The 114529-nt window shown below is 38.7% G+C and overlaps 2 protein-coding genes and 1 pseudogene across 2 annotated transcripts; 1 reads left to right on the top strand and 2 right to left on the bottom strand.

Moving 5' to 3' along the window:
- Window positions 1-5944: 5944 nt before the first annotated feature.
- Window positions 5945-88834, top strand: IFT80 (intraflagellar transport 80). The gene is made up of 18 exons (XM_054713686.1): window positions 5945-5976; window positions 22217-22304; window positions 24217-24285; window positions 36950-37059; window positions 40515-40604; window positions 41362-41499; window positions 52829-53008; window positions 62450-62568; window positions 64456-64530; window positions 68577-68740; window positions 71273-71337; window positions 72921-73056; window positions 73539-73686; window positions 75132-75303; window positions 76225-76314; window positions 76438-76610; window positions 84206-84329; window positions 88417-88834. Exons 1-18 carry the CDS (start codon window positions 5974-5976, stop codon window positions 88525-88527), a joined length of 2055 nt encoding a protein of 684 aa, XP_054569661.1. The 5' UTR covers window positions 5945-5973; the 3' UTR covers window positions 88528-88834.
- Window positions 68579-105132, bottom strand: C3H3orf80 (chromosome 3 C3orf80 homolog). The gene is made up of 2 exons (XM_054713692.1): window positions 104081-105132; window positions 68579-68653 (listed from the first exon to the last, which is right to left on the bottom strand). Exon 1 carries the CDS (start codon window positions 105130-105132, stop codon window positions 104386-104388), a length of 747 nt encoding a protein of 248 aa, XP_054569667.1. The 3' UTR covers window positions 68579-68653; window positions 104081-104385.
- Window positions 95018-95962, bottom strand: LOC103286691 (40S ribosomal protein SA-like; annotated as a pseudogene).
- Window positions 105133-114529: the final 9397 nt, after the last annotated feature.

Below are 114529 nucleotides of genomic sequence, written 5' to 3'. Positions count from 1 at the left end.
CAAATGATCTCAGCTAAATAGGATGTTTGGGGCCCTGGCTGGGTGGCTGGGTTAGTTGGAGCCTCATCCTGTGCACAAAAAGTTTGAGGGTTCAATTCCAGGTCAGGGCACTTACCTGGCTTTTGGGATCCATCTCATCAGGGCACATATGAGAAGCAACCAATCTGTTTCTTTCTTTCTCTCTCTCTCTCTCTTTTCCCCCTCCACTCCTCCTTCCTTCCTCTCTCTAAAAAAACAAAAAACAAAAACCAATAAAAACATATTCTTGGGTGAAGATTAAAAATAAATAAATAAAAATAAATAGGATGTATGGGGAAGATCTTTCTGAGCAAGGGAGAATCTTCCTAAAGTTAGAATGACACCTTCCTCTTTCTGTATTTCCTTGGCACCTTGTTTCTGAATTGTTGGAGATTCCTTTCTTATAAAAAAAATTACTGCTTTTACTATTTAGATGAGATTATGATTGCTTTTGGTGAGACATTATTCCTAATTATTCTGGATTTCATATTTGAGGTACTTTGATCTAGGCTGCATCATGTCTTTGTCAAAGACCTTTCAAATTTCTGGTTGTAATTGTATATTCAGATTTTATATATATATTTTTCTTGTCATTTGTGTTATCATTTTCAGAAGCAACAATTATCTGCTTTTATTCTTTTAAAGTCCTTATAAGCTAGGTGAATTTGACTTATTGTGAAAAAGCAGAATTTCATAAGTATGTTTATTCTTCCCCCCTCTCTAATTGGAAGGGGTCTGATGGGAGCGGGGGAAGGAGTTTTGAGAACAATGTTGAAACTCTAAGGACCAAAAGTGAGCCTATGAAATATGTGGGTAAGAGATTGTGTTCTTTTTCTGGCTGCTGTACATAGTTTCATACTTTTGGTATTGAACAGAAATCTTGCTGAGTGAACTGGAAGAGACAGAGAGATTTCTTACCCTAGTTGCATATTGGCTGACCATAAAACTTCAGATTTTTTTCTGTGGTTTTAACAACTTTTTCCTCCCAGTCTAACAAATTTATGAGTAGAATAAGTGAAAAAAATGCTTTGAAATACAATTATGTTTAGCACCTTGCTGATCTAAAAACCTTCCTGGATTAGGGGGAATGATAAGTTATTTAAGGGAGGCCTACTGAATTCTTATATATACTCAGCACATCCTTAGATGTAGTTAGCAGTAATTTTCTACTTGGTGAAGAGGATTTTGTTCTTTTAATTACACTTTGATTTAATTAATTTATTTTCTCTTTAGGTTAGTGATAATACTCAGAAAGAATCCCGTAACTATAAAATGAACTCAGACAATTTAGCATTTTCTTGATTTGTATCTTTTAATGACCCGGTTATTTGGGGAAGTGTTACTTTTTTTTTCTAGATTTTTATTTGTCAATTACACTGTGATTTTCGTGTAACTTTTATAAGGGTTTTATTTACCTCTGCCTATATAACTCCTTATTTTTCACATTGCTACTATGGCAACCATAAATGTTGGGGTAGTACATCTACCTCCAATAGAATGTAAACCTCAGATTGGACCACTAGGTTGATGATGTCATAATATTTCCACGTTATTAAAGCTCATAATTAAAGCCCTTAATATCTTAGCCCTCAATCACATTTTGGGAATTTATTCTAATGTATTCAACACGACCAATATTGATTTGCCATTGAGGGGCTCGCAGTTTACAGAATCTATTTTTAAAAAAATATATTTTTATTGAAGAAAGGAGAGGGAGAGAGAGAGAGAGAGAAACATCAATGATGAGAGCATCATCGTGGAGCATATGCCCTTGATTGGAATCGAACCTGGGACCCTTCAGTCCATAGGCCAATGTTCTATCCACAGAGCCAAACCGGCTAGGGCCCAGTTTACAGAATCTTTTGATTTGACCTCCGGATAGCTTTTGGAGATTATTTACCTGACCAGATTTAGGTAAATAAATTTACCTAACCAGATTTAGGTAAATAGATCTCTGCACTTGTAGGACTGTTTCAGGCAGGGTGTAGGCGGCCTCTGGAGTCCAACCCAAGGCCTCTAATCACCCCTTGGCAGGATTAGCACATTGACTAGTTTTCTTCCTCTCCCTGTCTTTCTACCAGCAGGATTGAAGGTGTGTTTCATTGTCCTTGGGGTCCTAAGATGTTTTGCTTGCTTTTATTTTGTGTGTGTGTGTGTGTGTGTGTGTGTGTGTGTGTACATGTGTTTGTTTTTAATGCAGATTTTATATTTTCCCCCTAATTTTTATTTTTACAGTGAATGCAATCAAGTAGCATTTAAAAATTTTGCTGGAAAGTGGAAGCATGAGACTGAAGATATCACTTTTAAAAGAACCAAAGCATATCCTTTTAACACTTGCAGACCTTATTGTGATCATCTTACTAGAGTATTGTTAAGTTTTCTTCTATTTTGTATTCTACTTGGATAATGGGTGTGTGTGTTTTTCATTCCTTTAATGGCAGTTTAACTAAATTGTTTTTTAAATAGTTGAGATCATGTGTTGCAGGTAATTCTCCAAAGCAAACTATTTGCTCTAAATCTTACTTTCAAATTCTTATTGACATTTTTCTTACTTTACTTAAGTACTGTACTTAAGTACATAAAAAATAATTTTTGTTTAGTCTAGTAGGATCTTAAAGAGAAGCTTTTTTTAAACAAATAATTTCTTTGCTAGTGTGATGTAGTATGTTTTTAAATGAATTTTGCTTTATTTCTTCACACTCTCTTCATGATAAAGTGGAGAACAAGCTGGAGAAATCTGAGCTGTCAGAGCTTTATTATTTCACTAGAGGCCCGGTGCACGAATTTGTGCATGGGTGGGGTTCCTCAGCCCGGCCGGCGATAGGGGCCGATTGGGGCCATCTCACCCAGTCCCAGTTGGGGCCAATTGGGGCCAGCTGGCTGGGGAGAGGGACTGCCGGAGGTTGGCCAGCCCCGGGAGGTTGGCTGTGGGAGCGCACTGACCACCAGGGGGTCAGTGTGCATCATAGTGACCAGTCGTAATGGTCGCTTAGCCTTTTATATATATAGACTAGTGGCCCGGTGCACGGACTCATGCACATTCAAAGGAAAATAATTAGAAGAAATATTTTAATATTGCTATTTGCCCTTTCTCCCTCAGTGCCTGGGAGCCGACGGCGGTCCCGCCCCCCGCCGCTGCTGCTGATCTCAAATATTTTGTTGGGGCGATCAGGCCCGCTCGCACCCACCTTGCCTTGGCACTGCCTGCTCACCTGCTCCATCATCCCTCTGCGGTCCTGCTCTCATCAGGGCCCATTAGGGCCAGCAGCGCCTCCACTGCTGCCAGCGCCATGTCAGCAATGCCCGCCATGTTCTGCGCCACCCCCTGGTGGTCAGCTCACATCATAGCAGGCAGTCAAACTCCTGGTCTCCAGGTCAAACTCCCGGTTGAACGACTGCCAGAGGGGACAATTTGCATATTAGGCTTTTATTATATAAGATGTAGGAAGATGGAAATTATAACTATTTTCTCAAACGCATGACCTTATATTTTGTCAGCAAGAATTTCTGATTATGTATCAGGAAGATATGATAGGCCACTCCACCTTCATTTTTATATATACCAGTGCTTCTAAAAGTATTATCTGCAGACTTTATTACAGGTCTGTAAAGGGATAAGTACAGAAATTGGTGAAAGTAAGAGGTAAACAATTTTTGTAGCAATTTGACTTTGGGAAACCATCCAAATATAAGATCATTTTTCTAGTAATTTATTTTTATTTTATCTAACAAAGTGTTGATCTGAAACAAATTTGAAATCAAGAAAAATATGTTCCTTCATCGGAGATAGAAAAGCACCGAATTAGACATTTGATTAAATCTTTTGAATTTATAATATCTTGTCTGCTTGTTTTACCTTTTGAGTGAAGGTATAATTCCTCTTATTTGTACTTAAATCAATTTTACTCTTTTTTTCAAAGTGTGCCCTCAGGTGTTCATGCCATATATAATCATACCATATGCAAGATTCATGCCATTTATAAGATTTCTACTCTGTCCATTATCTGTTTTTGCCTTTCTTTTCAAGCTGAATAATAGTCTGATAGCAGTCTTTTTAGACTTTCTTAATCTGACATTCTTCTCATTTCTCTCATAATTTTAGTTGACCTATTAGTTTGAAGCTATGTCACGCACATCTGATGTTTATTTACAGCAATTTACACAGGTTAAGCTTTGTGTGTGTGTGTGTGTGTGTGTGTGTGTGTGTGTGTGTGTGTGCGCGCGCGCTTTCTCCCTTTCTTGGGTTTACCTAACATTCTCCCTTTCTAAAGGTCTTTACCTAACATCATTTAGGCCAGTGGTTGGCAAACCGTGGCTCGCGAGCCACATGCGGCTCTTTGGCCCCTTGAGTGTGATTCTTCCACAAAATACCACGTGCGGGCGCGCATGTACAGTGCGATTGAAACTTCGTGGCCCATGCGCAGAAGTAGGTTTTCGGCCTGGACAAGTCTATTTTGAAGAAGTGGCGTCAGAACACTCAAGCGGCCAAAGAGCCGCATGTAGCTCGCGAGCTGCGGTTTGCCGACCACTGATTTAGGCTAGAGAAATTACATTGGAATAATTTTTTCAGTAATGGTCTAGTGATGATATCCTTTTGTTTAGATTATATTTTGAGTATTCCAGTGCCACTTCAAATTACCTATTTATCTTAAGACTTTTATAATCTTTCTATAATTTATTTTTGCCTTTTTGGTTATTTGCTTAATCTGTCATATTTTAAAATAGTATGAAAAAATCTTAGAACATCCTATAATAATTATGGCACATTGTCTCTTTTTCCTTGAAGTTTATTGAATGTTCAGATAAGCCAATAAAAAGCTCCGATGATAAGAGAAGGAAGGAAAAGGATTATACAATAACAACAAGAGAACAAACAACTCACCTAGGAATGATCTGGTAATATAGAAATCCAGATGTAAACAAGAGAAAGCATCCCTTGTAAACAACAAACTGAAATGCCTTCTCTAAATATATGATTCTCCTAGGGTAAGCAGCCCATTCTGATGGAGGAAGTGAGGGCTACTGAGCACCTCAAATTATAGAAATCCTCCTGATAAATCAGAGATTAAAAAATGGGTTAAAGTAAGAATTTTAGGCTTCATGTCTCATCCAGCACTCTTCTCTTTATAGGCACCTTAAGTTGTAATTGAACTATTCCCTGAATTTAATGTCAATAAGTTTGGTAAGATTTTTGTTTCAGCTGTTAAGCTGTATGTTTTTTCCTAAGTAGATTGTTATTATAATGTGTAATTTAAGCAGATATTTTACTGTTAGGTTTCATTCTTCTTTTAACACTTGATTTTTAAAAACTCATCAAAATAATACATGCTTATTCTAACTTAAATGATACAGACATATGTAAATAAAAAAGACATACTTCCCCCCTTATCCTCCAGTAGTTGAGTGTATATCCTTTCATACCTTCTGAGCTGTTAGATGCTTTGTATATCTTTTAGTCTTATTTATGGAATATTTTATAACACAATTTAAAATTTTTCATTTCGTCAATTCTTTTCCTCTCTCTCGGCATCTGGATTTTTTTATCTTGCTTTTCATTTTTACAACTGTTTTGGTTAGATGTTTATTTTTCTTTAAATAGAAAATATATGAAAGTCATAAAATGAGAACACATTTAGAAGCTTGAAATGTTTGATCCTTTTTTATACTTATAATCTGCATCTGAAGATTATTTAAAATGTAAGTCTTTTGTGTGTTGTCTCCTTAACATGGTGACACATCAAGAATTAGTAAGCTGTGTGGGCTGGACTAATGCAGAAGAACTGTATTCATGCAGTGATGATCACCAAATAGTGAGGTGGAACTTGTTAACCAGTGAAACAAGTCAAATAGTAAAGCTTCCTGATGATATTTACCCAATAGATCTTCACTGGTTTCCAAAAAGTTTAGGCACCAGGAAACAAACTCAAGCAGAAAGCTTTGTCCTCACAAGTTCTGATGGTAAGTTTTTAATGTTATATGCTCATCTTGGTATTTAGAAGACATAATATGGTAATATGACTTATGCTTTGTGTTGTTTTACAAAACTGATGTTTTTGGAACTGCATACCTTCATCCACACATTTTGTCCATTTTCTATGTAGTCATTTTGTTTACGTTTAAACTATAAAACTATTGTGATGGAAGAAAGTGAATTCAATTGGTGTGTAGTGGGATTGAATCTGAATGTTTAGCTTTACTTTTTCTGTGCTGTCTTACTAGTTGTTAAGCTATTACCAATTTTGGTTTCTAATTTCTTCAAATTTAACTTTATGACATAACCATACTAAAAATATGGACACATTTAGTAAGCTATCTTTATTTTCTAGTACATGTTAATTTCTACTTATAGAGTTGGAGATGTATTAAATTTGACCATAGCTTCATTATTGGTGAGTAAAAAGCATGATTTTCTACTTTTTTAAGAGAATGTTTTAATTAGAAATAATATGAATTGTTTTTGTCTGTATGACACTTTACCTACTCTATCAATTAAGAGTACACTCATCAAAAGTAACAGAAACTTACGTAGCTAACACTTATGCACAGTTGGAGTTTTTTGGTTCACTTAGCTCTAGGGGTAGATCTGTAAGCACAACTGCATCAGGCCCTATTCTCACCAGCTCTTGGATAGGCTTCCCCTATAAGGTGAGCATGATGGCAGTCCACAGCCCAAGTCTCATCCTCCTAGGAAAGACATATTAGCAGAGAGAGTGCTTCTTCCTCAATATCTCATGCAGGCAAGTAGCAGAGAGGGTTCTGGGAGATCATGGATCACTCGCCCATCACTGTGTGAGTCACTTTAGTTAAGGGAACGTGACACTGAGTGAGCACAGCAGGCCTCAGGCCACTGTGGAAAGGCAAACAAAGAAAAGAGGGCTTTTGTAACCAGAACAAGGAAGGGGTTTTATGGCAGACAAGCACATCAGATGCCACAACTTTTACCGACAGAACTTCTGGTGACTTTTTTTTATTAAATGAGATATTGTGTAAAAGTACGTATAGTGCCTGGTGCTTAGAAAATTGATTCTGAGCCACAGCTAGAATTTAGCTAATCTCAGATGATAAAATGAAGCATTGACTTTAAAAAGAAACACCTTTTAATTTTGATTTAATTTCACATTCACAGAAAAGGTGCAAGAATTGTACAAGTAACTCTTACATATTCTTTATCTAAATTTTTGTTCCATATTCTTTCTCATTGGTTTTCTCCTCTCTCTCTCCCTGTCCCCCACCACATACATTTTTTTTCTAAAACATTTAAGAGTAATTTACAGAATGCCCTGTAACCATAAATACTTCAATGTATTTCCTAAGAATAAGGATTTTCTGTTACCTAACCACAATACATAGATTAAAATCAGGACATTTAACATTAATGCAATTCTGTTATCTAACCTGCAGTTCATATTAAATTTTTAACAATCGTCCTAATAATGTCTTTTATAGAAAATTTTTTTTTAGGTTTTATAATTATATATACCGTATTTTCCGGCATATAAGATGACTTTTTAACCCAGGAAAATCTTCTCAAAAGTCAGGGGTAGTCTTATACGCCGGGTGTCATCTTATAGGGCGGGTATATCCCAAACTCTATATTTTAACTGGAAAAGTTGGGGGTCGTCTTATACGCCCAGTCATCTTATACACCGGAAAATACGGTATATATATATATTTTTTTAATAAATCTTTATTGTTCAGATTATTACAATTGTTCCTCTTTTTTCCTCCCATAGCTCCCCTCCACCAAGTTCCCACTCCACCCTCTGCCCTTACCCCCCACTGTCTTCATCCATAGGTGTACAATTTTTGTCCAGTCTCTTCCCACACCCCCACACCCCTTTCCCCCCGAGAATAGTCAGTCCACTACCTTTCTATGCCCCTGATTCTATTATATTCACCAGTTTATTCTGTTCATCAGATTTTTTATTCACTTGATTTTTAGATTCACTTGTTGATAGATATGTATTTGTTGTTCATAATTTTTATCTTTACCTTTTTTTCTTCTTCCTCTTCTTAAAGATTACCTTTCAGCATTTCATATAATACTGGTTTGGCGGTGATGAACTCCTTTAGCTTTTTCTTATCTGTGAAGCTCTTTATCTGACCTTCAATTCTAAATGATAGCTTTGCTGGGTAGAGTAATCTTGGTTGTAGGTTTTTGCTATTCATCACTTTGGATATTTCTTGCCACTCCCTTCTGGCCCGCATAGTTTCTGTTGAGAAATCAGCTGACAATCGTATGGGTGCTCCCTTGTGGGTAATTAACTGTTTTTCTCTTGCTGCTTTTAATATTCTCTCTTTGTCTTTTGCTCTTGGCATTTTAATTATGATATGTCTTGGTGTGGTCCTCTTTGGATTCCTTTTGTTTGGGGGTTCTCTGCGCTTCCTGGACTTGTAAGTTGATTTCTTTCACCAGGTGGGGGAAGTTTTCTGTCATTATTTCTTCAAATAGGTTTTCAGTATCTTGCTCTTTCTCTTCTTCTGGCACCCCCATAATTCTTTTTTTTTTTTTAAATATATTTTATTGATTTTTTACAGAGAGGAAGGGAGAGGGAGAGAGCGTTAGAAACATTGATGAGAGAGAAACATCAATCAGCTGCCTCCTGCACACCCCCTACTGGGGATGTGCCCCCAACCAAGGTACATGCCCTTGACCAGAATCGAACCTGGGACCCTTGAGTCCGCAGGCCGATGCTCTATCCACTGAGCCAAACCGGTTAGGGCGGCACCCCCATAATTCTGATGTTGGTACGCTTGAAGTTGTCCCAGAGTCTCCTTACACTATCTTCAACTTTTTGTATTCTTTTGCTTTTTGCTTTTTCGGTTGGGTGTTTTTTGCTTCTTTGTATTTCAAATCTTTGACTTGATTCTTGGGCTCCTCTAGTCTGCTGTTGGATCTCTGTATATTGTTTGTTATTTCAGTCAGTGTATGCTTTATTTCTAGTTGTACCTTTTTCATATCCTCGAGGGTCTCGCTAAATTTATCGGCCTTTTCTAGGAAATTCTTGAAAAACCTTATAACCATGGTTTTGAACTCTATATCCAGTTGTTTGCTTTCCTTCATTTCTTTCGTTTGTGGTCTGTTTCTTTGTCTCCGCATTTTGGCTGCTTCCCTGAGTTGATAGAGTGGCTTTGTGTGCTAGGTGTCCTATAGGGCCCAGTGGCTTAGCTTCCCCAGTTACCTGAGTTGGACACTCTTGGTACACCCCTTTGTGGGCTGTGTGCACAGTCTTGTTGTAGTTAAGCCTTGATTGTTGTTGGTATCACTGGGGGGAATTGACCTCCAGGCCAATTGGCTGTGAGGATCAGCTGTGTCTACGCTGGGAGAACTTCTGTGCTGGAGACACCCTTATGAGACAAGACTTGCTTCACTGGGGCTTTGGTGCTCACTGAGTCTGCCCCCTGAGTGTGTCCCTTATGGATCTGAGGATTTGTAATCTGGATGGTCCTACTCTGACCCCTGGGTACACTGGCTCTTGGATCTCCAAGGAGGTGCTAATTTAGCCTCTGCTTGATTCCTCTTCTTTGTTTGGGTTTTGGAGGTGCCCAGATGAGGCCCAGCTGTGAAGCAATGCAAGCTGCTGCGGGGCCTTGGGCCTTCTTTTGGATTTTCTGGGTCTCACTGACTCAGCTGCAGTTTGTTAGGTAAGTTTAGAATTTAAAGGACCAGGCCATTCATATGCAAAAGCTTCTGCGCTCAGCTTGGATGGGGCGGAGTCTCAGGGCGGAGCAAACAGCAATGGCTTCGTGGGGCGGGATCTCAGGGCGGAGCAAACAGCAATGGCTTCCTGTCAGCCCTGCCCTAAGAAGCCCCTGGGTCTCAGTGTCCTGCGGTAATCGGTGTAAGCACCTCTGAGAGAAAGCCGCCCTCGAGTTTCGCCCGCTGCCAGACAGTCCAGTTTCTCCCTGTATGAGTCTGGGTCCCCAGAGTCTTGCCTGGAACTGGAGTTAAGTGCAGTCGGGAGCTTTTGTCTCCCTCCCGATTGAGAAAGCCAGCCGCATACTCAGTTGCCAGCCCTCTCTGCATGTGCCTCCGTACCTCTGCCTTCCTCAGCTCCTGGGAATCTCAGTGTGCTCTTCTCTTTCCTTCTAGTTGTAGAATTTCCACTCAGCCAGCCTTCCTATGGTTTGGATGATGTCCGTTTTATCTTTTAGTTGTAGTTTGAAATTGTTGTGCGAGACAGCAGTTCAGGTGTTTACCTATGCCGCCATCTTGGTTTCTCCTCGAAAATTTTTTTCTGGTATTAAATAACACATCACTTTTATTACATCTCTCTGATCTCCTTTAATCTGGAGCAACTCCTCAGTCTTTCTTTTCTAATCTTGACAGTTTTTTTTAACGTATATTTTATTGATTTTTACAGAGAGGAAGGGAGAGGGATAGAGAGTTAGAAACATCGACGAGAGAGAAACATCAATCAGCTGCCTCCTGCACACCCCCTACTGGGGATGTGCCTACAACCAAGGTACATGCCCTTAACCAGAATTGAACCTGGGGCCCTTTAGTCCGCAGACCGATACTCTATCCACTGAGCCAAACCGGTTAGGGCTAATCTTGACAGTTTTGAAGAATACAAGCCTGTTATTTTTATAGAAAGTCCCTCAATTTATGTTTATTGGCTGTTTCCTCATGGTTATATTTAGTTAACAGGTTTTTAGCATCAATACTTAGGGCATCAGATTGGCAGATTCATGATGCTGGTTTAACCCATTATTAGTGTTGTTAACTTTCATTTGTTCAAAAGGTGTGTTCACTAAATTAATCTACTATAAAGTTACTACTTTTCTCTTTTAATAAATAATTTGTGAAAGAATATATTCAGACTATGTAAAAATGTTCTCTTCCTTCTCAAACTTCCTCCCTCTATCACAGTTAGCATCTATTGATGATTCTTGGCTGAATCATTTATTACTAAGACTAGAGGTCTGATGCATGAAAATTCATGCACTCAGGGGCTGGGGACGTCCCTCAGCCTGGCCTGTGCCTTCTCGCAGTCCGGGACCCTTTGGGAGATGTCTGACTGATGGCTTAGGCCCACTCCCTGGGGTATCAGGCCTAAGCTGGCAGTTGGACATCCCTCTGGCAGCCCAGGAGCCCTCGGGGGATGTCCACCTGCTGGCTTAGGCCCACTCCCCAGGGGATCAGTCCTAAGCTGGCAGTTGGACATCCCTCTGGCAGCCTGGGAGCCCTCAAGGGATTTCCGACTAATGACTTAGGCCCACTCTGCCATTAGTTGCACATTCTTAGCACTTCCACAGAGGCGGGAGAGGCTCCTGCCACCACCGCTGCGCTGCCCAGCCATGAGCTGGCTTCTGCCTGAGCGGTGCTCCCCCTGTGGAAGCACACTGACCACCAGGAGGCAGCTCCTGCATTGAGTGTCTACCCCCTGGTGGTCAGTGTGTGTCATAGTGACCAGTAGTTCCTGGTCGTTCCGCTGTTAGGGTCAATTTGCATATTACCCTTTTATTATATAGGACTAGTAGCCCGGTGCACGAAACTCGTGCACGTTGAAAGGGAATTAATTAGATGAAATATTTTAATATTGCTATTTGCCCTTTCTCTATAATAAAAGTGTGAGAGATAAAAGGAAATGAGTACAATGTATAGGAAAATAATACATAATTTTATTAATAACTAAACAATAACAAAATGATATAACAACAATAACAAACTCGTAATATAAAAACAACATTGATGCAAATAATGACTGATAAAGTGATTAAACTTATTCTAATATCTCCCTGTATACCACATTAAGAGTAAAAACACTTTCAGAGTGCTTGACTAATTTCCCTTGAGATAAAGTATTTACAACTTTAACTTTAACGTAACATGCTCTTTGAACTCAAGAGAAAGCAACAGCCGTAACTGGTTTGGCTCAGTGGATAGAGCATCGCCCTGTGGACTGAAAGGTCCCAGGTTCGATTCCAGTCAAGGGCATGTACCTTGGTTGCGGGCACATCCCCCGTAGGAGGTGTGCAGGAGGCAGCTGATCAATGTTTCTCTCTCATCGATGTTTCTAACTCTCTGTCCCTCTCCCTTCTTCTCTGTAAAAAAATCAATAAAATATTTTCAAAAAATACTTAAAAAAAAAAAGAGAGAGAGAGAAAGAGAGAGAGAAAGCAACATTAACTGACCATGTCCAAAAACGGGTTCAGGTAGGAATATTCCTACTCTGTCTAGAGTTGGTCCTTGTGATTTATTAATAGTCATCACAAATGCTGGCATAACGGGAAACTATCTTCGAATTAATTTAAATGGGTGGCCAGTGTCAGATGGGGACAAATCAATTTTTGGAATCAGAACAATCTCTCCCTCTGCAGATCCTGTTAATATTTCAGCTTTGATAATGTTAGGTCGCAATCTTTTGATAATAAATCTGGTACCATTACAAAGACCCCCTTTACTATTAAGATTTCTCAATAGCATGATGATTACACCCACTTTCAATTTTAATTTATGACACGGCATTCCAGAAGGAGTAATACTATTAAGAAATTCAATAGGAAAATTTTCCTTTTCAGCATCATCTGTTGAGTCAATGGAATCATCACTCAAATAGGTGTGAAAATCTCCATCAAGTATATCCAAAATTTCTTCATTTAATTTTTGAACGTGCTCATTTTTTGAACAAAGAATTGCATGTTTAGATATATTTTTAATATTATCTATAGATATACTATTTCCAAAGGTGGCTTTAATAATAGATCCATTAAAAATCATTATATGGGGAATTTCAATAATATCCATTCCTAAATGAAAACTGCTATCAAGTTTGCCATCTCCAAGTTTTACTAACCATTCACTATAAGCAGAATCCTCTGATCTCATATTTGTTTTAAGAGACAACTATCTGAAACATCCCCAAACACTACAGTACTTTAAACTTATTTGTACTATGGCCAATCGTATAGCATGGTGGCACAAAAATCCCCTCTGAAAAGAACTTTCCCACCAAATGCAACATTCAAAGTAGCGCCAGCGAGAGCTTTATATGTATGGCACGTGTGCGAGTCAAAGTTTATTTTTAAATTTCCAGTGTGTCATATGTACTGGTTGGTCAGACGGATGGACAAATGTCGGTCACTTAGCCTTTTATCTATACAGATTATGAGTCATGATTTTACCTTTTTAAAAAATTATCCTTTAATACCTCCAAAGCACAATGAGTAAGAATCTGAAGGTTTATGTGGCTTCTATTTGGTTTCTAGGACAAAGTTCTTTCCTTTACCCATCACTCACTTCTCTCCTTTTATTCTTGAATGTTAATTCCAACATAATTTTTGTAACACCTCTTGAAAAGGATCCCACCAAGTTTTTGATAGTCCACATGATAAAACCTACAGAAAAACTACAGCATGAGACTTTCATTCTATCACTAACTTCTTCGTATAACTGTAATTCCTCAGTCTCTATAGAATGAAAAAGGAAAATAAAAGTGCCTTCTCTCATTCCAAGGCCTTTCTCAGTCAGGCAACTACCAAAAGAATGAGCCTACAATTCATGCCATGTAATCTCTATCAGGCATAATTCAAATCAAATCCCATCAGGCAAAGTCTGGGATAATTAAAATGTATAAGAGAACAGTGGTGACCTGGGGGAGAACTTATGATACCTTGTCTCCTGCTTTTGCTGAATATTATTTTTGTTATGCTAGACTCCAAGTCCCTATCGGGGACCTGGGCAGGCGGCTGCGGGCGCTAACCCACACTGCCTGCCCTGGTCCGTGATCCGTGATCACGCCGCCTGCCCTGGTCCGTGATCCAGGATGGCGGACCTGGGCAGGCGGCTGCCGGTGCTAACCCACACCGCCTGCCCTGGTCCGTGATCCGTGATCGTGGACCTGGGCAGGCGGCTACGGGCGCTAACCCATGCCTCCTGCCCTGGTCTGTGATCCGTGATGGCGGACCTGGGCAGGCGGCTACGGGCGCTAACCCACGCCGCCTGCCCTGGTCCGTGATCCATGATGGTGGACCTGGGCAGGTGGCTGCGGGTGCTAACCCACGCCACCTGCCCTGGTCTGTGATCCGTGATCACGCCGCCTGCCCAGGTCCGTGATCCATGATGGCGGACCTGGGCAGGCGGCTGCGGGCGCTAACCCACGCCGCCTGCCCAGGTCCGTGATCCATGATGGTGGACCTGGGCAGGTGGCTGCGGGCGCTAACCCACGCCGCCTGCCCTGGTCCGTGATCCATGATCACGCCGCCTGCCCAGGTCCGTGATCCGTGATGGCGGACCTGGGCAGGCGGCTGCCGGCGCTAACCCACACTGCCTGCCCTGGTCCGTGATCCGTGATGGCGGACCTGGGCAGGTGGCTGCGGGTGCTAACCCACGCCGCCTGCCCTGGTCCGTGATCCGTGATCACTCCGCCTGCCCAGGTCCGTGATCCATGATGGCGGACCTGGGCAGGCGGCTGCCAGCACTAACCGCCTGCCCCAGTCTACCATCATGGCTTGGATTCCACCGGCAGTGGGCGCTGCCCCCTCCCACTGCCATCTTTGCTGGTTTAATGTGTATATTTGCTCCTGATTGGCTGGTGGGCGTGGCTTATGGGTATAGCAAAGGTACGGTCAATTTGCATATTACTGTTTTATTAGGTAGGATGGTTGCCAAATGGTAATTTTTTAAAACTTTGTAATTCCTTCCATATTGATCAGTTGGTATTCTACTGCAAGGAAGAGCCTCTCATATCTTGCCAATTATTTATTTGTTTGCTATATCAGTTAGATTCATAGATTCTTATTTTATTTCTTGAGTATCCTGTTACCATTATTTTTACTGATTGACTGGTTGGTTGATTTTAGAGGTGGTGGGAGGGAGAAAAAGGGAGACAGAAACATCGATGTAAGAGAGATACATCAGTTAGTTGCCTCCCATATGCGCCCAAATCAGGGATTGAACCAGCAACCTTCCCATGCACAGATGATGCTCCTACCCACTGAGCCACACCAGCCAGGGCCTGTTACCATTATTTTTACATTTTGATGTTAAAATTGTTTCACATTTGGCCAGCTGGAGCACCATTAAACTAGCTCAAATAATCTTTGTTTTTTCTTTTTTTTGGGGGGGGAGGGGAAATGTGTCTTCATCATTTTTCCAGCACTACTTTGCTGGCATAAGATATTCTAGGCTCATATTGTAGTTTCCCAGTCTCAGCCCCCAAATCATCTGTTTCTCCTGTTCTTTATTTGGTGCTTAATGGTATTTAAAAACTAAGATAAGAGTGCTAGATGTGCTCGTTTCAAAGTGGTGTGTGTACTTCAAGGCCCTTTCAGAGGACTGAGCTAAGAATTATAAATATAAATTATATTAAAAATCACACATATATACAGCTATTTCTTTCTCTCTTTCTCTCTTTTTTCCTCCTTCCCTCCCTCCCTTCCTTTCATTTTTTTCTTTCCATACTAAAAACCATGAGTTAATTCTGATACCACCAGCTCTAATTCAACACTATGGGGTTAATTCTAGTGTCTTTTTCTCCACACTTGAAAACAGTGAGAAAGCCTGACTTTCATTATTATTAATATATTTACTCATTTACTCAATTCTATAATACACAGTAGGTTGTTTCAGAGTTACTAACCCATACTACTGCAAAAAAATTTAATTAGAATTCAAGTGTTTACTGTTGTTATCTTTACACTGAGGCTATAGAGTCAAAGTCCTGTGTTTAAAATTACTTGCATTTCCCCACTGCTTAAATGTTGTTATGTTACTCATTTAAGATATAGATAAGTATATTTATTTCTATTTGTTTTCCATGTAAGGTCCCCCCCCATTCTTGTTGATTTGATTATCTCTGAATATGTTAAACATTAACATGGATGGTTCCATGAAGTGAAAACTGTATTAAAAAAATATACTTACTCAGAGCATTGTTACTACCCTGACCTACCCAATTCCATACACCTTGTTCCTATTTACTCCTTCTAGGGAACCAATCTCTTTAGTTCTGGTTTATCCTTCCTGTGTTTCTCTTGGCAAAAATAAACACATACATGTATATTTTCTCATTTCACCTTTTTATTTATTTATTACACAGCAGGTGGCATATCACATATTTTCTTTGCATTCTCCTTTTTAAACTCAACAGTCTATGAGGATTGACTTATCTGGTGACTATGAATACTAAATCTAATTAGTCTTGATGGTTTCTGTTGTCTGAGTGTTTTTCTGAATTATTAAGCTTACTTAATTATACTTAACTAAAAAAATAAGTGCTTGGGTCTTTATTTTACATTGGCTTTAGATAAAACACTTTCTGATAGGAAAAAGAAGTTTAAAGTAAAACAAGTGTAATTTAAAAGATAAATTTACACGATTAAGTAAGGAAAACTACATTATGACTAAAGAAAATAGAATGTATCATTTTATTTTGGGGTTTACTGTATAAAAAAAACCCCAAATAAGATAACATGCCACACACTAGATGTTAGAAGAGAAAACCAAAGCAGAGTAGTTGAGTGTTTTCTCCAAGGTAAGGATGAGGACTACCTGGGATCTTGAGAAAGAGGGAAAGAGACGATAGATGAAAGAAAATAAGTGGAAGGGTAGACAGAAAGCAGCATCCAGAAATGAAAAAGAAATGTTCAAAAAAAGAAGAAAGTGGATGCCATCAGGAGGTGGTCAAGGAGTTTCCTGCCAGATAAAGATCTGAGGTCATTTTATATATCAGTGCTGTATTCTTTGTTAACCCAGTGCTTTAAAAAACCCAGCCTATTATTCTGCTTAAAAGAAAACACCATATAACGAGATCTGCCCTCTTAACAAATTGTTAATCGTACTGTGCAGTATAGTTAATTGTAAGCACAATATTGTACAGCAGATCTCTAGGGCTTTTCATTTTGTGTGATGTTAGCTCATACTTAAATTTTTTTTTTCAAGATTTAATTCATTGTTCAAGAGATTTTCTTTTCTAGTTACCACCAACTTTCTCCTCTTCATTTTTCTCCCTCAACCCTGGCAGAAAAGATTACAGTTTTTGAGTTTGTTCATCACTCTTCCAGGGTTTCCTTTGTCCAACCCCCTCTGTTCTGTGGTGGTAGTGGTAAAACGTTCAAAACACATCCCTGGGTTTGAGGGGCAGCTCCTGCACATAAAGCAGACTTTTGCCAAGTATTTTGTCTCACCAGTAATTCTCTCGTCAGTATTTTTATATGTTTTTGAACATTTTGTGCAGTAGTATCCCACTTTTTAGAGGAGATATTTCTTTAACAATGTGTTAAAAGATTTGCATTTTAAAAAGAATTGAATTATTTAAAATGCATTGGGGGGGGGCTGCTATGTAAGGGAATTCTGGTATAAAACCTTTTGTAAAGGCAATAAACACTCCTTAAATTATATTTAGTGAAAGTTGATATTTTCATACATCCTATTAGATACGTTAAAATAATCACTATATTCTCTTATTAGTTAATATGTCTATTTTAAAATCCCACTTTAAAAAGAATTTGTGTGTTCATTTCTTTTTATCAGAAGTTAGCAGTTACTGATCTCTTTGTGGCTTTTTGCAGCCATCTGCCAAAACATTTCTGCTGTTAAGCAGTCTGCAAAAGTGCTCATGTGCCCTTTTATTCTAGCACCCTATTCCAAGCCTTCTCATGTTTCCATGGGCATTTCTTAAGGCATTTCTAACTTTAAAAAATGTGTTCCATATAACTTTAATCTACCACTTTTGTTCTTTTTATTTTTTATAAAATTTTCCTCTTTTTAGCTTATCTATAATAATAAAAGCATGATATGCTAATTAGACCAGACATCCTCCCAGATGACCTTCCGGACAAAGCCGGGGCTGCAAGGGTAGCCCAGGTCCCAGGTGCCTGCCAGCGGCTGGAGGGAAGCCCAGAGGGAAGCCCGGGTCCCGGGTGCCTGCCAGCGGCCGGAGGGAAGCCTGGGTCCCGGGTGCCAGAGGGAAGCCGGTGCTGGCAGCTGGGGGAAGGAAGGCCTAGTCTTGCACGAATTTCGTGCATCAGGCCTCTAGTCTTTAATAACAAAAGATTAATTTTATACCTCAGGATTTAAATATCCATGATTATCCAAAGTGTTCATTGTTTGTTTAATAAATTAATAAACGAGTCATATTGATTATATTCTCTTCCCTAACTCACCCCTAGCAAATAATTGGAAATAAATTAATTGATTTCTAGTTTGGTCTTGAACTTTTACTAATTTATAGAAAACCTGGAGAGAAAAAAGAACTGAAAATTCTCGTTACTAGTAAATGAATAATTATCAGTTTTTAAATTTGATTTGTGTAATTTTATATTTATGCTTTACTCTGGGTGTGCTATTCAAGCAATTCTATATAATAAAGAGCTAATATGCTAATTAGACCAAACAGCAGAACAACCTGTCTGGATGACCTTCCGGACGAAGCTGGGGCTGCGAGGGCCGAGCCCCTTGCAAGAATTTCATGCATTGGGCCTCTAGTTTGTAATAATCAGCCAATATACAAAGGCCAATGATTTATTTATTAATTGCTAAATCTATGCCAAGAGCTGACCTTAGTTGTCCCAGTGTATGTCTTCTGTGAGGTCATAGGAAGCAAGAATAGTTTTAGCACTTGTTAGAAAGTCAGTATTTGTTATTTTATGACAAATGTCATTGACCAAAATACATACAATTTCTAAAATGTGGAATAGGTTGAAAGATAATTTCTGGACTCTTCATTTCTAGTTCAAGTTATTTGGTTAGTCTCTTTGGTGTTGCATTTATTCATTGTATCCAATAATTGTTTAGTATGTGGATCTCTTGTGGTAGGCAGTATGTTAACATTTTGTGAAACAGGCCTGGATAAAGAAAATAATGGCCACAGGATTAGCTTTCCATTTACTATATGCCATCTTCATAGTTCCTCTCTTGAGGTTTCCCCTCCTTGTATTTTCTCTGTAATTTTAAGTTAGTCTGATAAAGAGAATAATAGCACAGCTGAATTCAAAGTTATTGTTACATTGAAAAATGACCCAGAGGTAATTATAAAATTAAAAGGAAGAGATGGGGAAAAGTAGATGGTGCTAATGGTGCTAGTGGGTGGGTGGGTGGATAAAGGAAAAGGGTAGATTATTGTTGAAGTGCTAGAACGTCATGAATGAGAAAAATAAGAATGTCAAAATGGTCCATTTTATTTATTTGTTTACTTACTTATTTTTAGTTATTGGTATGGTTACAGAATTGGTTAAATTTAACAAATGCTGATTATGTAAAAGCATATTGCAAATAAAAATATGACTAAGACATGGCCCCCTGCCATGAAATGAATCACAGCCCAGTAAAAAATGCTGCAACAGAGCTACAAGTAATGTACATTGTGTGTAAAAAAGAGGGAAAGACTTTGTTGGTAGGAATGAGTAGGTGGTCAGTGAAAGAACCACAGGGCACTAAGTGTTAAATGTTTTAAAGCCACTTGTATTAGAGTTCTCCAGAGAAATGTTTTAAAGCCATCTTAAGCATCTGACTTAAATATGTATATTTTAAAAAATATATTTTTATTGATTTCAGAGAGGAAGAGAGAGGAAGAGAGAGAGATGGAAACATCAATGATGAAAGAGAATCATTGATTGCCTGCCTCCTGCATGCCCCCGATTGGGGATCAAGCTTGCAACCCGGGCATGTGCCCTTGACCAGAATCGAACCTGAGACCCTTCAGTCCATAGTCCATAGGCCGATGCTCTATCCACTGAGACAAAAAGCTAGGGCTTGAATATATTTTTAATAAATTGTTAGTATTAGGCCAGATCTTGAAAGCTATAAATTAAAAGTGAATTGAAACAAAATAAATCCCCTGAGGCAAATTTGGTTAGGCAGGCACATTATTCTTTTACTGCAAAATAAATAAATAAATAAATAAATAAATAAATAAATAAATCATACATGTATACACGCAAATATTTATATTGATTTGAAGAAAGCTTCTAATTTCACTGTACTTAATTTATTGCAATCTATGTATCACTAGATTTCATTATCATTCAAACCTCACTGATCTTTTCTCGGAGTCCTATAGTTCTTACTCTTGGCACAGTTAATTTGTCCCCTTGACATCACTTATATACTTTGCCTATGTACTTTAAAGTTGCAGTTTTTTAGCTTTTTTCCTGTATATAGGATGGGGCAAAAGTAGGCTTACAGTTGTGAGTATGTGAAACAGTTTATTCTTGTATTATTATTTATTAACTAGAAGCCCGATGCATGAAGATTTGTGCTAGAATGGGCTTTCCTTTCCTTGATTGCCGGCACCGCCTTTCCACTCTGGCCCAGCCCGTTTCTGCTCAGGCCCTGGAGCCGCCTCTTTCCGCTCCAGGAGCCACCTCTTTCTGCTCTGGCCCCGCCTTCCCACGCTGCCCAGAGGCCCTAAGAGACCGGGGGTGGGGCAGAAAGCCTGTGTCGTCACCATGGCAACGACACAAGCATCCCACCCCTGTCACTCAGCGCCTGTGTATGCAAATTAACCTCCATCTTGGTTGGGTTAATTTGCATATCACTCCTGGTTGGCTGGTGGTGTAGCGGAGGTACAGTCAATTTACATGTTTGTCCATTATTAGGTAAAACTAGAGGCCCAGTGCACGATTTTGTGCACAGGTGGCGTCCCTCGGCCTGGATGGCGATTGGGCTGATTAGGGCCGTCTTGCCCAGTCCCAGTTGGGGCCGCTGGAGGCTGGCTGGCCGGGGAGGGCTCCAGTGCACACCTGACCCATCTTGCCCAGTCCTGATCAGCCAGACCCCAGCAGCAAGCTAACCTACCGGTCAGAGCATCTGCCCCCTGGTGGTCAGTGCACGTCATAGTGACTGGTCAAGCAGTCAACCTAATGGTCGACCTATAGGTCAGACACTTAGCATATTAGGCTTTTATATTATTTATTAATTATTGTATTATTTTCCATTTGAACAACTGTAAACCTACTTTGCCCTACCCTGTATGTGTGAACTTTTTGAGGTCAGCAACTAAGTAGACTGCTTTTTTTTTTTTTTGTCTACCTGGTGCCTGGCACAGTATAAAATCATATAAGGCAAGTATTTTAAAATTTGGGATTAGCAATTGTTAATTAAATAAGGAGACCATTAGACTGAGGTGACTAATGCTGTTGGCCCACACACACAAACCAAAATCTGAGCCTGTAAATGCCTCAAGTGTACGTAATTGAAACCTAAGAACCACTAATCACAAATAGCCAACTAGGCTTTAAGCTATCATCAATAGTTTCCTTACTTTGCTTCTGCCTTTTTTCTATAAAAGCCTCTCTCTGAGCTCCTGTCAGTGGCGCTGATTTGGTGCTATCTGATTGGAATAGATTTTTGCTCAAGTAAACTTTTTTTTTTTTCATTTTTTAAAAAATATTTTATTGATTTTTTACAGAGAGGAAGAGAGAGGGATAGAGAGTTAGAAACATCGATGATAGAGAAACGTCGATCAGCTGCCTCTTGCACAACCCCTACCGGGGATATGCCCGCAACCAAGGTACATGCCCTTGACCGGAATCGAACCCGGGACCTTTCAGTCCGCAGGCCGACGCTCTATCCACTGAGCCAAACCGGTTTTGGCTCAAGTAAACTCTTAACCCTTTGCACTCGCTTGCTTTTTTCTCAATTCCTTTATTCTACTCGGGATTTAATTTTTTAAATACCCCAGATTTTACAAAGCGCGGCAGTAGAATAAAAAAAACTGGAGTTTCTTTTCATACAAACTTATTTATTTGGATTTTTTTATATTTAAAATTATTGATACATTCAAAGAGTAATTTGCACTCAACATCCGAGTGCAAAAGGTTAAAGTTTTAAAATACTCCTTAGTTTATCTTTTAAAACCATTTCACTATCTTGGTTCCTCTCCTCTACACCTTTTTCAGCTTTTCTATAACCTGTAAAAAAGAAAAAGCAAGACTCCAAAACTGCTTAACTAGAAGGCTTTCTTGACATTTCTTTTGGTTCTTTTTGGCCATATCCCAGTAGAGTTTTATCATCCCTTTGAATTACCTTAGCATCATATTTGTAATTTTGTTTGTTCCTGTCTTCCAATAGATTTGTGTTCCTCGAGAGTAAGAATAATTACATTATTTGCCCTTTTGTCTTCAGTGCCTAGCACTATGCTAACTAATCTAGTAGTAGGTAGTCAACAGATGTTTGTTAATTGAATAAATTATTTTAATGAAATAGAATTTTCAAGTATAATTTCTTTTAGGTAAATTTCATCTGATTTCTAAGTTAGGAAGAGTGGAAAAAAGTGTAGAAGCTCACTGTGGAGCAGTACTGGCAGGAAGATGGAATTATGAAGGAACAGCTTTGGTTACAGGTAAGTTGTCTGTAAAAATGGCATATTAAGTGAATTTTTCAAAGAAAAATTTCCAAAGGAACAGAATATTTTCTTAGCAATAGTCTTTTATTATTTAATAGTAAATAATTAGCACAGTATTGATCTAGATTGCTATATAATGTTATAATTCAGAATGTCATATTAATTACTAGTTTTATAATATGACTAATGGAGAATATTCTGTCAAAAAATGCTGTTGGAATGTTCAAGTAAAGAGTAAATAAAAGTAATTCTTAAAAATTTTTAAATTCAAAATATTCTCATTTAACTGACCTTTATCCTCTTCCATCTCTCTCCCATCTCCTGTCCTATTGCAAGGATTCTCCTCTTCACCTATTAATTATCTATTATTTCATAACAAATTACTCCAAAATTAGTGACTTAAGATAATAACCATGTATTATCTGTGGGACAGGGAACAGTTTAATTGGGCGATTCTGGCCCAGACTCAAGAAGTTGGATGGGGCTGCAATCATATGAAAGCTTGATTGGGGCTGAAGGATCAGCTTCTAAGATGGTTTACTCACGTGGCTGTTGGCAAGAGCTCTTAGTTCCTCTCTGACTGATGGCAGAGGCCTTAGTTCCTCACCACCTGGGCCTCTCCATAGGGCTGCTTGGTGTTCTATCAACGTAACAGCTGGCTTCTCCCCAAGTGAGTGATCCATGACAGAACAAGATAGAAGCCACGATATGTAAGATGTCCCAAAAAATGTATACACACACTTTGAATTATTATAAAGGCATTGTTTATTAAAATACATTTCATTTTCAAAATTGAGCTCTCAGCTGTTAAAGTGTGCATATATTTTGGGGGACACTCTGAATTTTATGATCCTCCTCAGAAGTTATACTCCATCATTTCTACCACATTCTATTAGGAGCAAGTCACTAACTATAGCCCACCCTGAAGGAGAGAGAAATTAAGCTCCACCTCTTAAAGGAGGAATAACAAAGAATTTGTGTGTATGTTTTAAAGTCACCACACATATCCCCTGGGCCTTCTGTAGGACTTCTCTCAGTGAGTTGTCCTTTTTCTCTCAGTTAGTTTCTCCTTTTCCAGTGGTTTCTTTTTCAGCACATAAGAATGTTAAGATGTCATCCATCTTAAAAATTGAGAAAAAAGAAGTAAAAATCTTTCTGTTAACCAATAACTCTCTCTAGCTACAACTTCCTCTTTCTTTTTCACTCTTGTAGGCAAACTGTTAAAAAATAGAGCCTACTACTTCATCCATTCAGTCCCCAACTCATTGGAATTGGGCTGTAACTCTTCTTATTACACTGAAACCACTTTTCTTAGAATTCTAGCATTGAGATTTTAGTGAAAATGAAAGCATTATTTGAACAATACACTCATAAGTCTTGTAATATTAAAGGAAAAAATAAAAATTTTTGTCATGGAAGTTAGTCTACTTTGATAAAGTTGTTTCAAAATAACTTCAATTAAATAATATAGTTATGAAGCACTGTCATTTAATTAGAGTAAATTTTTCAAAATTTTATATGTAAATTTAATGTTTAAATTTATTTCTTTTAAAAATATATTTTTATTAATATCAAAGAAGAAGGGAGAGGGAGAGAGAGATGGAAACATTAATGAGTCTACGGCCATACCACCCTGAACGCACCCAATCTCGTCTGATCTCGGAAGCTAAGCAGGGTCAAGCCTGGTTAGTCCTTGGATGGGAAACATCAGTGATGAGTGAAAATCATTGATTGGCTGCCTCCTGCATGCCCCCTACTGGGGATCAAGCCCGAAACCTGGACATGTGCCCTGACTGGGAATCGAACCGCAATCTCCTGGTTCATAGGTCAATGCTCTACCACTGAGCCACGCTGGCTGGGCTAAATTTATTTCTTATAGCTAAAAATATAAATTATTTTCTCTTTATAGTTGGAGAAGATGGACAAGTAAAAATCTGGTCAAAGACTGGAATGCTAAGATCAACTTTAGCTCAGCAAGGTATGTATTATAATCAATAAAAATGTCAACATTTTCCGTTAGCAACAGTCTAATATCATTTCTAAGACTGATTTTGGTCAGGTTCAAAACCTGAAATTGCTCATTTCTATTTACACTTTTTCCTCTTACTTTCCATGTTGCCTGATGGACCATGGTACCTATATTATTGAAACCAAGAAATATGCAAAATACTCAAGAGCATTTTCTTTGTTAGTGAATCTAGACAATATGTTATAGGCCAGTGGTCGGCAAACTCATTAGTCAACAAAGCCAAATATCAACAGTACAACGATTGAAATTTCTTTTGAGAGCCGAAAACCGACTTCTGCGCATGGGCCACGAAGTTTCAATCACACTGTACGTGCACGCCCGCACGTGGTATTTTGTGGAAGAGCCACACTCAAGGGGCCAAAGAGCCGCATGTGGCTCGCGAGCCACGGTTTGCTGACCACTGTTATAGGGTAATGATTCTTTTTAAATAATTCTGAAGCATTATGAACATGTTCTATCTGAATAGGATTTGGCATCTAGTTAAGTAAATAATAGAAGAGAAAACATTGAATATCTCCTGACTTAAAAAGTCCTAATAACTTCATAATATTAGCACTCTTTCTAAATTATGTTGTACATTTGATTTCCATACTAATGGAGGGGAGCAGACATCCTGATAATCCAAAACTTGAAAAGCGACAGGTACTTAGAGCAGAATCTCAGTTTTCCATGTTAATTGGGAAGAAGTACCCATAAAGTCAGTCTATAAAGTGGTCATTCCTGTTGGGATTTAGATTATATATGATTTTTTTTTCTGTGTAGCAGATTTATTTTCCTAATTACATTTACCTAGGAGCAATAAAGCAGTCTTGATGTTGACCTTAGAATTGATCCGCTGGTCTTCAGAAACAGGTTGCCAAAAAGCTGCTTGCAAACTGTGCTTCAGATTATATAATAAAGTCATGTTGTGAAGCATCTCCAATAATTGACTTCCAAAAATTTCCAGATTTCATTTTTTAAGTTGTTTATTCTTAGGATAGAGTTAAAATAGTTACATTTCTTTAGCTACACATTAACCAAGTGTTAGCAAAGGAAACAGAAGTACTAATTAGTACTTATTTCCTGAGTTTAAATCTTTGCTACAGATAATCTCCAAGTAGAGTATTTATCCATGAGTAGAAAATTTAGAGTTTATAGAAGCTTTCATGGATGGATTTCAGTTAGAAAAAATAGTGAATTTATTGTTACATTAGTAATAAAATGTACTTTTAGAAAATACATTTTATTTTTATCTTCTAGTGGGCCTGAGGATTTACTTTTGGCTTTATAACTTGTTAGGGCTAATTATTTGGCATTCTCACTCTATGATGTCTGGCTTATGAGCAACTGACAGAAATCTTCTAGAGGTCACTGCACCCTTGGGGCTGGGGCTGCAGTTCTTTTTAGCTGTTGCTGCCACTGAGACATATTCTTTTTTCCTTTCTTTTCTCTTTTATTAAATTTGTTGTCTACAGAAGACACAGATCTTCAGAGGAATTCTGAAAGCTTATATCACTACCGACTGTATCTGAATTCTTGCCTAAGATAGTAACTTCTGTTTTCTTAAATTCTTCCCAGACATCTCCTTCCCTTTTACTACCCTTGATCCACCATTTTGAACTTTCCAAAGTCTAAAGTTAAAACTTAGAATAAGTTGTTTAATATAAACATTGTTAATCATTGAGGGTAGGTGATAATACTATAGTTTACCTGTGTAATGGGTCTAGAAACCAAATTGCTACTTATTTTGCTCTTATTGAGAAAATGCATTTAAAGTTTCCAAATTTAGGAGGGCAGTTGGAAGCACAATATGTTCATAAATTAAAGACTTTATAAATCAGAGGTCACAAACAAGGTGGCCTTTGGAATGAATCTTGCCCACGAGCATGGTACAGACCCAATATTAAAAATCACATTTCACATACAAATTTGGTTTTCTGGTGTCTTGAAAAATTGGAAGATCCCACAACATTATGCCTGCTTTTCAGAATGAATACAATCAGCTGGAGTTCAGTAGTGGCTGCTCCATTTTTATTTTTTATTTATTTTAAATATATTTTTTATTGATTTCAGAGAGGAAGGAAGAGGAGAGAGAGAGATAGAAACATCTACACTAATAAAAGAGAAGCATGCAAATTGACTGTACCTCTGCTACACCCACCAGCCATGCACACCAGGCAATCAGGAGTAAATATGCAAATTAACCCAACTAAGATAGAGGCGGCCATGGAGCTGGAGTGAGCAGGAGGCTTGGGTTGCCCCCGGCGATGGAGGAAGCCAAGCTTCCCGCCCACCCTGGCCTGCCCTGGCATCTGCTCAAGGCTACAAAGTTTCAATTATAGAAGATAAATAAATCCCAGATACCTGCTTCCAGCAGGCCCTGGCCTCTGCTCAAGGAGGAACTGGGGGAAAAAAACGAAAAGAAAAAAAGGAAGGGCTGGGAGCCTGGGTCGCTGGGGGGCATGGCCAGCCTACAAACAGCCATCATCCCCTCACCCAGGCCAGCCAGGCACCCCAGCGGGGACCCCCACCCTGAAAGGGGTGTGGCCAGCCTGAAAACAGCCCTCAGCCCCTCTCACCCAGGCTGGCCATGTCCCCCCAGTGGGGACCCTCACCCCATGGGGGCGTGGTTGGCCTGCAAACCACCACAGGCCCCTCGCCAAGCCTCCCCATCCCCCAAGGGAACCCCCACCCTGATCTGGGACACTATTCAGGGCAAACCAGCTGGCCCCCACCCATGCACTAGGCCTCTGTTTATACTAATAAAATGCTAATTAGATTGGGAGACCTTCCAGGAGACCTTCCGGATGTTCTTCTGGACAAAGCCATGGTGGCGGGGCCAAGGTAGAGGCGGTTAGAGGCCAAGAGGGGAGGGCAGTTGTGGGTGATCAGGCCAGGATGGGACGGCAGTTGTGGGTCATCAGGCTAGTGGGGGGCGGGGCCGTTGGGGGTAAGCAGTCCAGCAGGGGGGCCTGTTGGGGGCAAGCAGGCCAGGCCGTCAGTGAGGGTCAGTTGGAGGTGATCAGGATAGCAGGGGGGGGCAGTTTGGAGTGAGCAGGCCAGCAGGGGGGCAGTTGGGGGCGAGCAGGCCAGTGGGGAGGGGAGAAGGGGGCAAGCAGGCCAGCAGGGGGGGCAGTTGGGGGTGAGCAGGCCAGCAGGGGAGGCAGTTGGGGCGAGCACACTGGCACAGGGGGCAGTTGGGGACGATCAGGCTGATGGGGGGGCATTTGGGGGCGAGCAGGCTGGTGGGGGGGGGAAGTTGGGGGTGAGCAGGCCGGCAGTGGGGGGCAGTTGGGGGCGAGCAAGCCAGCAGGCAGAGTGGTTAGGGGCAATCAGGCAGGCAGGCAGGCAGGTGAGCAGTTAGGAGCCAGCAGTCCTGGATTGTGAGAGGGATGTCTGACTGCCGGTTTAGGCCCGATGTAAACCAGCAGTAGAACATCCTTCGAGGGGTCCCAGATTGGAGAGGGTGCAGGCCAGACTGAGGGACACCCCCCCACCCCCCGCACGAATTTTGTGCACCGGGCCACTAGTCAATGATAAGAGAGAATCATTGATTGGCTGCCTGCTGCATGCCCCCTACTGGGGATTGAGCCTGCAACCTGGGGATGTGCCCTTGACTAGAATCGAACCCAGGATCCTTCAGTCTGCAGGTGGACACTCTATCCACTGAGCCAAACTGGCTAGGGCAGTGGCTCCATTTTTAGTTGGGTTTCAAACTTATTTTTCTTACACTCTACTCCACTCATTTACGTTACATGGGAGAAAACATAAATCTGAAGGTATTTGAGTTTGCAACCCCTGCTTTTAATAATAGTGATCATAAAATTTTGATTGTTAGTATGTACCTTGCAGGGAGCACTTAAATCTTTTTATTTTTAAGTATTAATTTTAATAGATAGTACATTCACATGCTTCAGAATTTAAAGCATATAAAAAGGTATAAAGTTACCTTTTAAATACTATTTCTATTTCTCATATTATCCCTATTTTCCAGTCACCCAGCAAACATTCCAGAAGCAATTGGTGTAACTTTTTCTTATGGAGCAAATGTGTTTTTATTTATTCCTTTTCCCCCTGTCTTATAAACAAGTGGTTGCACACTGTATCTACTACAATGTGCTCTTTGCTTATTTTTAGTTGAATCATGAACTATCTTGGGATAGTTCTACATAGTTCTGTATCAGTAAATACAAATATTCAAGTTTTTTCTAGAGTGAATGTACTATTTTATATTTCTGCTAGAACTATATGAAGGTTCCAATTTATCCACATTCTCAACGCTTGTTATTGGTTGTTGTTGTTGTTTTTTTAAAAATCATAATCATTCTAGTAAGTGTCAAGTAGTATCTCATTGTAGTTTTGATAGGCATATCCCTGATGATATTGAGCATCTTTTTATGTGCAAATTGGCCATTTGTATATCTTTGGGGGAATACCTATTGAAATCTTTTGCACACTTTTTAATTGGGTTGTCTTTTTATTGTTGAGTTATAAGAGTTATTCATATATTCTAGTTACTAGAGTTATTGGATATATGATTTGCAACTATTTTTAAAAATATATATTTTTATTGATTTCAGAGAGGAAGGGAGAGGGAGATAGAAACATCAATGATGAGAGAATCATTGATCGGCTGCCTCCTGCATGCCCCTACTGGGGATCGAGCCCGCAACCAAGGTATGTGCCCTGACCAGAATCGAACCCTGACCTTCTGGTTCATATAGGTCTATGCTCAACCACTGAGCCACACTGGCTGAGCTGAAACAATATTTTTATCCATTCCATTAGTTTCCTTTTCACTTCCTTGATATCTTTTAAAACACAGAAGTTTTGATGAAGTTCAATTTATCCATTTTTTTCTTTAATTGCTTCTGCTTTTGGTGTCATATCTAAGAAACCATTGCCTAATACAAAGTCATGAAGATTTACGCCTATTTTTTCTTCTAAGAGTTTTATAGTTTTAGTACTTGCAATTAGGTCTATGATACATTTCGAGTTAGTGTTAGTATATGGTGTTTATTTTGGAGACAGATGAGTGGTTCTTTTTTTCCTTCCTCCCAACTACATGGGTAAATAGGATTCTCTTAAAAGCTAAAATACAGATTATGTCATATAATATAGGTAATTTTATGATATATTCATATCACATAATGATACTCTCCATCAACATTTCAAGTAGCTATAATTTTCTTAACATCAAATGTCTGTGAAAAGGCTGATCATTTTTATACTATTTGAATCCTATTTATTCTTTTTAACCTCAAGGTTTATGTTAATTACTAGAGGCCCGGTGCACGAAACTCGTGCACGGGGGGGGGGGGGGTGTTGTCCCTCAGCCCAGCCTGTACCCTCTCTAATCTGGGACCCCTCGAGGGATGTCCGACTGCCCGTGGGATCAGGCCTAAACGGGCAGTCAGACATCCCTCTCACAATCTAGGACTGCTGGCTCCCAACTGCTCACCTGCCTGCCTTCCTGATTGCCCCTAACCATTCCCCTGCCAGCCTGTTTGCCCCCAACTTTCCTCCTCTGCCGGCCTGGTCACTCCTAACTGCTCTCCCCTGCAGGCCTGGGTCCCCCCCAACTGCCCTTCCCTGCAGGCCCGGTCACCCCCAACTTCCCTCCTCTGCCAGCCTGGTCACCCCTAACTGCCCTCCCCTGCAGGCTTGATCGCCCCCAACTGCCCTTCCTTGCAGGCCTGTTCCCTCCCAACTGCTCTCCCCTGCTGGCCATCTTGTGGCGGCCATCTTGTGTCCACATTGAGGCAGCCATCTTTGACCACATGGGGACAGCCATCTTGTGTGTTGGAGTGATGGTCAATCTGCATATTACTCTTTTATTAGATAGGATAAGATTAATGTACAAAATTAAATTAGATTTCCTTATTTTAGTTAACTTACTGGTATTTCAACTGAGTAATCTGAAATCCTTTTCTATATTAAGGATTACAAATTTACTGTAGAACTATGCATCTAATTTTTGAGTTTTTGATCATTGATGCCACCCACACTTTCCTAATAAGGCACAGGCGTTTCCTGTTTTATCTCTGGGAAAAATTATTAGAGAACTTAAGTTATAATGACATTAACCTCAAAGGAAAAATTCCTGGTTATTTATAAGGTTTCTTTGATTTATTAGAAACTACAAGTTTTGAGGGTGATTATAAATCTGAACTACTGCAAGCTGGATGCTGAAGGCTAAAGTAAGAAGGTCAAGTTAGGGGAGGGTGAGGGACTCCTGCCTCCTTTGTGGAGAAAAATTGTAAATTTTGGCCCCAAAATGAAATAAAATAAGCCTGAATTATTGTAAAACTTGGAATTCAGTAAACAATGTTGAAAGCATAATTGTGAGTTTCACTACATGTTTATGTTAATTATACTTTTTTCTTGATGAATAACAATTAATTCCTGAATTCATTTCTTGATTATTGGAACCAGATATACAAGTGGAAAAAGTCACAGTCATTGCCTTCTCCTCTGATACAAAGATGGATTAATCCCAAATTTTGGGGGGAAAATTTGACTGTACCTTTGAGGTTGTTGGTTTTTATTAGAGAAGAATAGTGTGTAGGCCAGGGATAATTATAATTAAGCCCTATCTTGTGTTATATTATATATTTTGATTATAGGTTAAAATTGAAATAGAGTACCGCAAACCTTTTTCACACTATATTTAAATGGAAGAATGGAATGATAAAATATGGACCATGTTCATAATGCATTTAGTGAAGGAAGTAAACTGGAACTAGAAATAACTATAATTCAAGGCAGAATGTGCTCATTGCTATAAGGAGCTCTGGAAGACAAGCAAGGCAGAGATTAAGTCTTGTGGGGGAGAAAGTGTCAGAAAAGCTTCCTGGTAAATATTGCAGCATCTTTTGACTGGGCTTTGAAGGATGAAGAAATGGGCTTGTTGACAATGGATTGTTTCTGCGGAGGAAGTTAGATGATCAGAGGCATAGAGGTGGACCGGTATAAGACATGGAAGTCAGGTGACTGAGAGCATACCCTTTGGGCCAAGGTATAAGCAGTGTGAGGCACTGCCAGAGGGATCAAGCCACTGATGGTCTCAGATGCTAACTGGAGGGGTTTGGAGTTTATTCCATAAGCCTTTTATTCTAAAAACCTTTTAAAAATTGAGCAGGAGAGGAAGAGATGAGAAATCTCTTTTAGGAAAATTACCTTAGTGGTCATATGGAGGATAAATTAGATAGAGGTTAAATGTAAGTGGCCAGTAGGAGGTTACTGAAATGTTCCATGCTAGTGTGGATTAAGGTTTGAACAAAGACAGTGGTGGTAGTAGTTGAAAAAAAAAAAATAGTTCTCCATGGCTGAGAGGAATGGATATCCTATAAGGTAAAGAATTCAGAGGGGCCCGACCAGCATGGCTCAATGGTTGGGCATCGACCTGTGAACCAGGAGGTCACTGGTTCAGTTCCAGTCAGGGCACATGCTGGGTTGTGAGCTTGATCCTCAGGAGGCAGCTGATTAATGATTCTCTCTCATCATTAATGTTTCTATTTCTCTTTTCCTTCCTCTCTGAAATCCATAAAAATATGTTAAAAAAAAAAAAAGAATTCAGAGGGAAGAATAATTGAGGGAGTATGTGTGGAGGGATGATAGCTTTGAATATGTAGAGTTTGAAGTTCTGACATGTCTTTGGGGCAAGTGGGAATATTGTTAGAGCTCAGAGGTAAAGGCTGACATATTAATGTGAGAGTCAGTCACTGAAAGGTGAAAGGTGAAGGTACCGGGCAAGTTGAGCTCCTCAAGGGAGAGGTTGAAACTAAAGAAACAAATGCCTTCATTTATAGTTTTTCTTTGTACTGACCCAGCAACATACATAACCCAGAAGTTGATTTTTTAATGTAATAAATTGCACTTGATTACCTATTGTTAGTATATGTCTCTACAAATAAAATAAAGGGAAATAATTCTTGGTTTTTGAATTTTTAATGATGTTGTAACAAAAAAGTTGAGTATCTACTACCATGAGTAACACAACAAACAAGTGGTTGCTTATTGCTTTAGAAAGTAATTTTTGGTAGTAGCCACTAACAGTGTCTATATAGTACCAGACTCTGTTCTGTGCACTTTCCTAATATTCATTCAATAATATATCTATATTGCATTCAAGGCAAAAATAGCTAATGCTTTATTATAATAGTGAAGCGTTTGTTTCAAAAGCATTCTTAAAAACATTCAAAAACAACATTTTTAGGGGATACCTCTTAGTATGAATGTGAAAAACATGGTATATTTGACCATGTACTTCCTTAAAACAATTGAAATACATTTTTGTCTCCTCTTCTGTGGTTTAAAATGCCTTCAACAGGTTGAAAGAATTTAGATAATTTGTTTTACAGAGAGATAAGGGTCTGACATTTAACACAACCCCAGGTGCATGTGGTTTCTTAAAAAATGTCAAAAAGGTCACATGATCTTATTGTACAAAGTCAGAAAAACAAGATCTTTTTGAGTGTCTTAACTGAAATAGAACATAAATAAAAATTCCCAATATAAAAAGCAATAAATTACTTATAAACTATTTTTACTTTTTTTTGCTCTATTTTTTGTTAATGATAAAATCAAAAACATCTTCTTACATAATTTGCTAAACTTTTGTTTTAAAGTTATTCATTTTGAAAGGCTAAATTTGTTATTTCCATACTAACTTTGCAAAGTGAAGTGAAGCACTAGGAATAAGTATGTTTTTTTAATAAGTATGTTTTTTTAAAGTACTTGAAATATTATAGGTTTTTAAATGCTAATGGGATGGATTTCATCATACTAGAAATCATTATTTTCTTTCTGAAGGTAATTCATCCACTTTCAATAATGATCTTTATTAGAACCCCCCTAATTTAGGAAGTTGTACAGCGATGTGTAGTACATCTCCTTTTGGAAAAAAAACATTCATATATATATATATATATATATTAGTTTCACACTTAATATTTTATTATAAATATAAAGGGTGGATATACTAAAGAATTCTCTTGTTCTTGATGTTTTATCCATTTTGAATATTGTTGGTTAGGAAGATTGAACTAGTGAGATGTAGCTATTGATTTTATTTAAAGTTCTTTATCCCAAATAGCTCCCTCTTTATCTTTTGATTGAAGAAATGTGGTTAAAAATCACATATTATAACAAAGGAATTACTTAACTTCTCCCCAGAAGCTTATTTTATTTTAAACCATAGTTATTATACCTGTTTCTTTAAAATTATTATTGTTTAATATTGTTTTATAAACAGGAAATGAATAATCTTCATGTCCCAAAAGGGAAAATAAGTATTCTAAAGATCTATAAGATTTATAAACAAGGAAATGGTGACACAGCTGACTTAATGGGGCCACAAATTCAATGTTAAAGAGGATATAAGCGTCCCTAGCTCCTCATCCTATACCCCAACCGTGCCTTTTACCACAACTAAAGAACTAGAGTCACATCCTGTATAACTCAATGGGAGTTGTATTTACTGAATTATTTCCTTGGGGGTAGATGTTTGTCATTGTTTAGTGTTCACCCCAGGAAAGTGTAATTTTACTGAGTGTATTCATGAAGATTTGATAATCTAGAATTAAAATATATAAATTTATTTTTAGCATAATAACTACAACTATAAAGCCTATTTTATTTTAAACCATAGTTATTATACCTGTTTCTTTAAAATTATTATTGTTTAATATTGTTTTATAAACAGGAAATGAATAATCTTCATGTCCCAAAAGGGAAAATAAGTATTCTAAAGATCTATAAGATTTATAAACAAGTAGAGAAGGCACCTATAATTCCATTAACTTATCAAATACGCTTTCCTCCTCTGTTTCCTTCCAGTCCTCACCTAAGAACCACATTTGAGATATGTGAAATTTTTGTTTATATTTCTTGGGGGGTTTATTGGAGTTGAACTCTGTTCATCTGGAGATTTACTTTTGAAGTCCAGGTCAGCTCCTGGTTACTCCCAGAGAATATTCCAAGAAAATGTACTTACCAAGTACAGAAAAAGGAGGGGGTGTCTCCTGAGATTGGCCATCTCATTGGCCATCTCTCTAGGTTCCTCTGATAACAGAACAATCCTACATGTCATTGACTGAACAGGATATTTAGACCCGATATAATGTCTAACCCAAACTGTGGAAGGCATGCTTGCAGATTTTTTTGGACTAGAGTAGACTTCCTAAGTCTTGTATACCACTGAGACTTGCTCACAGTTGTGTTCTCGTTGGGAAGAAAGTGGCACAAAAAAAGTAGGATGCCACTTGAACACAAGCCTTTATCTTACTGAAATTTTACTCCCTGTTGATTACTGGTCACTTCCTGTTGATTAGCATCAGTTGTGTTACAATTTAAATAAATAATTAAATCATATTGGTTGACCATAAAACATCAGATTCACATTTCATTTTTAATGAGAATGTAAAGTCTTGAAAGATTTATTCATTGATTCTCAGAAAGTCAGTTGCTACAATAGTCTGACATAGGTGTCCTAGACAACTTTTAAAAGCTTGATTATATAGTTCATAGATTAATTTTATCACCTGATTCACTTTCCTAATTAATAGATAACTTGGTCAGAGAGTGGAGTATAGATATTTAATGTTTTCAATAGATATGATACTTACTTTAAAAAACAAACAAAAACAGGTTCACATAAAGTACAGCCTTCCAGAAGATAATCTAGAACATAATTGGGTTAGAATATACCAACCCTAAATTCTATTCTAGGATATTGAAAGCAGTATGAAATTTAGTGTAGTTTATAATATTGTTATCAGTAGAAGTGGAGTTCTTAGGGTGCCGCAGGAAAAGAATTTCCTGAGACCCCCACGGGAGGATGGGATTTTGTGGAAAGCTTTATTGGTGATGTAAAATTAAAGTAGTTTCCCCCGGAGATCCCATCTCCGTTCATCCTACCTAGAAAAAGTCCAGTCTTTTCTTCAGCAGGGCCAGGATTAAGGCCACTGCCCCGAGTTTCTGTTCCATATTAAAGTATAGTCCGGTCCAGCATCTGGCTGGCTTAGCTTGTGTTCCCGGTTCAGTTCATTGTGTGTGGGGTCCTCATGGCCATGGGCCATGCAGCTGCTATGGCACAGGCTATGGAAAGAGAACAGGTGAATGCATGGGTGAGTGCAGGTCATGGAACAAGAGAGCAAGAGGAAACAAGGAGAGTGAATTCTTTGTCTGGGGATTTTAACCTTCTAAGATTTCGAGACCTTACAGTGGCTCGCTCCACCTTCCTAGCCAATGACCTTTTTCCCAGACAAGTACCTTCCCTAAATCACCCTGACTTCGCTGGGCATGTGCCCATCTTCCCCTTTGTTCAATCCTTTCCCCCAGTGATCTGCAGGGAATGGACCATTGGTTTTCCTGAGGAGTGTGAAGCTGTAGCTTCCTGGTGAAGCTGCCCAGATGACCATGCTTATAAATGTCTGGCCTCCCCTTTTCTCTCTTCCTTTATTAATAGTAATAAACAACTTAATTATGACCATAACAGTATAATAGGTAACTCAAACTTGTATCTTTCCTCTGGAAGTGGAGTCAGCTTAGTTCTGGTTATAGGATATTTGAGTCCTGCTTAGCCTAGCTTTCAGGCTAAAGCCACACTTAATTGATAGTAAGACTTTCCCTAATCAGATATTTAACCCTTTGCACTCGCTTGCTTTTTTCTCGATTCCTTTATTCTACTCGGGATTAAATTTTTTTTAAAAAAAAATATATTTTATTGATTTTTTACAGAGAGGAAAGGAGAGGGATAGAGAGCCAGAAACATTGATGAGAGAGAAACATCGATTCAGCCGCCTCTTGCACACTCCCTACTGGGGATGTGCCCGCAACCAAGGTACATGACCTTGACCAGAATCGAACCTGGGACCCTTCAGTCCGAAGGCCGACGCTCTATCCACTGAGCCAAACCGGCCAGGGCCGGGATTTAATTTTTTAAATACCCCAGATTTTACAAAGTGCGGCAGTAGAATAAAAAACTGGAGTTTCTTTTCATACAAACTTATTTATTTGGATTTTTTTATATTTCAAATTATTGATACATTCAAAGAGTAATTTTAATCTCGACATCCGAGTGCAAAAGGTTAATTTGCCATTTGTGAATTCATAGATGGAAGAGCTAGGTCATTTTGGAGTTGGGTGATTTCTATTCATTAGACTACTTCATAAGTAGCAGATGAGGGGAAGTTCTGTTGCCTGTAGCAGCATCAAAAATGGGAATTTTCTATAAGGTGAGTATACCATGTATATTTTTGTGTGGGAAGTTTATGCATTAAGTTAGTTTAAACTGATGGTTATTGCTGAAGGGAAATGATACCTCTTTATACACCTCTTTATATCTTAACATATGTAGTGTATTTATTTTATGTATTTCAATAGCACAATATCTTGAATTCCTAAAAGCTTCATCTTTTCCCAGCAAGATCAAAAGTAGTTCAAAATATAGTTTGTTAGTTGTCAAAGTAGATTTTAAATGGTCAATATTAACCCAGTCCAGTTTGAAAGGACTTTTGAATTAGGAGGAAATGAAATGACACCCCAGATTACTTTTTTGATCCTCTTAACAATCTCCCTCTTTATAAGGCATGATAATAAAAGTTTATCAGGTGTGTTTTTCTTTTTACAGGAACACCAGTGTATTCAGTAGCATGGGACCCTGATTCAGAAAAGGTTCTTTACACAGCAGGCAAGCAGCTGATCATTAAACCTCTTCAACCAAATGCTAAAGTTTTACAGGTACTTCTCAGGCATTTGTAAGTTGTTATCAGGATTTGCCAGATTGCTAAGTGAGAGGTCATTTTCTTAGGGGAGTCCCTTTCTTCTGGGTGGTCTTTTTACAGTCTGAGGCTTTTGAGTGTGTAGTTTTATCAGCCTTTATTATAGAACAGGGAATATCTGGTTATGTTTCCAACAAGGTTCACTTCCTTCTTATTCCAACTCACATCATACCAGTAAATCACAAATATGGTTTGCGTTACTAAATTGTCACATGATTTGGCATGATTGTTATCTTTGTCTTTAGCAGTCAGCCACAAATGTATAGATTTGAGACAAAACAGAACGAAATCATAAAACTTTAAAAGCTTGTTTAGAGTGTGTTTTTTATCATCGTTACTATCATTTTCCTCATCTATTCTATACACTTGAGGGTTTTCTAAGACTCTAGCATTCTTTTAGTATTTTTGGAATGGAGGGGGAATCAATGTAGAACAATTTAGAACAAATCAGGTATGTATAATTTTACCCATTATGTAGAAGCAAAACAATGGTGGCAGTTAAAACAGGTCAGCATAGGACAAATTAATGGAAAACTTTGAGCCTATGTATAGAATTTTGGTGTTTGATTCCAGTGTTAAAAGGAAGAATCATTTTCTTCACATGTTGGAAATGACGATTTAATGTGAACAAGAATATAGGTTTTGGAGTTAGTCACCTGGATTCAGGTGCAAGTTATAAAATATCTTTGAGCCTCAGCTCTCTTATTAGTTGTGATACTCATACCTACTTGATAGGATTATTGAGAATTAAATGAGTTAAATTACAAAGTGCATGGGACAGTACATACAATAAGCATATTGAGTACATGCAATAAGCATTCAGCATAGAGGAGTTGTTATTGATTATTATGCATTATTAAGTTATTTCTACACTTTAATCAGTCCAATAAATTAGAGCTAAAGAGGTCAGAAAAAAATGTAGAATGACTAGGTCGGGTTAAGGGATTTGATGCTGGAGTTTGATTTGTTACAGCAGGTATAAAGGTGTTTTAAGAAGCGTCAGATTTAACAGCTGAGTAGATACAGATTTGGGGGAGTAAGGAGATAGAAATGACTTTGAGGTTTTAGATTAGTAACTTGTATATAGATTGTGCTACATATATCATATGGTCAGCATGCATTTACATTTTTACTGCATGCAGAACAGTCTGCTAAGAACTATGGGACAAAGAAGAAATAGAAGATACAAGTGCTTGCTCTTAGGCAACTAAGGAAAAGAATTTGGGCAAAAGGAAGAAGCTGGAAAAGAAGAGTACTAGTTCTGACTGCCTTTAGTCAAAGTTCTTCCCTACCACTTACACTCAGAAAAGCTGCTATGAAATTACATAGCAAAAACAGGCAAGATGAACCTTTTAGTTTATAATTATGTGACTTGTTTAGGTACCTGTAATTAGGCTTATTTGAATGAAACTCAGGAAGATGCTTATGTCATCATTGATAAATTGTAATTTAGTGGTTTGGTAGAACCTTTGAACCTGGAGGTAGTGAGAGAAGGAGAAGTATCCAGTGCCAAAGTTCAGCTAGAGGAGAGGAAGAGTTAAAGTAACTTAGTGCAAATTTTCTATTCCTTATGGAAAACTAAAGTTGTGGCAATTCTCCTTGGGCATAAATATAGACTCAAATTTGGATTGCCCATAAAAAAGAATGCTTAATTAATTGGTGCTTGTAGAATACAGTTCAAAAGTAAGTATTTCATTTCCCATGAAATGGGCTCTATGGACTCTTCTAGAGACCCAAATCTGGTTTTATAGTGAGGAGACATTTTTTATTTATTCAGTTAGTGAAAATGTAGTGCATACCTACTAAGTACCAGACACTATGCTAGCTGTGAGATATTCAAAGTGAAATAACAGTTTCTGGCATCAAGGAGCTTGTTCAAAAGAATTTCAAGAAGTAACTAACATTGAGAAATGAGTAAAAAAAGTGCATTATATATAATAGTAAATATATGCAATCTATAAATTGATATACTAAAACATAGTACAGTTGATCCTTTAACAACACAGCAGTTAGTGGCACCGACCTTCACACTGTTGAAAATTCAACTATAACTTTTGATGCCCAAGCTTAACTGCTGATAGCCTGCTGTTGATCAGAAGCCTTACCAATAATCTAAACAATTAACACATATTTTATGTTATATGTATTATATACTCTATTCTTACAGTAAAATAAGCTAGAAGAAATGTAAAAAAATCATAGGAAGCGAAAATACAATTACAGTATTTATTGAAAAAATCTGCATATAAGTGGACCCAGGTAGTTCAAACTCATGGGTAAACTGAATAAGGGAACTTTAAATCATATTTTGTTCCTAAGTTTTAAATATACAAAATTTTTGTAGGTTTAAGATGAACTCAATGATCTATCTAGCTATATATGTATCTGTGCCCAGATATTTTATTTTTGTCCTTGCAGTTTATTTTATGACATTGGGTTAATTTGGCAGTAAATTGTGAGAATTATTGCTTTTTAACATATATTATAAAAACATTTGTTTTTGAGAGTGTATATTTTTACATATCTTGGATAAAACAAGCTATGAATTCTTATTTGACACTAATTCAATATTTTATTCTGTATACTTAAAAAAATAGATTTGGAAGGATCTATAGAGAGAGCCCTTTAATTGGTCACTCTAGTTATATTATTCTGCTTAAATATGGTAAAAGAAAGCTTTTAATTACATGTGTGTTAATAGCTAACTGGGCACATGAATTACTAGTATATTTAAGGACAAGAAGACATCCATGCTTACTTTCTGGATTGCCAATTTCTGGGTCACTTATATATCCATATATATGTACAGAACATATAAATATCTGTGGAATATATCCTTTTGTTATATAGTAAATGCAGCAGGAGATTTTCCTAGTTGTTCAGTGACTATACCAGTGACATGAAGGTAAAGAGAATGAAGCTTAGGAGACTATGCGGAGGGAATGAAGAGAGTACTAAAGAAGGTGTTCAGGTAGTAGAAGTTTTTTAAAAAAAGAAATGAATTCGTTAACAAGAATGAAGGCAGTATCAGTAATGGGGTCAACTGTACAGAGGAGAGCAAGATTTGGATTTAACTTAAGTTTTGGAGTGCATGACATTCATTCCAGTGTTATCACACAAATGTCAAGCTTGGAATAGTTCGACAGCGAGTGGTTTTTCCATCTGAAGTTCATGCAACTGAGGAAATTTATAAGGATGTAAACTATATAGTGGATGTCATAGTGCTAGGTGCTTTCATTAGTGTAAATTAGAAATGAAATAGGCAAATGAGGTTATGCATAGTGGCTATGAAAGGAAGATGGGAATATCCAGGGAGAGGACAAGAGAATCATTAGAAAGAGGCAAAATGTCTTTTCCTATTAAAAAAACTTTTCAGTGCTCTTGAAGTTGTAATTAATACCTTTTTTTTCTCAGTGGAAAGCTCATGATGGCATTATTTTAAAAGTAGATTGGAACTCAGTCAATGATTTAATTTTATCTGCTGGTGAAGACTGTAAATATAAGGTATGTATGTTTGAACTTATCACCTGGTTGAAAGAATCAAATTTAGTTGAAGTGTATTCCGCATCTATGGATATTCTTTTAGTACTTTACTTTAGCCATGTCATTTAACTCTAGTAATTTAACATATCGTTAATTATTATTTTAAGTGGTATTTTAAAGTGCTGACTTTCTCATTGGCCTTCCCTCCCACAACTCCCTAACTTCTATCTGTGCTCATTGACCTATAGAATTTGACTTAATAAGTAGCAACATAAATACAACTTCTAGTTTTAGTGACTCAATTGAAGTTTTTAAAATTAAAGCTTATTGGTTTATTAAATATGTATTAGCTTTAGACAAAAATAATTTGGGGGGAAGAATAAAATTTAATGTAACTATAGTAACAGGAAATTCAATTGAAATAAATACTTTGAAAGTTGATAAACACTTGTTGAACAAAGAATATAAGCCAAAAAAAATGCATCATCTCAAAACTTCATTATTTAAAAGGACTTAAACTGGGTAGGTTGTTTTTTGATTAATGGGTAGCTTCTGAAAATTGTGACAATGTTATCATAATATGTATTTTTTGAGATACTTAGGTTTCAAGGAATACAGCTTCTCCACCCCCCTGGTGTGATAGTAAAAACATTTAATTGTTAATATTGTAAAGTGATTATTTCTAAATCTTTACTTGATATCTCACTGTAGGATAAACTTGTTTGTAATAATGTGGTGGTGACTGTTATAAAGGATTTTTAAAATTTTGCTTTTGTAGGTATGGGATAGTTATGGCCGCCTTCTGTACAATTCACAGCCCCATGAGCATCCTATTACCTCAGTTGCCTGGGCTCCAGATGGAGAATTATTTGCTGTTGGATCGTTTCATACTTTACGTTTGTGTGATAAAACTGGGGTAAGTTACAGTGGTGAGCAATCACAGATGTGCTGTCATAAATGTGGTAATGCACAGCACACCTGGTTCTCAATATTTAAAAAACATTTTCAATGCTTGCATTTTATTGAATCTTTCTGCTTTGTCTTCTTAATATACTGGTTCAATCAATTCCAGATTTATGAGACCAAACTCTTTAAGTTTGAAGAATAGGTATGTTCTCTAGTATTTGTCTTTCTGGTAATACTTATTTTAAGCATGATTGTAAAAGATGGTAAAGTAGTTAAAGTATTAATATTTATGCTCAATCAATATGGAGAGTTCGGCTTTAAACTTTTTAAAAATTGTCAAATATGTTTCGGACCAAAATTTTGATTGCATATTTTTGTTAAGAAATTGATAGTAAATTTTAAAAATGGTCATTTTAAAACCAAAGGACTTTGGTTTTTTTGTCAAGAATTCCATGTTTGAATATGTGTGAGGTTTTTTCCTCACAAGAGACATGCCATCCATCACACCAGTTCTGTTTAGAACTTAAACAGAAAGCCAAGCTCCAAAGCATTTCCTGATTGTACTTGAAGACTAAGTTGCTCCAGAAGCAGCAGCATTATCTGAGTGGGACTGTTCCATACTATTTCCAACTATGAGGAAATCACTTAATTGTTCTGTGGCTTATTTCCCTCAATTGCAAAATAAGACTGTTAATAAAGTCCTCTGCCTGGGGTTACAAGTTCTCCTAAACCTGGTGCCATAAAATCCAGTCAGTCTTCCCTCCCACAACTCCGTAACTTCTATCTGTGCTCAAATCAGGTCGAACACTGACTCATGAATCTTCTCTGCTCTCACTGATGCTCTCAGTCTTCTTTCATGGAATGGGAATGCTCTCACCTTTGTCTTATTTTTAGTGAGTTCTACACATTTTTCAAGGCCCATCTCATGTTTGACTTCCTTTCATAGTACCTTCCATAGATTATGTAAAGTTTATCTATCTTTCTAAGTTCCTCTCACGTAGGTCTCTTTTGTCTTAATTATAAATCAGGATAATAGAGTACTTTTCATCTGATTTTTTTATCAATGATTCTGAGTCTATAGAATATGTACTCTCATTTTCACAATGTATTAAGCCCTAACATTATCCATTTTAGTTTTGACTCCCCTCAAGTTTCTGCCTGCTTTTTTTTTAAAAAAAGTCAACTTTATTGCGATGCATTTATCCATGTAAGGTGTACAGTTTACTGTTTTTTTAGTATATTCATAAGATTGTGTACTATTTTAGAACATTTTCTTCCCCTCTAAAAGGAATCACACATTCATTGTCAATCCCTATTTCTCCCTACATCACCCTATTTCTCCCTACATCACCCCAGCCCCTGGCAACTACTAATCTACTTTCTTTTTATGTTGATTTGCCTATTCTGGCCATTTCATATACATGGAATTAAGACATTATGTGGCTTTTTGTGACTGGCTTCTTTTACTTAGTGTGATATTTTTAAGGTTTGACCATGTTGCAGTATATATCAGTACACCATTTCTTTTTATGGACAAACTAGAGACCTGGTGCACGAAATTTGTGCACTTGAGGGGAGGTCCCTCAGCCCAGCCTGTGCCCTCTCACAGTCTGGAAGCCCTCGGGGGATGTCCGACTGCCGGCAGGGCGCGGGCCTAAGCTGGCAGTCGAACATCCTTAGCACTGCCATGGAGGCGGAAGAGGCTCCTGCCACTGCCACTGCACACGCCAGCCGTAAGCCCAGCTTCTGGCTGAGCAGTGTTCCCCCTGTGGGTGCACACTGACCACCAGGGGGCAGTTCCTGCATTGCGCGTCTGCCCCCTGCTGGTCAGTGCATGTCATAGCGATTGGTCATTCTACTGTTCGGTCAACTTGCATATTAGCCTTTTATTATATAGGTTAATATTCTTTAACTAGAGGCCCGGTGCAGAATTCATGTATGGGTGATCTGGCCAGGCCGGCGACGGGGTGGGGCCACGGGAGGTTGGCCGGCCGGTCCCACCTTCAATCAGGGTGTTGGGGGCTGATCAGGGGCAGGACAGGCCGGGGTGGGTGCCGATCGGGGTCCGGATCAGGCCGGTTGGCTGCCACAGTGCATGTCATAGCCACCGGTCGTTCCAGTCATTCTGGTTGTTCCACCATTCTGGTCGCTGGGCTTTTATATACTGGTATATAGATATGAATATGACATGCTTTGCTTATCTATTTATCAGTTGGTAGATATGTGGATTGTTTCAATTTTTTATCATGAATAATGCTGCTATGAATGTGCATAAGTTTTTGTATGGACATGTTTTCATTTCTCTTGGATATGTACTTAAGAGTAGAATTACTGGGTTAAATAGTAACTCTGTGTTTAACGTTTTGAGGAACAGCCAAACTATTTTCCAGAGTGGCTGCCTACTTTTGACTGCTCTCCAGTCCTCAAGTAGTTGTTTTTGTATTTTGTCTTGAGTGTATGAATGTTATCTGTAAGAAGGTTGGTCTGGTAGCAGCTGTTCTGCTATTATCATTCTTTACATGTCAAAATTTTACTTAAAATACTTGATCATGAGTATTTTTTATTTTTTAAAGTCATAAACATTTAAAAAATGTTTTTATTGATTTTAGAGAGCGAGGAAGGGAGAGGGAGAGTTAGAAGCATTGATGAGAGAAACATCATCGATTGGCTGTCTCCTACATGACCCTACTGGGGATCAAGCCTGCAATTAATCCTGAAATCAATTGCCCTGACCAGGAATAGAACCAGCGACCTCTTGGTGCATGGGACAATGCTCAACCAATTGAGCCACACCAGCTGGGCTAATCATGAGATTTAAAAAATCAGTTCTGCACATTTGAGAGCTATGCTAACTATTACAATGATTCTCAAGGTGAAACAGAGAGAGAGAGCTACCTGTTTGAGATTCACTATTCAGGAAAATAGCCAGATGACATGGTAGACAGTTCATGAAACACATGCAAATGGCCAGTATAAACATGAAACGATGCTCACTTTAACTAATATCTATAATAATAAAAGCGTAATATGCTAATGAGACCAGGCGTCCTTCTGGACGATCTTCTGGATGAAGCTGGGCTTTGAGGGAAGCCTGGGTCCTGGGTGCCTGCTGGCGGCCGGAGGGAAGCCCAGGTCCTGGGTGCCAGAGGGAAGCCGGTGCCAGCAGCCGGGGGAAGGAAGGCCTACTCTTGCACGAATTTTGTGCATCGGGCCTCTAGTATACATGTAAAATAAATAAGTAATGATGTATTTTACCTAATAGATTGAAAAGATTAACAATTACTTAAAAACCTTGGGTTTACTCAAGGAGGAAATGAGCTCTCTCATTTACACACTGTTGATGGGAATGTGAATTGATTCAATCTTTTTGAGGGGTAGTTTGATAATACATATTCCTTGTGTTAGATGTACATATTCCAAGACCTAGGGATCTCACTTCTAGGAATTTTCTCTAAAGAGATCATTGTACAAGTACACAAAGATGTATGCATAATAATTTCATCCTAGGGTGGTTATAATGAAAATTAGAAATAAATTAAATTTCCCCATATAGGAGACTAATTAGATTATTATTCTATATAGCTAAAATTGATTACCCTCAACTCTTGAAAATGGGGAAGAGTGTTATGCTTAAAAACCTGGAAAGATATTCATGATAAGTTATTTAGTGAAAAGACCAGATTTTTGGAGAGCATTTTATTTTATGATCTCACTGAGATAAAATAGTATATAGTTATATCTACATGGTTAACAGTATATTCATAGTTGCTGTATACCATATCTTTTCCTTCTTTATGATTTTGTAGTGTAACCCTTTCTTAATGAAAGGTATCAATTGCATAGATGTAATAAAGATCTTTAAAAAGTTCTTCAATAAAAATGAGCAAAAAAGGAATGATGTCACAGAAAATGGTGGAATAGGGAGTTCCAAGAATTGGTCTCTCTACTCAAACAACCATTAAACTGGCAAAAAATGTCAGATTCAACTTTTTCAGACCTTCGGAATCTAACTCAAAACTTATAACAACTAGGGGAGGGGATGCTTAATGAAAAAAGAGACTGCTAAATTTTGGTAAGAAAGCATTGTGTCATGTTTTGCTCACCTGCCTACACCATCCCTCATTTCCAGCTTGGGCGTGGCCATGGGGATGGTAGCCTGTGTTCTGTGTGGCTTGCTGGTGCCGGAAGGGACTATATGGACTATGTCCTCAAAAAATTGTGGTTGAAATTTTTGACATGTCTGGTGGTTCTCAGAGGGACCGAAACAGAGACTTGTCTTTGTTTTGCCTCCTTTGGCAGTCTCTCAGAGCTGGAGTGGCTTCCCAGGAGGCATCTGTTGAAAGCATCTGAAGACTTACTACCAAACCTCCTGGGGCAAGGGACGGTGGGTGGGGCAAGCAGCAGTCAGACCAAGAGCCTAGGAAGGAGGAGGCTGAAGAGGAAGATACATGAATCCAGAGTGCAACACACATGCCCAGGACCAGACAAAGGCTCAGAAAAGACTTGGAAGATGCTAGGCTTTTAAACCTGGCAGACCTTTGGGCAGAGCTTTGTATCACAAGCAGGAGGTGAAGGCAAAGGAAGTACTATAGGTGGTCTGGCTAAGGGTTGACAGAGTGCCCGAGCTCAGAGCCAGTTGGCAAAGAGTGGGAGAGTATTTTCTTTCTTTCTTTTGGGCTCTATCAGGTCAGAAGCTGACCCCTGAGATAACGGAATGGAGACTTCAGTGACCACACATGAAAGAAATAATCTTGGCAAAAATTGTTTGGAAGAGTCACTAAATAAACAAATGACAGCAGTTCTCAAAAAGTAGCAAGAGCAAACCTGGGGAGGGGGAAGAATCTGATTTCCAGAGTTACCACATTATAATATGCAAAACATCAATTTTTCAACAAAAAATTACAAGGCATACAAAGAGGGAAGTCTGGCCCATTCACATGAAAAAAAGAAATAGATACTATCCCTGGGGAGGCCCAGCATTGGTCTTACTTTTTAAAATATATTTTTATTGATTTTAGAGAGGAAGGGAGAGGGAGAGAGAGAAACATTAATGATGGGAGAGATTCATTGATCAGTTGCCTCCTGCACACCCCCTACTGGGGATCCAGCCCACTACATGGGCATGTGCCCTAACCATGAATCGAACCGTGACCTCCTGGTTCATAGGTGGACCCTCAACCACTGAGCCACACCAGCTGGGCACAATGATCTTAAATATGCTCAAAGAACTAAAGGGCACCAGGAGAACAAGGTCCAAACAAATAAAAAGGATAGAAATTATAAAAATGAAACAAATAAAAAATCTGGAACTGAAAAAAATGATCAAAGGATAAAAGAAATATATTGTAAATATCCCCAGAACCCCAAAATATGTCCAGTCTCTTTAATAACGAGTTTCGTGCAAATAAAAATCATAGTACAATGCCATTTCCCACTTATCAAAATATGGGAAAATGGAACTCCTCATAATGCATCGAAGAGAGCATTTATTGGTACAACTTTTCTTAAATATAATTTGGCAAATCTATCAAGATCCTTGAAACTTTTGACACAGGTATTATACTTGTAAGGAAGTTTAAAAATGTATTGCATGTTTATTTATTTTCATATTCACTAATTCTTCACAAATATTTGAGTCTATTATATGCCAGGCACTTGCCCTATGTGTTAGACAGCAGTAAACAAAATAAATTCCCTGCTCTGAGTTTTTATTCCTGCAGATGAAAGACTGTATGAAAACAAACAAAATGAATATGTAGTAAGTTAAATGGTAATAAAATACTATAAAAAATAAAGGTGAGGTGGTCAGGGAATATCAGACACAAACTAAATGTACATTATTGAGTGGTTAGTGAAGTAAATTATGGTGTAAGTGAATTACTTGTGGATGAAAAATTAAAAGCCATAATGCCACAGTTTTTCTCTAGATCCCATAATAATTTTTATTTTTAACCTTTGACTTTTAAGAAAGGCATGCTTCATATATGTAAGGTAAAATCTTTCAAGTTAACATAGTCATAAGTAAATATGCAGAATATATTAATGAATTGCATTCTAATAAGTTAAATGTAACAGAATTCAAGGGAAAAGATTTGAATGTAAGTTACCTTTTAAATGACATTGTTGCTTTTATGTATCAGCAGGTGGTGCTATTGCTTGTGTAAAAGAGAACTTACTGCCATTCTTATTTTCTCTGTTCTTAAATACCCAGTTTGCCATTGTAATGAAAACATTGCCCTTTGTGCATTTATTCTTCCACTCAATTAAAATAACTTATCATCTGCAGTAATTGGTCTTACTGTTGTATGTAACTTTTCATAGTTATGTATGTATAGCAGCAATTTTTCATCTCATGGCACACATAAACTAATTCCTAAAATTCTGCATCATACCAAAAAATATATTTTTTGCCAGTCTGAAAAAAAGGTATAATTTTGATCCATTCTCATCAGACGACTATTGTTATGTTGCTGTTGTCATTTTTTTATTTGACAGTCTAAGGGAAAATAGGTCAGGTATTGCATGTTTTAAAAGTTCTTGTGGCACACCTATTGAAAATGGCTGATATATAGCAACACATGATTTAAGACATTGTAATTTGCTAATTCCCGGTATATGAGAGAGAATATTGATCTTAAAAATCAGTTAGTGTACCTGAGGCCAGTATACTGAAAACAAAGATATTACAAATAAAAATATATTGCTAAGTCTTTCAAAAGTGTAACAGCAATTTGTTATGTTCTTGTTCAGTGGCATAGTGCTTCTTCCTAGACAGCTCAAAATAATTTGGGTCATATTATCAATACAGGTCATATTTGTGTTCTATAAACTTTTTATAATTACTGATTTTTCTATTTTTATGTTTGCTTATTTATTTTGTGGTTATAGAAATTAGTTGCACTTAACCACTCCCAAACTAATTTTTGTTTGCTTTTTCATATTCTGTATCCTAAGGAAACTGTTACCTACAATTTATTGTCTGGAATTAGGGGAAAAAATAGAAAACCTCACTAGTATTGTATAGGCACAAATAGTGACTAATATGAAATAGTTTAATTAGATCTAAGGCTTATATAATGAAGTAATCTATGGCAAAAAGAAGTATAAGAAAAATAAAACAAAAATAGAAAAAATAATATCCATAATTATGCCAAAAATAAAATATTTTCATTTTCTACGTACCTTACAAGTCTTTGAGAAAATTTTACATGGTTGTGATGACTATAAATAAATTTTTACATATCCTTTTACTTTTAGTATTGATGTTGAATACTTATTTTAGCTCAATATTATATTACTAGGGGCCCAGTGCACGAATTCATGCACCCCGAAAGGAACTGTGGGCTGCAAGTCTGCAGTGGGCTGTGAGGTTGTGGTGGGCACAGGGGCGGGTCTCGGCCCATCCTCCATGCCCCCTCCTGGCCACCCCACGTGTTGACGGCGCCAGCCCCACTCGCAACCACTGAAGGCGTGGAGCGATTTGGGCCAGCGCCAGCAGCAGTTGTGAGCAGGGCCGGCGCCATAAGCAGGTGCGAGCGGCGGCTGCTGCCCTGATCTCCCCTCAGGAGCAGGGGAAGGTGGAGAAGCCCTCAGGGGCGATCGGGGTCGGCAAGTGCCGCTTGCACCTGTTGACGGCACTGAGTGATCAGGACTAGCGTTGGGCGCTGGCAGCGGGTGCGAGCAGCGGCACTGGCTGTGGTTGCGAGAGGCAGCTGCCAGCCCCGATTGCCCCTTAGGAGCAGGGGGAGGTGGAGAAGCCCTGAGGAGCGATTAGGGCCGGCAGCTGCCACTCGTAGCCGCTGATGGCGCTGGGTGCTGGCAGTGGGTGCGAGCGGCGGCTCTGGTGCCAGCAGCGGGTGCAAGCAGGGCTGGGTGGGACCGTGGCGCGTGGGAGCAAAGAATTTTCAGTAACCACCAGAGGCTTGCCCCAATGACAGCAACCGGTGCCCTGCCTTGGTCTGGCACCCCCACTCACCTGCTCCCCCATTCTACTCTGGCCGATGCCCGTCATGTTCTGTGCTGTGCTGCCTGCTGCCGACACCCGCCATGTTCCACGCGCGCCCCCTGGAGGTCAGCGCATGTCATAGCGACTGGTTGTTTGGTTGTTTGGTTGTTCTGCCATTCAGTCTATTTGCATATTAGGGTTTTATATATATAGATGGTCTAAAAATACAATTAAACTATGGAAGCATAGCATCAGTATAATTTTAATAAAGATAGACTGAAGGGGAAAGATAATGGCAGAGGCAACATTTTTTAAAAACTCAAAAATGAATTAAATAAATGAGCCCAATTGTATTTAGTTGTTTGTATAACTACCCAGAGAGGAACTACTTCAGGTGACTACTTGACTTGATTGTCAGCTCCTTGTGCTCACAGTAGAGACTCAGGAGAGAATTACCCTGCCACTTTGAAAAAGCTTTTCAGCTCCTCAAATGCAAACATAGAGTTACCATAGACCCAGCAATTCTACTCCTAGGTGTGTACCCAGAGAAATGAAAACGTATGCCCACACAAAAGCCTATACACAAATGTTCATAACAGCATTATTTATGATGGCCAAAAAGCTGAAAAACCCAAATGCCCCAAAACCCAAACAATATATGTAATATTTATACAATCCAATATTATTTGGTAAGCAAAGAGATGTGACACATGCTACAACATGGATAAACCTTGAAAACATTAAAGTGAAAGAAGCCAGTCACAAAAGCCACATAATGTATTATTGCATTTATATGAAATGACCAGAATAGAAAATGAAAATAGATTAGTGGTTGCCATGAGCTGGGGGATCTGGGGAATGGACAACTGCTAATGGGTATGGGTTTCTTTTTGTGGTAAAATGTTCTGAAATTCCATAGTAGTGATGGTTGTACAACTCTGACTATAATAAAAACCACTGAATTCTATACTTTAAAAGGGGATTTTATAATATGTGAAATGTATCTCAATGTTTTTATTTTTTTAAAAAGAAATAGGCTTAAGGGCAAAAGAGTGAAAAAATAAAATTTAAAACTTGTAACCATTTGTGATGTTGATATTGTTATTTTGAATACTTATATTGGTTCTCTGAAGAACTGGGGTTTTGGGCTAGGAGAAAGGAGATACTGAGGTAAGATTGGCAAGGATAAATAAAAATTATCTAGTTCCTGGGTTTGAATTGGAAGTGTCAGTTTGAATTCATGAAAAAATTTCCTAATTCTGTTCATTAAAAGGCCTAGGGGCACCCTACCTGGTTTGGCTCAGTGGATAGAGCATTGGCCTGTGGACCGAAGGGTCTCGGGTTCGATTCTGGTCAAGGGCACATACCTCGGTTGCAGGCTCCTCTTTGGCCCGGGCCCTGGCACATGCGGGAGGCAACCAATCAATTTTTTCCTCTCACATTGATGTTTCTCTCTGTCTTTCCCTCTCTCTTCCACTCTCTATAAAAATAAAATAAAATAAAATAATGGAAAATATCCTTGGGTGAGGATTTAAAAAAAAAAAAAAAAAGGCCTAGGGGTTTTCTCTCAATACCATTTTCCACATTAGGGTGCATTGAAGTAAAGGCTGACTCCAGGTGTGGGTCAGGAAATATAAAATATGAATCTGGAACATTTTGTCATATAGAAAACAAGGAAAGTGATGGAAAATACAAGATTCCATTAAAAAACAACAACTAAAAAACCAACTTCAAGGGATCCCACTGGCTAAAATTGGGCTAATTGGAGCATTATATTTATTAAAGCACATCAAATATGTTAAAATTATTGAGTTCATGATACTAAACAATAACATTTATTGGTTACATTTGAAGGTTACAATGGTGTGTAATGAATTCCCCTAACATTTATTGGTTACATTTGAAGGTTACAATGGTGTAATGAATTCCCATTTACCCTATTACTCAGCTTTCAACAATTGTCGACTGATGGCTAATTCCTACCTCATCTGTACCATGGCCCAGATTATTCTGAGCAAATCCCTGACATCATAGAATTTTATCGTTAAATATTTCTACTCACCATTAAAAAACACAGAGGCTTTTAAAAATCTAACCTCCATACCATTATTAAACCTAAAAACAATTAACAATAATTCCTTAATATTCTCAACAGTCACTGTTCAGAATTTTCCAATTGTTTTTTTGTTTTTCAGTTTGTGGGAATTAAGATGCAAATAAGGTATAATAATTGTGATTGGTGATTGGTTGACAAATGTCTTAGATCTCTTTTAATCTGTAAGGTCCCCTTCCACATATTTTTTTTCTTTTAATATTTTTAGAGAGAGAGAGAGAAGCATCAATGTGAGAGTGTAACATTGATTGGCTGCCTCCTGCACGCCCCCTACTGGGGATCGAGCTGCAACCCTGACCTGAATCAAACCAGCAACCTTCCAGGTCACAGGACAACACTCAACCAATTGAGCCACACTGGCCGGGGCTGTAATACCATCTTTCAAAAAATGTTTGTTACTGTCTTACACATGCACCTCTTTTGTTCCAGCTGATGCTAATTGATATCTCTAGGTAACATTCTCACATAGATAGATAGGTCCTAGAAGAGGTTATACTTACTGCATTCTGAAAACAAGAAATCAATTACCTATACTTCCATGATTTTAGGCGTATATCAAAAATGCTTTAGTTGCAGTGTGTGTTTAGTTTCAATTTTTAATGACATTCTTGAAATATAATCAGAAATCTTTAGATATAGAAACTGTAGAATTAATAGTAAGATGCCTTTATTTTTCCCTACAGAATCTTTGTATGTATCCATTCAGTATTATTACTTAAAAGTAATTATGTGATTGGAAATGGTGTGGATGTTTTGCATTTCTTGAAAGATTTCATACATGTTACATGTTTCATACATATTCTACTGTGTACTTCAAAAATTACGTCTTTTGTTTAGTTCCCTATACTAGTAATTAAGAAAAATATTTCTCACTAATTTTAGAATGAAGATACTTTTTAAATTTTGGTTAATCCTCACGCAAGGATATTGTTTCCCCCATTGATTTTTAGAGAGTCGAGAGTTGGGAGAGAGGGAAGAAGGGAGGGAAGGAAAGAAGCAGAGAGAGAAAAACATGGATGTGAGAGAGACACATGGATTGGTTGCTCTGCACTCCCCCCAACCAAGGCCAGGGGTGGAATGTGCCACCGAGGTACGTGCCCTTGACCAGGAATCGAACCCAAGACTGTTCGGTGTGTGGCCCAGCACTCTAACCACAGAGACACATCAGCCAGGGCACGTTTAAAAAGAATTGTCTTAATATGTTAACGTGTCCTCGGTTTAAAACTTACTTAAAATTTTTTTTAAATAAATGAATTTTCCTCTTGTTTTTTCTTCCCCAAGTGGTCATATGCTCTGGAAAAGCCCAACACTGGCAGCGTATTTAATATTGCCTGGTCGGTTGATGGCACCCAGATTGCTGGAGCCTGCGGAAATGGACATGTGGTCTTCGCACACGTGGTGGAGCAACGTTGGGAGTGGAAAAATTTTCAAGTAACATTAACCAAAAGACGGACTATGCAGGTATGATTATGGTCTATGGTTGATTAAACCTGCTTCTTTTCACATTAGTTCACTCTACAGATTATGGGATTATCTTCGTTAATAGTATTTAAATTAAGTTTATAAAAATTCAGTCACATTAGATGTATTTTAACTATACTATTAGTGATCCTCTTCATGACATTCATGAGATAGAGCCCGAGTGTCCATAGTTACTGAGGTTCTGGGGTTGAGGCAGGGATAGTGAAACTTGAAGCATTTAGAGAAAGTGTAGATACAGCTGAGGAAGGGGGAGACAGCTATGACAGGTTAGATTTAATTCCTGGACCTGACCCGAAGGCAGGCCTAACCTTCTCATCAGAGTCTGGATTGCATTATTTTATTTATTTATAGTTGTATGAGTTTATTTAACCTCATTAATTTTTTTTCCTATTAAGAATTACCTAAGGCAAGCCAAATTGGGAAAATAATAGGAAGTTCTTATTGGTAGTTAGGAAGAAAACGGGTAATTCTGGAGTGAAATACTTTGTAGATTAAGACAGAAAGGTTGGAATGCGGAATGGGAGGCAAAGGGAAATAATTTATAGGTAGAGAACGTCAGAGAGAGGGGTTCTCTATTCAGTTGTAAGCCGCTTACTCAGTACCATATTTCACTTGTCTTTATCTCCCCGATGGGGCCTAACCCAGTGCCTTGCATATATATAATAAGCATTCCACAAATATTTTTAAAGTTAATTGACAAAAGGGAGGAGGAAGAGGCCAAGGACAATGTGCCAATGGCAAAGCCTCTGCCAAAGAAAGGGCAACTCTACCTTCCTCCTCCCCCTTCCTCCTCTTCCTCCTGTCTGTAACTTCCTCCTTCAGTACTCACAATTCAGATTGTTATAAATACTATAACATTTTGGAAGCATATATCTTATGATTTCTTGGACAGATCTATTCAAATATTCTTTAGCCTAATTACCCAGATTTTAAAATTTGGATAATATGGTCACCAAAGTAATAGTGATTTGGTATATGCTAATTTTTCTTTGTTTTGTTTACTTATTTTTAAATTTTAAATTTCATAAACAGAGTAGTATAATGAATCTCTATGTACTTATCACCCAGCCCAACATGATCAACCCATGACCAAACCTGCCCCATTCATGTTCATATCTATTTTCTCCCCCCAAAAGTGACTCATCACTTTTTCCATAGTCTGTCTTTAGAAGCAAGCTACTACTAGGTCCAGTCCACACACTGGAGAGACTTACAGAAGGATGTGAATACTAGGAGGTGAGGATCATTAAGAGCCACCTTACAAGTTACCTAACCACATATACATACCCTTATTCATATATGTGTAACTCAGAAATTCACTACTCAACTAATGCAGCTATTCCATATGCGATGGAAAACAAACCCTCCCTCCCTAAAAAGAGATAATGCAGATTCTTCCAGTCATTTCATTCAGCTCCAAATCTCTGGTCTAGAAAACTATAAAAGTGAATTTTAATTACTCTTCTCCCCCTCCCCATATTCCCAATTTACAGTGACAAGGGGAAAACAGGAGAGCTTCAGTGAAAACAGATGGGAAAAGGGGAGAAGAGAAAACAACAGTGATTGCCAGGTCCATAGCTAAAACACAGCCAGCCAGTAATATCCTGAGAACCCGAGACCCCTTTTTCTTAGCAATAGAGTTAGTTGCCTGGTTAATTTGGCAATTCTAGTTTATCTTTCTGGGACAGTCTCCCACTTGGAAGGATTCTCTTTTTGGGAACTATTCATTTTAGTAGCCCACTTAATTAATAATTTTCAGCCCCTAATGGAAGAAATTGGGGATTGATTGATTGGTTGTTTGATTTACTTATTTATAATTCCAACAACCTGCACAATGATATTCAGAGAACCCTAATAGAACCCCATTATAGTGCAAATTCTTTTCTTCCTCCACTCCCCCTCTCCCCTTCAGTAACCATCAGCTTGTTCTCTATATCTGTGGGCCTGTTTGTTTCATTTTGTTTATTCATTGGTTTTGTTTTAGATTTCACATATAACTAAATCATACAGCATTTGTCTTTCTTTGTCTGATTTATTTCACTTAGCATTATTGTCTAGGTCTCTCCATGTTGTTGCAAATGGCAATATTCTATTCTTTTTTCTTGCTGAGTAATATTCTATTGGAGATACCTAGAGTACGTGTGTGTGTGTGTGTGTGTGTGTGTGTGTGTGTGTGTGTATACACTGAATGGCCAGATTATTATGATCATTGAACGCATAATAATCTGGCCACTCAGTGTGTGTATGTGTGTGTATGTACACACACACACACATATATAGAAAACATCATCTTTATCCATTCATATACCAATGGACACTAGGTTGTGTCTATATCTTGGCGATTGTAACTAATGCTACAGTTAACATAAGGATGTATATATGTATCTTTTCAAATTAGTGTTGTTGTGTTTTTTTTTTGCATAAATACCCAGAGGTAGAAATAGCCCACTTAATTTTGTTGTGAGGTGGGATCACGGATTGCCATAAGGACTGATTAATCACAACATTTTGTTTGCCTGGTTTAGAATTTTGCAATTTCTTTTTTTATATATATTTTTTATTGATTTCAGAGAGGAAGGGAGAGAGACAGATAGAAACATCACTGATTGGCTGCCTCCTGCATGCCCCCTACTGGGGGGGGGGGGATCAACCCGGACATGTGCCCTTGGCCAGAAACGAACCTGGGAACCTTTAGTCTGCAGGCCGATGCTCTATCCACTGAGCCAAACCGACTAGGGCTAGATTTTACAATTTCATTAGAAACTTAGACTGTTGGTTGGTTTGTGTTTCATTGACTCAGAAACCAGAGATCATGTTGAGTCATTAATTCTTGAATTTAGACCTTCACCTGGCAGCAGGCTACATTGCCCTTCCTGAATTCCTGTTCCTCCGCTTTTGTGTGACCCAGGAACCTTGAGAGAGAAGGTTTCTTAATCTGCTCCTTGCCTCCAGGTCGGATCCCAGTGGAGACTTTTTTCCAAAATGGATAATTGATGGCTTTGTTAGGAGGAAGTGCCTGGAAGGCAGAGGTACAGAAGGAGAGATACGGCATTTCTCAGGTCTCCAGTTTACCTCTTTCCTACCACTCTTAATTTAGCATAGGGCACTGCTTTGATTTTTAATAGTTGCAGAAGTTCAACGTTATTTGATTCTTAGTTTTATCTTCTGTAAAGGTAAGAGTTAATAATAGAGTGCTTTTGAGAATTAAATGTGATAATGTATGTAAAACAAAAATAAATGGTAGCTATTTCTATAATTATAGCTAATTATAGGATTAAGTGGGTATTTTGTAAATGAGGAAACAGATTTTTTGGACTTATGTCAATCTGAGGACTTAAATGTTGTAGTTAGGTACAAGTATTAGGTAATACAAGTATCAAGAAGTTAATCCTGAATCTTTCCAGAATTGAACAGAATAATGGATGCAATTTAAAATTCTCTCAAGACATTTTGATGTAGGATTTGCTAGAGATTTGACATTTTAACGGCAATTATCACTGTATCTTTAGTTTTGGGATATTTTATTCCTGTTTGGTTCTGGTGTTCCAGATTCACAAAGAGAAGTTCCTCTACGTAAAGCTTTAGGCAAATATGAATTTTAAGAAATATGTATATAGCCGAGGCCGGTTTGGCTCAGTGGATAGAGCGTCGGCCTGCGGACTGAAAGGTCCCAGGTTCGATTCCGGTCAAGGGCATGTACGTTGGTTGCAGGCACATCCCCGGTGGGGGTTGTGCAGGAGGCAGCTGATCAATGTCTCTCTCTCATCGATGTTTCTGACTCTCTATCCCTCTCTCTTCCTCTCTGTAAAAAAAATCAATAAAAAAAAAGAAATATGTATATAATTTGAATAAAAGCAGAGACCTACACAATCAGGTTTTTAAATATTGAATGTTCCTAAACCTGTATTAAGAGCCAGTTAGTTTCACTGGATATCATATTGCTATAAAGAAACTACCATATAACGTCCTTTAAAAACTTTTATTTCACTCCATTAGCTTTAAAATGTTTCCAGCAAGGATGGCATTTTGGGCCTTTTAAAATGTCTCTGGGAGCTCAGACTGCTGGTCAAGCTCATGTCATAAGTTCTCACTTGGAAGGAATAGATATACCTTTGGCTCCAAAGACATCAATAATATATGAAAAAATATTTTTAAAAAAGACTTATCTTGACTCAAAAACAAGATAAACATCTCTGTGGACCAAAAATGGAACAAAATGCGGAGTATGAAGTGAAGTCTTTGACCGCTTGACTCAGGCCCAGCAGCAGTGAGGAGAGTGGCTCCTGCTGGCTGATGGAACCACAAGTACTTGCAGTGAGTCGAGTGGCCTGAGCCAGGTCTCTGTTTGAAATCAGGGGTGGGGTGGGGAGAGGGGGATTCTGCAGGATAGCTCTCTTCTCGCCTTTATGAAAGAAGACCTTTAAAAGCCTAGATTTGAACAGAGACTCACAGGGTCACCACCTATAGTTACGACTTGGTCAGTGCTAGCGGCCCATTCATTAAGACCTAGAGTTGTGCAGCACTCATCTGTGGCCTTCAGACAAAGATCAGCCTTTTCACCGAAAGCACTCTTCACATTTCTGTTCTAAGTAAAAACCAGCCGATCCCTGAGGCCGGTGTTTCTCCTACAATCTTCTCAAGTAAAGGTGTTTTTCTTCTTTATACCAAGTATTACTGGGTCCAGAGGTCGGGGTAGGTGTCTTCCTTACCCCTCACTGCTAATTCCAGACCATGATAACTTCTTCCTCCCTAACGAACTCCAGCTCCTTTGAAAACTTGCCATTAGACTGGGCCCCCCCCCCTTTTTTTTTACTTTATCAGCAGTTGTTTTCATTAAAAAAACCCAATAGTCATAGTTTCACAGTTGAAAAAGTTACACATTACAATATTTTACAATTCATTGTATATTCACCAGGTTCCCATTTCCTAAAGGGCTTGTAATATAAAGCAGAATAGAAGGGAAAACCTCAAAGTTGATTACCGTACTTTGACACTAAGTTTTACACAGAACACTAAGAACCACAAAAAGCTTAGGTTCTGTCAGAAAATACAGACCAAATTCCATTCATGATTAAAAAATCCAATTAGAAACATCTTAAAAAACAACAACACCAAATTCCACAATAGGATTAACAGATTTCAAATTAACAGCAGTATAAAAATTTTTTAAATAAACCATTTTGTATAGCTGAGAATATAACAAAAAGTTAAAGCATGATTTTCAAACAGTTGATTATTTCTTGCTAGAATGTGTTTAAAATTAGGTTTTACTTTCTTTAAACCTGCTCTCCTTCCCACCCCCAAGACTGCTCCCCTTTTTGTAGTTATTTCCCCTACTCATTGAAGAGGGAAGCGAACCTAGTCATTTTCTTTATCAGTAGTCCTGGCATCACTCTTTTTTATTAAGAACTTTTAAAGTATCTAAAAGTTAAGAACTATTTTTATTTTAACATAACCATAATATTTCACATTCCTCTGGTTGTCTTCTAAATGTCTTTCCTCAGTAACAGGTTCCATTTCTCCAATTAAGTAATTGATATTGTGTGCTTGTTTGTATCAGGAAACGAAGTCCCATATTGCATTTTGTTAGTTTGTTCAGTCTTTTAAAATCTGAAACAGTTTCTCTTCCTTGTTATTTATTTATTTGTTTAAGAAACCACATTTTCCTATTTGCATCTCTGTGGTATGATTAAATTTAACATGTTCATCTAACTCCTGTATTTCCTGTGGACTGGTTATTAGATGTGGAGCCTTAATACTATAAAGATGACTTTGTAGGTGATGCTGTGCACTTTCTACTGCATCACATCAGGAGACACTTATATCTGCTTATTTCTCTTTTAATGATGCTAAGATTGATCAATATGTTCAGGTGTTGTCAGTCTGATTCATCTATTTCATAATTCCTCATTAGAATTTTAACTTCATATACCTCTTAGCCGTTGATGATAGTTGTCTAGAACCATGTTTCATTGAGGGTTATAAAATGTTAATCTTGTAATTCTAATGATTCTTCTGCATTTATTAGCTAAAATTCTTTTACCAAAGACTTTGGCTCATCAACTATTTGGTTACTCTGAAGAGAGATGAATTTTTAATTATTTTCCTGTATTTACCAGTTTTCACATAATGAATTGATTTTGTAGTATGAGTTTTTTATTATTGATAATATCATTATAAATTTGCAAATTTTAACATTTTTGATGTGTTTCAATCCATTTCAGTCATTATTCTCTTTAATGCTCAATGGCTTTGGCCATTGGCTCCTGTGTTCTTTTGAGATGAACTCAGTAGCTTGCTTGTATTTCTGATAAGATGCCCTAGGCTCCTCTTATATATTTCCTGTTCCAGACTTGGAATCAGCCATTCTTCCAAGAAGACCTTGATCCTTTTGGAGGGAAATGTTACTTAGAGACCATGATCCAGGTGCTAGAGTGCTCATTGTTACTGGTTTGATCATTACTTCTAGATGAAATATATTTATTTTTTACATAAAAATATGTCATGAGTGTAAACTGAGGTTTCAAGTTCAAATTTAAGATTACAGAGTTTTACTTTTGGTATTTTATTTGAAGCATTTTTCTTTTACAAGAAAATTTTGGTTCCTGAAGACATTAATGGTGCTATATATGTACCCTAAAATATAGTTTCAAATAATAAATCAATACTGTTTTAGATTTTTAGTTTTTAATAGAAACAAATCCATATATTTTCATATCCTTTCCTTTATTAGATAAAAGGTATCATACTATACACACTGTTTTACATCTTACATTTTTTATTATATAATATATCCTGGAGATCACTCCATAGATCTTCCCTATTCCTTTCACAGCTGCATAGTATTCCACTTTGTGAATGTACCAGTTTATTCAACCTATCCCATGTTGATAGATAGTTGGGCTGTTCTAATCTTTTGCTGTTACCATTAGTGCTGTGTATAGTAATTGCCTTGTGTGTATGCTATTTCATAGTTTTGTTTGTTTATCTCTGGGATAGAATTCTAACAGTAAAATTATTAGGTCAAGGAATTTACATGTATATAATTTTGCTATCTCTTGTCATGGTGATAATAGTTTGGTGGGGATGGGAGTTGAGGAGCAAATAATCTATTTACACTAATAAAAGAGAATCATGCAAATTGACCATCACTCCGCTACACCTACCAGCCAATCAGGAGTGAGTATGCAAATTAACCCACCAAAGATGGTGGTGGCCACAGAGCTGGAGCGAGCAGGAGGCTTGGGTTGCCCCCAGTGATGGAGGAAGCCAAGCTTCCCACCCGCCCTGGCCAGCCCTGGCCTCTGCTCAAGGCTACAAAGTTTCAATTATAGAAGATAAATAAATAAATCCCAGATACCTGCTTCCAGCCGGTCCTGGCCTCTGCTTAAGGAGGTGCTGAAAAAAAAAAAAAAGAAAAAGAAATAAAGGAGGGGCTGGGAGCTTGGGTCGCCGGGGTGTGTGGCCAGCCTGCAAACAGCCATCAGCCCCTCACCCAGGCTGGCCAGGCATCCCAGCGGGACCCCCCACCCTGAAGGGGCTGTGGCCAGCCTGAAAACACCCTCAGCCCCTCACCCAGGTTGGCCACACCCCCATGGCCCAATCCCTGTAAATGGGCAGTCGAACATCCCTTGAGGAGTCCCAGATTGGAGAGGATGCAGGCTGGGCTGAGGGACACCCCCCCATGCACAAATTTTGTGCACTGGGCCTCTAGTATATATATAAAAGCCTAAGCAGCCGTTCAACTGTTCGACCGGTAGCTATGACACGCACTGACCACTAGGGGGCAGATGCTCAATGCACAGGCATGGAAACATGTAACAGACTGATGAATCTCAGAGGGAAGGGCGAAGGGAGAGGGTGGGAAGAGATTAACCAAAGATCTTACATGCGTACTAGAAGCCCAGTGCACGGATTCATGCACCGGTGGGGTCCCTTGGCTTGGCCTGCGGGGATCGGGCTGAAATTTGCAGTCTGACATCCCCCAAGGGGGTCCCGGATTGCAAGAGGGCGCAGGCCAGGCCGAGGGATCCCACCGGTGCACGAATCCATGCAACCGGGCCTCTAGTAAAAATAGAATATGCCTTATAGGTAGAAGTACTTCAAATAAATACTTATAAGATGTTTGACTTTATTTTCCTATCTTTTTTCTATACCCTTTTATTCTTCATTAATACTGTAATTGTCACATTATACTGGATTTATGAAGATGATATCATTTTGAGGGGAATTTAAAGTAATACTAATTACAATTAAACTCTTTTTCTCTATTTTTCAGCTCCTACTATATTATCTTACCCATTCTGGTATTGGCCAGAGATTAGATAATTTTAACTTGCCCAACATTTTTCCTAATTTTTGGCAAATGGTCTCCAACTTCAGGATTTTTATCTGATACTACCAACTGTTAAAATTCTTGCAAACTTTATTCTGTTACGAACATAACAATTTTAACTATCTAAGGCAAATCTCCTTTTGTTAATTGGTGCTTAACTTTCTTATATATTACCTCTGTGCAAATCTCCTTTTGTTAGTTGGTGCTTAACTTTTATATTATCTCTATGTGTTTTTACATATGGAAATATTCTCTCCCCTTCTGTGCAGCTTGGTTTGTCAATATGCACTAACACCTCCTACTCTACTTTTGAAATTGTTATATCTCTTATTTTAGAACTTAAATTTGTAAAAATATTTTTATTGATTTCAGAGAGAAAGGGAGAGAGAGATAGAAACATCAATGATGAGAGAATCAATCAGCTGCCTCCTGCACGCCCCCTATTGGGGATTGAGCCTGCAACCCAGGCATGTGACCAGAATTGAACCTGGGACCCTTCAGTCTGCAGGCCGATGCTCCATCCACTGAGCCAAACCGGCTAGGGCTAGAACTTAAATTTTAAAGTAAAATCTAACCCTAAAAAGATACATTAATACTGTTTGGGGCAGAAATTATACAGGGTGGGGCAAAAGTAGATTTACAGTTGTAAGTACAAAAAACACAGAGTTTATTCTTATATTATTATTTATTAATTATTGTATTATTTTCCATATGAACAACTGTAAACCTACTTTTGCCCCAACCTGTATACTTTCTTTCCAACTCCTATTTGCCACACTCCTTTGACTATGTTATAGCATTTTCACCTTATTGCTACATTATTCAGATTGGCTTGCATGTTAGGAATCTCTATATATCTTTTTCTGTTTATTTCTAAGAAGTTTTTTATGTCTATAATTTTGTTGGTTGATTTTATGCCCAAATATGTCATCTTATCCCAGTTACTTTTGAAATGTTCTTTTTTATGTGATTGGACAATCATGAGAGCATTGAATTTTTTGTTTTTCAAAATCTTGCTAACTTACTTAATAAAAGTTTGATGTATTTTAATGTTGTTTGTTGGTATTCCATTTTTCCTTGTTTAGGTGCGTAACGTTCTTAATGATGCAGTGGATTTACTGGAATTCCGTGACAGAGTCATTAAAGCATCTTTGAACTATGCCCACCTAGTTGTTTCAACGTCTCTTCAATGTTATGTGTTCTCGTAAGCATCTTGCATTTCTTAAAAATCCAGTTTTGTCTGTGATGAGGAATTTATTTTTAATCTTTCACATCAAGTTCCTATCCTGAACTTAATCCCAAACAAGAGTGAGAAAAAGTGAGCCAAGAGCAGTGAAAATAGATCTAATAAAGTTTGTGAATCAAAGGTTAATACTCACTTTTAAAATACTTCTCTGAAATCGTGTATGCTCTTACTTTGCTCACAGTTCTAAGGAATTTAGTATAATTTGATTTCAAAGTACAGAAAAGACTAGGAGCAGCTGATAAATGATGCAAAAAGGAACCTCCTAACCATTGGAATAGGGGACAGCTAGCAGCCTGACAACAGACTGAAATATATTCATTCAGTAAGGACACAAGGAGCTATTTAGGCTTAACATCATAGCCCGTGGTAATCACGTTCATATTGATGATCCAGAGCTGTCCAGAAATAATGAAAGCAAATATTATTTGGTATACTTTGTATTAGAAAACAGGGAATGATTCCACACATCCAAGACTTGCACCTAAACATACTTGGTATTCAAAACAATAACTCAGTATGTGCTAATAAATGTTGAACAACTAACTTTTTGCCTTGATTTGCATTGTCTGCTGATTTCTATGATGTAAATACTTCTACTGTGGCCAGTTTCAAGCTATCAATGTAGTGTCTGAAAGCAGAATTGAGAAGAGGTACATTATAACATTATATGTTTACAGTCTAATCATTGAGTACAAAATTGAGGATAGAGATTATATGTCTTATTCACCATTTACATCCCCAGTTACCTGCTAGCACAGTGTCCAACATGTAGTAGGTACTTAATAAATAAGAAAGTATTTTTGAGTAAATAAATGGATTGAAAAACATGAAAAATAGTGTTGTCTTGGTATCCTCATGCCCAGTAATACATAATGCAAACTAATACATTTACTAATTTAATTAACCATTGTTACAACTGTATATTAATATTTCTCACTCACTATGTATAAATTTGCTACAAGTGAGAATCTACAACTTGGTATAATAGCCAAGTCTGGAGTAATGAAATGAGAGAAGCAAAGGAGAGAGCATTAAGAAACATTTTAAACTGTGAAGCAACCGATTATTTGGAGATAGGTTTTATAGGCTGTAAATGTTCTGTCCGCTCATCCCTATCGTTGAATCATATTACACTATAAAAGCCAAAGAAGTTATTTGTTCATTTATGTATCCATTTATTTAATAAATATTTATACAATATTTGACAGTTTACAGAATGCTTCACAAACATCTGTTTAGGCGACCTGCATGAGAAATAAATCATGTTTATCATGTTCTTGTTACGTATTACAAATGTTTGTTCAGTATCTGCTATATAATAGGCAGTTAGCTAAATACTTGGGTAAGTTGTCATTACCTTCATTTTACAAATAAGGAAACTGATGCTTAGGGGATTAAGCTTATTAAAATCATATGGCTGACAGGTGGTGAAACCAGATTCTAATCCTGATCCGTTTAGGCAAAAACCCATCCCCTTTACACTATGCCATGCTGCTACTGTTTTTCAAATGAGAAACATTAGACGAGTTGCCCAAATCACAGAGCTAATAAATGGACTTTACTTGGACTTACACTTAGGATTCCTCAATTCATTTATTGTGATTCGTACAATAAACTTTCATTAAATGCTTCCTGGGTGCTAGGTTTAGGGATAGAGTCTCTGTGTTCTGCTGAGGGATACCGAAATTAAGTGAATAATTTTAGAACAGTGTGCCAACCGCTGTAATAGAAATATATACAAAGTTACTGTGAAACTAAAAACACTTAAAATGAATACCTATCTCCTTATTAAAAAGTATTCCATATTTTAAATGTTAATAAATTTCTACTTTATTTGTCTTTCAGTACGAAGAACTGGAATACACCACTTATATTTGATCTCAAAGAAGGAACTGTTAGTTTAATTCTGCAAGCAGAAAGGTAATTTGTTTATCACCTTTGACTACTGAATTTTGGGTTAAAATTTTTCAAATCACAGCAAAGCATTCTTTAAAGCATGCCATTTACAAAATGGTACATTAGTCATTAGGTATCAATCTGTTTCTACTATTTATTAAAAAAAAAAAGTAAGAGAATAAGCTCTTAGATCAATGGTTCTGAAACTTTTTGGTCTCTGAACTTGCTTACATTCATAAAATGATATGGAGAGTTATATGAGGGTTATAGATATTACCATTTACTATAGTATTAGAAACTAAAATTGAGATTTAAAAGTTAATTTAAAATGATGAGAATAAACTCAGAAGTAAATATCAGAGTAATGACATGAGAAATGAGAGTGAAACTGGCAAATTACTATGAAATCATTTTGACCTCAATGTCCCTCTGTTTTCTATTCTGTTTTTTTAAAAAATATATTTTTATTAATTTTAGAGAGGAAGGAAGAGTGAGAGAGAGATAGAAACATCAATGATGAGAGATCAATCATTGATCGGCTGCCTCCTGCACACACCCTCCTGGGGATCAAGCCTACAACCCAGGCATGTGCCCTTGACTGGAATCGAACCCAGGACCCTTCAGTCTGCAGGCGGATGCTTTATCCACTGAGCCAAACCGGCTAGGGCTCTGTTTTCGTTTTTAAATATTGGTTGAAACGCACTAATTTTATAAACCACTATTCGGCTGTGACCTGAAGTTTAAAAAATGATATCCTCTGCAGTGTATACAGGACAAAGACACTCCAGACCAATTAACTGGAGTAACGATAGAATAGCTATTACTCAGGAATGTACACTTCTCCATGAAAACTATCAGTCTTTCAAGTACAGTGATACCCTGCTGAATCACAGGTCAAACTTAGAAAACAACAACCCAATAAAACCTGGAATAAAGTTTGAAAATGTAATAGACAATTACCTAAAATAGCTAGCTATGAAAATATTTGCACAAAGCCATGTATTTTATTCCTTATTCCTTTACTCACCACCTAAGCAGCTCTTAATAGTGTTTATTATCAGGTTTTCTAGCCCACAGCATTTTATAAATAGCAAACCAGAAGAGGAATGGTGCTGGTGGGCTGTTAGAGGTTGGCACAGGGACAGAAAGAAAAGTGACTGGCTGGCAAGGGAGCATAGAGAAAACTTAAAGCACAGAACTGTGGAGCTGAGCGGCATCATTTTTTTGATGCACCAGCAGATTCTCATGAGTCAAAGCTATCAGTTAACTAGTTACTGAAGAGTATGATCATCATATTGATGACCTTGATTGATCAAGGAAATAATTGTGTCAAGTTTGTATCATCTGTTTAATGAAATTGAATACATGATTTATTTATTTAGTTATATCATAAATTTTAAAAATAAAAAGACATCTTTGCTAACTTAAAAGGTAAGATGTTAGCTGTCCAAAAAACATTTCTGACATTTTTTTACTCAAACAATTCCAAATAAATTTATTTATACATTATTTATAAATATGTAATTTTTAAATATGCTCTTAGTAAAGGCATGTATCAATGGAATCAATTATTAGGTAATTAAAGAATATTTTACTTATTGCCTATTGCTGGTCTTATTTGTACATTTAGATATGTTTGCCCCTTGAAACTGTTTACTCACAAGGAGATTAAAAGAAGAGAAAATACCTTTATTTGTTTGTTTATTTATTTAAATCTTCACCTGAGGATATGTGGGTTTTTTTAATTGGTTTTTAGAGAGAGAGGAAAGGAGAAAGAGAGAGAGAAACATCGGTGTGACAAACATTGATCAGTTGCCTCTGGTAAGTGCCCCAACCAACTGGGGATTCAATCCACAACCTGTTAGTGTACGGGACGATGCTCCAACCAACTGTGCCACCTGCCAGGGCGAGAAAATGCTTTTAGTTCTGAGACTGAGAAAGAATATATACTGATACGATAGGTCACTTTGTCAACATCAGCAAATACGCACTAATGTGTAAAAGTCAAACCTTTAATTAAAGTACACACTAATAATCAAGTATTAATTTAATTAAAGTGTATATTTTGGGCTTTGTTATATACTAACTTTTCATTGTTTTTATGTTTATTTCCTGTTTGTTTCCATAGCAAGAAAGAATAATTAGCAATTCCCGAGTCAAGAAATAGTTCTGAAACAAGGATATTAAAACCTTGAACATAATATTTTAAAAAGTAATAATGTGTTCAGTATTGAAGAAATAGACACTCCAATTTAGCAGTAGTAGGAGTGTAAATCAATGCAACCTTTCAAAGGGCCGTTTAACAATATTAAAATTTTAACAGTATAAGACCTTTGATCCAATAATTGCATTTTTAGAAGTTGTACTAAGGAAATTAGTAAGATAGATGTACATAGATGTGTATAGACTCTAGACATTCTTTAAAACAGTAAATAATTTGAAATAAAAGTCCATCAGGAATGAGTTAACTAAGTAAAGTTATGGTATATCCATACTTTATTTGCTATAAGTTATCTTTCTGGAGATATGATTGCAAGAGATCTTTTGATTTCTCTGTATTGTTTGAATTGGGGTGTGTTGGTTTTTTTTTTTTTTTGCAATGTTTATAAATTTTCAACGAAAAAAAATAGCAGCCATAAGATATTTACATTTTGACTTAATAAAAAATTAGCTACACAGAACCCTTATACCTTGAATATAATTATCAACACAGCAAATGAACCCTAGTCCCTGCTATTTAAAAATGTGTTCTTTTAGATATGAATAAATTTACCAATGGTCATCATACTATTTTAAAGTCAAAGCATCTAATTTTGATAAATGCTGGCCCTAATGTTAATTTTTTTTAATTATGTTTTTTATTTATTTTTAAAGAGAGAGAGAGAGGGATAGAGAGATAGAAACATTGATGAGAGAGGAACATCATAGATTGACTGCCTGCTGCATGCACCCCTACTGGGGATTGAGCCTGCCAAGCCAGACATGTGCCCTGACCAGGAATCGAACCAGCAACCTCCTAGTTCCTGGATCAACGCTCAACCACTGAGCAACACCGGCCAGGCCCTAATGTTGATTTTTGAGTCATTTCCACTGTTTTGGACTTTAACCAATATTTAATCTTTGACTTTAACATAATCATTAATTGTGAAATCTGTTTAAATGTGTTAATGCTGTTTCATGATACAACTAGCATCGGGCATTAAAATCACTGAATGTAAATTGTGAGATTTTCTTATTGCCCTTGTATAGAGATGCTTCTTTAAGAAAGGGAAGGAATTGCAAGTATAATGTAAAAGGGGTCAAACTTTTAGTATATAAGGTAGTGTTTATGGGCATTTTCATTTTACTTCTCCCACCTCCATTAAAAAACAAGAATCTAGAAACAAAACAACCAGTGTTGACTTTTCAGGTTGTTTGTATATTTCATTTTGTATATACCTATTACTTATTTTAATTGTAAGGTTTAGGTGTTTCCAAAGGATAAACTATTGTCTAGTATAAAAATACCAGAGGCCCGGTGCACTAAATTCGTGCACGGGGGCGGGGGTGTCCCTCAGCCTGGCCTGCACCCTTTCGCAATCCAGGACATCCCTTTCACAATCCGTGACTGCTGGCTCCTAACCATTCACCTGCCTGCCTGCTTGATTGCCCCTAACCACTCTGCCTGCCTGCCTCATTGCCCCTAACTACTCACCTGCCTGCCTGATCACGCCTAACCACTCTGCCTGTCTGCCTGATCACGCCTAACCACTCTGCCTGTCTGCCTGATCACTCCTAACTGCTCACCTGCCTGCCTGATTGCCCCTAACTGCTTGCCTGCCTGCCTGATTTCCCCTAACCGCCTCTGCCTGCCTGCCTGATCGCCCCTAACCACTCGCCTGCCTGCCTGATTGCCCCTAATTGCTCACCTGCCTTCTTGATCGCCCCTAACCGCCTCTGCCTCAGCCCCCGTAGCTTCGTCCAGAAGGTTGTTCAGCTGTCCGGTTTAATTAGCATATTACGCTTTTATTACTTATAAAAATATAGTATACTCCTATTTGAGAATATTTTTTTAATTCTTTATTTTTTAGACATTTTCTTCTTGTAGATGGTGGTGGTATCTATTTATATTCTTATGAAGGGCGCTTCATTTCTTCTCCAAAATTTCCTGGAATGAGAACAGATATTCTGAATGCACAGACTGTATCTCTGAGTAACGATACCATAGCAATAAAAGACAAAGCCGATGAAAAAAGTGAGTACATTTTTATAATCTCCTATGTCAAATTTCTGTGAAATTTGTTAACACTATAAAATTTTCATACATTAACTTTCATTTTCTCATCTATTGATATGTAACTTTCTATGAAAGAAATATGAACTTTCTAATTTGTCCTAGACATGAATTAATGAAAAAACTGAACTATATGTAAAGTTGTCATACTCTAACAAATAGATATTGTTACAATAACAAAACTTAGTGGTAAGGAATAAATCAATACATATGTCAGGTGTTTTGTAATTGCATAGTGCAGTAAAACATTTGCTAATTTTTTTGTTTTTAAGGACTTCCTTTCTACGTAAAAAGGAAGAAAAGAGAAGGAAATGAAATCATTTCTAGATAGACAGATTTAAGATGGCTGTGTAACTGTTAATAATTATAATTAGGAAGTCAGATTTTAGTCTTCAATAAACAAATTTGAAAATCTCAGTCATCACTATGAGTTGTTTATACTTTTCTTATTGAACACCACATGTTGTAGGTAGGAGCTTTAATATATAAATGTTTCCAACTGAATATACCTTATTCTGAATTTTTCTATAGTTAACTTATATGTGAAACATATTTCATTATTCTTTAGTCCTTTGATCGCTCATAGAATTTTACATTTAGAAAGAATTGTGAATATTTTCAGAAACAGATTTATATGCCAATAAACTTTGTTTTATTTACATAAATTTTGATTATTGAGTAAGATAATCATGTAATTTCATTTTGTTGTAAATAGAAAACCAAAAAGACTAAAATTATTGTAGAACTGATATAAAATTAGAAGGACAATATTTTTTTTATGTTCCCTTTTAAAGAAACTAGTACTCATTAATGGCTAAATAGGGGTATATGCTAACAATGGAAACCACAATTGAAGTACCTAAATCTTTACCCTGGAATTTTAAAAATTTCCTTTCAACGGGGCCATCCACAAATAAAATCAGTGGTTCCTTTCTAATTTGGGAGCTCCTTTACAGGCATGATTCTTGAACCAAGCACAGTACTCTATATTATGGTAGGTGCTCCATGAATACATGATAATAGATTTGAATATACCCCTTTGGGTGACTGGTTAAGTAATAGAGAGATACTGCTTTTGACTTCTGTCTTGCACAGATACAGTAGGATATTAGTGTGGGTGATTATTTGAAACAAATAATCTGGGTATGAGGAGCGTGAAAGTTAGAGAGCAGTTACAGTACTTATGTTTAGAAGCAACTCTTTCAGCTCCCAGTTTCTGTTACATCTTATCACCAAAACACAGGTCCAACCGCCCATAGATCAGAGCCACTTAGATGTGGAAAAGTAGACAAGTTCATCCTTTACCTCCAGCTCTTTCTAATATGTGCAGTCAGCATAGGATAGAAGCCTTTTTAAAAAAGTTAATAGTTTCTATAGTTATGAAAATAACTGGGTTTACCAAGCCCAAATCATATTTTAAAAATGGAAGCCAAAATTTTCTAATTATATTTCTATATTTAATTCAAAATTCTGTTATGTATTTTTCTTTTTCATCTCTCTCAGCGTAATTGGCAGTCTTAGAACATAATTCACTGTTACGACATGATTCCTCTGTGAATATAACCAATGACCTCAAATCTTAATATCTTAAGGTTTACTAAAATCTAAAATCAATATACTAAAAGTGTGCTCCTCTAGGATTTAAATATCACCTTATACATATTTTAGCATTTTTGTTATCTTTATAAATTACCCAATTTTTTTTCTGACTGTACCATTTCTGTCTTTTCATTTCTGTAATCCTATGTGCATGTTCAGTTACATAAAATGACTCCAGTTGGGATGAATCTTGGGCTGAAGTAATTCTGGAATTACTTAAAGAGAATCATGGAAACATTCCAGCAATCTTCCCACCCTCGCCCCAACCATCTTTTTAAAAGAGAAAAGAATACCCATCAATATCACTGTCATGTTTGAAACCTTTGGTGAAACAGAGAAGGGGACAAAGAGAATCCCTGTTAGTAAACAAGGACACTCCTACCCCTCAGGAGATGGCAAGGGTTCAAGTTCTCTGCCAGGGACCCAGGACACACACCCGACAAATTATACCATAGTGGTGTGCTGACCACAGGGAACTGAACAGTATGCAACACATTGCCTGGTATTATAGTAGGCACTTGACACAATTTTCCTTTGTGAAATAAAGATTGTCTGGATGTTATACTGGTTCTAAATCAGTTATCAAAATTAGAGATTACAGTTAGACTTGGACTTGCCATTGTTGATCCTATGCAGCATTGAAGCCATGCCATTAATAACCATTCTAATTAGGGAATGTATGTTTTAGGAAGAAGTATCAGGTTCCACTGTTTTCATAAGAAATACGACCCCATTAATAAGTAGACATTTGATGCTTCTGCTCTTCTGTGCTGATAGATACTTGATGGGCCACCGAGTTAAATAATTTCTCGTGAGGACTATATAATTCCATTGAAGTTTACCAATAAAAATTTTAATGTAATACATTAACTAATGTTCTACTTTTTTTTCAAGTTATCTTCCTCTTTGAGGCATCAACTGGAAAACCATTAGGTGATGGAAAGCTTCTCTCTCATACGGTAATGGACATTAGCTATTTCTAATGTAAACAGCCACCGTTTACTTCCTTAATTATTTATTTTAAATTTGAATAACACACATTTGTATGATTCAGAAATAAAAAATCATAAAAGAGTATACAGTGAAAATGTTTGCCTCGTACACCTGTTCCTCGTCAATAGTTTTTCTACCAAATAAGTAACCACTTTATTAATCTCCTACATATCCTTCCAGAGATTTTTAATGCAAACACAAAAAGAACTGATATGTTCTTTTCCCCCTCTTTTACAAAACCGTAAAATACCACTCTGCACCTTTTCTCACACAACACTATTTCTGGAGAACTTTCCATATCATCATATGAAGTACTTTCCCAAACCTTCCCCCATCCCACCATACATATAACATTTTATGGATGTATCAGAATTTCTTTAACCTATATCCAAGTGATGGACATTTGTTTCCAGCCTTTTGCTGTTACAATATTGCCAAGATGATTTACCTTGCAAATACCTTCTTGCGCAAGTGTTAGTGTATTCTGGGAGAAATTCTTGAATTGCTGGTTTTTAAAGATGTTATGATAGTATACCTAGATACAGTTACTTGGTGCGATCATGATTCTTGCTGAATTCACAGATCCCAGCAAGTCTTCAGACATAGTAAACAGTAAACAAATACCCCTTGATTTGAATTGAAATCAATCCATACAGAACCATTTTCAAATTATGAGAAAATGCATTTCACTAGCTAGTATAATAATGTAATAGATTGATGCAATATGCGAGAAATACTTTGCTATTATACACTGATCACTAATTGTGCAGTCAGAAGTCTGGATTGTAAATTCTAGATATGCTTCTTACCAGCTTTTTCTGAGCAAAATCACTTAATGGCCATGGATCTCAGTCTTCTCATTTGCAATCTATATATATAAAAGCCTAATATGCAAAGTGTCCCCTCGGGAGTTTGACCGACCAGGAGTTTGATCGCTTGCTATGATGTGGACTGACCACCAGGGGGTGGCGTGGAACGAAGGAAGGCCCCGGCTGGCAGCTGGCAGCCACTAGGGACCCTACCCATGCACAAATTTTGTGCACTGGGCCTCTAGTATAAGTATATCTACTTCAGAAGATTATTTCCTGTTTCACATGAAATGAATGTGAAAGAATCTATAAAATATAAGGCTTTAAAAACATAAGATATTTCCATAAATCAGTTCTTACAAATCTTTAAAATATAGGCAATCTACTTAGAGTAAATTGTGGTGTGAGGAGCTTAATCAAATCGCTCATGTGATACCCAGACTTGTCTTATCCTTTCACCCTGACTACTCAGATGGAAGTGTTTTCTAGCTTACTGTTTCAAAATATACATTATTTTAGTGTTTTAAGGGGCATCTTTCTATAGCCAAAAACCCCCACAAAAAACATTTTGAATTATTAGCGTATTAGCAGTTTAAAATTATTTAACAGGGACAGTTTATCACTATAAGTGAGGGAGTGATATTTAATTGATCATTAAGTAAACAAATGTTCTTTAAGTAATTAAAATGATCTGATGGTTAAGCACTAAAACTAATCTGGTATATTTTTTAAAATTTTAGAATGAAATTTTGGAAATTGCTCTGGATCAAAAAGGACTTACTAATGACAGAAAAATTGCTTTTATTGATAAAAATAGAGATCTCTATATCACCTCAGTGAAACGATTTGGGAAGGAAGAACAAATTATCAAACTTGGTAAATTTATTGTAATAATAATACATTTAGAATTTTAATTACTTTCCAGTTTTCATAGATCTACTCTCTCATATATTATATTAAACTAGCTTTCCCGTTGCAGGAAAATTCCTGCAATGGGATTTCCTGCTTCATATATTATATTAAATAGCTTATTTGCTTGAATGAATCTATGAATGCTTTAATCTCATAACATTTATTAGTTCCATTTTAATAGCAGGTCTTTAGCAACCACAGCTAAATTGGCATTGAAGAAAGACTTGCAAATTAAAAATATAATGGTCTGGATAGGATATTTAGATATTTCCATCAATTCTTATGTGAATTTTTGTACATGTTTTCACCATTATGTGATCAGAAAACAGTCAGACCTACCAGAAATTATATGGGGTCTTGTTGTCAAGATATATTTTAAAGATATATATTTTAATACTTATTACATAGTGGAACTAACAGTACATTAACATTCTTTTTAAAATAAGGAACAATGGTGCATACTTTGGCATGGAGTGATACATGCAATATCCTTTGTGGACTTCAAGATACTCGATTTACAGTGTGGTATTACCCCAATACAGTTTATGTGGACAAAGACATTTTGCCCAAAACATTATATGAAAGGGATGCCAGGTAACATTTTACTGCACAGAATTATTTATTATGTAAATAAAACTAATAGAGTGTCATGTCTTTGTCTCTAATTTTAATCCTGCAAATATCTTTCACTTTACTCAGTCAACTGAATACTTTGTTAAGCTAAAGCTAGCTTAATGAGACTTAATTGATGGAACCAAGTTGAAAATGTTTTATAATACTACTTATTTACTTGTTTCTTATGTGACTATAATTCCCATTGTATGAGTATAATGTTAAAGCTTAATGTTTAATGGTAACTCAGGTAGTTTTTTCAATGTGGTTGAGTGATTTTAATATAGCCACTCTTAAGATTTTTCAGTGATACACAACTTTATGACAACCTTTACTTTCCCCCACATTGTCATTGACTTTAAGTCTTTCAGGAATGTATGTGTTCTAAAACTGAATTCAATCTACAATTTAATTTTGAAATTAATATTTTAATATTAAAGAAAAATATGTAAAATTACTGAAAAGTTTTTTAAATTTTATATGCTTCAGAAAATCAAATACATTTATAATTCTAAATTCTCTAAGAAATAGCAAGGGGAGTCCTAGCTGGTTTGGTTCAGTGGATAGAGTGTTGGCCTGTGGACTAAAGGGTCCCAGGTTTGATTCTGGTCAAGGGCATGTACCTCATTTGCAGGCTCGATCTCCAGCCCTGGTCAGGGCTCCTGTGGGAGGCAACCAATCAATGTATCTCTCTCACATTGATGTTTCTCTCTCCCTGTCTCTCCCCCTCCCTTCCAATCTCTCAAAAAATTAATGGAAAAATATCTTCCTTTAATTGCAACAACAACAAAAAAAAGAAAAGAACTAGGGAGAGGATCTCTCACTCTTGACAAAATAGGAATACAAAGGCTTTTCAACTCTAAACCTTAACTTAACTTGCAAATCTATTTGGAGTTCACTTTTAATTTTTAAATTTATAACCTTAACAAAACTGGACAGCATCATTTTAAAAGTTGTTAAACTAATAAAGAGAAGTTACCAATAAAGAAAAATAAATTTAAGAAAAAGAAAAATTAGTCTCTTAAAGTTGACCTCTTCTTATGGTGAGGAAATATTCTTGAAATCAGCTTAATTTTTAATGGTTTATACTTTAATACTTTAAAAGTTCAAGAAAAGTGATTTAATCATTTGTGTGATTTACCTTAGGACTGAGGGGAAAAGTCATTTGAAGTGCTTTTAGGAATAGCTCTCACATATATAATAGATTTGCCACGTTAAGTAGCATATTTTGCTCTAAATATAAATAAAAAGTTAGATTCAAATGTTTATTTGAATATATACATTCTCTATGGAATTAATTTTTTTGGAGGTGCATTTTGGAAGTTGAATACTTTTTATGTACGTCAGGGATTAACTCTCCAAATTTAATATAAATGAAAAATTTGTTCATAATATAAATTGCACTTTGCTTTTATTTTTTTCTACAGTGAATTTAGTAAAAATCCCCATATTGTGAGCTTTGTGGGAAATCAGGTAACTATAAGAAGAGCCGATGGCTCACTGTTTCACATGAGCATATCACCATATCCTGCTATTCTCCATGAATATGTGAACAGTTCAAAATGGGAAGATGCTATAAGACTCTGTCGCTTTGTTAAGGTACTTACATTTCAGATCCATAGTTGTGTATGTATTGTGTATTAGTTTACACAATATCTTTGTACAAGATGAGAAATGACAACAGTTAAGGGCTGTGAAAATATATAATCAGGATCATGTCTCTTTTTATAAATGAAGATATGAGTGATCCAGGGGATAGGTGCTTTGTGATTTATTTTCTGAGGAAGCTGTCATTTAAATGGATAGCGTCTTAATATTGATACATATAAAAAGTCTTCTGTGGAGCTTTTCTAAAGTCAGCTTCCCAACTTCTACCCCCACAGACTTCCTAATTTCTTAAATCTGGGAAGAGGCCTGGGCATAGTTTTTAACTTTCTCATATGTTTCATGCAACTAAGGTTAAGAATCTGCCTAAGATCAACATTTCCCAACTTGGTTGAATCCAGGATTTTCCAAATGTGTTTGACCACAGAACTCTTTTGTTGAATATGGGTTAACATTCCTTAGAATCCACTTTAATGGAGAGACTTTTTGATGTTTTTTCTTAAAAGGGGTTGTTGGTGGCAATCTGCTATAATAGCATTCATTATCCAAGAACCTTCCCATTCCTCAGGTTCCCTGTATGTGGTATTCTTTAACATCTTATCAAGAAGAACTGGAGGGTTTAAACCTTAAGTTATCTTAAAAGTATATTGTGAGTTCAAAAGTGAATCTTTGATATTCAGAAATTTTAAAACATTTATTTAAAAGTAGTTCTCTGTGTGTTATTAATGCATTTTAACAAAATAGCCACAGTGAAATTTCTACATCATTAAGTTATTGAATTATTCATTCTTTCAGTGCCAATCTCAGTAATTTTTTATTTTTAAATAAAATATAATTTTGTTATATTTTAAATCACTGTTTATTTTAAAAATTCAGCCATGTAATTGAGATAATTATTCTCATATTTCATTTTAGGAACAAACCATGTGGGCTTGTCTAGCTGCTATGGCAGTTGCTAATCGAGATATGACAACTGCAGAAATAGCCTACGCAGCGATTGGTGAGGTAAATAATGTTCACTTATGTGTATATATGTGTGTGTGTGTGTGTGTGTGTGTGTGTGTGTGTGTTGCCATAATTTGTTATATTTCTGTTACTATCCAATTCAAATATATTTTCTTTTATTAGATTGATAAGGTTCAATACATCAATTCTATAAAAGATCTTCCATCTAAAGAATCAAAAATGGCCCACATATTAATGTTTAGTGGGAATATACAGGAAGCTGAAATACTACTTCTTCAGGCTGGCCTTGTTTACCAAGCAATCCAGATAAATATCGATCTCTACAAATGGGAAAGGTAATAAAAATAGTTTTTATCAATTCCAAAACCAGATTTATCTTACTCTTTTAACTACCACTTTAGTAAATTACATTTTTCACTGTATTTCATAGTTTTCTAACAGTACAAAAGAATTTATTCATGTTTATATTTGTGAGTAGTTTGTAATTAAAGATTTATGCCTTCTCTGAACTTGTGATTGATTAAAAGTTGGGGTGTAAAGAAGAAAAGAGAGTCTAGAATGTATGCCAAATTTCTGATTTCAGTAATTAAATAAAACTACTTAAAATGCGAATATTGCAGATTTGGAAGGGAAAATAGTTCAGTTTTAGGCTTATTGAATGTGAAATATTTGGGGAGAAATATGTGATAATAGTTTATTAAATGGACCAGGGGCTTATAGGAAAGATTTGAACCAGAAATGTAGATTTTGGAGTCATCAGGAAATGGATGGTAGTTGAAGCCAAAAGAATGGATGGAATAGACTGGGGAATGTGTGGAGTGAGAAGACATCGACAACACTTAGGGGATGAGTGAAAGAAGAGAAAGCCACTGAAGATTGGGATAAAGCAGTCAGACAGGCAGAGAGAAGAGCCAAGAGAGATTTGTGATGCTACTGAGGAAAGATGAAAGGATTTATAGTTAGGAGTGGTTGGTAGTAACGTTAGCCTTGGGGCAGATTGCTTTCTAAGACAGAATGGCATGCCATTCCTTCCCTATGTGTTAGGTTCCCACACTCATTCTCTCAAATATGTGTCTCTCAGTGAACAGGGATGTAGTGCTTGTATACATATACCTGAAGTTACTATGTTATAAAATTGGCATGCCCACTTTTCCAGGTTAGAAATGTCTTTTGTCGTCTTTGTTTCTCTCTGGGCTCAAATGTAACCTATAAGTCTTTTCAATTACAGGCCTCTTAGAGTAGAATTTTTATAGATATCCTATCTCTACTTTCCCTTGAATAAAAGTAACAAGAATGGCAGATAGTTATTTTTGTCATTGACGTATTACAGTCTCTTTATTTAATTTATGCACTAATGATCTATACAGGCAGTCCTCGGGTTACGTCAGAGATCCGTTCCTAGGGCACAACGTAACTCGATTTTCACCCTAAGTCGGAACCCACCTACATAAATAAGCACTTACGTCACTCACATGGGCACATACACAGCAGTAATGAAGTGAAACAGTAAAAAAATTTAAAAGAAAGATAATTCTTGACCTTTACTGTGGTAAATAAATAATAAAAAACATAAAGCACATACGTACATACGTAGAAATGACGGAATTTTTTTTATATAAATAAATGGGAGATGGCGACGTAATCACGAAATGACGTATGTCGAGTCTGACGTAACCTGAGGACTGCCTGTATACTGTTCATACAATTCAGACATTCTGTTTAGGTTTTTTATTTAGACAAATTGGTTATCATTGTTTAATTGTACAAAAGATCATGAAAAATGTTTTTGGTTCTATAAACATGAAGTCATCATCCTGAATGTATTCTTAATTCATAAATTTTAAAGTAATTAGTTTGGAAAGAGACAGCATGAATAACATTTTAATAACTATATTAAATAACTAATAAAAAATTACGTATACCATTATCAAGCTATGCATTGCATGAGAAATAGGAAAGAATAATGTTTAAAGCATTCTTTCAACCAATATTTTTGAGAAAATATTTATGTTGATAAGTGTTAGACACTACTATTTGTATAGCATTCTAAACACTGTATAGTATTAAAAACAAACTTTTTAAAGATCTTTAGCTTAAAAAGCTTACAACCTAGTTAGGAATTCTATTTTATTATCATTAATAACCAGTTAATAGTTGATCTGCATTATTCACCAGACCTTGATCCCTCAGATTACCACTTGTTCTGATCGATGGCACACGCACTTTCTGAGCAGCACTTCAAAACATACGAAGAAGTGGAAAATTGGGTCTCTGAATGGTCTGCCTCAAAACAAGAAAAGTTCTATTGGGACGTATCCACAAATACCTGAAAGATGGGGGAAATGTGTACTTTTGATTGTCCTATTTTCTTTGATTACAAAATCCACATTACTAACCAGTTAAAAGTTAATCCGCATTTTTAACCGGTAATGCGAATTAATTATTAATCGGTTAAAAATGTGGATCAGCTGTCAACCAGTTAAAAATTCGGATTTTGTAATCAAAGAAAACACGATAATTTAAAGAGAAACATCAAAAGTACTTTAGTCAAAGTAATGTCCATCGGTAGCTACACATTTCCCCCATCTTTCAGGTAATTTGTAGATACTGTCCCAACAGAACTTTTCTTGTTTTGAGGCAAACCATTCAGAGACCCAATTTTCCACTTCTTCATACGTTTTGAAGTGCTGCTCAGAAAGTGCGTGTGCCATCAATCAGAACAAGTGGTAACCTGAAGGAGCAAGGTCTGGTAATACAGCGGGATATGTCGGGAATTGTGTTAAACACTTTCCATATATCATCTTATTAGTTACCACAGCATTTTACAAATGAAGAAGCTGAGGCAGATCTAGGATTTGAACTTAGTCTTCTAATATCAAAGAGGATCTGAATTTTCTTAGAATCATCAAACAATGAGATATGTACTGTTGGTAGCACTACTTATATTTTTTTATTGGATTGCTGTTTATCTCTTTCATTATTTATCTTCACAGATTTTTACATCATCTTTCCCCTTTCAAATGATTACTGTACACTTATTTAAGGACAGAAATATTTTAAATTACATATACATAGTAGGTTTTAATATTCATGCTCTTACTCTCTATGCCATACCCTTAATCATTTTGCAGTGCTCCTCTTCAAACCTAAGTGTATATACATAACAGTGAGTCAGTGTCCTAGCAGGAAGATGAGGATATTTGCCTTTGATGGCTTCTATTGAGAACTTATAATATAGATAAATAACTTATATTATTTCTTACATATAACATATATGATGTCCTCTGAACATTTCTTGTACCTCCTTGACCTAAGTGAAACTTACCTCTTCCCAGAGGACACTGCTTCTCTACCTATCCTCTCAAATGGAGTCAGTTATTTCTGACTCCACAGTTCTTAGGATCGGAATGTGAATGGAGTTGATGTCCTTTTTGCCTCTCTCATTTTCCCCCCCATCTTATAAAATCTCTGATCCTTTGAGAGTTATGTCATGTGACCCTGCTTTTTTTCTGCTGTAACTTCACATCTTCCCTATTATTTCTATATCCTGCTCCCTGTACCGCCCTTCTCCCCTACCTCCAATTTTCAGCAAATAGACCCTACCTTAAGATATTAGATCTCGCCCTAACCAGTTTGGCTCAGTGGATAGAGCGTTGGCCTGCAGACTGAAGGATCCAAGGTTCAAGTCTGTTCAAGGGCATGTACCTTGGTTGTGGGCATATCCCCAGTAGGAGGTGTGCAGGAGGCAGCTGATCGATGTTTCTCTCTCATCGATGTTTCTGACTATCTCTCTCCCTTCCTCTCTGTAAAAAAATCAATAAAATATATTTGTTTAAAAAGATATTAGATCTCAGGGAGAGGGAAAACAAGAGGCCAGAGGATTTCCTGGGGAAAGAATGAACACTGGGTGCTCTTTATTCCTCCCATCTACCTGCCACCCCCCTTTCCTGTGTTCCTTGCTTGTTGTCTTAACTATAAACCAGTGGGCTGGTCAAGTGCTGGTAGACCTTTGTGTCCACCTGACAAAGATCCAGGAGCATTGTTCCAGGATTCTGATTACTATTACATACGTGACTCCAAAAAGGCATCTCTCATCTAGCCCTCTGAGCTGCCGTATTTGCTCCCAGCATCTGGCTCTCCAACTGCCTTTTCAACATTTCCATTGGATGTCTCATATGTCTGAGTTCAAATTTGTGTTTATTCCCTCCTAAACTGGGTCCTCTTCCAGTAACTTATATTATCTTGTCAGTCCATGCAAAGCTGGAAATCTAGGACTTACATTTGACATTTTCCTTACGCTCCACCCCCACCTCCCAATTACCAATTATTTTTCCTCCCAAATACCTCTTACTCTTATCCACTTTACTACCAGCATCCCTAAGATGATTTAAGTTTTTCTCAGTATAACATCTCACTAATCTCTGCATCTGCTCTTCTTCTCCCCTTCACACTGTAGTCATAATGGTCTTGTCGCAATGTGAATCTGATCATGTCACTCTTAACCTCTGACGCATTGAAATGAAACCCGCAGTTTCCCATCTCTTTTAGCATAATTATCAAGGACTGAGTAAAAAAGGACTTCAGCTAGTCAACAGCAGTTACTATAGCTGCTAAGAAACTTTTATGTATTGTCTTCATTTCTAAATTCTACAGATATTTCTGACACCAGTTGGAATATTTGTTGCTATTGCATATTCATTCATTCAGCAGATATTTATTGAGTGCCTGCCATATTAGGCATATTTAGACATTACATGGAGATCTGCTTTAAAAAAAAACAACAACACAAAGAAACAGTCTCTTGGTGATGTATCTGGTCATGTAAGAGTACCTGATTGAAAAGGTTGTTGAATAGGAAAAGGGCAAATGTGGTGGCTAAGAATGGGGGCTATGGAATCAGACCTGGTTCTGCATTTATAGCTCTGTGATCTTGGACAGGTTACTGAGGCTCTGTAAATCTCAGTTTCCTTATGTTGAAATAAACCTCATATTTATTGTCAGGATTTTAAAATTGTAAAAATTTATTTGCATACTGCCTAACATAGTAAGCCTACAATAAATGGTAGCTATTATTAATTTTTTAAAATATTTATTGAGTGCTGTCGTGTGCTAGGTTTTAAGCTCTGAATACAGCAGTGAACAAAATCAACCAAGTTCTGTGATGGTAATTTTTTATTCTAAATGGTATGGCTAAGATAAAAAGGTCAGAGTAGGAGTAAGAGGGATATATATTTGGATCCAATATAAGAATCAGTTTATAACAGCATAGTCCAATAGGGATGATAAATATAGTAGATTGCTTTTAAGATCCCTGAACTTCTATATTTGTTTAAAACCTTTAGAAAGGAACAGATTTTGATGTGTTATTCCATTTGAGAGGCACAGTCTCCCTGGCTTGTGCTTCTATCATTCCTACTTGAATTTGAAAATTGCCTGCAACCTAACAAAATGCAATCCTTAAAGACCTGTAGGTAAGCAAATTATCTACTTGACATTCACTTTGGATATTTGGTGGTGGTCTGTTCTGAAAAACAGGTGAGGGGTAGGTAGAAACTAAAAACTCCAGATACACATATTGATTCTCTATGTAAGTATTAATAAAAATTTCTCTACTTCTACCAGTTATATGAAGTGATTTTGCCTTATTCAAGTTATGTAAAAAAATCATATTTTAGAGTTATCTTTTTATATAACTTCCTTCTATTTAAAATCAGAGAAGATACATGGATTTATTCCAGCCCCATAATCTAATGTCACATTTGTTTGGTTGCCAAATAACCATTTGCTAGAGACATACTGTTCCCATAACCCTTATATAGTTTGGAGTGAATTACCTCCTAAATGTGGTAAGGAAACATTTTATACCCAGCGTGTACTTTTAGAGAACATTTAAAATAGCACATTTGAGTGTTTATCTTTAGCCATTGCTTTTTAATCAGATAAATTAATACATATTTTATAATAATAATGGCTATAATGATAGATAATGCTAGGAATCTATCTAGTATCTAAATGCAGGATTAGGCATCATATTCTATCCTATCTACATAATTAAATGTATTGATGTTCCATAACAAAGTATCTCTTTGGAATTTTTGTAAAGCCCCACCCAGAATGGATGCATATGTGTACTCCCCACTTAGAACACTTCTAGTTGTGTGCAGTCAAGAGCTCCTTCCCTCATCATGTACAATCAGAAGGAATGTGAAACGGAACTTCTAAAGTGCCAAAGGGTGTTTCACCAGAGTTACCACTCACACACTCATCACTGGAATCAGAGCCTTAGGGACATATAAGGGGATGAAATGGGAGAGGGTTAGAAAGATTAAGACAGATAATCTTTGCTTCTCATCTTTTGATCCTCTATGAATTGTTTTTTGCCTTCTCTTCCACTTTGTTCCTGTATGTTCCAATACCTCTACATTCTTTCTATGTATCCTTTTTTTTCTCTGAAAGACTTCAAGTCACAGAGGAATAAAGGAACTTTGTGAGGAGTTTGTGAGGGGCAGCAAATACCCTTGAATTTAGCAGTATTGTTTATGCCAAATATATTTTTATAAGAATTTGTTGTGGTAAACTTTGGCATTATCATTTGTATTCATATGACTTACATTCATAATTTTTTCATATTGTATTTAACTTCTCAGTTGTCTATCAATTGAAAGTTAATACACACAGCATATCTAAAATCTTAAAGAGATTTAGTTTAGATCAAACCAAAGCATGCTAAGAGTTAAATAGATTTTCCTACTATAGAGTCACATGTTGCAAAAAAATCTAGTCAGTAGTCAATATTGTCTAAAACAACAGATTTTAATAGTTGGCTCTGATAAATCATGACTGGCCTATTCAGAAATTGCAAGTCATGTTAGAAAGCAAGAAAACTTGAGGAACAATGTACTATGACTCTTATGATGGCTGTTTCCCATACTTTAAAACAAGATGACAGGGAACAGTGTTAGGAGAGCTATATATATTCTACTGGATTGTTCCCCACTCAGCTCATGTGAGTTATGCACAGGATCACGGGCTGAGATGCTGTCCAAAACCTGCATACAAAACCCAGCCTGGAACTGAAGATTAATCTTTTCATTTCCCACCATAGTATCAACATATAGATTTTATGTCTGTGGTGTTGTAATACTGATTTCAGCAATTCATTTACTTCTTGTCTCCTATTTAAGTACTACCTTTAAAGTAACATAGTTATATAGATACTAATTAGAATTTAGTATAGGCCAGTCATGATTTATCAGAGCCAACTATTTTTAGACAATATTGACTACTGACTAGATTTTTAAAAAAATTTATATAAAATGTAAATGGCTAACTTTTTCTAAGAATCAAATAGCCAAGGTGTTTTGTCAAACTTATCCTCAAATTCTATTTCATAATATTTTAAATTTTCTGTATTAACAAATTTAGTTGAATATTAAACAGAAAAAATCATTATAGATTTACAGAAATAGTCAAGATAGCTGAACCAGTTCCATTGGAAGGAAAGTTCATTTATTTGCTGTTTACTATGATTTCAGTGAATTTTCAATGAACACTTACCATACATATATTCTGTAGTACTCACCAAAAATAAATGAAAGCCAAATCTTCCTTCAGTAAATGTATAGGTTTTTGAAGGAAACAGACTTATAATAATTATAAGCAGTTCCATAATAACAGTATGCATAAAATGTTATGGAGCACAGTTAAGATATTGGTCATTGATTTCTACAAGGGGAGCTGATCAGGGAGATGAGATCATGCATCATCTGGACCTGAAGTATAAAGAGAAATTTGCAAGATGGATGATATAAGGGATGACGCTTCATACTGAGGGATGAGTGGAGGGAACAACATAGAACCTTTGTCCCACCCTCTTACCCCATAGAGGCTAATACAGCAATGCTGATAGTCTGTTTTATTCTCATTATAGGGCACTTGAATTGGCTGTTAAATATAAAACACATGTTGATACAGTTCTTGCCTACCGTCAAAAGTTTTTGGAGACATTTGGTAAACAGGAAACTGATAAACGATACTTGCAGTATGCAGAAGGTGTAAGTATTATATAGTATTTTATAATGTATATGTTTTATGATTATATATAATATAATTTGAATAATTTATATTATTTGAATTTGAATAATTCAGACCTTAATGTAGCAAGAACATACTCATGTTCTAAACATACAGTGGTCTAAAGAGAGAATGAGAGCCAGGAATGGGGAGAACCAGGTTGGTAGCTTGCAGGAAAACAGAATAGAGAGGGAAGGAAGATGAGGAGCAGCCAGTGAAGAGAGGGAAGTTGACTATGTAAATAATAATTGAAGGCAGATGTCCTAGAAGTATCTAAGAAGACAGAATCAGTCAAGAACTTATGTGAAGAAGTTGGTCAGAGACAGAAGGGAAAGAGATAAGGATGGATACAGATAAGATGGATACAGGTGAGCACAAGGAAGGAAATTAAGTGAATTTATGTCTGATGGCCACTGTATTTTCTGTAAAGTAGGAAGCTGATGAGAATAAGAGATGGGGTAGAGAATGGAGAGCCATCTGGTATGATTTTGAAATTACTTCTTCATGAATAAGAATTGAGTAGGAACTAGAATAAGAAGTGTCAAATAGTGTTGACACTCCCTATAATAGAAAAGAATGTGTTTTAGTATAGAAGTCACTTGACAGCTGTCATGAGTACATCCTTATGTAAAATTTAATTATTAAAAATACTCTATTCCAAGGACTAAATGATCAGAACACTGTTCTAAAACTGGATGGATGCCAAAGTGAAATTGAAACATGGTCAGTAGGGCACTGGTCAACTGACACCCTCATTTGTGTTCTAACAAGTAACTAATACAGATGTCATCAGTTTACTTGATGGACTTCTGATGTACCAGGGTACCATCAATATATGGTTTTATTGTGATTGATTTGAGAAACATATGTAAGTCAATTTCAGGCCGGAAGAAGGCCAAAGCATTCATCAAGTTTGTCTTTCTCTTTGCAAATGTTTTGTTAGACATCAAAATGAGTGTTTTGCCATTTTAAAAATATCAAGGTCCAGCCTGATTTAAAAATGAGTCTTTCAAATAATCTAACATTTGCTCTGCCTTTCAATAAGCTGTTCCTTGCACCTTAGCACAGACATTCATCTTCTATTAGTAAGAAGGATTCTTTTAATTCATCTATTTTATATATTATAGAAAAAGTATGTGAAATTTTATCTTTTTAAAAAGATGACCAAAAATATCCCCAAATTAATTCACAGAAATTTGGATAAAGGATATAGGAATAAAAAAGAACCAAATACGTAATTCCATCAACTTCCAGCACAAAATAAAGAAGGCAGGAATTCCTGTTAAGGTTAATCTCTCAGGGACTTAAGATAAATCTGTTCAAGCATCAAATAGTACTTTAGTCTGGTGTAATATTACTTATTCCACCCAGCTCCTCTACATGAAGGTGAAAACCTTTTCACTTTTGGCTCAGTCTTAGGATTTTGGATCTATTTCACAGTAAGTCAGTTTGCTTAAACTAGGACCTAGTTTTCCCATGTCTTGCCTGAGAGGACACACATTCCTCAATTAGTGATCTCCAAACTTTTTGGAGGAGTGGGCAGGGATTGAGGGTCAGGTGTTAGAGGGGACTTTTATTGTAATACTAGAGGCCCAGTGTGCGAAATCTCATGAGACCCAGACCCACCACGCCGGCGGGACCCCCAGGCCCGCCATGCCGGTGGGTCCCTGAGGCCCACTGCACTGGCGGGACCCCCAGACCTGCCGTGCCACGGGACTGAGACCCGCTGAGCTGCGAGACCCATCAATGCACCTCCTGGTGACCGGTTGTTTGGTCGTTACGATGTTACGGCATTACAGTCACTGGCCTTTTATAATATAGGCTAGTGGCCTGGTGCATGAAATTCATGCAGGGGGTGTGCTGGGTTCCCTCAGCCCAGCCTGCACCCTCTCCAATCAGGGACCCCTTGGGGGATGTCCGACTGCTGGTTTAGGCCCAATCCCTAAACCAGCAGTTGGACATCCCTCACAATCTGGGACTGCTGGCTCCTAACTGCTCACCTGCCTGCCTGATTGCCCCTAACTGCCTCTGCCTGCCTGATTGTCCCTAACCCCTCTGCCTGCCTGCCCTGATCACCCCTAACCTCTCTGTCTGCCTGCCTGATCGCCCCTAACTGCCTCTGCCTATCTGCCTGATCGCCCCTAACTGCCCTCCCCTGCCAACCTGATCTCACCTCCAACTGCTCTCCCCTGCAGGCCTGATCTTGCCCCCAACTGCCCTCCCCTGCCGGCCTGATCTCACCCCCTATGGCCCTCCCCTGCTGGCCTGATCTCGCCCCCAACTGCCCTCCCCTGCCTGCCTGATCTCGCCCCTAACTGCTCTCCCCTGCCAGCTTAGCTTGATTGCCCCTAACCCCCTGCCAGCCTGATCTCACCCCCAGCTGCCCTCCCCTGCCAGCCTGATCACCTCTAACTGTCTCTGCCTCAGCCCCCACCCCCATGGCTTTGTACGGAAGGAAGTCGGATGTCCGGAAGATGGCCGGTTGACCCAGTCTAATTAGCATATTACCCTTTTATTAGTATAGATAGATTATATAGGATAGGATTGCTTAAATGGGGGTAGGAAGCCTTTTTCAGCAGGAGGAGATGCTCTTGGCAGACAAAAATACATAATCCCTATATCTGGACTGATAGCCAGCCACATGCACTATACTGCCAAACTGGTCATTAAAAAATTAAACCGCTTTCTTACACCTTACACCAAGCAGCTGTTGCCCTTAAAACCCCTCTTCAGCCCCCACCTTAAGTTCTGCCTTCGCAGTTCACCCAGATTATGTTCTGATTGGTCGGTTTCTATGCCAGTCAGTGTCAAAAGCTCCACCTCCTAGGCAGCCATTGGCTCCTCGCAGTTCACCCAGATTTGGTTCTGATTGGTCAGTTGCTATGCCAGTCAGCGTCTCCAGGCCTATCTCCAGGCCTGATCAGAGAGGTGGGGCTGATCAGCAGCTGCCCCAGGCTGCTGGCCAAGCCTTTAGAGAGAGAGAGGCGTGGCTGCTGGCGAGGACTGGAGAGAGAGGCAAGGGCTGATCAGCAGCTGCCATGGAGGCTGCGGATCAGACACTGCTTCTCTCTTCGGGCCTCGCCAGCAGCCTGGGGCAGCTGCTGATCAGCCCTGCCTCTCTCTCTCTCCAAGAGGTCAGCAGTTCAGCCCGCTCACCAGTCCCTGCCCACCCGAGCCTGCTGCATGCACAGCCTGGCTCAGTCATCCCTTCGGTCGTTTTGGACATTACGGACCCTGGCTCTTAATATATATATATTTTCCTTTATTTTTTAAACAGGAAGATGTAGCTGTTATTACCTAAGGAATTAAAAATTTAAGCAAAAAAAAAAAAAGACAGGACAGTTCTATACATTTGTTGGAGTATTTTAATGCAGTGGCATAAAAGATGGACTTAAAAACAGAAGAATGCTTTTTCTTAAAGAAATTGTTCATAGGACTTAGGGCAGAGTCCATGCCTGGTACCAAATGTAATGAGGGCAGGGCAGAGGTGCATCAGCAAGGATCAAAGGGAAGGAAGTAGACTCAAATATTATCACTTGTCAGTGATTCTTGTTGTGTGTCCCAGCCTTGCTTTCCCACTACTTCCTCTGATACTTTACATCTTTGTTTTAATCACCACTATAATTTTATATTTTTAAGAAGCCATTTTTGCCGAGTATGCTCAAGGAAAGCAAATGCTGTCCTGTCTTTCCTCAGAGCTAGGCCTCTAATGTAAATTTCAGAATATAAGCAGTGAAGAGCTGAGCCATTTGCAACAGGCTTGGTGGAGAGCAGTCCATATTCTCCCCTGCACAGAATTCCGAGGCTCCAGGGCACTGTTTGGATGTGCCTTTTATAAGCTTCTACAACAAGATTCTGGTCTTTTGAATCACAATGAGAGTATTTGCTTTTTATTGTGCTTATTGTTATGGTTGGTCTTATTCTTAAAGCTATATTTTTTTTAGCATTAGTTTTTCTGAACTTTTCTTTCATGCCCTTTTACTCTAATGTTTTAGAAGTCATGCATTCTATTTTTGTTTATTCTTGGTTTCTTTGGATTAAGCAAAAATGTCTTTTTTTCTACTGCAGCTCCAAATAGATTGGGAGAAAATCAAAGTAAAAATTGAGATGGAAATTACTAAAGAACGAGAGCGATCATCAAGCAGCCAATCCAGCAAGATTTTAGGGCAAAAGCACTAAATGCCATGCTTATCTTTAAGAAGTTTTACCTGCTGAAACTAATTCTGATAAACCAGGGAAAGCCTGTGTTCTTCACTAAAGAGAAAGGTAGAATCTTTAAATATGAGCACTTGCTGTGTATTTAATGCTAAAAGTATATTCAGAAAGACTAAACACAATTATTGATGTAATTTCATCTTTTATATTTTTTAGTCTAATAGTTCGCAAAACATTCCTATATATTTATGATACGTCTATGTAGTGTTGCTTACATTCCACATTTTTGTCCATTATTTTATCCCTGAATCTTCAACATGAACAAATATTAATGCTGATAATAAAATATTATACTTTTAAAAATGTATGCTATCATTAATTTCTGTTTGACTTCTAAATCATAAAGTGCTCTAAAAGTTTATTTATACAACAAAAATACAGGAGGATGGATTTATGAAAATGTACAATAATACGTATACTTGTATAACAATGTTCATAGCATTATTCACAGTAGTAAAAAGGTGGACAAAAAGATGAATGGATAACAGATGAATGGATAAACAAATGTATGTACGTATAGTGGAATATTATTATTCAGCCTTAAGAAGGAGTCGCATTCTGGCACATGCTACAACATGGATGAACCTTGAAAGTATTACCGTAAGTCCATGGTCAGCAAACTGCGGCTCACGAGCCACATGTGGCTCTTTGGCCCCTTGAGTATGGCTCTTCCACAAAATACCACAGCCTGGGTGAGTCTATTTTGAAGAAGTGGCGTTAGAAGAAGTTTAAGTTTAAAAAATTTGGCTCTCAAAAGAAATTTCAATCGTTGTGCTGTTGATATTTGGCTCTGTTGACTAATGAGTTTGCCGACCACTGCCCTAAGTGAAATAAGGATATGACCCCACATGTGTATGACCCCACTTATTGGAGCTACCTAAAATAGGCAAGTTCATTGAGACAGAAATGAGAATGCTGGTTGCCAGGGGCTAGGGAAGGGAAAATGGGGGGTTATTGTTGAATGAGTACAGAATTCCTGTTTGGGAAGGTCTAGGAGAGAGGAGAGGTCTGTGGGGGCAGGTGGGGAGACACAAGCTCATTTTTCATTTTGCCTGCTTTGCTCTGAAGCTACTCTTTCCCTACAATTTGACTTGAGCTATTGGACATCACTCCTGGCCACTTGTGACCCGTGGATCATGTGCTCGCCATGCACTGTGCATAACTTTTTAACTGTAGAGATTTCTAAAATAGACCATTTCAAAACAGTTCAGAGCAATTCAATTTTTCAGATGTTTCCAGATGTTCTAGATTATCAAAAATGATCTTGATACTCTTCCACTGTAAAGCAGTGTTCATATTAAAATTTTTAATTGGAAAAACACTTTATAAATCTGTGGAAGTAAATCAAGTGGCTGTAAGCCTATCTCTATTTGGGAAATATTATCACCAAAATAGAGAGTTTAAAATTATTCACTTCAGGAGCAATAAAACATCTACCGAAAGTATGTTTTCTTTTTCTAAAGTCAACTGGGACTGTACTAGAGAGCTAGTGACAAATAATGTTTACTTCTACACAAAAAATAACAAACTAGATTTGCAAGCCAAGACACTCCACATGCCTAGCATTAAATGCTAGAGCAAGCATGTCAAACTCGTGGCCCACGGGCCACATGTGGTCCACAATGAATATTTTTGCAGCCCAGCCAATATAACAGTATGTAAGAATCGTTTTAATAAAAATTTCGTAACTTAATTTTTACAATATCCTTTACACATAATTATTAATAACGAACTGCAATGTTCGCTAATGACTGATTACTATAATTGTGTTGCACTCATTTCCCTTTTGTGTCTTAAGCACAGGCGCACCATTTCTCTCCACTAATACTAGCAGCAAATATTTTAGCAGCCAATTGCCACATCATTAGTCTTGGACTGACTTGTTTGGTGTGTGCAATAGGAAATATTTTGCTTTCGGAGAACAAGAAAAACAGGTTTATTTGCGTTATGCTTATTAATTTGTGCAGTTATTCAGTGTCTGGTAAGTTAATGTTCAAGAAAGAATATTAATTTTTCTTAAAATGTTCTATTATCTTATGTTAATGATTACTCATTTATTTCAGCCCTTTGTATTCAGTATGTTTCTATCGAAATAAACCTACGTTTCTATGAAAATTGAAGCTTTTGTTTTTATGCGGCCCACATAAACTTCAACTTTGTTTATTTGACCCATGTTGGCCTTTGAGTTTGACATGCTTGTGCTAGAGGGTACTTTCATAGAGATTAATATTTACAATGTGCTAGAGGATTAAATTCTTGAAATAAAATACAGAGATGGAGAGCAGTTACCAGAGGTTAGGGTCTAGTGAGAGGAAGAAGGTGGATGTGGCTTTAAGGCTATGCAGAGTGGCAGGAGGCAGCTCTGTGGTGATGGGACAGCTCCCTGTCTTGATTGTGGTGGTGGTTACATAAAGTTACACGTGTGATAAAATTGTACAGAAACAAAAGCGTTTGGTGCAAACCTGTACTATACATATATGTTTACTGTGGATACAGCTATATGCAATAAAAATATAGAGACTATTCTAGAAGGATACTACACAGTGGTTAACTCTCAAGTTGGAGGAGTGGGCAGGGATTGAGGGTCATGTGTTAAGAGGGGACTTTTATTATAATATTTTCCTTTTTTAAATAGGAAGATGTATGTGTTATTACCTAAGTAATTAAAAATTTAAGCAAAAAATAAATACGGGTCGGTTCTACACATCTATTGGAGTATTTCAGTGCAGTGGCATAAAAGATGGATTTAAAAACTGAATTTTCTTGTGCATGTATTTATATTGTAATAAGGTTTTATTACTGGCTCTGTCCCTCAATGATATATTAAATTATAACCATATTTCCATATTAATAGCTGTTTTTTAAAATTCCTACAACAATGAGGTACCATCTCACACCTGTCAGAATGGCTATCATCAACAAATCAACAAACAACAAGTGTTGGCGAGGATGCGGAGAAAAAGGAACCCTCGTGCACTGCTGGTGGGAATGCAGACTGGTGCAGCCACTGTGGAGAACAGTATGGAGTTTCCTCAAAAAACTGAAAATGGAACTCCCATTTGACCCAGTAATCCCACTCCTGGGAATATATCCGAAGAAACTAGAAACACCAATCAGAAAGGATATATGCACCACTATGTTCATAGCCGCACAATTTACAATAGCTAAGATTTGGAAACAGCCTAGGTGCCCATCAGCAGATGACTGGATCGGAAAACTGTGGTACATCTACACAATGGAATACTATGCTGCCATAAAAAAGAAGGAATTCTCATCATTTGCAGCAACCTGGATGGAATTGGAGAACATTATGCTAAGTGAAATAAGCCAGTCAATGAAAGAAAAATACCACATGATCTCACTCATTTAGGGATAGTAAAGAACATTATAAAGTGGTGAACAAAAAGATAGATACAGAGACAGTAAAGCATCAAACAGACTTTCAAAGTACAGGGGGAAAGTTTGGGAAAGGTGGGGGAGTTATGAAATCAAACGAAGGACTTGTATGCATGCATATAAGCATAAACAATGGACGCAAAACTCTGGGGGGGGGAGGGCATGTGTGGGTGTGGGGTGGGGGGGGGTAATAGTAAGATATGTACACATATAATACCTCAATAAAAATATTAAAAAAAAAAAAAAAAAAAAAAAAAATTCTTCATTGTTTAAAGTATTACATGTCTCCTTTTTCCCCAATGACCTCTCCCTGGCCACTTCCACCCCCCAATAGATGTTTTGTCATAGTTTAAAGGCTGCAGAATCCTGCTTTGTATGGCTAGAACAGAATTTCTTTAATCAACATGGGATAATTTATACCAGTGCTTCAACGGGTTTCCCTGTAATCAGATCTTTGCATAGGACCTGATTATTTCCATGGGATAGATTTCTAGTTGGGATTTAACTGCTGAATCAAGGCTATGTACATATAGGGCTTTTGATAACTATTAAAGGTCCACTTCTGACACATTCTGGAATGTAGGAGTTCCTCAGAGCTCAATGCAGAAAACTTTTTTATGGCCTCAGATAGCTTTGACCCCTCCTCGCTCCCAAATCCATTTGCAGTGACAATGCCAACCACCTGATATGTAACCTTTACTGGGTGCCAGGCTCTAAGAGCTTTACCCTCTGATGTACTGCTTTTAGTTTCCTTCTCAGAAGAAATTGAGGCATAGAGATGTCAGGCAGTTCAACTGGAATCAGCCCTAATAAGCAGTAAATGTGAGGTCATAAGCGTTGACAACTTGGTCCCAGAATCTATAGTACCCCCAGCTTGGGAGGTGCCTTTATTTATGTATTTATTTTTAATTTATTTGAGAGGGAGAGAGAGAGAGAGAGAGAGAGAGAGAGAGAGAGAGAGAGAAACATCAATAATGAGAGAGAATGATTGATCGGCTGCCCTTCCTACTGGGAATCAAGCCCGCAACCCAGGCATGTGCCCTGACTGGGAATCGAACCATGACCTCCTAGTTTATAGGTCGATGTTCAACCACTGAACCACACAGGCTGGGCAGGTTTTTTTTAAATTGAGATATCATTGGCTTATATAGTAACAATATATTAGTTTTAGGTGTACAGCATGATGATTTTATATTTGTATATATTATAAAATGATCACCACAATAAGTCCAGTTAACATCTGTCACCACACATAGTTAGCATTTTTTGTGTGTGATGAGAACTTTTAAGACCGACTCTTTCAAATGTACAGGTCTTTCATTTCTTTGGTTAAATTTATGCCTACGTATTTTATTATTTTTTATGCAATTGATTATTGTATATTGATATCGTGTCCTGAGACTTGAGTGGTTCATTTATTCTGTGTGGGGTTTTTTTTTTTTTTTTTTTTGTAGGAATCTTTAGGGTCCATGTGTGTTTGAATATACGTTTGTAATTTATAAAAGCAATAAGATGGCTTTTAAAAGGTCTGAGAGAAATAACATTTTAGGAGAATAGTTTACAAGTTATGTAGTCACTCATTCCTCTACCAGTGGTTCTCAACCTTTCTAATGCTGCGACCCTTTAATACAGTTCCTCATGTTGTGATGACCCCCAACCATAAAATTATTTTCGTTGCTACTTCATAACTGTAATTTTGCTACTGTTAATGAATCGTAATGTAAATATCTGTGTTTTCCAATGGTCTTAGGCGACCCTGCTAGCAGTTCTTACACAAATTCTTAAGACCATCGGAAAACACAGATATTTACATTACGATTCATTAACAGTAGCAAAATTACAGTTATGAAGTAGCAACGAAAATAATTTTATGGTTGGGGGTCATCACAACATGAGGAACTGTATTAAAGGGTCGCGGCATTAGAAAGGTTGAGAACCACTGCTCTAGACTATAACCTGTTTTGGGATTAGACCAAAGCATCAGGAATTGAGTTCCTGTACTACTTTATTCAGACCCTTTGAAAAGTTGTAGCGAGCTGCACTTTGATGCCATTGGCCTGTACGGAGGCTCTCCTGTTTAGGAGCCCCTGGAACATAGTTGGCGTAGAGGTGGTCGAATGTGTTAGACCTGACATAACAGTGTCCTCTTTATGAGGCCTCACAGGACAGGCATCTCCCAGATCGCAGGGCCAGGAAGATTGGTGCTCTGACGCAACTCGTCTAGTTTTTATTTACAAACCAGAATCTTTTAAATGATCTGTTTCTTTCTTTGTATTTCCTGCTAAAAAGCCCAGAACAAAGGAATAGCCTTATTTTCCAACTCTTCTTTTCCTATTTGCCTTGGTTTCTTCATTTACTTTTGGGGGGTCTTTTTTGGTGTGTGCCCTTTTGTAAATGACTTTAAACTAGTTTTGGTGTAAGTTAAAGAATGGCTGGATGTCTGGATGAACAGGTGCATGGATAAGTAAATGGATGGATAGGATAATAGATGTATTTGTGAGTTGTTTTTTAAATCTTTGTGGGAAGTTTATCATTTGGAGCCCTATAAAATACAATTAATTTCATTTCTATAAGTTTGCCTTTTAAATATTTAATGACAGTTATTGTGCCCTGGCTGTCTCTTCTTCAGGTTAAAAATCAGAAATGTTCATATGGAAGCCTGTATATCAGACTTGTTTCCACTACACCTGAGTGGGTTTCAGTGTCCCTTGGGCCAATGCATTTGTCCCCACTGCTCCACTTGCCTTCCTCTACCTCCTCAACTTGTATTCTCCCGGCAGCCTGTACCCTCCTCTGCTCCGACAGCCCTGATGTCCCTTCTCCAGGACCCACTTCTAAGGCCACTGCTTCGCCCTTGTCCTCACCCACAGCTTCTCTGTCTATGAAGTCTCAAGATCCAGTATCCCAATCCCCTACTCCAGTGGCCTATCTTTCTAGCTCTTCCCACCTTTGTCCCACTAGCATCTCAAGATATCCACACTTTTTTTTTTTTACACAACTTTCAGAAACTTTATTTTCCATCCACCTTATTTCCGTTCTGTTAAGAATTTGTGGGAGAACAGCTTAGGACCACTCAGTGGTTGTTCCTACCCATTCAGTAGCCTGAGCAGTGGGGGCTGCAGACCAGTCTTCAGTGGCAGGCTGAGCACTCCAGTCTTCAGTAGGAAACTGCTGAATGGGTAAGAGGGCACCTGCATGCCTTCAGACCAGTCTGCGACCTCAGGCTGAGCAGCAGTGAATGCAGGAGCAGGAGCAGTCCATTCACCCTGAAACTCCTCCTTGGTCACAGCCTTTTCAGCAGCGGCCTGCTCTTCCTTTTCAATCTCCTCAGGATCTCTGTAGAAGTAAAGATCAGGCATGCCCTCCCACGGGTGTTCATGGGAGGTGGTGCCACGCATGCATAGCACTTCCCGGGCCAGCATCCACCACATCAGACCCACTGAGTGAGCCCCCTTGTTGTTGCAAGGGATGGCAATGTCCACATAGTGCAGAGGGGAGTCTGTGTTACACAGAGCAATGGTGGGCAGGTTAACATAAGACGCCTCTGTGAGAGGCTGGTGGTCAGCCCTGGGGTCAGTAACCACCAGAAGTCTCGGCTCCCGGAAGGCTGCCTGGACCTGGTTGGTGAAGGTTCCAGGAGTGAAGCGGCAATAGGAGTGGCTCCAGTGGCAGCAGCAAACTTCAGCACAGCTCGCGGGCCAGGATTCCTGGACGATATGACACTGACGTCAGCTGGGTTTTCGATGGCAACAATGGCCCAAGCTGCCAGCAGAAGCTCCTCCCAGGTTCTCTTCAGATTGATGATGTAGGAGCCATCACTTTTCCTTTTGTAGATGCGCTGTTCCATCTGGAAGTCAAGGTTGGTGCCACCTAAATGGGTTCCTGCTGCAAGGAATTTGAGGACATCCTCCTCCTTCATTTGCAGGACATCAAGGGCTCCGGACATTGTGAAAAGTTTCCCTTTAAGTTACGTGGGAACCGAGAACAGCACCGTATGGAGCCCTCCCTGGGTAGCACAGAAAGCAAGATATCCACACTCCTAACCATTTCCATTTCATTCAGTCTGCCACTATTAGCCCTTCCTCGCCTGCCCAAACCCAGTGTCTCTTTTCCTACCCAGGTTTTCAACCACAGTGTATCACCTCAACCAAAACCAGCCATTAAGACCAGATGACAGATTTTTTTTAAGTTAATTTTTGTTTTTCCTAAAAGTGTTTCTATTCTTAATTCAAATGGTTAATGCCCATGATTAACTGGAAAGGTTTTTGAATCCCCACAAGTGTATTTGAATTTCACACCAAGAACCCAGTGATGACCATATGTGTCTACTCCCACTTGAAATACATGTTCATGCCCTGGGCATAGTTGTTGAGTGCTTTCTATACATTACCTTAATATTCATTGAAATGAATACTTCATTGGAGGTAGTCCTCTCCCCAGTTTGCAGATGAGAAACTAGACTTGGAGAAGTTAAGCAACTTGCTTATGGTCATAAGACTAGTAAATCTGGAGCCCAGAGATTCACTAGGTCGCCCAAGTGTAAACCAGTCTCTCACACCGTCTGAAGTCTTAGCAAGCGGTCATACCCTACCAACAGAATCTTCAGTTAGGAAGCGCTTTTTGTCCTTGCCTCAGTGTTGGCTGGCCCGGGGTATTTCATTCTAATGTTAGAGTCTATGGTTCTCATTTTTATGCTGAGCATACAGAAACCATCTGTTTCTTTTCCTTTTAAAAAATATTGGACAAGATTCACCAGCTATTTTAAAGAAATGCTTTTTCAATTTTCAAAATTAATAAAGTCAGACCAGGAAGGAGGCACATTTGTTGCTTAAGGAATTGGCTGAATAAGATGGAAAAGAACAACAGTTGAGTTGTTTTTGTTGACCATTTCAGGTTTTATCTAGGAAACATTTCTGCATTCCCACAAATAATTTTTTTTTGAGTTATTAAAGATTCCTGGCCCAGATTCTATTTTAATAATATTTCCTTAAAATAGCAAAGAACAAATAATAGCTACCTTATTTCGCCTGTGAAAAAACAGAAAGCGATGCTAGTGTGATGCTCTGTAGCTACAGCCACAGCCCTGACGATAAGATATTTCACGAGGTGAAAACACGTTGAGAAGGTTAGTGGTTAAGAGGACCAGCTCTGCAGACAGACAGGCTGGATTTACCTCCTGAAGCTCCCACTTACCGGCCATGGGCACACGACTCAACCTCTGAGCTGCACTTTTCTCATCTATAAAATGGAATAAGTGATCCTCAGCTCCTGCTGTGAGTTTAAAATGAGATCATATATGTAAAATGCCTAGCACAGTGCCTGGTACAAGTAAGCATTCTATGAAGTCTAGTTATTATTGTTACAATCATCATGAAAACAAATGAAAAGTGTCACCTCCACAGCAACTACCAAGAATGTATCTAAAGTTGTGCACATATTTACGTTTTGTTCTTTGGAAGAAAGACTAAAATGTGAATTGCTACCAAATTTTCAGAGCATGCTAGATATAATGACATTTAACATAATGTGCTAGAAATAACGATAAAGAATTGCCAGAACTCAAATGTAGTATTATACATTTCAGGAATTAACTTGTGACATTGTTAATAACAAAGATTACAGATATTTATTAAAACAAAATTAGGTGTCCACAGAAAGCTTAAAACTCCAAAGCAGAAACTCTAAGGCTCCTCAGAACACTGCTGAAAACACCAGAAGGAAAGGCAGAACTGTGGGAGATGTGGCTGGTATCAGAGAGCTCCCACCATACCAAAGAAACAGGAGCAAATAAACGGTGCTGATTGCCACAGAAAGCTTAGAAGCATGCAAAGCACACACCAGAGCCAACAAAAACTCTTCTAAGAATCCTCACAGGAGTGCTGAGGGCACCTAAAATAAAACCAGAACCCACGGAAGACCAGCAGCTATCAGGGAGCTCTTGTAAACACCAAAAGAACCAGAGGGGCAAATACATGACGATGATGTCCACAGAGAGCTTAGGAACACTTGAAAGCAGAATCCAGAAGGAGTATAAAATCTAAGGACACTCCGGAGACTGCGCGGGGAACTGAGGACAATGCAGACTCTGTGGAAGGAGACCTGGTTGGCAGCAAAGAGCTTGTAAAAACACCAAAGCAAGCCGTGCAACTAGAGAGCGAAAGCAACCAGAACCCCTTACCTCCCAAGTGGACATGCAGAAAAGATGAAAACCTCACAGGTATCAACCGATTGTGTAGGAACCAAGGAAAAGGCAGAACCAGCGAAAGACCCAACAGCAAACTGTGGACCCAGAAGAGAAGACAATCAACAAGAAACTTAGGACAGCTCCCAGGGAGAATTGTGAGTCGGCCAAACTGATAGTTAATCAGGAAACTTCTGAGAACGCATGTGGAAAAGGCTGAACCCATAGGCAGCCACACAGACACTGCAGACAAAACACCTAAGGAAAAGGGAAGTCAAGTAGGAGACTTGACAGGTGTCAAGAACCTCATGACAACCCCAAAGCAGAGATGTGAATCAATAGAAAATCCTACAGGTGTGATAAAACTTAACACAGAATTCTAAGGTACATCCAGGAGAAGATCTGAAAGACATTACAATTACTTATGGCTATTCCAAATTTTGAAAATTTATTCACAGGAAACCCTTTTAGTAAGGATTCAGATATATCAGAGAAATTACAAGAAAAACCTAAGATATCTGTAATAAAAGATGTGAAAAATACTATTTAAGAAAACAAAGAGAAAAAATACTAGAACACAGAGTGTACTCATCCTATATAATAAAAGCCTAATATGCTAAGTGTCCAACTGTTCGACTGTTTGACTAGTCGCTATGATGCGCACTGACCACCAGGGGGCAGACACTCCGACCGGTCGGTTAGCTTGCGGCTGGGATCTGGCCAATTGGGACTGGGCGAGACCAGTTGGACATGCCCTGGAGCCCTCCCACAATCCCTCCCCAGCCCGTGGGAGGGACCCCACTAGTGCACGAATCCGTGCACTGGGCCTCTAGTTTTTTAATAAAAAAATGTAGAAGGCTGTAAAAAACTTTTTAAAAAATACCAAAAGAAAACCTGAAGCCAACAGGTATCGATTCTTTGTTGAAACCATCAAGAAAAAAAGAAAAATGCAATTAAAGACTTCTTGGAACCAAACACTTAAGGCAGAATCCAAACAAGACACACTGTTTGGAGGTTGACTGTAGTGGACTTGAAGAAAATTCCTCTTGTAATACTTGTGAATACTGGTATGAATCCAAAACAAATTCCCCTGAAACTGAAGACGTGTGGCCAAAGAACTTGCAAGATAGAGTTGGTCAAAGAACAAGATCTACCCTAAAAACAAACAAAAATTTCAAGAATCTAAACATTCACCTAGTCAAACAGATAACGTGCAAAGATAAATGTAAAGAAATCGGAGCTCGCCCTAGCCAGTTTGGCTCAGTGGATAGAGCGTCGGCCTGTAGACTTAAGGGTTCCAGGATTGATTCCAGTCAAGGTCATATGCTCGGGTTGTGGGTTTGATCCCCAGTGTGGGGTGTGCAGGAGGCAGCCGATCAATGATTGCCTCTCATCACTGATGTTTCTCTCTCTCTCCTCCTCTCCCTTCCTCTTTGAAATCAATAAAAAAGATATTTTTAAGAAAGAAAGAGAGAAAGATGAAAAGAATCCTGTGAAGAGCTTCTAAGAAAAAAAAACTGTGAAACAAAAGACAGAAACTGTTACCTCAGGGAAGAAGTAAAACTGGTATAAGTCTACCGGAATCTGATAGCTTGGCTGGTTCAACAGGAGCTGTGCACATGGAAAAAGGTGACAAACCAATAAAGAGTTTGCAAGAAAAAAGTTAAATCTACAACTGAAGAGAAGATACTTTTAAGACCCAGGAAAATAAAATTAATTTTGTTCTGGTAAAATCTTTGACCAATACAGAAGAGGAAATTCACACAGACCAAAATAAAATAGGAGTAAACCCAGAAGTTTCTAATATTTTTGTCTGATGAAACAACTACAGCCAACAGAGGAGCAGAAAAAAACTATTGACAGTTTCTCAGATAAATCGGTTGTGGGCTTGATCCCCAGTGTGGGGTGTGCAGGAGACAGCCAATCGATGATTCTCTCTCATCATTGATGTTTCTATCTCCCTCTCCCTTTCCCTTCCTCTCTGAAATAAATAAAAATATATTTAAAAAACACACAAAAAAGATAATCTAGAAGCAGGAATAAAAGTAATGTAAAGCTAGAGGTGTATTCTAGTCTACCCAGTAAAACAGATAGCACATCCAGAGGGAGCCAAAGAGGAACTCATGCAGAATATCTATCAGAATGTAAACCCGGAAACCTCCACAGTCAGATGCAAATAGAAAACAAAGGAAACACCTTGGAAAAGACTGTTTTATCCAGAGAACAAACTTTGTGCAAAAGGCCAAGTCAAAACCAGAGTGATATATCACAGCAAAGATTAATTTGGAATTCTAAGAGATGTGTTTCGGAGGAGTTGAGGGAAAATGTGATGATCTTTAGTTTCATGGCAAGCATAAATATTCTTTACAGTATAATTTTTTTGTCATAAAACAAGTGATTTCTGTAAGTAAAAGAAATTAAAACGTTATGTTCTATAGCTACTTAAAGTATAGGTTTTATTTGACATTCGATTATAGGCAAAATTAAAAAAAAAAGAATGAAGACATCCTTTCCAGCCCTATGGAAAATAGGAGGTCTTAATTATTTTTGCAATTTGCTGGTTGCTGATTCATTCTTTGGTTGATAAAATATCTTTCCTTTGCCTACCAGTTATTAGCCTTTTTGCCAATGGACGAGAGAATGAAAAAGTAAACTCTAAACCAGTAAGGTCAGGTATAAACTTGCCAGTATTCTGCTGATTGGTTGTCTGCAACTTACACGTTTGGAGAGATGGTTAGTGGCTGGGTTGCTCAAAATAAAACAACTCATTGCTGTTTCTCTTAATCTGGAAATCCAAATTGGTTATGATTTGTGAGATTTTTACACAAGTCAATGCGGAATATTGTATAAATCTGAACACCATACTTGTGTTTGTAACGTATCAGTTTTAGCTCTGAATTGTTTCTTTTATTAATTCCATTTGAGAGAAACCATATACATGTATTGGACAACATTAAGGTATTGCCTTTTAAACTGTTGAGGCCATTTCCTTAATATTCCCTTTGGCCTTTACAATTGAATCTTGTTTTCCTTATAGAGCACACCTCATGCCATTTGGCACAATTGCCAATGAATGCCATTTTCCATGGTTGAAGCACACTCACATTTGCAGAATGCGGCAATTAATGGCTTCTTAAAACTATCATTCTATCTCAAGATGACATTTTCCCCTTGGTTATGATATTGAATGCCAATAACAAATTGCTTTGAAGCAACTGGTGATATATATATGTGATTTAGAAAATCAATCATGTTCTCTCACATTCCAGATGGACTCTTACCATATCCAGGACCATTATTTCCCTTCTCATGAGAAGTCAGTGGAAATAAAATACGCTTGAAATGTTTTCGTCTGTGAATTACTTTGATAATTGAAAGCCAGGAGCAAAGGCTTAGTTAATACTGGAGAACTGATACTCTCAGGTGGATTTGGTTAAAATGTGTACATATGTAGCAAGCAGCCTTGCAAAAATTATCAGTCACAGACTATCCTCCACAGTATCACACACACACACACACATACACAACACACACACACACACACACACGTAAGAGAATAAGTAGTTTCTACATTAGTAACTATTTTCTACATTTCTATTTTCTACTGGTCCTATGTAATAAATAACTTCCAGGTGAAATCTGTAAAACTGAACACCCAGATACTGACCTTAGCTCTTTAAAAATGTTTCTATCCAGGTATTCTAGCACTGTGAACACATACATTCTGTGTGTATTAACATGATATATTACATATATGTGTATTACTATGAGACATGTTGATAATACACTAATAAAAATAGTTCTTGAGATTTTTTCCCTACAAAATTATGCCTGAACAAATCATCTGGTAAATCAATGAAATGCAAAATCAAACAAACCAGAAAACCCCCACAAAGTGGAGTCGAACTCATTTTTATTCAACTGGGGGATGTGACTAAAAGCTTGTGCGATGTACAGGGGAAAAACAAATGGAAAATTTGTAATTTTAAAAATCAGGAGAACCTCATTACATGATTGGTATTACATTATAGACATTCTGAATTTTTTAGGGAAAGAAGCGTTCCATAGTTCATACAGGGAAATATACTTGATCCAGATTATAAGTGTGTTTTTAATAAGGTTTTGCTGTAAAGTTCAAGATGTTAGTAGCAACAACATATAGGATATACCTTATATGCTGATACTTGGATGTTTATGTTGACGTTTCAGATATGGGTGAATTTTAGGAAGTGTCTAAAACAGTGTAATCTCAAAGGATAAACCATTTAAAAGAATATGGCAACTTTCCAGTTTGATTGGTGGGTAGTACTGATAGTCACATGTAACTAAAATTTACACTGTTTGAGAAACATAAATATATGTGATTATTCAATATAACCTGATTTCATTAAATTATGTACCATTCTCAATTGATATTGTCTCAGCTCCTGATGCTTTTGCCAATTCCCAGCTTAAAACTGCTTTTGAATGACAAAGATACTCATTTCACATTTTAATATAACACCATATAGCCACACATCTGATAAAATTGGCAGAGAGAAAGATTTTAATGTTTTTCTGTTTTAATACACTTCAGAGGATATTAAGGACAGGGTCATTAGCTTTTGAAAGTTTAGAGTAAACCATCCTCTTCTAAAACAATTCAGATATTTTCAGATTTCGCAGGACTGTCAGACTTTTTCAATCCTAAGAACAACATTTGTTTCTAGGTACACACAGGTGTGAGGTCCATGTATGTAATCTTTCTTAATGTTAATACTCATCCTTCCTCAAGCAGAGAAACCTCTTTTGTTTTCCTTCTTTTCTTTTCATGATAATCATAAGCACTAGTAATTATATGGCATACCAGATGTGTATTGTACATAGACAATATGTATATGTACATTAACATAATGCATTTTAATATCTTACCATTTGCTTAAAGGACGTTTTATAGAATGGTAGAACTGATACAATGACACTTTTTTTCCCCCTTAAGAAAGGTTGACTGAATCCTTCTATAGCACATTACTGCACAATTATGGCTTTAAACAAGAGTTACAAGTCACAATAAGTTCTTATGTTTTGTATCATGTTGTGGGATGTATTCCAAATGGAAAATGGAGGGGAAAGTGCATGGCATCGTGCTTCATGGTATGGCATATATGTATCATATAACTATGTAGTAAATGATACAATGAAGACTTAAGACTACATAATGTATAGTTATTATAAAAGTTATATATTATGCCACGGTACTAAAAATAAAATTTATTCTTCTCAAATAGTGAAAATAAGGTATCCTTCATGTTGTCACATGTTTCCTCATTCGCTCATGCCTCCTTTTTCCCCGTTGTAAATGAAACAATGTCCAACATTTTATTAAACAATAATTGAGAGTGTGGGCAATTTCTGGGCCATTAAGGCCTATAAAAGATGATCAAACAATTATCTTGCCATTAATCGCAGAAATACCATCCTGATACGTTCAATACATGGTAAAAATATAAAAATAAAAGACAAATATAAATATAGTCTCAGTTATTGAAAAATCAAAGTCCAACTGTACTTTCTTACAGATAGTGGTCTTGGATATACGTAATTCCTGTATCTTAAATTAGGTACAGCAACTAACAGGAGATCACGGGTATTCCCCCACCAAATTGTGAGCCATCAGCTGTGACCATGCTTGGCCAGGAAGACACGCAAGGGTTTGGGGGTTCTTCTCAAGGGAGGCATTGGGTCACACCCTAACCTGCTCTTTCCAGGCTGCGGTCTCCAGCCTCGGCTCGCCCCATACCACACCTCCCTCTCCACCCATCCTGGGAGACGGTGACCTGTCCTGGAGAGAGGGACAGGAGTGGACCTCCGTCCCTTCCCCCTCGTCCCTAATGGATGCTGCCCTTCTCCGGACGCACTCAAGGGCTCACGGGTTCTCCGATTCGGGAAGCAGGCACTTACGAGGGAACACAAGCTGAAGGCGGGGACCGTCCTTCCAAGTTGCGCTCTGGCCTGGTCCGCTGCTGTGGCCCCGCCGCGCGCGCGCCTAACGTTTCCTTGGACCGAACGAAACGCAGGGAAACTTAAGGTCGAGAGAAAGCGTGTGACCCCAATCCAGTCGCCTGGCGATCGGGCGATTAGCCCGGGGTGGCAGGCGAGGTCAGAGGCAGTTGTTGGCGGCCACGGCCATCCCAGCTGCGCGTCCCACCCGCAGCCCCCAGCCCAGTTCGGTCCTCGTGGTCCTCGAGGGGCCCCGTCCCGGGCGCTCAGATGAGCGGGAAGCGGCCCTCGCCGCCGTCGTGCTCCCCGGGGCCGCCACTTCGAGGGCGGCCGAGCACCGACACGGGCAGCACGACCTCCCCGGGGCCGAGCTGCTGCAGCCGCATGGACTCCTCGTAGGTGGGCAGGTACTTGACCTCCTCGTAGCTGGGCAGCTGCAGGAAGGCGGGCGAGACTAAGCGCAGCTCGTGCTCGGAGGCGCAGGAGGGGACCAGGAACCCGCCGCCTCCCCGGGCCCGACCGCCGCCGCCACTGTCCAGCAGCGAGTCCTGGGAGCCGGCGGCGGCCTCATCCCGCAGCAGCGCGGGCGAGTCGTCGTCGTCGTCGGGCGGCCCCGCGGCTCCCGGCGGCCCGGCGCCCCCAGGCGGCCCCGGCCGCGCCTGCCCGGGCCGCGCCTGCCCGCGCGGGTACCTGCGGGGACTGGGGCAGATGATGCGCTGCAGAAAGTAGCCGATGGCGAAGAGGACGAGCAGGATGAGCAGCCCGGAGAGCTTGCGCACGAACCAGCCCACGTTGTCGAGGAAGGCGTGCAGCGGCAGCTTGCAGCAGCGCACGGCCGTGGCGTTGGCCGCGTCGCAGCAGCGCTCCCGCTCGCCGCACGCCAGCTCCGCGCAGCCCCCGCCGCCCCGCGAGGGCGCCACCAGCGCCAGCGCCAGCAGCAGCAGCAGCGGCAGCAGCGGCGGCGGCGCCGGCGCCACCGAAAGGCCCTCGGCCGTGACCCCGGGTCCCCACATGGCCGGCGCCGACTCGTCGCTCAAGTCCGAGACCGGGGTTTGGGGAATCCGTCCGCCCGCGCACCCGCCGGCCCCTCCGCGGGCGCTCGGATCGGGCCCCGCGCGCCGCTCCGCAGGTAGCGGCCGGAGAGTCCTCACTTGGCCACGCTCGGGCGGGAGGAGGAGCCCGAGGCGCGCCGGGGCTGCGGGAGGCGGCCGCTCCTCGCCGCCGGAGCCGCTTCCTGAGCTGCTGACCTTAAACCCGCGCGCCCAGCCGCGGGGGCCAGGCGCAGGGCGCCCGGAGCCGCCCAAGATGGCAGCAGCCGCCCGCGCGGGGCCGCCGCGGGCATCCCGGCCCGGCCCGGCCCGCGGCGCTCTCCCGAGCCCTCCCGGTCGCCCCCGGGGGCTGGAAGGGTTAACCCGCCGAGCTCAGCCCCGGAGCGCCCCGATCTGGATGAATTCAGCCGTCGCGCCCTCCCCTCCAGACGGGCGGGGGCGCTTCCTCGCGTAGGTGTCTCCGTTTTAAGTGATTGGATTTCCCCAGGAATGTTATTTAAATGGACTTGCGACTGGGATTCGCTTACCCATCCTTTTTTTTTTTTTTTTTTTTTGTGATCTTTCTGATTAAAAATGGATGATGGCCATTAATGACTAGCGCGGCCCCGCAGCCGTCCCCAGCGCTTGGGGGGCAGGGGTGGGGGACCTCTGGGTGGTTCTGCTTTCAGGCAGATCCAAGGGCCAGGGTAGTTGGCACCCCCCCCCCACCCCCCAGGAGACCTCCTGAACTGATCAAAGAACTCCCCGGAGAGGCTCGGGTCGCAGGCACCTCGGAAGTTTCCTCCGAGGGGCAGGGGAGTCCTCTGCCAAGGTGACCCCAGTTGGCCAAGGAGAGGAGGGGTGGGGGTGGGGGTGCGCCTATTTCCCCAGCGGCTCTTCCAGCGACCCCACACCAACCTCCCACCCGCCACTGCACCCGAGGCACAGAGCAGGGACTCGGTTTGGGGTAGGAGGAGGCCTCTCTTCCCGCGTAAATAACCCCCCTGCGAAATATCAAAGGGGACTTGTAAGTGGTTGGCCACGTTCCTGAACATCGATCTGCGTCTGAAGGGTCTTTTTCAAGGTTATTCTTATCTGCGAGGCTTGCCCTTAAAAGGAGAGTCTGTGCTCCCGCCGAGCACGTGGGGGCAGAGTACCTGGCCCTGAGCCTCCACCCGCAGCGGCAGCCCCTCGGTGCCCGGGGCAGGAGGGGCAGTGAGACGGGCACATCTGCTGGGGGGGTGGCCTTACGCAGCCCCCGAGAGCCGCACGGCGGGCAAGCAGGAGCTTGCACGGTGATTAAGGCAGACGGAGCCAGACCCTCATCCTTGTAGGATTAGAGTTGATTCATTCCTCCAACCCCCTTAAGTACTAGGACCCTTATAGAGAAACCAAACAGGAAATTCCACAGTCGCTGAGAGGGAAAAAGTTAAAAAAAAAAAAAAAAGCAAAGGAAAAATATAGACACAAGATTCAACTGTAGGTCGGATAAAAGTCAAGATTTCCCTTCGAGAAAGTCACACTGTGCCTCCCTAACAATCTTATGGACCAAGGTGAGGGGCGGTGGTTTGCCTCGGCTGAATGGGAACATTTAAGATATTTCTGTGGTTGGGAACCTTCCTTTGCCTCACATTCCACAACAATCCGTTCTCCTCGCGGAGAAACTCCTCGGCGTCTCAGACAAGATAACTTCACGTGCAGCTCAGCCAATGAGCGCAGGTCCTTTTTGCTAAGCTGCCCAAAGCCATTTCCCTGTGCCGGGGTCTGTTTCTCTGTAGGGAGGCTGGACTTTTTGTGTAATGCCTGATTAACAAGGGTTTTCAAACTGGGGTAAGATAACGGGATGGAAATGATTCATTTTACAACGATGAGAATGGTGTTATTCTTTCATCCACCCATCCTTCTGCCAAATTTACACTAAACATTTTCTATCCCTGGGGTGAAGACAGGTTTGTACTCCCAGCTGCTGCTGAATGGAGTCAAGGAGGGATTCCAGAGAGGGAGGCAAAGGGCACCTTCTTCCCTGATCCTGACTTGTTCTCACTTTCCCAAAGGAAAAAGAAAGTTAATGAGTTTCAAACAATCCCAAGGATGAAGGCAGTTCATAGCCTGAGATGGGCTTTAAAGTATAAAGTTGTAAGTATATAAAGACCTCTTTTGGGTTTTTATTATCTGACCTTTTAGGGTTTCTGCCAGTAGTAGTGGGAACAATGGCAAAATAAAGGGGGAGTTGCATGGTTGATGATACGTAAGAAAAAAGTGCCCTACTCACTGTTATTTTGAAATTACTAAGCAGCATTTAAACGGTCTCATTTCTGTCTGCCTTTAAGGATTAGCATTTGTTTGTAGACTATTAGGACACAGAACAACATAGATCTTATATAAAACAAAACCTTGGCAGAGTTATCTAAAAACAGAGAAAAGGATGAGGTCTTCAAAATAAGTATGGAAAGGATTTTTATTTGATTTTTTCCTTTCCTTCCAAATTGATAGCCCCAAAGCATCATCCATTAAGGGCCCACTACAGAAACCGGCGCCTCTTTATTTCTCCTCTGATCTCTCAGTCTCACTTAATTCATTTTTATTTGTAATGTAACTTACTGTGCACAATCTTTTGAAGGAAGGAAAAGAAACCTTATAGCTTTAAAAGCCCCAGAAAGACATGATCTTCATTACTCAGCGTTCTTATTCTTTATATTTGTTTAATGCACGAGTGGGGTACACTTAGCTCCCAGAAAGTCACAAATTCAAGCTACTTGGTAAGGAGAATGGAATTTAATCATATGTTCCATAGAATAATTGGAAGATAAGAAAGATCACAATGTAAAAATAAAAAGAAACTTTATTTTTTTTTTTTAAATATTGGCACCAAACAGTGCTTAAATACGTGTGTGCGAGAGAAAAACAGATGGGAGATGGGGACTGACTTTTATCCAAAAAGCATGGTGTCTTGGGAGTATAGCTCGGTAAAAATTAGAAACATTCACTGCTTTATCTTGCTATAGTGCTTGAATAATATTTTTTGAAAATTTTATCTTCCTCCCTTATTTACACTCATATGAATGAATGCCTAATGAGCCACTTTTTAGAACAGAAGGAAGTAAATAGAATGTAACAAAACTGGCTACTGTTTTACCTGAGCTGCCTGAGAGCTTGAGAAAGCCTGGGAGACCCCACCATGCAACTTTCTGTTCTATCGCATGACACCTGGTCCAGAGGGAATTTCTGTCTGAGGTCCCCTGACTGTGAACTCGTGCCTTCAAGCCTGGGGAGCAATAGCTCTGCCCTTTTCGTGTCCCTTCTTCAAAATGTCTAAACACGGGCACTTGGGTCCTTGTAAACAAACTGGTCCATGAGAACCATCTAGTCCACGAGAACCCCTAATTCGGGGTGTGCAGCAGATCCCGTTACTACTAATTTGGTGTTAAAGTTGATCTATCCACCTCCTCATGTTAGGTTTCCTTTCAATTTGCAATGTGTCCTCCCTGAGCAACAATAAATTAAGGGTGTTATTGTGACTAGCATATGTGTGCATAAATGTGCCTTACCCAGAAATGATTTGTGATCTGAAATCATCTTTTTAAAGTTCTTTTCAGATCGGATTTCTTTCCTCAGCCATTGAATAAATATTTAACGAAGGCCCACTCGGCGGAGCATTCTGCTCTCTTCTGGGGATACTATGAAACCAAACTGTTCCCTGTACTTGGGGGACACTAATCAGTCATGTTAATGACTCACTAATTCCTAACAATGATCAATGATTATAAAGAAGTGCAGGGTCACCCGGCCTGCGTGGTTCAGTGGCTGAGCGTCGACCTATGAACCAGGAGGTCACGGTTCAATTCCCGGTCAGGGCACATGCCCAGGTAGTGGGCTCCATCCCCAGTGTGGAGTGTACGGGAGGCAGCCAATCAATGATTCTCTCTCATCGTTGATGTTTCTATCTCTCTAGCCCTCTCCCTTCCTCTCTGAAATCAACAAAAATATATTTTTTTTAAAAAAGAAGTGCAGGGTCCTCTGAGTTTTTACACTGGGTGTGATTTGGACAGCGGAGAGATGGGGGTGTCAGCTGGAAAGACCTCGCTGAGAAAGTGCTCCTTAAGAAAGGAGCAGGTGAAGAGGAAGGCTCCAGGCAGAGGGAACGTCATGGAACAAGTCCCTGGGGTGGGAAGGCCCCTCGGGTGACATCTCTTATGTTTGGGGCAAAACCTGTGTCATTTCTACCTCAACCATTGAGACTCTCTCCTAGGTTAGCTTTAAGTAGAGTCAAGCCATCCCTGCTGTTGTTCTATTTTAAACCAAACCTGGTTCTCTACAGGGCTCTGTCCCCGGCTGTAGGTCATCGTTACCTCTGCGCTTGCTGAGTTTCCCCTTGGAGACGAGGAACGTGTCGACACGTCCTGTCTCTCCATCGCCACACTCCTTCCTGGCAGTGGAGTTTGGATTTCCTTTCACCTCTATGAGTTGGCAGCTCGGTGACCAAAGGCCTCTTCCAGCCAAAGGCTTGAACTAGAGAAAAGTCAACGTGAGATGGTTTGTGTCTTTTGTTCAACGTAGGCACAAAAGGAAGAACTGTGGAACTCTTTCTCCCACGCGGGAAGTTAGAAACAAAAGGTTGAGTACTTTCAGGCCCATATTACTTTCGTAGTGTAATAAAATGTAGACATGACACTATGAAAATAATAGATCCGTTTGTATTTGGACTTTTCAGCTTTGCACAACACTACCGCATCCGTTGTCTTGTTTTCTCCTTACTGCGTTCCTGTGAGATGAGTTGAAGTTATTATCATCCCTTTCTCCAGCTGCAAAGAGGTCAAAACACCCGAGTCATGGCGCAAACTGGTGGCAGCACTGACACAGGAATCCAACCGAGGCTTGTGGGTCTGCGTCCAGCTAAGAAGGGTGGGCACGCACCTCACCCGCTCACTGACTGGGGCTGGGCCCAAGGGATCCTGCGGAGGAGGCACTTGTCTTCCCTCTGACAGTGTCTGATGCATTAAGAGGCCAATTAGAAGCAAAATGTCTGAGACTGGAGCTGGACTCTGTTCTAGACCATAAATACAAGATTTTTCTGAGGAAATAAAGCTCATATTTCTGTCACTTTGTGGCCACTGTCGGTAACCCATTAACAATGGCTTAGGTAATAATGTGTCAGGCCAACTATTTTTGTATGCATTTCTGCAAACAAAAAAATAAATTTCCCTTCTTTGTTATATTCCATTCTTTATACATGAACTAAGCCATCTAATGCTCATCAATATTCTAAAGGTATATGCTTGGAGAAATAAGGATATATTAGGGCCTGAGAAAAAGGAATGTACAGTATTATTTATCAGTGATTTCTATATTCGTGTTGCTTTGTAACAAGTTATCCGTTTAATCCTCCTGGCAGACTTTCTCTTTATTTCTGCAGATACGAAAACCAAACCATATACATTAGGAGACACATTTAGTGAGGCCAAGGAGATCTGAAAAGAGAATTCCAGTTATATCCGTTGAATTAATTTTTTTCTCACTCATGCTTTTTAAAGGGTCAGATGGTTGTCGTTAGAATGTATTTATTCGTCAGTAGGCTCACATTGGCAGGAAAACCATACAGCATGAAATTATTTCATAAGGTGAAATAGTTTTATAAGGTGAAACATTTTTACACTCCATTGTTTAAACTTGGAACTCGTACTGTACTCTTTTCCTCCCTTTCGTTACCAGGGAGAATGGAGTGTTCACACCTTGCTCCGAGTGTGCCCTGGGAACCTGGCTGGAGTGTGAGGAGCCTGTGCCTGCTCAGCATCTTGCCCATGACTTTATAGTCAAGGGCAGCGGTGACTCTGAGCCAGCCATCAGTCCCGGAGCAGGGCTGTGGTCCATCTACCCAGCATCCTACTTTTTTTTAAAAATCCTCACCTGAGGATATTTTTCCATTGATTTTTTAGAGAGAGGGAAAAACAGAGGGAAATCTCGACGTGAGAGAAACACATCGATTGGTTGCCTCCTGCACGAGCCCCGACCAGGACCCGACCGGTGAGGAGCCTGCAACCCAGGTAAGTGTCCTTGATCAGAATCAAACCCGGGACCCTTTGGTCCACAGGCCAACGCTCTATCCACTGAGCCACACCGGCTAGGGCTACCCAGTATCCTACTTTTAACATTAGATGACATGGGATACCTGTCTTCTAAGACACTTGCCTTAAAAGATTGTGAATATACGCATAACCCATAGACACAGACAACAATGTGGTGATGGCCCGAGGGAAGGGGGGCCTGGTGGCTGGGTGGAAGTGGGCAAAGCGGGGCGAAATGGGGACATCTGTAATAACAATAAAAATAAAGTAAAAAAAAATAAAATTATTTCTAAAGTTAAAAAAAAAGAAGATTGTGAATCTATCCCAAATGTCCAAAATTTTCCTTAACTATTTTCATCGTAGATTTATTAACTGCGAATTTTAAAAGAGCCTTTCAGGTACAATCATAACATTCTTTTTCATCTTTATTCTCCACTCCTTTCTCCCTGCACCCCCACTTCTGTAAAGGACTACCTGATACAGCTACCAACCCCCTGATTTAGAGAGTTCCCCCTTCCCCTCCCCCCCTCCCCTCCCCTCCCCTCCCCTCCCCTCCCCTCCCCTCCCTTCCCTTCCCCACCCCTCCCCATCTTATTGGTCAAAACCACATAAGACACAACTTCAATGTCACCTCCTTTCCAAAATCTCAAGCATCTCCAAGTCCACCTTCCCCAGATGGAAGTCATCTCTTCCTCTCTTCTTGGAATGCCCTTCACAACGTCTCCCATTTGTGGCGATTCTCATTTTCTACCTCATGTTTCAGGTGGTTATGTTTATGTCTTAATCAGGGTTTCCAGAAATGAGCTCAGGGCAGTGGCTTTGTGTCTGTGCTTCTGCAGAGCAGCGGTTCTCCATCCCTCTGTGAACTGGCCCCCTTTTGACGACTTGGGGAGGCTCACTGAAGGGTTCCCCTGGACGCATGGTACACCCCCACCCGCTGCTGTGTAGGTTATTTGCACGCAACTCCTCCCTGCCTGCCTGGGCTCTGTAAGAAACTCGTGAGGCCAAGTTCTCCCCTGTCTGATTCGCTGTTGGTCAATCCGCTTGCCTCCTGCAGCCGTGAGTCCGGTCATGTCCCGTGGGACAGGCCTCACCGCACCCAGGTGGGCTCAGCTGGGACGAAAGGAGCTGCTCAGGGCTGGGAGCGCACCTTGAAGAGCTTGCAGGACTCCAGGCCGCCAGGGCCGCCCGCTGCAGGGCCCTCTGCCTCCCTCGGCGGCTGTACGTGGTAAGTGCCGTGTGCACTTTATGGAATTGACTTACCCAAGTTTCCGGCTCCGTTTCTGTTTTCAACATGTCCTCTTCTCTTGAGTAAAAATTCCATGGTTTTGCAGAACGAGGCATTTGGTCTATGTGTTCTTTTTTCAAGTATAAAGAGAACTTCCTCCTCGTTATAGTGACCAAGAACTTAGAGAACAAGCTGAATAAATAAAGAAATAAAGGCTTCCTGAGGTCCATTTGCTCCAGCTACTGGAAGACAGAATTTTCGTATTTGTACTAGGAGTACTTGGGCATTTTATTTTATTTTATTATATATATATATATATATATATATATATATATATATATATATATAATTTCAGAGAGGAAGGGAGAGCGAGAAAGGGATAAAAACATCAATGATGAGAGAGAATCTTTGATTGGCTGTCTCCTGTAGGCCCGGGCATGTGCCCTTGACCGGAATCAAACCCGGGACTCTTCAGTCCACAGGCTGAGGCTCTATCCACTGAGCCAAACCGGCTAGGGCAGGGTTTTGGTTTTTAGATCATTCTTCAACCTCTACTGCTCTGCCCTGTATCACAGGACAGCGGATCCTAGGTGGTGCATTTCCCAGTTCTCAGGCTTCTGGCTGGGTTCAGCAGTGGGGGAGTGGTCTGCAGGGGGTAACCCAGCCGCCAGGCTCCCATAAGAACACCTCCCGCTTCCCACGGTTGCTAATGTCCAGACTGCTTTCCCATCACCTGGGGGTTCTTAGCGCTTCCTGTGTACTCGTTCCTTGTGTTTAATTCTCTTTGTTTTAGATACTCAGAGTGGTTTGTTCTTCTGGTTGGTCGTTGACACACTGCCCCTGAAACACCTTCTCCAGCTCTAGGGGCACAAAGATAACACATTATCCGGTTCCTCAACTTCTACAGATTGAAGGAAGCAGTGCTCCCCTCTCTGTTGCCTAAGACTAGTCCCATGTCTCCCACCCATCCACGTGGAAAAGTTGGCTTCAATCGCCAGTGACGGCAAACAGCGTTAGTATTGCCATATGAGCATGGATACACGCTCTGGGTCTGTATTTCTTCACCTGTAAAATGAAGGGTATAATAACACCAACCTCATGGAACTGTTGTATTAAATGAATGAATACATATAAAGGACTGAGAGCACTGCTTGGCATAGTGGGAGTTCTGTATGTATTAGCCATTATTCTTTAACCCCAAAGAGTGCATTATCTTTTCTTGCCTGTTAGTTTGATTCTGAAAATGGTAAGGTACAAAGCTAATTTGTTTTGGGGTTCTCATGACTTTATTAGATTTGTAACTTGTCTTTCCTGAATCAGCCAATGACAAATGGAACCCATTAACTTTGTAGAATTTAATATTTGGCCCTGAGCTTTGTCACTGGCAATGCTATCGAAATTAGTCCCATAAATTTGTTACTGCCTTTGGAAAATGGTTATAAGCATTTTGTCTCTTATGAAGTTCTCCCTTTTGAATGATTTCTTTTATAATTCAGTAAAAAAAAAAAAAAAAAAGCCTTGTTTTCCTTATGAACCTGCTATAGTTTTGTTGTTGGTTTTTTTTTTATCACAGTAACTATGTAAATGACCATAAATCCCTTTTTTTTTTTTTTTTTGCTTTGGTTGCTGGGGAACTCACAACTAAAGTTCAAGTTAATTATAATGTTTGTGCCAGCCCACCCTCCCCTATTTATGTTTCTTCTTTAATATGGCTTTGGTTTCCTAATTCAATTTATTTTTGTTTACTTTTCTATTCATATTTTCCCATTTATAATAGGAAGTTATAGCAGAGTCCTTGTGGAATAAGATGTGACATACGTAAATAGTACTAAATTTTGTAGGGATTTTTAGAGTATGTTGTGAATTTTCCATCATGTTATTCTGCATCATCAAATGTTTTTAGAAATTAATCTCAAGGTAAAATTATAGTCTTAGGTAGCTCTATTTCTCAGCATGAACTGTCTTGGGAAGTTGAAGTGGTTTTGGTCACATGCCTCAGTCATCTTTATTTCAGAATCAATTATAGTAACCTTTACCAAAGTCTGATAGAGCATGAATTCTATGAGATGTTATTGTTATTTGGAAAAAGGTT

Source organism: Eptesicus fuscus, chromosome 3 (assembly GCF_027574615.1).
Source record: "Eptesicus fuscus isolate TK198812 chromosome 3, DD_ASM_mEF_20220401, whole genome shotgun sequence".
In the NCBI taxonomy this organism is placed as follows: Eukaryota; Metazoa; Chordata; class Mammalia; order Chiroptera; family Vespertilionidae; genus Eptesicus; species Eptesicus fuscus.
Note: the sequence above shows the minus strand (reverse complement) of the source record. Positions and strands in the feature narration are given on the sequence as shown.

Bases quoted from the DNA above. Each gene is read 5' to 3' on its own strand.
- C3H3orf80 (XM_054713692.1), bottom strand. From the start codon at position 105,132: ATGTGGGGACCCGGGGTCACGGCCGAGGGCCTTTCGGTGGCGCCGGCG.
- IFT80 (XM_054713686.1), top strand. The intron at 64,531-68,576 runs GTAATTTGTTTA...TTTATTTTTTAG, and splicing joins TTAATTCTGCAAGCAGAAAG to ACATTTTCTTCTTGTAGATG. The intron at 84,330-88,416 runs GTAAGTATTATA...TTTCTACTGCAG, and splicing joins ACTTGCAGTATGCAGAAGGT to CTCCAAATAGATTGGGAGAA.